At 56.7% G+C, this 136,084-nt stretch overlaps 6 protein-coding genes across 8 annotated transcripts in view; 4 read left to right on the top strand and 2 right to left on the bottom strand.

Moving 5' to 3' along the window:
* GAL3ST1 (galactose-3-O-sulfotransferase 1) overlaps nt 1-4,824 on the bottom strand; it is a 4,861-nt gene extending 37 nt beyond the window's left edge. Inside the window, exons 1-3 of the mRNA XM_032199254.1 lie at nt 4,386-4,824; nt 2,733-2,869; nt 1-2,279 (exon numbers count right to left, since the gene is read on the bottom strand). The exon at nt 1-2,279 is cut by the window's left edge and continues 37 nt beyond it. Coding sequence (XP_032055145.1) covers nt 1,130-2,279; nt 2,733-2,869; nt 4,386-4,640 — 1,542 coding nt within the window. The 5' untranslated portion in view covers nt 4,641-4,824 and the 3' untranslated portion in view covers nt 1-1,129. The remainder of the gene's footprint in view (nt 2,280-2,732; nt 2,870-4,385) is intronic.
* Nucleotides 4,825-25,785: 20,961 nt separating this feature from the next.
* Nucleotides 25,786-32,018, bottom strand: PES1 (pescadillo ribosomal biogenesis factor 1). Its single transcript, XM_032199294.1, has 15 exons — nt 31,965-32,018; nt 31,359-31,438; nt 31,118-31,271; nt 30,919-31,028; nt 30,502-30,673; nt 30,278-30,367; nt 29,493-29,609; nt 29,254-29,331; nt 28,949-29,038; nt 28,637-28,767; nt 28,360-28,485; nt 28,007-28,191; nt 27,749-27,894; nt 26,622-26,789; nt 25,786-26,002 (listed from the first exon to the last, which is right to left on the bottom strand). Exons 1-15 carry the CDS (start codon nt 31,986-31,988, stop codon nt 25,916-25,918), a joined length of 1,758 nt encoding a protein of 585 aa, XP_032055185.1. The 5' UTR covers nt 31,989-32,018; the 3' UTR covers nt 25,786-25,915.
* A 600-nt stretch (nt 32,019-32,618) lies between these two features.
* Nucleotides 32,619-35,305, top strand: TCN2 (transcobalamin 2). Its single transcript, XM_032198991.1, has 10 exons — nt 32,619-32,784; nt 33,134-33,317; nt 33,403-33,465; nt 33,538-33,686; nt 33,798-33,959; nt 34,047-34,222; nt 34,373-34,547; nt 34,631-34,823; nt 34,950-35,071; nt 35,178-35,305. The coding sequence occupies exons 1-10, from the start codon at nt 32,730-32,732 to the stop codon at nt 35,237-35,239; spliced, it is 1,341 nt and encodes a 446-aa protein (XP_032054882.1). The 5' UTR covers nt 32,619-32,729; the 3' UTR covers nt 35,240-35,305.
* A 713-nt stretch (nt 35,306-36,018) lies between these two features.
* On the top strand, nt 36,019-38,278 carry SLC35E4 (solute carrier family 35 member E4). The gene is made up of 2 exons (XM_032199019.1): nt 36,019-36,815; nt 37,740-38,278. The coding sequence occupies exons 1-2, from the start codon at nt 36,221-36,223 to the stop codon at nt 38,165-38,167; spliced, it is 1,023 nt and encodes a 340-aa protein (XP_032054910.1). The 5' UTR covers nt 36,019-36,220; the 3' UTR covers nt 38,168-38,278.
* An 8,096-nt stretch (nt 38,279-46,374) lies between these two features.
* On the top strand, nt 46,375-50,555 carry IQCD (IQ motif containing D). The gene is made up of 4 exons (XM_032199221.1): nt 46,375-47,004; nt 48,146-48,379; nt 49,782-49,853; nt 50,237-50,555. Exons 1-4 carry the CDS (start codon nt 46,375-46,377, stop codon nt 50,528-50,530), a joined length of 1,230 nt encoding a protein of 409 aa, XP_032055112.1. The 3' UTR covers nt 50,531-50,555.
* Nucleotides 50,556-53,951: 3,396 nt separating this feature from the next.
* Nucleotides 53,952-126,408, top strand: OSBP2 (oxysterol binding protein 2). Of its 3 annotated transcripts, XM_032198945.1 has the most exons (14): nt 53,952-54,283; nt 73,449-73,657; nt 105,779-106,029; nt 116,009-116,195; nt 117,440-117,557; nt 117,861-117,927; nt 118,022-118,186; nt 121,139-121,384; nt 123,327-123,447; nt 124,141-124,244; nt 124,427-124,522; nt 124,915-125,099; nt 125,752-125,972; nt 126,084-126,408. In XM_032198945.1, the coding sequence occupies exons 1-14, from the start codon at nt 53,976-53,978 to the stop codon at nt 126,224-126,226; spliced, it is 2,421 nt and encodes an 806-aa protein (XP_032054836.1). In that variant the 5' UTR covers nt 53,952-53,975; the 3' UTR covers nt 126,227-126,408. The 3 variants fall into 3 exon arrangements, with proteins under 3 accessions (XP_032054836.1, XP_032054835.1, XP_032054837.1); XM_032198944.1 differs by having other exon boundaries at nt 125,752-126,408; XM_032198946.1 differs by lacking the exons at nt 53,952-54,283; nt 73,449-73,657 and adding exons at nt 89,057-89,065; nt 89,564-89,692 and having other exon boundaries at nt 125,752-126,408.
* The last annotated feature ends 9,676 nt before the right edge of the window (nt 126,409-136,084 follow it).

Genomic DNA, 136,084 nt, shown 5'->3' with positions numbered 1-136,084 from the left:
TACAATCCGATTATCTTACAAAAGTAGAATTGCTTTTTTTTTTTTTTTTCTTTTTTTTTTTTTTTTATTGCTTGCATTTACAAACAGAGCAGAACACGAACCACACCGGGGAGTGACAGGGCCGGGCTCCCTGCTGCTGCCCCGGGCAGGTGACAACCTCCTGTCACCCCTGCAGCCGCACGGTGCCACCTCGGTGCCCGGCCTGGGCCACTCTCAGCTTTACCCGTGCCATTGTCATCCAGCCCGGCCAGGACACCCGAAGGCTCCCCATGATGTGGCTCGTCCCCGTGTCCCACTTGCACCCAGGGCTGGCACCTCTGGGACCCTGCTCCACGCCTGCTCCCCACACCAGTTCTCACCAGACCCCGTGGTCCTCCCGGGATGTCCCCAGTGGGGACTGGCACCACAGGGCCCTCTAACTGGGACAAGAGGGGGCTGGGGGGCACCTGCTGCCATGGGGTCCTGCATGGACGTGCTGGGGACCGCCGCTGGCACAGGCTGGGGCTTTGGGGTGGTTTTGTTGCTCTGCAAATTCACGTGTGGATGGTGCTTAGAAACCTGCTGGGGCTTCCTGGGTCTGGGCTGATGGTGTGCCAGGCACCGACAGCCACGGGTGCGCTGAGGACGCGTGGCACTCGACGCACCCATGGGCTGGGGGAGCCCCAGCAGCGTGGTGGGCCCCAAAAACTGGGCTGGAGGGAAAGGGGATGGTGAGAGCAGCCCCCGCTGGGAGTGATGCTCCAGAATATCCGTGCACACCTGGCCCCACGGGTCCCACCACTGCCCGACCCGCAGCGCACCTCTGGCGGCGTGGTGGTGGATGTCTATTGCTGTGACAAGGGCACGACGGGGACCTGTCCTTCCCATCCTGCCTCCAGCATTTCCACGTGGCAGGAAGAAGTGGATCCTGTTGGGAAAGACCCCCAAACCCCCCCAATCCTTGAAGCCCTTGCTGCTGGCAGCAGTGGCCTCTGAGCTGGGTCCCCACGTCCCCTCCGTCACTCTTGGGTGCTCAGGGTTGGGAGCACCTCTGGGAGCCACCGTTTGGTTCTGCTCATGCCCAACCCAAAGACAGGTGACGGAAGGAAAACGCGAGCCCCTGGCTCTCCCACAGGGCGCCCACCTTCTCCTACCACTTGAGGAAGTCCCGCACCCAGCTCCACAGCTTGGTGATCCACAGGTTGACCCCGAGGTCCGTCAGGTACTGGATCTCGGGTGTCAGCATCTTGCGGCACAGCTTCTGGTGCTTCTTGTTGATCTTCTTCTTCAAGTTGTAGCCCAGGATGGACTTCTCCCCAAGTGGCTGCCACGGCTGCATGGAGGACTCCTGGATGGCACTGGCGTCCACGGCGTGCCCCCCGTCGATGCAGATGCTCTTCATCTTCTCGTTCTCCTGCTGCAGCTCGGCCACGTCCTTGGCCATCCGCTCCCTCCCGTAGGCCTCCACCTTCCGCCAGAAGGTGGCATTAAAATAACGGTAGAGTTTGGCGTCGATGAGGTTCCAAGAAGTCGCCTTCTCGTAGAGCTCAGGTGTCAGCCGGGAGATGGTGGAGCCCTTGCGAGCGTTGAGCTTGAAGTAGAGGATGTCCTCCAGCTGCCAGCACAGCAGGTCCTTCAGCAGCACCAGGGACTCGTCAAAATACTCCAGCAGCATGACCAGGTGGAAGCGCTGATCTATCTCCTGGATGTGCTGCTCCACCAGCGGGCTGTCGGCGTTCATGTTGTTGTCATAGCCCAAGTCGAAGAAGAGGAGGTTTTGGAGGTAGTGCGCGTTGAACCCGTTCGGGTCGTAGTAATGCCAGGGGTCCCGCAGGAACTCAGCCAGCTTGTCCTCCCCCGGCAGCTTCCAGGTGAGGGGGATGACGCGCCCGAAGTAGTGGAAAGAGGACTCGAAGAGGTAGGCAGGGTCCCGCAGCACCGTCACGAAGGTGGTGTCTGCCGGCAGGAGCTTGCGCACCTCCTGGTAGTGGAAGCGCATGTGGTTGCAGATGATGTTGAAGCACATGCCCGGCCGGTAGTGCTGCACCTGGCTCCTCTCGAAGTAGGAGGGGTAGTAGAAGTCGTTGCGGCCGTTGGGGAAGGCGAATTTGAGGCGGTGCTTCTCTCCGAAGCGGAAGAGGATGTTGAGGATGGTGCTGCTGGCCGTCTTGTGCGTCTTCATGAACATGATGTCCAGCTTGGGCCGGCAGCCTCCTCCCGCAGGGCTGCGGGTGCCGTTGGCCACCGCCCGCCCCTTGGCTTGGGCCGGGGAGGAGGAGCAGGAGTAGGGGATGGGGATCCTGGTGGGGAGGAGAGAGAGGACAGCGTGGTGAGGTGGGTAGAGAGGGAAAGAAGCGCGTGGTATCACCATACAGGCTGAGGGCTGTGAGATGAGCGAGCGTAACAAATAATCCCTGTGCTATTTGAGATGCCCGAAGCCGGTAACAGATGCCCCAGCACTGAGTGACATTGGACGACCCCAGAGAAGATGCAGCTCTGATCCTCGTTAACGCTGCGGGATGGCAATGTGGGACAGCAGGAGACAGAAAGCAACTTAAATACCCGCACGCGGAGCTGTTTTATAATAATAGCATAGATTATTAAAAGCAGAGATTAATGCTCCCCATGGTCACAGGGACGGGGCCAGGTGTGGCCCTTGAGGACGGTGACATCTCAGAGCAAGGCCACCAGAGCTTGTAAAGCCCCCAGGAACAGTTCTGCCCAGGTGATGGAGGGATCCCTGCGATACTCACTCCGTCAGGCTGACTTGCAGCGGAGGCACAGCGTAGGAGTAGAGCAGCAGCATGAAGCTGGTCAGGAGGGTCCCCAGGACGAGTCCCTTGCACATGGACCTCCAGGGCTTCCCATGGTGCTGCAGCATCGTGGTCACCTGCGAGGAGCAGAAGGGACAGCTGTCAGCCATGCGGGTGGTGAAGGACACGGGGAGTGAGGAACAAAGACCAGGTGAGACAAATTTCAAGCAAATAAGGTCCAGGGAACACTGCAGGGGGATTTTAGGTGATGTGGGAGGGAAGAACCGGTGCCAGGCATGTCCTGGGCCGTGAGGGAGTCATGGCCAGCGTGCCGCAGCGCTGCCCACACCGCGTCGCTCTTGCCCATGCTGCAAAAACCAAAAGCAATTTCCTTGCAAAAAGCACAACTCGAAGAGCTGGGGTGGCAGAAGGGGCGTCTCCTCCACCCACACCCAGCAGATGCCCGGCCGTGGGGCACCGCAGTGCCGAGGAGCAGTGGCACCGCTGCAGGTCCCACTGGGTGCGGATCCGTCCCACGCCACCCACCCCGCACAGCCCCACCAGCAGCGGGCGGCTCTGCGTGACCACACACACGTGCACAAATGCGGGCGTGCACGCACGCACACACACGTGCACAAAGGAGGGCGCGTGCACACAGCCATCCCTGCACAAATGTACACACACACAGAAGTGTGCGCATAAATATGGGGGCACCCCCACCCCTCCACACGTGTGCACAGGGACACAGGCACTCCTGTGCACATTTATGTGTGTGCACGCACACAGGGCACGCAGCTCTGTGTGTTATGCGTGCACACACACCTCTGCACGCTCACATTCCCACGTGCACACAAGGACACGGACACACGTCCGTGCACACTCATGCACGCACACGTATCTAGCTGTACACACTCGTGCACACACGTGCACGGGGCACAGGCGTGTGCACACACATCTGTGCCTCCTCATGCACAAGGACACAGGCAGCCACCACCCCCCCCATGAACGCTCGTGCACGCCGATGTGAGGACAAGGACATTTAGGGGCTCGCACATCCATGCACACTCGTGCATGCACACGCAGGGACACAGCCACCTGCGCATTCCATGCGTGTGCACGCACACGGGGGCACATATCTCTGCACATTATGCACGCACACACACAAGGACACAGCCAAACACCTCTGCGCACTCACGCACATGCACAGGCAAGGACACAGCCGTACGCGCACGCAGTTCATACGGACAAGGACACCGGCATCCGCACGCCCCTGTGCACATTATGCCTGCAGACTCATGGATTAGGACACACTCACACACACACAAACACACGTGCACACACTCACACACACCCCCGCGAGTTCCTGCAGCACCTGCACCGTCGCCGCGCCGTGCCCCGCGTCCGCTCGCCGAGCCGGGAGCTGCCCCGGCGCCGCATTGCAGCAGGGCTGTCCTCCCGGCAGGACACACGGACGAGCTGCCCGCACGCCTTGCCCTGCCTCCTGGCACCCTTCTGGCCGCCGGCCATCCTTGGCACCCTTCAGCCACCCCGCGGTGCCGTGCAGAGCACGAAAACCCCGCAGCCTGGCGGGTGCAGCCAGCAGCACAGACCTCCCGGGGATTTCGCAGAGGAAAAACCATGCGGAAACCCTACCGGGCCCCCGCCGGCATCTCGCCCCGCTGTGCACGAAGCCTTCCCGTGGCGCTGGCCTCCGTCCTCCACCTGCATCTCTCCTGCCCCGGCCCGGCGGAGGGCAGCGAGCCACGCCGCAGCTGAGATTTCCATCTTGATGAATAATGGATGGAAAATGTAACCGGACGCTGGGCACGGCTCGCCCTCGCCGACCCCAGGCGAGCTCAGCCTCCGCTCTGCGGGCTTTCCGAGCGGCAGAAATGACGGCGAGAGCATGGCTGAGCTGCCCCCAGCATCTCCGTGGCTGCCAGCGCCCGGCCCCACTGGCAGGGATGCCGAGGGGATGCTGAGCTCCACCCGGGCTGGCTCCGGCGGGGTGTTTCTTGCAAACAGTTCCCAGCCCAGTTACTCTATTGACTTTGCCTTAAGTGAGTGGCTTAATTATTAATAGCTCAGCAGGAGAAATGCTAAGGTGGAGGCTTTGTCCTGGGGCTCCCAGAGGAGCAGGGCAGCCGCTGGCGCTGGCCCTCACCCAGCCACTTGAAAGCCCCAGCCGGAGCCGGTGGTCACGGCCCCAGAGCGAGGACACGGCCCCATGCTATATCCCCACGTCCCTGCATCCCCCCAGGTCCAACACTCCCCGTGGCAGCCCTCTTCTGCGTTTTCCCTTACAGGCACCAACCCCTTTCCAGCCCAAATTTAAGGAACCATGCACAGGGCACCCTTCCAGCCCCCGGTGGCTCTGGCTCAGGCTCTCTCCATCCCGTGCCAATGCCCACTGTGGGCACGCCGCTCCGTGCGTGCTCACCCCATCCCCCTCGCCCCGGCATCTTATCCCGTGGGTGCTGGTGCCCACGTGCCCCTTGCATCCTGAAATCCCCCTGTGCTGGCCCCCGCGGCCCTCCCAGCCCCCCACCAGCCCCCATCACCTCTTCCTTTGCTCCGGCTGCTCCCCGCGGACCGTCCCTCTCCTCTCCTCGGCTTGCTGGGGCGTGGGGCGTGGGGGGCGATGCTGCTCCGACATGGAACAGGCTCTCCCAAAGCAGCCCCCAGCCGCTTCCCACCCTCTCTAAGCCATCCCCCGAAATTTGGCCCCAGCGCACCCGCCCGGGCGGGGAGGGCGAAGCCGAATGGGGCTGAGCTCCTCTCCCAGTGCTGCCGCCGGCTCGAGGCGCGGAGCGAGGCGCTGCCGGGGCTCCCGCTGCCACCCGAGCGGCCGCAAAGGCTCTGTCTCTCCACCCACCGAGGGAGCACAGAGGGCTCATTCACCCCGCTGCCGCCCCGCGCGCACAACAACGGGGCCGTTTGTCTCCATCTGCGCCACGGCCATCAACGGGGACATTGTGGCCCAGCGCCCCGGCTCGCTGCAGCCAGAGCCGGCTCTGCCCCGGCCCGGCCTGGCGCTGCCACCCGGCACCCCCGGCTGAGCGGGGCCGGGGGGCTCTGGGGCTGCTTGGGGTGCTGGAGGAGTGGAAACTCCCTGCCCCGTAAGCACCAAGGGGAAGTTGAACGCAGCCAGGGAGTGCCGGTGGTGCTTGCTCAGCTGTTTTATGGACCCCAGGATGCAAGGACGGTGGCCATCCCTTCTCGGGGATGTCCCCTTCCTGCCGTGGCCTCGTGGGATGAGCTTTTCCCTATGGGGAGCAGCTTCAGGCTGTTTTCTTTTCTCTCTCATAAAAAGATTGAGAAAAAGCCTCAGGCTCCATCCTCCCCTTCCCCTGCTGCCCGCTGTATCTTGACAGCTTTTATGGCTGTAAGACAGCAGTGCCTGTGCTCCCTGCCCTTCGGCACATCACCGCTGCTGCTCACCCATGAGAAAGAGGAGGTGGGTACCCAGGAGGGCACCCCAAGGACCCCAAAGGGAACCGGGGTCTCTCTCACTCACTGGGACACAAGGGTTTTGTTTGGTGGGAGCCAGCTTTGCTTTGCCACCAGCACCCGTGGCACTGCGTGCCCCATGGCTCCTTTGTTCCGCGGCAGCGGCAGCAGAGCCGCGAGGAAGCCGGTGAGCGCCGTTTCCTTCCCACATCACCCCACTGCTGGCCACAGAAGGGGCCATTGTGTGTCCGTGCAGCCCTGGCTCCTTCCCACCACCCTAGCAGCAGCTCTTCTATAACCGTGGGGCACCCACAGGCATGCCCGCTGCCAGGCCCGGCACCTGGATGTGTTTGGGTCTCCCAGCAAGGGAGGACAGACAGGAGGATGAAGTGAAGCTGTTGCCACATTGCAGCCACTTCAATGTACCCAGGAAAAAGAAAAACTAGAATGGTCTCCATCACTGCAGGAAGAGGGACCAAGAACTGTCCTTTTGCTCCCAGGTGTGACAGAGGCTATGAGGCTGGCAGGTCCTTGCTCTCTTGGGACACAGCTGACCCCAACGGGGCAGCTCATGCTGTCCCCAATGTCACAGGACGAGAAAACCTGTGTAGGCAACGTCATTATGGTCAAAATGAAAGCCTGAGCCTATGTCAGCCATCCCAGGCTCTCCATGGACAGAGGAAAGAAACAGGCACATCCACAGATGGCTTGAGATGGCACAGCCTCCACCACAGCTAGGGACAGGGTGTCCCCGTAAAAAACCTCTTGAGATGGCAGAGCCTTCTCCAGGGCAAAAGAATGTGCCCTGGGGAGGCAGAGGATGCTGCACTCCCTGCCCAGATGGGGACAGGACCAGGTCTCTCCTGCCACAAGCTGGTTATGGGGAGAGAGCAGCCCAGAGCAGTTCCTCCGACTTCTCCCTGGCCTCCCCATGCAGCAGAACTGCCTGCAGGGACTGCGGGGACCGTGCCAGGATGGTGGCACCACCGAGCTCTCAGCTGACGCACCGCTGCGCCCAGCCCTGGCTGGATTTGTGCCAGTGGTTTATCGCCCATCTCCTTACCTGTCCCTGAGGCACATCTGTCGCAGTGAGCAGTCTGCGTGAAGCAAGCACGGCACTGGATTAAGTCACACACACCTGGCTCTGGATGAATTGGCTTTTCATCCTCGTCCCTGACGTCTCCCAGCATGGACAGGCCCCAACTGCACTGTGCCAGAGCCACTGTCTGGGCTGGGACTCAGACAGGGCAAGGAGCCCTGTTCCTTGCAAGCTCCCACCCCTTCTCTGAAGCTCTCTGATCTCCAGACCAGCACCTTTCATCCTGCCAGTTTCTCATTTTTTGGAGGGCAGGATGGTGCTTTGCAGTGGTTCCAGTCAGAAGAGGGCCACAGCACCCAGCAGCTGCAGCCAGGACATGGTAGCCTGGCCCCAGCAGTGGTGCCCAGTCCCACCAGCAAAGAGGTGCTCGTAGCCTTGGGATGTGACTGAAATAAACCCTGTGTGTGACACCCCAGGCAGCCCAGGGGTGGTTAACCCCAAATCCCAAGAGCCAAACTCAAAGCACAAGACCCACAAGACCGTGGCAGAAGCCTCCTGAGAAACACCTCCGTGATTCGAGTGGGTGAGATTTCTCTTTTAAAAATTTCACCAAGTCCACCCCAAACCAAAAACCTCCTGCTAGTGACAGCTGAGTGGGAAGGGGCACCCGTGGGTGCTGACTCGCCTCGCCAAGGACTGCAGCTCCAGGAGGGCTTTACCCCCAGCAAGGGGTGCTCTCGTCCCCGTCACCCACTCAGGAGAAACATTTAGGGAAGCACCCACCCGAGTGGGGAACAAGAGAGGTTTCCAGCTGAACGCGGGCACTGTGCCGATGTCACCTAGCAGGGGCCATGTCACACGAGCAGGGCACACCCGTCCTGTCATGGGGAGCGCCAGGCCTCAGCTCCTTTGGACACAAGTTAATCAGGCATGGAGGAACTTATTATGCCCTTATCGCCCCATTTGTGAAAGCCGTGGGGAAATTGTAGCGTTATGGGGAGTTATGGAGGGGGAAATGGAGGCTTGAAATGGCAATGTGAATGGCGGAGCAGCAGCAGGGCTCTGCCACGTCGCAGCATGCCATGGCTGTCTTATTTGCCACACCTGAAACCCCGCTGCTGCCCCGGAGCAAGGATCTTCCACAAAAACCCCACGAGATGACACAACTTCCATGAGGCACGCTCCCCTAAACCCTCCTCAACCCTCACAGCTACACATTCAAACCTCCAAACTAAACAACAACAACAAAAAAAGAGTTAAAAATCCCAAACCACCACAAACGTTACAGGAAAACGAGCTCCTCCTCCCCCTGTCCCCAGGTTGCCGCCGCCCCACCACCTCCCACCCCGAGCTGTGGCACCACGGGGCCGGGGGCTGCTCCCCATGGGGCTGGCTGCACGCACCAGGGGTGGCACCAAGGGCTGGGCTCGGGCTGGGCGGCCCCCTCGGGCGGCAGCCATGTTAGGCTCCAGGGCTGCGCACAGGCCTTCGGGGCGGGCAGGCAGGAGGGAGGTTGTGTTCTGAGGAAAAAAATGTTGGGATGTGGGTTTAGAAGAGAGGTGGAGATTTACAGATGGGGTAGGATAACACAGCTGTTGTTGATGAATCCTCTCCCAAAAGGAATCCTCTCCCAAGTTATGCATGGCGGTGGCCATGGCCCCTCTAGATTTTCCATATATTTTGTATATATTTTCCATGTATTGCTTTAATTTAGTGATTAACCCCAGTGTAATTTCCTCTTCCCCAAGGTCACCATAACTGCTAGCACCACCAAGGAGGTGCAGGAGCCCTCAGGGCTGCTGGAAGGGCTGCCTCGTGTGCTGGCACTGGGCACCACTGGAGAGAGCCTGTCTCTGTCCCCTCTGCAGCCTTGAAGCTAAAAGAGGGTAGATTTAGATGAGATATTTGCAAGAAATTCTTCATGATGAGGGTGCTGAGGCGCTGGAATAGCTTGTCCAGAGAAACTGTGGATGCCCCGTCCCTGGAAGTGCTCAAAGCCAGGTTGGATGGGGCTTTGAGCAACGTGGTCTAGTGGGAGGTGTCCCTGCCCCTGGCAGGGGTTGTAATGAGATGATCTTTAAGGCTGCTTCCAACCCAAACCATCCCATGTTTCTATGATTTGATGCTGAGCAGTTCTTTGAACACAGCAGCTGCTGAATCAATGCTTGTAAGACATTTGCAACAGGGAACAGAGCAACAGGGATTTTTCAGAGAAGGTCATGTCCTTTTAATGCCCAGTTGGTGTACTCTGTTACGTTGTTGTTGTTGAAACCTGATTTGGGTCTTTAGCTGGGAAATCAGGAAGCATACTGGATCATGGATCTTCTGTTGCAGCACACGAATGTAAGGCGGCAGAAGGAAAGGTTCTTCCATGAGCATGTCCTTCAGTGCTCTGCTAAAGCTAGAGAAGATGCAAAAAAAGGGATTGGGCACTTCTTGTGTAACCATTGGCACAGAAGAGTGATTTTGTGGTTTGTGTTCGAAACATTTGTAAATGAAAAGAAAGCATCAGAGTCTCACAGTGTGTCCTAGAGTCCCAGACTGTTAGAGAGCGTCCTGGCGAGTCAGAGCATCCCAGGACTCAAGGCGAGAGTGCCCCATAAATGCCATTGCTAGCAGCACCCACAGGCGCTGCTATGAGCTTGCTTTTGAGTAAGACCAAGACATTGTCTGTGGAACAGTCACGGCTTTTATTTTTCTTTTAATTGTAGCCTATGTAAGAACTGCTAGTGGCACTGGGCGAGCTACAGGCCATTCACTCAGGACCTATTGCTGAAGCACAGGTCACCAGAGGGAAGAGAGAGATCAGCACCTGCCTCTCCGCTCTCCCTCGTGGGGAAGCTGCAGACTGCAATGAGGTCTCCACTCAGCCTCCTCCAGGCTGAACAATCCAAGAGACTTCATCCTCAAGGGCTGATATGAAACACCAGTGCCAAGCCCACAAGACGCGGTGGATGGAGCAGGCGGTGGCACTGCGGAAAGCCCAGAAACATGTGCTGGGGCTGGAGAACTGCTGGAGAACGTGCTGCAGGTGAGGAAGGTGAGGACAGTCCACTGTGATGTCGCTGTGATGGACCGGGACATCCCGGTGGCGATGTCCCCAGCTGGTGGGCGGCGATGTGCCCGGCCGCTGTCTGTGACATCCCGCTGATGCGCTTTTGTGACTGCGTGGCCCTCCCTGCTTAAATCTGGGCACGGCAGCTCAGCCCAGTGGCCTGTGCCTCCCCTCCAGCCGAGCGGTTGTGCGAGGACTGGAGCGCGGACTTTGGCGTGCCTTGGTGCTGGGTCGTGGCCTCAGAGCTGCTTCGTGGAGCTCTCAGAGGTTCACGTCCCCAGAGCCACATTTGCGTTTCTCCCAGCCCTGGTCCGACCAGGCAGCTGGGACATCCAGGAGGAGCACCTGCAGCAGCAGAGGTAGGCGGCACAGGGACTCCTCTCTGTGCCCGCAGAGGCATCCTCCTTGAGGGACCCTCCCCAGGCCAGACAATGACAGTGGCCCCTCTCTTCCTCTTCCAGGGCGACCCCCGCTGCTGCAGCGTCTGCACCAGGGAGCGCATCGTCACCTGCTGCTCCCCACAGCCCACCGCAGCTGGTGGCAAGCATGGCCGCGGCCTTGGACACCCGCTGCCCCATCTGCCTGGACAGCTGGGGCAGCCCCGCGTTCACCTTGCCGTGCTGCCACCAGTTTTGCTTCACCTGCATCCAGCGGTGGGCTGACACCAAGCCCGAGTGCCCCCTCTGCAAGCGGAGGCTGACGTCCATCGTGCACTCGGTGCAGGCTGATGACAAGTTTGAGGAGCTGGTCATCAGCCCATCGGCATCCATCGCCGCCGACAGCTCCTCTGGGGCCCAGGCAGCCTGGCCGTGGGCTGCATGGGTGGCACCCAGCCCTCTGGTGGGCGGCCTCCCCGCGGACACCTGGGGCCGTCTCTTCCAGGAGCACCCTGCTCTGCTCCGGCCCCTGCTCTCCTGGGTGCGCCGCGAGCTCGGGAGAGTCTTCGGGGCACGGCGTTTGGAGGCGCTGCTCCTGGAGAACGCCATCAGGGAGACCCTGCGCCTGGTGGGGCTGGAGGAAGAGATGCTGCTCCAGCTGGTGGAGGAAGACCTGGGAGGGAACAACGCGGCGACGTTCGTGCGGCACCTCCTGGACGTCGCCGTGCAGCGGTGCAGCAGGGAGGCCCACCGCCTGCTGGGCCTCAACGTTCCTCCTGCAGCCCAGCATCGGGAGGCCAGCCCCGGGCCAGAGCCCATCCCATCTGGCCCCGACGGGGTGGCTCCTCTAGCCGGCGCAGTCTCCTCTCTCCATCCTGCCAGCTCCAGCAGGGATGAGGGGCCCGGCGCATCAAGAGATGCCCTTGGAGGGAACGCCAGCCGCCCTCACTCCCCACCAGCTGCGGTCCCCGTGGAGCAGGCAGCACCTGAAGAGGAGCCGCAGGAGGCTGCACCAGGGCCCTCCACCACCAGGCGGGGCAGGGGCTGCCCACCTCGGGGTCCCCGGCGAGCCCCCAAGAGGAAGAACAGCTCCTCGCAGGCCTCTCCACCATCCAAGAAGAGGCCACCCCGCCGGGGACAATAGAAGACCCTCCGAGGCCGGGGCCGGACACACTGGGACACACGCCGGCCCCAAAGGACCTGAAAGTCATCAGGGTCCTATTCCACCACACAGAAAAAATAAAATAAAGTCACAGAAAACCTGTCAGTGTCGCAAACACAGTGGTCATTGCCATCCCCACCCCTGCTGCTTTCTCCTCCCTTTCCCCATGCCGGGCCCACTTGTTGCCCTGTTGCGTTGCTGCTCTGACAGCACCCACTGCCCCGCTCCAGCCTGCGACTCCGCAGCCGCTCCCAGGAAGGGGTTTGCAGCCTGGGGTCTCCAGCCCAGCCCACACCCCGGTCCCATCACCCCACTTGGCCTGTTCATCCTGGAAAAGGAGGCTGAGGGAGACCTTATTGCCATCTACAGCTTCCTCACAAGGGGAAGAGGAGGCCATCTATTCTCTTTAGTACCAGTGATAGACCTGCAGGAGTGGTGTCAAACTGCAACAGAGGAGGTTTAGGCTAGACAGCAGGGAGAGGTTCTTCACTGTGAGGGTTGTCGCACAATGGAACAGGCTCACCAGGCTAACCCCATTTACAAGAACCCTCTGGGCCCGACCCTTTAGCCAATTGCTCACCCCACTTATTATGCTTTTATCTAACTGTATTCTGCTCATTCTGTCCAGAAGGATGCTGTGGGATGAAGCCCACCAGGCCCTATGCAAGCTCCTGCCCCTCCAAGCACACCACCACATCCCACCAAGCTGAGCAACCCCACGCACCCTGCCTCCAAGCAGGCTGGCAGGGACATTTTGCACATCCCAGAGCTGTGGCCATGCAAAATGAACAACGCTGAAGAGAGATGCAAGAGCTGAGAGCAAGAAGTTCAATAAGACCTAGCGCAGGGCTCCTTGTCTCAGGGCATCCCTATCCTCATACCTCTCGTATTTTGCGTTTCTTGCCAAACATGATCTTCTTGTAGAGGTATTTCTCTCGATAACTCCTGGGGAAGCACCCACCCGAGTGGGGAGCAAGAGAGGTTTGCCCTCGGGCGGCAGCCATGTTAGGCTCCGGGGCTGCACACAGGTCTTTGGGGCGGGCAGGCGGGGGGGAGGTTGTGTTCTGAGGAACAAAATGTTGGGATGTGGGTTTAGAAGAGAGGCAGAGATGTACGGGTGGAGTGGGATAACAAAGCTGTTGTTGATGAATCCTCTCCCAAGAGGAATCCTCTCCCAAGATATGCATGGCAGTGGCCATGGCCCCTCTAGATTTTCCATACATTTTCTACATATTTTCCATATATTGCTTTAATTTAGTGATTAACCCCAGTGTAATTTCCTCTTCCCCAAGGTCACCATAACTGCTAGCACCACTAAGGAGATGCAGGAGTCTTCAGGGCTGCTGGAAGGGCTGCCTCGTGTGCTGGCACTGGACACCACTGGAGAGAGCCTGTCTCTGTCCCCTCTGCAGCCTTGAAGCTGAAAGAGGGTAGATTTAGATGAGATATTTGCAAGAAATTCTTCATGATGAGGGTGGTGAGGCGCTGGAACTGGTTATCCAGTGAAGCTCTGGATGCCCCATCCCTTGAAGTGTGTAAGGCAAGGTTGGATGGGGCTTTGAGCAACCTGGTCTAGTGGGAGGTGTCCCTGCCCCTGGCAGGAGTTGGAGTGAGATGATCTTTAAGGCTGCTTCCAACCCAAACCATCCCATGTTTCTATGATTTGATGCTGAGCAGTTCTTTGAACACAGCAGCTGCTGAATCGATGCTTGTAAGACATTTGCAACAGGGAACAGAGCAACAGGGATTTTTCAGAGAAGGTCATGTCCTTTTAATGCCCAGTTGGTGTACTCTGTGTTACGTTGTTTTTGTCTTTGAAACCTGATTTCCATCACCAGCTGGGAAATCAGGAAGCATACTGGATCATGGAGTTTCAGTTGTAGCAAACGAAAGTAAATCTGCAGAAGGAAAGGTTCTTCCATGAGCATGTCCTTCAATGCTCTGCTAAGGGTTGAGAAGATGCAAAAAAAAAAGGGATTGGGCACTTCTTGTGTAACCATTGGCACAGAAGAGTGATTTTGTGGTTTGTGTTTGAAACATTTGTAAATGAAAAGAAAGCATCAGAGTCTCACAGTGTGTCCTAGAAAGTCACAGTCTGTTAGAGAGCGTCCTGGCGAGTCAGAGCATCCCAGGACTCAAGGCGAGAGTCCCCCATAAATGCCATTGCTAGCAGCACCCACAGGCGCTGCTGTGAGCTTGCTTTTGAGTCAGACCAAGACATTGTCTGTGGAACAGTCACGGCTTTTATTTTTCTTTTAATTGTAGCCTATGTAAGAACTGCTAGTGGCACTGGGCGAGCTACAGGCCATTCACTCAGGACCTATTGCTGAAGCACAGGTCACCAGAGGGAAGAGAGAGATCAGCACCTGCCTCTCCGCTCTCCCTCGTGGGGAAGCTGCAGACTGCAATGAGGTCTCCACTCAGCCTCCTCCAGGCTGAACAATCCAAGAGACTTCAGCCTCAAGGGCTGATATGAAACACCAGTGCCAAGCCCACAAGACGCGGTGGATGGAGCAGGCGGTGGCACTGCGGAAAGCCCAGAAACATGTGCTGGGGCTGGAGAACTGCTGGAGAACGTGCTGCAGGTGAGGAAGGTGAGGACAGTCCACTGTGATGTCGCTGTGATGGACTGGGACATCCCGGTGGCGATGTCCCCAGCTGGTGGGCGGCGATGTGCCCGGCCGCTGTCTGTGACATCCCGCTGATGCGCTTTTGTGACTGCGTGGCCCTCCCTGCTTAAATCTGGGCACGGCAGCTCAGCCCAGTGGCCTGTGCCTCCCCTCCAGCCGAGCGGTTGTGCGAGGACTGGAGCGCGGACTTTGGCGTGCCTTGGTGCTGGGTCGTGGCCTCAGAGCTGCTTCGTGGAGCTCTCAGAGGTTCACGTCCCCAGAGCCACATTTGCGTTTCTCCCAGCCCTGGTCCGACCAGGCAGCTGGGACATCCAGGAGGAGCACCTGCAGCAGCAGAGGTAGGCGGCACAGGGACTCCTCTATGTGCCCGCAGAGGGACCCTATTTGAGGGACCGTCCCCAGCCCAGACAATGACAGTGGCCCCTCTCTTCCTCTTCCAGGGCGACCCCCGCTGCTGCAGCGTCTGCACCAGGGAGCGCATCGTCACCTGCTGCTCCCCACAGCCCACCGCAGCTGGTGGCAAGCATGGCCGCGGCCTTGGACACCCGCTGCCCCATCTGCCTGGACAGCTGGGGCAGCCCCGCGTTCACCTTGCCATGCTGCCACCAATTTTGCTTCGCCTGCATCCAGCGGTGGGCTGACACCAAGCCCGAGTGCCCCCTCTGCAAGCGGAGGCTGACGTCCATCGTGCACTCGGTGCAGGCTGATGACAAGTTTGAGGAGCTGGTCATCAGCCCATCGGCATCCATCGCCGCCGACAGCTCCTCTGGGGCCCAGGCAGCCTGGCCGTGGGCTGCATGGGTGGCACCCAGCCCTCTGGTGGGCGGCCTCCCCGCGGACACCTGGGGCCGTCTCTTCCAGGAGCACCCTGCTCTGCTCCGGCCCCTGCTCTCCTGGGTGCGCCGCGAGCTCGGGAGAGTCTTCGGGGCACGGCGTTTGGAGGCGCTGCTCCTGGAGAACGCCATCAGGGAGACCCTGCGCCTGGTGGGGCTGGAGGAAGAGATGCTGCTCCAGCTGGTGGAGGAAGACCTGGGAGGGAACAACGCGGCGACGTTCGTGCGGCACCTCCTGGACGTCGCCGTGCAGCGGTGCAGCAGGGAGGCCCACCGCCTGCTGGGCCTCCATGTTCCTCCTGCAGCCGAGCATCGGGAGGCCAGCCCCGGGCCAGAGCCCATCCCATCTGGCCCCGACGGGGTGGCTCCTGCAGCCGGCGCAGTCTCCTCTCTCCATCCTGCCAGCTCCAGCAGGGATGAGGGGCCCGGCGCATCAAGAGATGCCCTTGGAGGGAACGCCAGCCGCCCTCACTCCCCACCAGCTGCGGTCCCCATGGAGCAGGCAGCACCTGAAGAGGAGCCGCAGGAGGCTGCACCAGGGCCCTCCACCACCAGGCGGGGCAGGGGCTGCCCACCTCGGGGTCCCCGGCGAGCCCCCAAGAGGAAGAACAGCTCCTCGCAGGCCTCTCCACCATCCAAGAAGAGGCCACCCCGCCGGGGACAATAGAAGACCCTCCGAGGCCGGGGCCGGACACACTGGGACACACGCCGGCCCCAAAGGACCTGAAAGTCATCAGGGTCCTATTCCACCACACAGAAAAAATAAAATAAAGTCACAGAAAACCTGTCAGTGTCGCAAACACAGTGGTCATTGCCATCCCCACCCCTGCTGCTTTCTCCTCCCTTTCCCCATGCCGGGCCCACTCTTTGCCCTGTTGCGTTGCTGCCCTGACAGCACCCACTGCCCCGCTCCAGCCTGATTCTCCGCAGCCGCTCCCAGGAAGGGGTTTGCAGCCTGGGGTCTGCAGCCCAGCCCACACCCCGGTCCCATCACCCCACTTGGCCTGTTCATCCTGGAAAAGGAGGCTGAGGGAGACCTTATTGCCATCTACAGCTTCCTCAAAAGGGGGAGCTGAGGCGATCTCTTTAGTACCATTGATAGACCTGCGGGAACGGTGTCAAACTGCAACAGAGGAGGTTTAGGCTAGACAGCAGGGAGAGGTGCTTCACTGAGAGGGTTGTTGCACAATGGAACAGGCTCACCAGGCTAACCCCATTTACAAGAACCCTCTGGGCCCGACCCTTTAGCCAATTGCTCACCCCACTTATTATGCTTTTATCTAACTGTATTCTGCTCATTCTGTCCAGAAGGATGCTGTGGGATGAAGCCCACCAGGCCCTATGCAAGCTCCTGCCCCTCCAAGCACACCACCACATCCCACCAAGCTGAGCAACCCCACGCACCCTGCCTCCAAGCAGGCTGGCAGGGACATTTTGCACATCCCAGAGCTGTGGCCATGCAAAATGAACAACGCTGAAGAGAGATGCAAGAGCTGAGAGCAAGAAGTTCAATAAGACCTAGCGCAGGGCTCCTTGTCTCAGGGCATCCCTATCCTCATACCTCTCGTATTTTGCGTTTCTTGCCAAACATGATCTTCTTGTAGAGGTATTTCTCTCGATAACTCCTGGGGAAGCACCCACCCGAGTGGGGAGCAAGAGAGGTTTGCCCTCGGGCGGCAGCCACGTTAGGCTCCGGGGCTGCACACAGGTCTTTGGGGCGGGCAGGCAGGGGGGAGGTTGTGTTCTGAGGAAAAAAATGTTGGGATGTGGGTTTAGAAGAGAGGCAGAAATGTACAGATGGAGTGGGATAACACAGCTGTTGTTGATGAATCCTCTCCCAAAAGGAATCCTCTCCCAAGTTATGCATGGCGGTGGCCATGGCCCCTCTAGATTTTCCATACATTTTGTATATCTTTTCCATATATTGCTTTAATTTAGTGATTAACCCCAGTGTAATTTCCTCTTCCCCAAGGTCACCATAACTGCTAGCACCACCAAGGAGGTGCAGGAGCCCTCGGGGCTGCTGGAAGGGCAGTTGGGAGCTCCCGCTGCCTAGACGTGTCCCTACAGCATGGCCACCAGCGCGGGGTTTAAACCTCTTGACAATCCCTGGGGAACATCTTGTCCAAACGGCCTGCTCCAGCAGGGCCATCCAGAGCAGGGGGCCCACGTCCAGGCCGCTTTGGAAGATCTCTCAGGAGGGAGCAAGCTGTGCAGGGCTCTGACACACTCAGAGCACAGCAGTGCTGGTGTTCAGAGGGAACCTCCTGTGCTCCTGCTGGTGCCCGCTGCCTCGTGTGCTGGCACTGGGCACCACTGGAGAGAGCCTGTCTCTGTCCCCTCTGCAGCCTTGAAGCTGAAAGAGGGTAGATTTAGATGAGATATTTACAAGAAATTCTTCATGATGAGGGTGGTGAGGCGCTGGAACAGGTTGTCCAGAGAAGCTGTGGATGCCCCGTCCCTTGAAGTGCTCAAGGCCAGGTTGGATGGGGCTTTGAGCAACGTGGTCTAGTGGGAGGTGTCCCTGCCCCTGGCAGGAGTTGGAATGAGATGATCTTTAAGGCTGCTTCCAACCCAAACCATCCCATGTTTCTATGATTTGATGCTGAGCAGTTCTTTGAACACAGCAGCTGCTGAATCGATGCTTGTAAGACATTTGCAACAGGGAACAGAGCAACAGGGATTTTTCAGAGAAGGTCATGTCCTTTTAATGCCCTGTTGGTGTACTCTGTTACGTTGTTGTTGTTGAAACCTGATTTCCATCACTAGCTGGGAAATCAGGAAGCATACTGGATCATGGATCTTCTGTTGCAGCACACGAAAGTAAGGCGGCAGAAGGAAAGGTTCTTCCATGAGCATGTCCTTCAGTGCTCTGCTAAGGCTTGAGAAGATGCAAAAAAAGGGATTGGGCGCTTCTTGTGTAACCATTGGCACAGAAGAGTGATTTTGTGGTTTGTGTTTGAAACTTTTGTAAATGAAAAGAAAGCATCAGAGTCTCACAGTGTGTCCTAGAGTCCTAGACTGTTAGAGAGCGTCCTGGCGAGTCAGAGCATCCCAGGACTCAAGGCAAGAGTGCCCCATAAATGTCATTGCTAGCAGCACCCACAGGCGCTGCTGTGAGCTTGCTTTTGAGTAAGACCAAGACATTGTCTGTGGAACAGTCACGGCTTTTATTTTTCTTTTAATTGTAGCCTATTTAAGCCCTGCTAGTGGCACTGGGCGAGCTACAGGAAATTCACTCAGGACCTATCGCTGAAGCACAGGTCACCAAAGGGAAGAGATCAGCACCTGCCTCTCCGCTCTCCCTCATGGGGAAGCTGCAGACTGCAATGAGGTCTCCCCTCAGCCTCCTCCAGGCTGAACAATCCAAGAGACTTCAGCCTCAAGGGCTGATATGAAACACCAGTGCCAAGCCCACAAGATGCGGTGCATGGAGCAGGCAGTGGCACTGCAGAAAGCCCAGAAACATGTGCTGGGGCTGGAGAACTGCTGGAGAACGTGCTGCAGGTGAGGAAGGTGAGGACAGTCCACTGTGATGTCGCTGTGATGGACCGGGACATCCCGGTGGCGATGTCCCCAGCTGGTGGGCGGCGATGTGCCCGGCCGCTGTCTGTGACATCCCGCTGATGCGCTTTTGTGACTGCGTGGCCCTCACTGCTTAAATCTGGGCACGGCAGCTCAGCCCAGTGGCCTGTGCCTCCCCTCCAGCCGAGCGGTTGTGCGAGGACTGGAGCGCGGACTTTGGCGTGCCTTGGTGCTGGGTCGTGGCCTCGGAGCTGCTTCGTGGAGCTCTCAGAGGTTCACGTCCCCAGAGCCACATTTGCGTTTCTCCCAGCCCTGGTCCGACCAGGCAGCTGGGACATCCAGGAGGAGCACCTGCAGCAGCAGAGGTAGGCGGCACAGGGACTCCTCTCTGTGCCCGCAGAGGCATCCTCCTTGAGGGACCCTCCCCAGGCCAGACAATGACAGTGGCCCCTCTCTTCCTCTTCCAGGGCGACCCCCGCTGCTGCAGCGTCTGCACCAGGGAGCGCATCGTCACCTGCTGCTCCCCACAGCCCACCGCAGCTGGTGGCAAGCATGGCCGCGGCCTTGGACACCCGCTGCCCCATCTGCCTGGACAGCTGGGGCAGCCCCGCGTTCACCTTGCCGTGCTGCCACCAGTTTTGCTTCGCCTGCATCCAGCGGTGGGCTGACACCAAGCCCGAGTGCCCCCTCTGCAAGCGGAGGCTGACGTCCATCGTGCACTCGGTGCAGGCTGATGACAAGTTTGAGGAGCTGGTCATCAGCCCATCGGCATCCATCGCCGCCGACAGCTCCTCTGGGGCCCAGGCAGCCTGGCCGTGGGCTGCATGGGTGGCACCCAGCCCTCTGGTGGGCGGCCTCCCCGCGGACACCTGGGGCCGTCTCTTCCAGGAGCACCCTGCTCTGCTCCGGCCCCTGCTCTCCTGGGTGCGCCGCGAGCTCGGGAGAGTCTTCGGGGCACGGCGTTTGGAGGCGCTGCTCCTGGAGAACGCCATCAGGGAGACCCTGCGCCTGGTGGGGCTGGAGGAAGAGATGCTGCTCCAGCTGGTGGAGGAAGACCTGGGAGGGAACAACGCGGCGACGTTCGTGCGGCACCTCCTGGACGTCGCCGTGCAGCGGTGCAGCAGGGAGGCCCACCGCCTGCTGGGCCTCAACGTTCCTCCTGCAGCCCAGCATCGGGAGGCCAGCCCCGTGCCAGAGCCCATCCCATCTGGCCCCGACGGGGTGGCTCCTGCAGCCGGCGCAGTCTCCTCTCTCCATCCTGCCAGCTCCAGCAGGGATGAGGGGCCCGGCGCATCAAGAGATGCCCTTGGAGGGAACGCCAGCCACCCTCACTCCCCACCAGCTGCGGTCCCCATGGAGCAGGCAGCACCTGAAGAGGAGCCGCAGGAGGCTGCACCAGGGCCCTCCACCACCAGGCGGGGCAGGGGCTGCCCACCTCGGGGTCCCCGGCGAGCCCCCAAGAGGAAGAACAGCTCCTCGCAGGCCTCTGCACCATCCAAGAAGAGGCCACCCCGCCGGGGACAATAGAAGACCCTCCGAGGCCGGGGCCGGACACACTGGGACACACGCCGGCCCCAAAGGACCTGAAAGTCATCAGGGTCCTATTCCACCACACAGAAAAAAATAAAATAAAATAAAGTCACAGAAAACCCGTCAGTGTCGCAAACACAGTGGTCATTGCCATCCCCACCCCTGCTGCTTTCTCCTCCCTTTCCCCATGCCGGGCCCACTCTTTGCCCTGTTGCGTTGCTGCCCTGACAGCACCCACTGCCCCGCTCCAGCCTGATTCTCCGCAGCCGCTCCCAGGAAGGGGTTTGCAGCCTGGGGTCTCCAGCCCAGCCCACACCCCGGTCCCATCACCCCACTTGGCCTGTTCATCCTGGAAAAGGAGGCTGAGGGAGACCTTATTGCCATCTACAGCTACCTCACAAGGGGAAGAGGAGGCCATCTATTCTCTTCAGTCACCAGTGATAGACCTGCAGGAGTGGTGTCAAACTGCAACAGAGGAGGTTTAGGCTAGACAGCAGGAAGAGGTGCTTCACTGAGAGGGTTGTCGCACAATGGAACAGGCTCACCAGGCTAACCCCATTTACAAGAACCCTCTGGGCCCGACCCTTTAGCCAATTGCTCACCCCACTTATTATGCTTTTATCTATCTGTATTCTGCTCATTCTGTCCAGAAGGATGCTGTGGGATGAAGCCCACCAGGCCCTATGCAAGCTCCTGCCCCTCCAAACACACCACCACATCCCACCAAGCTGAGCAACCCCACGCACCCTGCCTCCAAGCAGGCTGGCAGGGACATTTTGCACATCCCAGAGCTGTGGCCATGCAAAATGAACAATGCTGAAGAGAGATGCAAGAGCTCAGAGCAAGCCAGTTCAATAAGACCTAGCGCAGGGCTCCTTGTCTCAGGGCATCCCTATCCTCATACCTCTCGTATTTTGCATTTCTTGCCAAACATGATCTTCTTGTAGAGGTATTTCTCTCTATAACTCCTGGGGAAGCACCCACCCGAGTGGGGAGCAAGAGAGGTTTGCCCTCGGGCGGCAGCCATGTTAGGCTCCGGGGCTGCACACAGGCCTTCGGGGCGGGCAGGCGGGGGGGAGGTTGTGTTCTGAGGAAAAAAATGTTGGGATGTGGGTTTAGAAGAGAGGCAGAGATGTACAGATGGAGTGGGATAACACAGCTGTTGTTGATGAATCCTCTCCCAAGAGGAATCCTCTCCCAAGTTATGCATGGCGGTGGCCATGGCCCCTCTAGATTTTCCATACAGTTTCTATATATTTTCCATATTTTTCTTTAATTTAGTGATTAACTCCAGTGTAATTTCCTCTTCCCCAAGGTCACCATAACTGCTAGCACCACCAAGGAGGTGCAGGAGCCCTCGGGGCTGCTGGAAGGGCAGTTGGGTGCTCCCGCTGCCTAGACGTGTCCCTACAGCATGGCCACCAGCGCGGGGTTTAAGCTTCTTGACAATCCCTGGGGAACATCTTGTCCAAACGGCCTGCTCCAGCAGGGCCATCCAGAGCAGGGGGCCCACGTCCAGGCCGCTTTGGAAGATCTCTCAGGAGGGAGCAAGCTGTGCAGGGCTCTGACACCCTCGCAGCACAGCAGTGCTGGTGTTCAGAGGGAACCTCCTGTGCTCCTGCTGGTGCCCGTTGCCTCGTGTGCTGGCACTGGGCACCACTGGAGAGAGCCTGTCTCTGTCCCCTCTGCAGCCTTGAAGCTAAAAGAGGGTAGATTTACATGAGATATTTGCAAGAAATTCTTCATGATGAGGGTGGTGAGGCACTGGCACAGGTTGCCCAGAGAAGCTGTGGATGCCCCATCCTTGGAAGTGTTCGAGGCCAGCTTGGATGGGGCTTTGAGCAACGTGGTCTAGTGGGAGGTGTCCCTGCCCCTGGCAGGAGTTGGAGTGAGAAGATCTTTAAGGCTGCTTCCAACCCAAACCATCCCATGTTTCTATGATTTGATGCTGAGCAGTTCTCTGAACACAGCAGCTGCTGAATCGATGCTTGTAAGACATTTGCAACAGGGAACAGAACAACAGAGATTTTTCAGAGAAGGTCATTTCCTTTTAATGCCCAGTTCGTGTACTCTGTGTTACGTTGTTTTTTTTTTTAAAACTGATTTGGGTCTTCAGCTGGGAAATCAGGAAGCATACTGGATCATGGATCTTCTGTTGCAGCACACAAAAGTAAGGCGGCAGAAGGAAAGGTTCTTCCATGAGCATGTCCTTCAATGCTCTGCTAAAGCTTGAGAAGATGCAAAAAAAGGGATTGGGCGCTTCTTAGGTAACCATTGGCACAGAAGAGTGATTTTGTGGTTTGTGTTTGAAACATTTGGAAATGAAAAGAAAGATCAAAGTCTCACAGTGTGTCCTAGAGAGTCCCAGACTGTTAGAGAGCGTCCTGGCGAGTCAGAGCATCCCAGGACTCAAGGCGAGAGTCCCCCATAAATGCCATTGCTAGCAGCACCCACAGGCACTGCTGTGAGCTTGCTTTTGAGTAAGACCAAGACATTGTCTGTGGAACAGTCATGGCTTTTATTTTTCTTTTAATTGTAGCCTGTGTAAGCCCCGCTAGTGGCACTGGGCGAGCTACAGGCCATTCACTCGGGTCCTATCACTGAAGCACAGGTCACCAGAGGGAAGAGATCAGCACCTTCCTCTCCGCTCTCCCTTGTGGGGAAGCTGCAGACTGCAATGAGGTCTCCCCTCAGCCTCTTCCAGGCTGAACAATCCAAGAGACTTCAGCCTCAAGGGCTGATATGAAACACCAGTGCCAAGCCCACAAGACACGGTGGATGGAGCAGGCAGTGGCACTGCGGAAAGCCCAGAAACATGTGCTGGGGCTGGAGAACTGCTGGAGAACGTGCTGCAGGTGAGGAAGGTGAGGACAGTCCACTGTGATGTCGCTGTGATGGACTGGGACATCCCGGTGGCGATGTCTCCAGCTGGTGGGCGGCGATGTGCCCGGCCACTGTCTGTGACATCCCGCTGATGCGCTTTTGTGACTGCGTGGCCCTCCCTGCTTAAATCTGGGCACGGCAGCTCAGCCCAGTGGCCTGTGCCTCCCCTCCAGCCGAGCGGTTGTGCGAGGACTGGAGCGCGGACTTTGGCGTGCCTTGGTGCTGGGTCGTGGCCTCGGAGCTGCTTCGTGGAGCTCTCAGAGGTTCACGTCCCCAGAGCCACATTTGCGTTTCTCCCAGCCCTGGTCCGACCAGGCAGCTGGGACATCCAGGAGGAGCACCTGCAGCAGCAGAGGTAGGCGGCACAGGGACTCCTCTATGTGCCCGCAGAGGCATCCTCCTTGAGGGACCCTATTTGAGGGACCCTCCCCAGCACAGACAATGACAGTGGCCCCTCTCTTCCTCTTCCAGGGCGACCCCCGCTGCTGCAGCGTCTGCACCAGGGAGCGCATCGTCACCTGCTGCTCCCCACAGCCCACCGCAGCTGGTGGCAAGCATGGCCGCGGCCTTGGACACCCGCTGCCCCATCTGCCTGGACAGCTGGGGCAGCCCCGCGTTCACCTTGCCATGCTGCCACCAATTTTGCTTCGCGTGCATCCAGCGGTGGGCTGACACCAAGCCCGAGTGCCCCCTCTGCAAGCGGAGGCTGACGTCCATCGTGCACTCGGTGCAGGCTGATGACAAGTTTGAGGAGCTGGTCATCAGCCCATCGGCATCCATCGCCGCCGACAGCTCCTCTGGGGCCCAGGCAGCCTGGCCGTGGGCTGCATGGGTGGCACCCAGCCCTCTGGTGGGCGGCCTCCCCGCGGACACCTGGGGCCGTCTCTTCCAGGAGCACCCTGCTCTGCTCCGGCCCCTGCTCTCCTGGGTGCGCCGCGAGCTCGGGAGAGTCTTCGGGGCACGGCGTTTGGAGGCGCTGCTCCTGGAGAACGCCATCAGGGAGACCCTGCGCCTGGTGGGGCTGGAGGAAGAGATGCTGCTCCAGCTGGTGGAGGAAGACCTGGGAGGGAACAACGCGGCGACGTTCGTGCGGCACCTCCTGGACGTCGCCGTGCAGCGGTGCAGCAGGGAGGCCCACCGCCTGCTGGGCCTCCATGTTCCTCCTGCAGCCGAGCATCGGGAGGCCAGCCCCGGGCCAGAGCCCATCCCATCTGGCCCCGACGGGGTGGCTCCTGCAGCCGGCGCAGTCTCCTCTCTCCATCCTGCCAGCTCCAGCAGGGATGAGGGGCCCGGCGCATCAAGAGATGCCCTTGGAGGGAACGCCAGCCGCCCTCGCTCCCCACCAGCTGCGGTCCCCATGGAGCAGGCAGCACCTGAAGAGGAGCCGCAGGAGGCTGCACCAGGGCCCTCCACCACCAGGCGGGGCAGGGGCTGCCCACCTCGGGGTCCCCGGCGAGCCCCCAAGAGGAAGAACAGCTCCTCGCAGGCCTCTGCACCATCCAAGAAGAGGCCACCCCGCCGGGGACAATAGAAGACCCTCCGAGGCCGGGGCCGGACACACTGGGACACACGCCGGCCCCAAAGGACCTGAAAGTCATCAGGGTCCTATTCCACCACACAGAAAAAATAAAATAAAGTCACAGAAAACCTGTCAGTGTCGCAAACACAGTGGTCATTGCCATCCCCACCCCTGCTGCTTTCTCCTCCCTTTCCCCGTGCCGGGCCCACTCTTTGCCCTGTTGCGTTGCTGCCCTGACAGCACCCACTGCCCCGCTCCAGCCTGCGTCTCCGCAGCCGCTCCCAGGAAGGGGTTTGCAGCCTGGGGTCTGCAGCCCAGCCCACACCCCGGTCCCATCACCCCACTTGGCCTGTTCATCCTGGAAAAGGAGGCTGAGGGAAACCTTATTGCCATCTACAGCTTCCTCACAAGGGGAAGAGGAGGCCATCTGTTCTCTTTAGTAGCAGTGATAGACCTGCAGGAGTGGTGTCAAACTGCAACAGAGGAGGTTTAGGCTAGACAGCAGGGAGAGGTGCTTCACTGAGAGGGTTGTCGCACAATGGAACAGGCTCACCAGGCTAACCCCATTTACAAGAACCCTGTGGGCCCGACCCTGTAGCCTATTGCTCACCCCACTTATTATGCTTTTATCTATCTGTATTCTGCTCATTCTGTCCAGAAGGATGCTGTGGGATGAAGCCCATCAGCCCCTATGCAAGCTCCTGCCCCTCCAAACACACCACCACATCCCACCAAGCTGAGCAACCCCATGCATCCTGCCTCCAGGCAGGCGGGCAGGGACATTTTGCACATCCCAGAGCTGTGGCCATGCAAAATGAACAATGCTGAAGAGAGACGCAAGAGCTCAGAGCACGCCTTGTCCTCCTCTTCCTCAGGCAACCCTTGCTGCCCTGGGGCTGAGGAAGCAGAAGTAGCACCAGCACAAAGACGACACCTCTCGTGTCATGCCTGCGACACCAATCCCCCAGCACAGGCAGTGCTGCCGACATGCACTAACCCAGCATCTGTGTGGAGCGAGCCAGCCCAGGGAAAGGCACAGCAGGAGCTGCATTTACAGACAGGGAACGTTTTAATTTACAATTTCTGTCCCAAGAGCAAAGCTGAGGGTTTTTCACCCAAACACTACGGTCTCTGCAGCACATAGCCAGTCCAGCCCCTGGTGCAGGGGGCCAATGCCCCATCACGCTCGCCGCGCCTTCTTGTTTTTCTTCTTTTCTTCTTTGATGGCATCATCGTGGGCTTTCCTCTTTGCAGCAAGTTTGTTCACCTGCAGAGAAAGCCCCCCAGACCCACGGTCAGGTCAGTCTGCCAGCACCGAGAGCTGCGCCACCCTCAGACCCACCAAACCCATTCTGCTCCCAGGGGATGGAGAGGAGCAGTGGCACCTCCTGAGTTTTACTTGCTGAGCACATGCTTTGGCCCTGAGGGAAAACAGGGAGACTCTGCTCTGTTAGGGTTGAGCGCCTGAAAGCCTGGTAATGCCAGGCACGAGGCTTGTACAGCCTCAGCCCAGCACACCTGCGGTTTGTGTCCTCACCACCTCCTCAGGTACAGGGAGGAGAGAAAGGAGAAGAGCTGGAAACCCCCAAGTGGCAGCAGTGTTTGTAGGCTTGATAAATGTGGGACCAGCCTGTGACAACACAGGCTCAGCCCTGAAGAGCAGCTTCAGCTCTGCCCACACTTGCAGCAGGGCTGGGAGCTGCGTGAGGCACAGCTATGGGTGAAGCTCCCTCCAGCAACCAGAGCTGGGGAAGCACAAGGTTGTCAGAGGCTGCTCCCTCCCCACGAGATGGGCACAGGACAGGATTTAATGATCCCGAGCTGCAAGCCAGTATGAAAAGACCTAGCGCAGGGCTCCTTGTCTCAAGGCATCCCTATCCTCATACCTCTCGGATTTTGCGTTTCTTGCCAAACATGATCTTCTTGTAGAGGTATTTCTCCTTCTTCTTCATCATCATGATGGCCAGGCGCTTCTCCTCGTTTTGCTGTTCCTGCTCCAGGCGTTTCTTGTCCTCCAGCTTCACCTTGCCAGCGGTCACCTTCACAGGAAGCGCCTGCGGGGAGCCAAGAGCTCAGGACCCTGCGTGCTGGGTGCCCACAGACGTTTCAACAGACAGTGGGACCATGAATAACCTCTGCAAGCTTGCAGAAGACACCAAGCTGAGGGATGCACTTGGTACACCAGAAGGATGACACCCAAAGGGACGTGGACAAGCTCGAGAAATGGACTGATGGAAACCTGCTGAGGTTCAATGAGTTCAAGTGCAAGGAGCTGCACCTGGGCTGGGGCAATCCCAGACTTGAGGACGGACGGGGAGAGGAACTCATTGAGGATGAATGGATGTGGGGCTGTTTGAGCAGGTCCAGAGGAGGGCCATTGAAGTGACCAGAGGGCTGGAGCACCTCTCCTATGAAGAGAGGCTGAGAGAAGTAGGGGTGTTCAGCCTAAAGAGAAGGCTCCAGGGAGACCTCATTGTGGCCTTTCAGAACTTAAAGCGAGCTTGAAAAAAATATAAAAAATAATTTTTACACAGGCAGACAGTGATAGGACAAGGGGAAAGGGTTTTAAATTCAGAGAAGATTTAGATTAGAGGTTAGGAGGAAACTCTTCCCTCACAGGGTGGAGGGGCACTGGCACAAGTTGCCCAGAAAGCTGTGGATGCCCCATCCCTGCAGCTGGTCAAGGCCAAGCTGGACGTGGCCCTGGGCAGCCTGGTCTGGTTGGTGGCATCGCCACCCTTGGAAGGAGAGCTGAAACTGGATGTTTTTTAAGATCCCTTCCAACAGAAGCCATTCTAGGATTTCCACTCAGCAGGTGCTGGGTGTGAGCAGGAGCTACAGCCCATTAGCAAGGGCTCAGGACCCAGGGGCTGCTGCAGGACCAGCTCGGCCACAGCAGTCCCAGAGCAAGGACTTGGCTGGGACACGCTGCAGCGAGCTGAGCCCTGGCAGGGAGGGCACTCACAAAGGCTGCCCTCTCCTGGAGCTCCTGTCCCGCTGCCAGGCACCTCACCTTGTTGCTCTGAGTCTTCTGCTCTTCCATCTTCTTCAATTTCATCTCCTCTTCCTTTTCAGACTCTTCCTCTTCCTCCTCCTCCTCGTTATCATTGTCCTCCTCCTCCTCCTCCTCTTCCTCCTCGTCCTCCTCACTCTCTTCACCTACAGAGAGACCACTGCTGTCAGCTGGGAGCGAGCTGACACTGCAGATCTCTGCCCAAGCAGCAGTGCTGCCTGGTTCCCCTCCTCTTCAGCCCCAGGAGCTGAGCATCACCTGGGTCCTCGCCCCGCTGCATGGCCAGCAGTTTCAGCTTCTCCGGAGGGATGTAGTCTCCCTCCTGCTCCGTCACGAAGGGCGAGAGGTGTGGGGGCAGCAACACACCAGGGAAATAATCAGCTACAGGGAGGCACAGCTTCGCATTGACCGAGTCAAAAACCCACTGAGGCTGCAGGTAATACCTGTGGGACAGAGCCGGGGGTCAGAACGCGTCCTCCTGCCCCAGGCTCTGGAGCCCAGAGGGCTGCAGGACTGCAGCAGAGCGGGATGTGAGGAGACAAGAGCATGGGGACAGCTTGGGACAGCCACTAGCCCCGGTGGCTATGCTGGGGACAAGTGACTTGCCTCACCTGCCCACAACCTGCTGCTCCACCCGGGGTCTGTCGACGATCTGGTGGGTGATGGAGGGGTCGCTCACGTCGTAGGTGGCACCGATGCACAGGGACTTGTCCCAGGACACTTGGCCACCAAAGCACCTGCCAGCCAAATACACCGAGCGGTCACACCGGAGAGGCCCCTCAGGGTCACCTCACCCGTGGGACACGAGGCAGATCGGCCTCAGCAGTCCCACTGGGAGGGAACGGGGAAGGTCGGGCTGCTGGGGAAGGCTGCTGATGAAGGAAGTACCGGATGATGAAGGCCAGCGGCTCTCGAGGAACCTCCCTGTTGAGGAAGAAGCGCAGCCCTTCAAACAGCTTTTTGTGTTTCTCCAGGGCCTCTTGCTCCTTCCTCCTCGCGTCCATCTGCTCAGCGGTCTCCTGCTCAGAGCAAAGCATTCAGCCTCTTCCCACACACTGCCCCTGCCAAGCCCCTCACTGCATGGGGGGCTCCTGGGTGCTGCCCCCATCCTCCTGCCTGTCCCCCCGCTCCCACACTGCACAGCCCCAGCCTTCACCCAGCCACGAGATGTGCTGCAGAGCCACCCTGCCAGGCTCTTACCCCCTCCACAGGGAACTCATCCATCTCCACCTCGTCCTCCTGGGCCGGTGCCACCACGCGCACCAGGCTGGCGCTCAGAGCTGACAGTTTCTGCAGCAGGAGACCGAGAAGATGTAAGAGGCAGGCTCGCAGAGGAAATCCCCCGAGGGCAGGCACCGATTCCCTCCTTTGGCCAGCCCAAAGGGGCGATCAGGCTCTGCTCCTCAGTCCCTGCACCATGAGTTCTCCACACCAGGAGGAGTCAACGTGGACACCAAAGCCACACAGGTCCTAACGCAGACCCTGGTAGCAGCAGCGTCCCTCACCTCCAGGTAGCTCTCCGAATCCATGGCGTACTCCTTGCCCTCCGCAGGCTTTAATTCAACCTCCGCCTGGCCATCGATCTGAGGAGAAACAAAGATGGGGAGACAGCTCCCAGGCCTGGAGCGCCCAAACACCCTCTGCTCCAGCCCTTCCACCACCCACACTGGTCCTGCTGAGGCTCTGCTCCCTGCAGCAGGTGCTGCCACCAGCCCGGTGTCCCCGGGGCAGGCAGCGGCCTCACCTTGGGTGGATAGTGCAGGTTGAGCGAGTGGTAGAGGCGAAAGTTGACGAAGCCCAGCAAGGTGGTGTAGAACTCGGTGAAGGTGGCCATCACGCGGTAATCCACATCCGTGGGGTGCTGCGGGCAGGCAGGGAGGGTGAGAAAATGAGGATGAAGGACCAGATCCCCTCATCAGGTGCAGGGTCCCGGTCTCCCAGCACCAGCTTGGGGCACGAAGCTGCTGGGAGGTCAGGCCACCAGCCCCGCTGCTCACTCGCCCCATCTGCAGATGGAGGAAGGTCCTGCCCTCTTCACAGCCAGGTCTAGAGATTTATGCCCACCTCCAGACACTGGACAGGGAGAGCTCTGCAGGCTGCATCACCCTCAGCTCCCACAGAGCCCTGTGGGGATGGCTGTGCCGTGAGCACGCTGCCTTGCCACCCTGGCGAAGAGGGCGCGGGGTCCAACGTGCTTTGGCACCTCCAGATGAGGTAACTACCAGCTAATCTTTAATTGCTGGGTAAAATAATTGATAAAAGGAGGAGTGTAACAGCTGGGGAGACTGGTATGGCTAGGCACCAGGGCCACGGTCACTGCCATCCCTGATGGAAAGGGGCTACGTCCCCATAGGGCTGCCAAACCAGGCCTCGTGGATTCCACCACCGGCACTGCCTGATTTGCCCCCCTAGCACGAGAATGAGGAGATGTAGAGGGAGGAGATGTCCCCGCCACCCCTCCTTGGCTCCAGGGAAGGGAACAGCAAAGCAGCAGCAGCAGCACAGGTCCTGCTGTGCCCGGGTACTCACATCATGAGCGAAGGCGTAAGGGGTGATCCAGGTGACGGGCTGCCCCAGCACCTCGGCCTGGTAGTAGATGCCCTTGATGGAGAGGAAGACCTGGCGGGGAACAGAGCGAGGGATGAAGGCCAGGGGTGTCCCTCGGTTCTCATCAGCCTTCCCCGGGGCAGCAGGGGGTGTGAGGAAGCATCGGGGACAGCCCAGCAGGACTCGTCCCTCGCTGGGGAACCCACCTTGCGCAGGGAGCGGGACGCCACGACGTAGTTGAGGAACTCGACGGCCAGGCGCCGGCAGAGCTGGATGGTCTGAACGTGGCACTTGCCCGTGCGGGGGAAAGTGGAGAAGAGGAAGCACATGGAGAGGGCATCGTCCAGGTCCCGCAGCGCGTCTACAAAGGTTGGGTACCTGCGGCCGGGCAGGAGGGGGAAGGTGGCATCACAGCCAGCCCCACAGCCACCAGAAACCAGCCGGGACTGCAGCAAATGGTGAAGACCTTGCTTGAGAAAGGGAACGGGCTCTCACAGCCACCTCGGGGCAGCCGGGTGGTCTGTGGGGATGGGGGCGACACCGTTGGGCAGCCAGACCCTCACAGGAGCCCTCAGTTGATTTCTGCTGAGGAAAATCCGCCCCCCCTGGTGAGCCGGGCTCACCTCTCCTTCACGATGTGGTCGAGCTTGTAGCTGGGCTTGTTGTCCTTCAGCCGCTCCGCTGTGCCCCACTCGCTCTTGCCGTACGCCTTCCGCAGCTTGCGGACGAAGATCTGCAGGCACAGAGGGAGCTGAGCACCGGGGAGGGGGGCCAAAACACCACATACCCCACCCCAAAAGGGCCCTCGGGCAGGGCAGGCACCTTATACTCCCGAAACTTATTGACGATGGGCTCGTGGAGGAGAAACTTGATGTCCTTGAGGAGATAAAAGGTCCTGGGGGCCGTGGAGCCTTTGTTCACCTTCTTCTTGTGCCGGGGCTCGTGCGGGTAGATCCCCTTCAGGATGCAGAGGCGCCTGCGGGGGGGGGATCAGGGGCTGTGAGGCCGGGTCCCAGCCTGGTTTAACCCAAAGCCAGCGCCCCCCCGGCCCCGCACCACGCACCTGAAGTCGGCCAGGCTGAGCTGCAGCTTCTTCCGCGCCCTGTTGCGGGTGATGTAGTTGGTGGCCGAGCCCCGCTCATACTGGAAGGGGGGAGAAAGATGTCACAGCAGTGTCATGGGGGGGGGGGGGGCACCGGGACACAGCTGGGAAATTGGGGTGGGGATGGAGGAAGAGGGAAAAGGGGGAGAAGCGGGGGGATGAGGGGAGCCAGGGGGAGTGGGGGGGAGCCCTGGGGGGTGAGGAGGGGAACCGGGGGGGGTGGAGGCAGGGGGGAAGGGGGGAGAACCGAGGGTAAAGGGGGGGGGGAGCCCGGGGGAGGATGAAGAAGGGAACCCAGGGGGAACCGGGGGGGCGAACCTAGAGGGAACCGGGACCGGACCGAGGTAGGGGAGCTCTAGGGGAAATAAGGGGGAACCGAGGGCGGGGGGGGGGAACCGGGACCGGGACCGGGACCGGGACCGGGACCAGCCCCTGGTGCGTCCCGTCCCGTCCCCGGTCCCCGGTCCCCGGTCCCGGTCCCGGTCCCGGTCCCGGTCCCGACCCCGACCCCAGTCCCCAGTCCCCAGTCCCCGGTCCTCTCCCCTGTCCCCTGTCCCCCCCCGGTACCTTTCTCTTCTCCAGCCCCCCCATGGCTCCGCCGCCTCCCTCGTGGTGCCGCCGCTCCGCAAGCCCCGGGCTGCCCCCACCCCGCCTGTGCGGGGCCGCTGCACCCCCGGCCCGGCTGCGGGGTGCGGGGTACGGGACGGGGGGGTGCGGGGTGCAGGGGGGTTGTGAGGGGCTGGGGAGGGTCTGGGGGGCTCGGGGGGATCCGGGGGGAACGGCTCGGGGCAGGCACGGCACGGGCAGCCCGGGGGGAGGAGGGGAAAGGGGCGGGGGAAACGGGGAGGGGCGGGCACCGGGGGTGGGGCAGGGTGGGGATGGGGGTGGGGATGGGGGTGGGTTGGGTTGGGAACCGGGGGGGCACCGGGAGGAAACCGGGGGGGCACTGGGGCACGGCCGGGATGGGGCTGGGGCTGGGGTGGCACCGGGAGTAGCACCGGGACTGGCACCAGGACTGACACCGGGAGTAGCACCGGGAGTAGCACCGGGAGTGACACCGGCACCGGGGTGGCACCGGGACCGACATCAGCACGGGCACCGGGACTGACACCGGCACCGACACCGATCCCCGGACCCTCCGCCCGTCCCCCCCCGCCCCGTTCCGCCCCCTCCATCCCCGTCCCCGCCCCGTGCCCTCCCGGTGCCGCCCGGTGCCGGCCGCCCCCCGCCTGCCGCTGCCCGGGGCGCGTCGCCCTGCGCGTCCTGCCCCGCTCCACACCCGGCTCCGGGCAAAGTCCCCCCCCCCCGCAGCCCTGCCGGGCCCCCTCCGCGATGTGGCTGCTCCTCGTCCTGCTGCCGGTGGCCGTGCTCCCCGCCCGGGGCTGCCGTGAGTAAAACGGGGACCCCCGGCTGGACACGGGGACCCCCGGCTGGATACGGGGACCCCCGGCTGGATACGGGGACCCCCGGCCGGACACGGGGACCCCCCCCTTTTCCACGGGTTGGGTTGCGGGTGGCACCAGGCTGGGCCCCCCCTTTTCCCATTTCCTTTGGCTTTGCCTCCTTCCCAGCTCTTTGGTGACTTTTGGGGGCGCACAGTGGGGTGGGGGTGTCCCGGTGGGGAGCGCGTCCCCATGGCCACGCTGCGTCCCCCGGAAAGGATGGAGATGGGTTGGGGGCTCGCAGCTGTCACCGCTGCCATCCTCACGCCTCGGGGGTCCCCCCCATGGGGATAGGGGCGCCGGAGGAGGCGGCGGTGAGGGTGCTGAGCGCACGGCTGCTGGGGCTGGCGGAGGAGCCGGGGCTGGACGCTGACCCCGGTGTCTACGTGGGTCTGCGCCTCGCTGGGGACCACGACCTGCACGCCGAGCGGCGCTACCTGGAGCGGCTGCAGGATGCCTTCCAGGGACGCTACGGCCGGTAGGTCCCCTGAGACCCCCGTGTGTCACAAGGGGATGTTCGCTGACCCCCCTTTCTGGTCCCACTTGTGCCGAATCCCTTGCAGGAGCCTGGGTTCGGACAGCCACTCGTCCCATGGTCATCGCCACCGGGATGCCAAGCACAGCAAGTAGGTGATGGGGTTGGGGACGGGGACAGCGTGGGTCCCTCTGCTCCCCAACGCCGACCCCGCTGCTTGTAGGGACACCAGGGCGGCATCGCAGTGGCCGGAGACGGGGCGGCTGGCGCTGTACCTGCTGGGGCTTCGAGCCTCCTGCCCCCCGCCGGACCCCGGTCCTCAGCGATTCCTGGTGACGTGGCTCAAGTACTACCTGGAGAAGGACTGGGCAGGTGGGGATGGCCCCGCAGGGTGGCCCCGGTGGTCACCCAGCTGGGCGCTAGCATCCCTGGCTCCGGCAGGGCCACCAGCTGGCCCCGGTGACAGTGGTGCCCCGTCCCCAGGTTCCCGACGGCACGGCCACCCCCTCACCAGTTACTACCAGTATAGCCTGGGCGTGCTGGCGCTGTGTGTCCACGGCAAGCGGGTGCGCGAGGAGGTAATCCAGCGGCTGCTGGTGGCCGAGCAGCACCGGCGGTTCCGGCACGCGGGCAGCAGTGCCGTGGGTAAGGGGCTGCGGGACCCTTGGGGACCTAGGAGGACACACCGGGGTGGGTGTGCGGCACCCAGGGTGACACGGGGCATCCCCGCAGACACGGAGGCGGTGGCGGCGCTGGCCTTTGCCTGCCTGGAGCGGGAGCAGCTCGTCAGGTCCAGGCTGGCGGCGGAGCTGCGGGCAGCCGTGCGTGGCATCAGGGCAAGGTTTGTGGCGGCGCAGAGCGAGGACGGCTTCATCGGCAACGTCTTCAGCACCCCCTTGGCCATGCAGGTGGGCGCGGGTGCAGGTGCATGTGCGAGCTCAGGAGCATGGGTGCCTGCGGGCACGTGCAGGGTGCAGGTGTGGGTGCAGGTTTATGGCACCACAGCAGCACCGTGCCCATGTCACTGTGCCCTGAGCCCTTCCTCCCTCTCCTCCCAGGTCTTCATCGCCACTGACAAGTGCAGGACGCATACGGCGTACGGCCGGGCCATGGCCGCGCTGCTGCAGCGCCTGGACGCCTTCACCAGCGCCGCGGCCATGGCCCAGGCACTGCCTGTGCTGCACGGCCGCAGCTACCTGGACATCGCCTCCATGCAGTGCAAGGAGGAGCCTGGTAGGAGCTGGGGACAAGGTGGGGACAAGGGGGCTGGCACCGGGCTGGCACCAATGCCACCGTGGTGGCTGTCCTTGTCACAGACACGCTGAAACCCCTCGCCATCGAGCCGCTGCCCGTGGGGCCGGGGAACATGATGGTGCGGCTGGTGGTGGAGTGCCCGGTGGCACAGTGTCCCCAGCACCTGCTCTACGACCTCCCGGTGCCCGTGCCCACCGGTGCCTCCCTCCTGGACCTGCTCGGGGCAGCCCCAGCGCAGGGACCCCAAAATTTCACGTGCGTAACCCCCATGTGCCAAGGGGGGACCCAGATCCTAGCAGGGGGCTGCCACCCTGTCCCCTCCTGCTGCATCTCTTGGCACCCTTGAGACCCCGAGGCCCCTCACTCCCCTCTACCCCCCAGGTTTGAGACCCAGGACACCCCCCAGGGCCCCTTCCTGACCTCGGTGCTGGGCCTGGCAGCGCAGCCGCAGGAGCGGCACTACTGGCAGCTGCTGGGCGGCCTCGGCAGCAGCCTGCAGATGGGTGAGTGAGTGCCTGGGGGGGTTGAGTGAGTGCCTGGGGGGGTTGTGGGGTTGTGGCTCTGTCTTCCTGACCACACCGCCACCCCGGCCGTGTCCTCTCTCCGCAGGCGTTGCTGACTACAGACCAGAGGACGGGGAGACCGTCATCCTGCGCCTGAGCAAGTGGTAGGTGGGGGGGGGACCCCGCTGCTGCCCCAGCTGATGGGGGCGATGACAATGAAACTCTGCAGCATCCCCCGGGCTGTGCTGTGCTTTCTCTGTGCGCCGGCGAGGGTGAGGATGGGGTCAGTGGGATGGGCGCACCCGGGCTCCCTGCTTGGGCACCGGCAGCTCCTCGGTGCTGTCCCCCGCTCTGGTGGCTGACAGCCCCTGTTTTTGGGGTGCGCAGTGCCCCCGAGGGTGCTTGTGGGGCAGCCTGAAGCCGGGAGCAGCGGGACAAGGCACGAGGAGGGAGAGTCCCCTCCACGCACCTCCTGATTTTAGACGCTGGGGGTGACAACATCACCCCCCACCCCAGGGGCTGGGGGCAATGGCATCGGTGGGGACCGCGGTGGCCCCAGCGCGAGGACCGGTGCCAGGGCAGTTCCATCTGAAACGTGCGTGGAAACCCCGTGAGATTTAATCCCCTCCTAAAACGAGACCAGGGCGGGGGCAGCTGGCGGGGAGCAGTGCCAGGGCAGGCGGTGCGCTGGGCGGGGATGCCGGTGCCCGTGCCAGGCCCGGTGAGCGATGGCGCCCGCCCCGGCGTGAGTCAGCCGGGGACACTGACGCAGCCCCACCGTCACCATGGAGGCCGCCCGTGCTCCCACCGCCTCCGGTCCTCCGGCTGCGGGCGGCTCCGGGGGGGAACACGCAGCCGCTGCCGCCGGTTCCCAGCTCGGTTCCCGGCTCGCCGTGCCGCTCCTCTGGTTTTCCGCAGGCCCGCACTGCCGGCCGCGGTGACGTGCGGCGGCCCGGTGGGGAGGAGCCTCGCTGCCTTCGCTCCCCGCCATCAAACTTTCCTCTCTCCTTGGTGCCGGCGCCGCTTGCACATGGCACCCCTTGGCTGACCCCTCCGTGGGCCCACCCTGGGCAGGTGACGCCGACGCCGACGCCGGGAGGAGCCGGGGACGCCGCACGCACCGGCACGGCCGGCGTGGCAGCGGTGCCCATGTGCCCGCGGTGCCCCGGCGGTGATGAAGCAGCGATGACGGCCACCGGCGGGACCCTCCAGCCCCGCAGACCTGAGCCGGGGTGGCAGCTGTCGGGGCCGCCTCTGCCGCTGGCCCTCACCGTGCTGGCCTGGCTGGGCACCGGCACTGCCCTGGCCGGCCTCAACAAATGGATTTTCGCCGCCCACGGCTTCCGCTACCCGCTGCTGCTGTCGTCCCTGCACATGCTGGCGGCAGTGGCGCTGGGGTATCCGCTGGGGTGGGCACGGGGCCCGCTGCCATCCGTCCGTCCCCGGGCCAGGATCTACCTGCTGAGCCTCACCTTCTGCGGCAGCGTGGCCCTGGGCAACCTGGGTCTGAGCCTGGTGCCGCTGGACGCGGCGCAAGCAGTGCACGCCACCGCCCCGCTCGCCACCCTGCTGCTGTCGGCGCTGCTGCGGGGCCGCCGGCACCACCCGCTGCAGTACGCGGCCATGGGGCCCGTCTGCGCCGGGGCCGCCTGCAGCATCGCCGGTGGCGTCCACTTCCACCAGCCCGGCGGCTGCGTCCTCCTCGCCGCCACCATCCTGCGCGCCCTCAAGTCGCTGCAGCAGAGTAAGTGCCGCCCGCGTGCCCCCGGGGTGTCCCCGTGCTGGTGGCAGTGCTGCGCCCAGGAGGTGCCACCAGCACCACGACCATTGTGGCGCTCTGGTCCCCTCTGCCACCCTTGATACCGGTGCCACCGCTGCTTCTGGGGTGGGGGATGTACCTGTCACTGTCCCCTGTCCTAGCCTGGTGACACCGAGGTGTCCGCTCACTCCAATGTCACCATCCTGTCCCTGCTCACCCCCTGGCTTCCTGCCCTGGGGGCTGTCCCGCGATCCTGGCCCGAGGTGACCCTGGTTTGTTGGCAAGGAGCAAACACATTGGTGTCCCCGCGGTGGCACACCAGCCAGCTCCAGGGACACTGCGGGGTGGTGGCAGTGCCTTTGGCTGGCACAGAGGCACACACTGCTCCCCTCTGTCCCTGTCCCGTCCCCATGGGGTGGCCGGGTCCGCAGCCCCTACAAATCCCCCTGCTGGGTGGCATCATCCCTGTGCACCGAGCGGCATCGTCCCCACACGGGGCCCCTGGGCGCTGTGGGAGCAGCGGGGCCACCCGGGCCGCGATGTCCTTGGCAGCAGCAGAGAGGAGCCGTCTGGCCCCGAGCTCACTTGTTTTTCGGCTGGGAAGGGAGCGTTTCCTCCGCCGCGGCAGCCGGAGCCTGTGACTCACGCAGGCACCGCAGGGTCGGGCACTATCGTCAGGACGAGCGCTGGGCACGTGCTGTGACGTCCCTGCGGTCCCCGGGCTGGGGGACACCCCAGGACCCTGTGAGCTGCCTCAGCAGGGCCAGGAGCAGCCCCTTTTTCTCCCCGTCCCCACAGATGGGGCTGCTCCCCACATCCCCCTTTGCTGCGATTTTTGGGATTTCTTTCGGGATTTCTTTCAGCACTGGGCAGAGAGCTCCTGCTGACTGTCCCCCCCCCTGTCCCCAGGCCTGCTGCTGCAGGAGGACCGGCTGGACGCTGTCTCCCTGCTCTGCCTCACCGCCCTGCCCAGCTTCTGGCTCCTTTTCGGGGCGGCCGTGGCGCTGGAGGTGGCCCCGGCCTGGGAAGGCGTCCTGCGCTACGATGGCTCCCTCTGGGGCTGCATCCTCCTCAGCTGCCTTGGCTCCGTCCTCTACAACCTGGCCAGCTTCTGTGTCCTCTCCCTCACCTCCGCCCTCACCATCCACCTCCTGGGCAACCTCACCGTGGTGGGCAACCTCCTGCTCTCCCGCCTGCTCTTCGGCAGCCACCTGAGCGGGCTCAGCTACCTGGGCATCGGGCTGACGCTGGCCGGGATGTTCATGTACCACCAGCCGCAGCTCGTCGCGAGGCGCTGGGCAGCGTGGCCGGGCCGTGCCCCCCGCAGGCGCGAGTAGGGCTGGGGTGGCCACGGGGACGGCGGCGAGCACTGGGCACAGCCCTGTGCGTGTGTGCCAGTGGGCACGGCCCTGCGTGCACACGTATGTGCTGGTGTGCGTGGCACGGTGCACGTGTGTGCGTGCTGTATGCGTGGCTCCGTGTGCACATCTGTTGGTGTGCATGGTACTGGGCATGCATACGCCTGCTGCTGCTGCTCAGAGCACTGAACGCACGTGTGTGTGCACAGCTCTGTGTGTGTACGTGTGTGCCGGTGCGCACAGGCCCTTTGTGCACGCGTGTGCTGGTGTGCACGGCTCTGCACACACACATTTCTGCTGGCGCGCATGGTCACGTGCAGACCGAAGTGCTGGTGTGCAGAGCTCTGGGTGTGCACGTGTGCGCCGCAGTGCGCAGGGTCTGTGTGTGCAAGGGGGTGTCTGTGTGCATGGGGAAAGTGCGTGCAGGTGTGCAATGGCTCTGCAAGAGTGAGTGGATCTCTGGCGTGTGTGCAGGGAGCACGTGAGTGTTGGTGCGTAAAGGCTCTGCGTGTGCAAGCAGGTCTCACACGTGTAGGTGTGTGTGTGCTGGTGGGTGCAGGCTCTGCACGTGTGAGTGGCTCTCTCTGCACGGCTCTGTGCACGGGGCACGTGTGTGTCGCTGTGTACAGGCACGGGGGCACAAGTGCATGTGCAGAGCCTTGTGCGTGTGCGTGTGTGCACAGCCTCCGTGTGCAAGCACCTCCCCATGCACAGCAGATGTATGCGTGTGTGTGCATCACTACTGAGCTCTGCTGGGTGGAGTAAGCCCGGTGCACACGTGGGGCACGTGCACGCACGCCTCGTGCCCCCTGCACGAAGGACGGAGCGCGCCGGACCCTCGTGGTGCTGCGTGGCGGCGTGGTGCCGGTGTCCCCAGCGGGCGTTACGCTCCTCCAGGGCTCACCGGCCTCTGACGGAGCAGTGGCACAGCACGTGCAAAGCACGTGAGCGCCAGCCCAGCTGCGTGCACACCGGGCACGGCTGCACACCCGCGGGTGCTCTGCCGTAGGAGCGCGGTCTGGCTCTGGTGGCACTCGTCCTGAAATAAAGCTCTATTTTTGTTGTACTCCTACCGTGGCTTCTGTGGTGACTTCGCACCTGGAACCGGCTGGGCGCCCCAGCTCCCAGGGGACGCCGTGCCCACAGGCTTCACCCTGCCCCCGGGGGCCAAGAGCACCACCCCAGCCCTTTTCCAGCCCCGTGACTCACCTCGGCCTCACCGCCAGCACAGCCCCTGCTCTTGCCAAGAGCTCAGCAGCCACAAGCCGTGCCCATTCCTCTGCCTGTTTGCTTTTAGGGTTCAGATTTCAGAGGTTTTCCCCTAGCAGGAAGGACTGGAAGGCATTTTGGGTTTGCTTCTGAAGGGCAAGCCATGCTGCGGCCCCCGGGATGAGGCTGGGCAAAGCTCCCAGCTCGGTGTCCCCAGGACCTGGCAGCTGTGCTGTCCCCTGCCAGGGGATGGAGGAGCGGGGCTGGCACCCACGCCACTGCCTGGATCCTGCTGAACCCATCCTTTTGCCTTGTTTGCCCTCTTTTTAGCGCTTTGTATGCTGGCCTGGTCCCAGAGAGGGGCTGGCTCCAGGCTGGGCACAGGGATCCCATGGGTTGCTGTGTGCTGGAGGGGCTATGCTGCCTGTACAGGGCCTGGCCTGGTTCCTGTCCCCCTCTCCGGGTATTTCAGGCCATGATCTCATCCCGGTGGCATTCCCCAGTACCAGCTGCTTGGGTGTCCCAAAGGGGCACGGTCAGGTGGCAGCTCCTCCTCTCTGAGCTCTGAAACTGCTCCCCAAATCTCCCTGGACAAGCACCGGCTGAGCAAGGACAGCCCTCCCTCGCATGCTGCCTTGTGCTCCTAACCCCACTGCAATCCTAACGAGGTGTCAGAGCCGTCCTGGCTCTGCAGCTGAAATTATGGCAGGGGCGTTTTCAGGGCAGGCGTTAAGAAACACGTCCTGCCTGGCAGCACAGCATAACCAGGTAAATGCCACGTGGGGAGCAGCGTCTGCACTGGAGAGCAACATCTGGGGACGTCCAAGACTGGTTGGAGACCTTGAGACGGGCAGGCTGACCCTCAGGGCTCCCCCCTCCAGCGTGACATTTTCTGGTTCAGCACCCAAAAAGACTCCGGGATTCACTGTGAAGCATCTCACTGGGCTCTCACCGTGGCACGGGGGCTCCCTGCTCTGCTTGGCAGGGGGGAGCAGATGATCTTGAAGGCCCCTTCCAACCCAAACCGTTCCGTGGCTCCGTGTATGCACCGGGCTGTCGGCTGCCTGTAGCTGAGTCTGTAACAGGAGAAACTGCAGGAGCACGAGGACATCTTGTAAACTGTATTTTGATATATCAAAATAAGACATATCTGTACTTTTTCCTCTGCCTCTTCTGAAAAAAACAGCCGGGGGAATCAGGAGGAGGAAGAGGAGGGTTCAGGACTTCAGGCTCTCCCAGCGCTGGAGTCTGCACGCTTCCCGGCCTCTCTGCAATGCAGCAGATGACCGGAATTGGGGTTGTTGTGTCAAAACCCAGAGAAGTATCTCAGGAAGAGCAAACATTGGTCCCATTCCAAGTATCCTGAGCCGCAGCTAGTTTCTGTCCTGCTTTATAGGCATGGTTTGTGCTGGAACGAAACACTCGGCATGTGACGCTTCACTTCATACTTACCAACGGGACCCCGACACAAGCGATGCGAGGAACCCGGCTGCATTTACAGCAAGCACCAAAGCTTCTGTTCACATCTCCACACCTTTAGCAGCACAGCCTCCACGCCACAACCCTGTTGGATATCAAGAATTTATTTCAGAGCTCTGGTGCAAATCCACGTTTTGCTTCCCCTCGGTTCCCGGGCAAGCTGTCCCAGCAGCCAGGCTGCGCTCAGCACAGCAGCACATCCTCATTTTGGGCTTGTAAACATTGGGTATCACCCCAAACCGTGGGGATGTGGGAGCTCCTCAAAGTTGTTGGGGGCTGCGGGACCCCCTCATGCAGGCGAGGGGTGGTGGGACCTCCTAGTACTGTCCCGGAGGTTGTGGGACCCCCTCACACACACCCACCCGTGCCAGCCCAGGTCCCCTTCCTCGCACCCCAAAACAGACCCGGGGGGCATCGCTTGCACCCCGTTTCATGTGACACCATGCCCGAAGCTGCTTTGTAGGCTCAGACATCGAGGTGGGAGGCCACGGCCCCCGCAGCTCCCTGCCCAAATCATCCAGCTGCCGTGCCCTGCTGCTCCTGGAGAAGAAAGTGACGGCCTCCACCCTGCCCCAGCCCTGGGTTGTTGCCCCTCACTTGGCTGTGTTTGGGGTGCTGTGTTGTGGAAAAGCACAGGGAGTTCCCCTCCCTTGGCAGCAAGACCCGCAGATGACTCGAGGCTGGAGGAATGTCTTGGGCAAACGCTTTGGTCTCAGTTCCTCGGAACCATGAAATCATCACTTTGGACCTTAAATCTTCAGCCTGCTGGGTCCGGATGCAGATGCCCGGGACTTGTCAAAGTCTCTGCTGGGGATTGTCCATGGGGAGGGCGAGAACCAAACGCCTGGGGGTGTTATCATGGGGGGGAAGGCCTCGGTTCTCAGGCAGCCTTCAGCATGATCTTTGCAGGTCAGCGGTGTTTTGGAGTCGTGAGCGACAGACCTTGTCGGTCAGACTTCACCTGCACTTCGATGTCATTCCTAAAATAGCTAAATGTTGAGAAACGGGTGAAGCGCTGACACGTGGCCTCCCAGGAACGGGGATGAGTCAAAGGTTTTGCAAGATTTCAGCAGCCTGATTGCTCCTTTAGTGCCTCCCACTCCAAGCCCCGCAGTAATGGGTTCATTAGCTGTACCCTCTCCTGCAGGACCAGGGGGATGCATCCAGAATTAGGATTTAGGGTGTCATCAGAGAGAGCTGGGCAGTCACACATTGATGAGTCCTCTTCAGCTCTCCTCTCGCCTCCTGTGCACAGGCTTTTTGCCCTTGGGACCCATCAAGCACCACCCGAGTCCTCTCCCCTCACCTTACTGCAGCTGTGCCAGGGCACTTTGCCTTCCTGCTCTGGCCAGAAAGCCCAAGCATCGTGATTTCAGCAGTTCCTTGGTTTAGACCAATGTTTTATAAACCAGGGCTGTAAAGTCCACCCTATTGCTGCGAGTGCTTGCAGGATAAATTTATGGTGTGTGAGTTGCAGGGAACTTTCCTTGAAAAAACGTCTAGCCCACTTGTTTTCAAGACTTGCGGTGGAGGAGATGCTACAGTCTCAAGGTGCCTTGTTTTTTTTTTTTTTTTTTTTTTTCAGTCAGATTCCTGCATTGCAGTGTTGGGATTTTCTTAACATAAACCTTTTTTTTTGCTTCAGATGAAGCAGAGCGATTTTTTTAATGTTTCCCGGTGGCCCTGAGGGAATAATTGGATGCTGGAATATTGCTGTCACAGCCTCAGTCTCTTCCTCACTGAATTAGAAAATGCTCAGTACCTTCAAACTGTCCCCCTTGGCTGGGATTTCTAAGGAGAGTTTTCACAGGATCCAATGCAGCTGTACAGCCCTCTGGTGTCAGGGCAGCACACTTGGCAAGCTACAGTCCAGTGCCCCAAAATCTGGAGACATCAGTCCTTGATGATGAAACGTCTTCTCAGTTTGTTGTAAGGCTAGTTTTTAAAGAAACAACAAACTTTCCCCCTAATTTCTGGGTCCTGAAAATGGAGAGATCTTTTTCATCCTTCTTCCTTAGGAGAATTTCAGGTAATTCAGCCAGACTCAGCCACCCGAGTGGACAGACCCTTCCTTCTCGACCTCACTGGTGGGCACTCTGCCTCCTCCACGCTGCTGCCTGGACCCCACCCTGTACCAGCAGTGTGGTTAGCGGTGACATCCAGGTGGAAAGGAGAAATTCCCAGCAGAGGTAACCGCCTGGCAGCCCCGCGTCTGCAGCCTTTTCCCACTATGGAAAGGAAAATCTGGATCCGTGCTTCACCGTGACAGTCACCGGCTAGGACAGGCAGTAAATGTCTTCGGTCGTGCTCACTGCGGCTGGCTTTAGCACTGAAACCTAAGATGAGAGGTGTTGAGGTGAAAAGTAAGGAGGTGCCACCAGGCAAAGAGCACAGGGCAGTTTTAAAGGAGCCTGAGGTGCCCCGTGCTGGCCACCCCCAGGTTTCCCTTGTGGGAAGATGCTGGGAGGAACGGGCTGGTCTAGCCCTGAGTAAGGGCTTCTGGGTTTGGTCCAGCCACTCGTGGGTCACCACACAGCACTGCAGCTCTTCAGTGCCTGCCTGCATCCCCAGGGCAGGTGACAGGCTTGTGGAGCACGAGGAAAACAGAGCGAGGGGTCCCCAGGGGGCAGTGGAAGGAGAGCCCCTTCCCCACGTGCTGCTGGGCTGCTGCAGACCTCCTGGGGCAGCGTTTAATGACCCGACGGGAAGAAAAGTCCTTTTTTTTTATTTTAAACCTACTGTCTGGGCAAATTCTCCTCATGCACCCATTATTATTTATTTATTTTTTTTTTGCTTTAGGAGGAGCAGCGAATGATTGCAACCATCCATCCGTCTGTCCGTCCACCTCCGAAACATGTACTCAGTTTATGTACTCAGTTATTCTCCACAGGAGGAAGCAGCTGGGTGGGAAAAAAAAAGCCCACAAAGCAGCGTTAGCTGCTGCCTGCTGGCTGCGTGACGCCTGCTTTGCCTCCGAAGGGAAAGCAGAGCTCTTTGTGCCTTTGTTTTGCTCTTAGGTCTTCACAGGATTTCCTGTGCCCCTGCTGCTTCGTGGAGACAACTCCTGGATCCAACCTGTCCTCCTTCCTGAAGCCACCAGGAAGGCAAAGGGGTCAGCGTATCCTGCTGGAAATGGGAGCACGTGCCCTGCTCAGCAAAGCCTGGGCATCGCCACCGACAGCGTGGTGGGACCAGCTCCTTCCATCCCGGCTCTGCAAAGCCAGCAGCTGCAAAGGCCAGCAACCCCTCGCTGCCCGTTCCTGCTGTCCCCGCTGCCACCCAGAGGTCCTGTCCCTTGGCTATGAGATCTCCCCTTCTTCTGGTTTCGCTCCTGTTTGATGCCCCCAAGGCAGGACAGCCCCGCTGTTGCTCAGTCAGGCTGCTGCGTACGGACCAGCAGGTCGTAGGGAATTGGTTCAGGATGGATCTGAGATTTTTCTACGTTTTGGTTGAGAGGTTGGGATGACACAGGTTCAGTGACAGCTCCCACATTGGCCTGGTTTTGTTCCCGGCAGTGGTGTGTGATGCTGCAGGATGAGCTGGGCTGCCCTCAGCCTGCTCTGCAAGTCTGGGACGGCTCCAGTTACCCAAGGCCAGGAGCGAGCTGCAGTGCTCCACATCTTTTCCCTAGTTTAGAGGAGGTTTGGATGCGACCCACCGCTTCTCCATCATCCCCCTGCTGGTATGTTCCAAGAAGCCTTCTGTCCCTCAGGCAGGCTGCGCGCTTGGGGCGTGCAGGATGCGGCTGGCAGCCTCTCAGCAGTCCATCTCAATCCCTCCTCGAGGTCACGGCTGTCAGGAAGCCTGAGCCTGCATTTCTCAGAGAGCCACGTCCCGTTTCAAACGGAGCAATCAAGAGGCTCATCAGCTTCGGAAGGAAACAACATCCTTTTCAAGATGGATTTCATTGCCAGAACGCCTCGCAGGGAAGGCGGCAGCCTCTCGCCTCTCACGGGGGTCAGGGTTCAGCCCTGAAGTCCCCATTAGGCAGTGACAGCTCTCCACATCTCCAGGGCCCCTCTGCTGAGCTGTGCTGATGGGCAGGGGAAACATCCAGCCGAGGGCACGCCGCCCCCATTACCTGCCAGCCCTCCTGTGCCTCCTGCTCATCCTGCAGCAAGGCTGGGCTGGATCCAGTGTGGTCACAGGATCCCACCCACCAAATTAGAGAGCTGAAAGGTCTTCCTGATGAGCTCTGTGCTTTCGCTAGGGGCTGAAGGACAGCAGGGCTGGCAGGGACACATCCAGCCGACACCACAGAGCCCACACAGGGCTCTGATCCCACCTCGGCCCCGCTGCAGCCCTGTCGGAGCTGCAGGTGCTGGCCCAGGGAATAAAAGAAATGAAGAAATAAAGAAATAAAGGTGCACAGAAATAAAGGTGCTGGGCTGGTTTGGGTGCTTCAGCTGGGTCCCACAGCTGCTGTGGGGCTGCTGTGTGCTTGCTGCTTCCCCTGAGGCACCGCCGGTGTCATGAGCGGCTCGCTGGGAATTCCTCAGCGCTGCCCTCAGCCGCTGCCTTCTGGAGTTTATTAGGTTACGGATTTATTTTCTGGAGTTTATTTATTAATTTATTGGTTTATTTATTATGTATAGCCCCAAATGCAGAGCGTTGTAATACTAGCCCTCTTTAACAGCACGCTTGGGGCAATTTCTGGTTGCTAATGCTCTGGCGTTCACCCCCCTTGAAGGGGCTACATCATGATTTAATACTGCCGCAAGGCTCATTTTCAGTGTACGAAGTTTATGTTTATTTTTATTTATTTATTTTTATTTCGCACGGCTGGGAGCTGGGAGGAGCCCAGCCGGGCGGCTCCTCCCCTCCCCGCCCAGCCCTCCCGCCCCAAGATGGCCGCCCGGCGCCATCAACACCCCGGCCTGCCTCTGGCCGCCGCGAGGCCTTTCATTGGCCAGTGGCGCTGTCCGTCAAGCGAGCGAAGACGCTGAGTGGCTCGAGGAGGGGCGGGCGCGGAGGCAGGCGGGAGGCCCCGCCCCCGCGTTCGCGTTGCCTAGCGACCAACAGGGCCCGGGCCGGGCCTTCTGAGGTGGTGCTGAGGGGCTGAGGGGTTCCCCCCACAGCCATGGGGGCCAAGGGGTTATGGCTGCCCTCCCTCCTCGGGGGTCTTCTCATGGCCCTGGGGGTTAAGCAGCCTCTCTAGGATAGAGAACAGTTCTGGTGTGGGAGCCTGTGACCTGCCTGGGTGCACAGACCCAGGGAGAGCTCTGGGGTAACCTGAAATTCCCAGCTTTTCCTGAATTACATCGTCCCTCTAATGCTCGTATCATATTTTCCTTTCAGAAATAAAACCCACAAAGGAAGAATTTGCGGCAGAAGCAGCAGAGGGACCTCTATATTATTGTACTATGAGAGCGTTGTGTCCCTTCTAGACCTTGCCACACTAAACCCGCAGGTGTTTAACTCAAGGCATGGCTACAGCGAATCCCACCGAGCTCCAGGTGTCCTCTCAGGACACAAACGAAAGCAACCAACCCCTGATAATGGGCATTGCGACTGCAAAGAAAGCAGTGACTGGATTGGATGCCACAAAGGTGTTAGATCCGCGTTGGTTAAAACCTGATAGCATTGAAACCGAATGGGTTATATCTGTCTTGGACGAGACGATTGCCAAGCTGGAGCTGAGCTGCTTGGTTCCACCTATTCTCGCCTCGCTGGATAGGTTTTCGGCTCTGCTGGGACCTGAGATCACAAAGAACCTAACTGAGCACCAAAAGCTTTCAAGCAAAATGGAGCACCTGCTTGCCAGCCCTGAAGAAGAGGAAGAAGAGGACACCGTGAGAGCTGAGGAGCGAAGGGTCTCTCTCTGCCTGCTCGAACAACAGCTGAAGTCTTCTGTTAGAAACATCCTGAGGCTTTTGCTGGCCAACCCTTCAATTTGTAAGGCTCTGAAATGCGAAGCTGGGCCACGAGAGCCACCAGCTGAAGTGTTTATCAAAGCCTTTAGGGAGTTTAGGAATTTTATGTTGGAGCGACTCCTGACTAATCCCACAAAAGAGGAAGAAATGGTTCAGTTCATGGAAGATGTCTCCCTCCGGATTAAGAAAAACACTGAAACAGTCACAGCTTCGCGGGCAGAACTGCTGGCAGCAATCTGTACTCGAGATGAGGAGGTACAATAGTGTGAGAACATGTTTCCTGATAAAGGGTCACTGGTGCAAAATTTTGATAAGCTAAAAGATTGACCCCTTTCTTGGAGATATGAAAGTGGCGGTTCCAGATCTGATTTCTAAATCAGATCCTAAATCGAAAGATACTTATTTCATTGTGAAATATAATTTAAAAATTCCTACTGGATGCTTAATTTTTAAACTTGCATTTGGCATGTTTTGAACCTGCTCTCACAGGCCAACTTAAAGGGCACAAGTCACTGGGTTTACAAAGGAGCTGCAGGACAGGCACAAATTACTGCAGTGGTGTTTTGGCAGGGCCACAGTGTCAGCTGCCAGGGAGAGGCTCCATTCACTGCTGATGAAATGATGAAAAGTCATTTGGGGAGAGATTGCTCAGATTAAAATCCTTTTTTAATATCTGCTCTGCCTTCACTCTTGCTTAATACCAATATTTCTGTGACTTCCAACTCAGTAATACTAGCTGCCTTGGAGCATTTGTAATTAATATCTGATGGTATCATGTCTTCATCTTTTTCAGCGAAGGCAACTGAGGCATGGATTAACTAACAGGCATTTGCCAGGCTCTTTCTGTGAGCCCATGGGCTGTGCCAGAAATCAAGCCCTGGACTCCTGACAAGCAGTCCCTCATTTTCTGTGTGTGCCTTTCCTTCCACTTTCTGCGCGAGGGGTCAGAGGGGAAGGTTTTGTCTCGTGCTCCCCATCCCCTCTGCTCCCTGGAGATCTGTGAATTGAGATTTTTTACGTGCAGTTTGGCAGCTTGTCCAGAGCGTAACGAGCAAATCTGTTTCACTGCTCCCAGCTGAGGATTTCTCTTGCAGGCAGCCCACTGAGCTGCATCTCCCAGACAGTCACTGAGCCTCATCCGAATCCTGAGGGATGATTTTGGCTCTTGTCGAGATGAGAAGACTTCAGTGACGGTGGTCTTGGTCTGGCTCCTTCCTTCTCCAGCTTTATTCTCAGGCTCACAGGGGAGAAGCTGGTGGAAATCTGATTGTTCTCCCAGCCAGCTGTGGCAGGTCCCTATTCTTAGATCGCTTCCACCTTTGCAATGTGCTTTCTGCCTGCTTTATGCCTCACCTGCGAGTCTTGATGGTATTTCTTTCTTCTTTTCTGGGTCTAGGTTCAGAAAAAGGACAATATGATCAAAGGCCTCAAAAAGAGCATGCAAGATCTAGCTGAAAACTGCAAGACCGACATTCTGCAGGTCAAGTGGGAAGGAGAAAAAGAGCAAAAAGAGGAGCTGCAAGCTTCTCGGGCCAAGTGTGCCAGCCTACAGCAGGACATTCAGCAGCTGAGAGCACAACTCAAGAAGCTGGTGCTGGAGCATCGAGCATCAGAGCTGGCTCTCAGAAAGGTGAATGGCAGGAGAGCTCCAGAATACACAATTTAAGACCTGTTGTACTGCTGTTAGGTCTGGCGGCTGCCTTCTGCCACTAATTACTTGGTTCCTGCTAGTTCCTGGCAGGATGCACATGCTGTGTGTCAGTGTGCTGACGCTGGCCTCCTGCTCTGCTGATTCCAGCGGAAAGCAAGCCTGCAGCGGTGCCGGGGAAGCAGCCTGCTCACGGGTCCTCCTCCTGTGCCCTGACCCAGCTCAGGAAACACCCGCGTGTAGTGCTGCGACACGGCTTGCTGGAGAGGCTGTGCTCTAGTCAAAGTTCAGAGCAGCAAGGCTGCAGCAAGACAGGCGGGTGTTAAGAAACAAGGGGTTTGGGGTGGGGTGAGCCTAGCAAACATGGTCCAGGCTGTGCATAAAAACATCTTTTATTGTTTGTAGCGTTCGGGGTTGAGTGCAGGTGGCCTCGGGAGATAACTGGGCGTGGAAAATCTGGAGCTAGAAAAAGAGCTTCCTTTCTTTTAATTTTGTCTCCTTCTTGGTGTTTACCCCAAACAGGACTGCACGCTCTGGTAACGGGACCTCTTTCCTTCGTGCACTGGGCAATGTAGAACAGGGCAGCTGTGACAAGGCACAAATACAAGCAGAGCTGCAGTTCAAAACCCAAGGCACCCATTTACACCTCCCGTAGTGCAGTGGCTTGATCAGCTGGTTTCTTCTGAGCCTGCAGGCTGCTGCAGTAGTTGTCGTGACGAGTCGCTCGGCTCGGGCAGGGAGATTTACTGACTACAGACATCTCCTTTCCCTCTCCTTAACACGTGCGTTAGCCCCGGGTGGCCTGAGATTGTCCTTGCGTGGTGAATAGCTGGGAAGTGCCGTGTCTGACCTCGTGATGGCCTGGAAGCCCTTGGGACATCCTGGGCCAGTGTCATACAGGAAATCATGTGGCTTGTGATAGGCTCTGGCTGATTTTTTTCTTGATGGGGTTAAACTGCCGAGTCAGGCCACTGTTGAACCATCTCACAACTAGAAATGTCTCTGTTTTAGGAGGCTCTGTATTTGGAGGGCCTTCGTGTTTAGCATTTCTCTGTCGCTTCAGTTTTGGGGTGGCTGCCCCAGTTTGTCGATGACTTGTCTCATTCCACACACCTCTCAGACGCGTTCCAGTCCTCAGCTCTCGTCCAGCTCTGTGCTGTAAAACAAACAAGGTGCTTTTGGCCTCGGGGAATGGAGGTCTGTCCCGAGACTATCCAAACCAGGGGCAAAATACACGTCAGCTGAAGGGAGCTTGCCACAAGGAGGAGGTGTTCTCCTCCAGGATAACGATGCTGGGGCTCAAAGCTCTGATGCTGTTTTCTAGCTCAGGCTTTTCACTCGACTTGAAGTGCCTGCAGGTAACCCACGGTATTTTTCGTTTCAGAGGAAGTGCAGAGCAGAGACAGAAATTCTGAACTGGGTCCAGAAATACGACGCAGACATGGCAGAAAAACAGGTATCCTCTCTGAAATGCTTTGCTCTCCCGTGAGGTGACACCTTCAGGTAGATCGCCGTCCACGTGGACGCGTGGCTCTCACGCAGGAGGCCAGGGAAGCAAGGGGCAGCTCTCCATCCAGAGGAAGAGTTGTGAAGCTTTCTGTCGTTTTGAAGCAGGAGGCTGAGAATCACGTCAGCACCCCCTAAAGTTGCCCCTGAGATGGCCCTAGGTGCTTTCACATTCCTGCCCTTTCATGGAAATGGCTAAAAGCTGCTGGATTACTGGTAAAGGGGCGTAGGAGTTGGCTGCTAATTGCTAGCCATGCTCCTTCCCTTGCCAGGTGTTTAATAATGTTCAGGGAGGAGCTGTTGAATGTTCTGTGCTATCTGCTCTTTTGCTAGGCTGAGTACGAGGAGGTTCACGCTGCCTACACCAAGGAGAAGGCCGAGCTGTCCGTGCTGATGGAGAAACACGCTCTGCTTCTCCAGGAGTATTCCCAGATCGAGGAGGAGCGCAGGATATGTCAGGAGAAGAAGAAGAAGGCTTTGGAGGAGTTGGCCACCACGACCCTTGCTGCCACCCGCATCCAGGCCTTCTGGAGAGGCTACTTGATTCGGTCCACCTTCAAGTCAAAAAAGAAGAAGAAGAAGGGCAAGGGCAAAAGCAAGGGCAAGGACACAAAGGCTAAGAAATAATCACAGAATCTATTTTCTTTCCTCCATCCTCTCCTGGAAATGTTGCTGACTCCTCTGAGACTGAGCTCGTCCAGATAAATGCATTAGAGTTGAGATAATGTTTGCATTAAGGCTCCAGCTGTCCAGGGGTGGAGCTGCCTCTCCTAGATTGGGTCTAGCAGAGTGGTGGCATGAAGATGTCTCTCCGCTTTAGGTTTAGCTTTGCTGCTCTGAAAAGGAGGAGGAGGTCTGCTGGTGAAGGGACTGGGCCAGGAGTGCAGATCCCTGGCTTCTTTCCTTTGCCTGTACTTTGCTCGTGTGTCAGCACCTGGTTTAGAACTTCACCCCTGACTTTCACCAGGTGCTGCCACACGAGGTGTAGGTGTCATCACGAGGTGTACACCAGGGTATCACTGCTGGAAATTCGCATTTTTCACCAGGGGATATCCGAGGGGTGGGACGTGGCACAGCCCAGCCCATGCTGTGCTCCTGATCCTACAGGTCGCTCCCCAAGCCCAGCAGCAAGCTGTGCCCCATTTAATGCCTGTTCCCCTTTTGACAGCACGCTCTCCTCTGGATTCTCCAGGGCCTAATGCCCTGAGAGTGCTCTGCAGCCTTTCCCTTTCACAGGGTTGTGAGTCAATTTTTTAATTCCCCTCTCTGCTTGGTATTCTCAGTAACCAGGTAGAAACTTTGTAGCGTGGAGCTCTTTGCTCCTGTGCCAGGGCTGAAACAGTGCAAGGGCAGAGTTACAGAGTGCTATGTCTTACGTGTTTCATTTCCTTGGGGAACTAGGCTGCTGTATGTAACCAGTATGACCCCGGCAGCTCCTCTCACGTATTCTTCACATTTAACAAGTCTCAGAGTAAACAGTTTTTTGATCCAGAGTGCCGGTGACATTGCTGCACTCCCTGACACCGGTGGCTCCTCACTGCAGATTCTTTTCTCAGGAGAGGGCAGTGATGGTGGCTGCGAAGCCCCAGCAGCCCCAGTTCTTGGCTGCCTCTCTACCTCTGCTCAAAAATGGGTACCTGCAGCAAACAGACTGTGCTGCAAACCAAGGCAGAGAGGGACCATTTTCCTCCGGGCAAAGAGTCCCTGGAGGTGCTCAAAGCCTCAGCTTGCAGCGAGGGGATGATGACACAGCAGTGCCCTGTGTACCAAGTACACGGTCCTGCCAGATCTGCCCTGGATTGTTTGTTTGGTTAAAAGCACGGGGTCACTGTGACACCTCCTTCACACACTCAGTGCAAATCATGGGATTTTTGCCATCGTGTGTCCCGTCCTGTGCAGGATCCCAAGTGCCTGCTGCGATCACTCACACCTGGACCCAAGGTTCTGGCAGGCAGGATCAGGTGAGACTCAGCCCTCCTCAGACACAGCCAGGGGAGGTTTCTTGTCTTGTTTGCAGCCAGAAGAGATTCCAGAATCCGTGGAGACTTTCACAAGTTGGTACCCACGTGGGCAGTTTGGGGTATGTTTATACCAAGAAGGGATGTTTCATCTCCAGAGGGGCTTCAGTTTACAAATACATACAGCCCTTGAGTTCTTGGCAAACCTAGGTTTGGACATACTTTTAAAAACCCTTAACAGAGAATGTCAGAGTGGTTGTTGGGCACTGATTTTGATGCCTTCCTGTCTGAGTTTCTCTAAAACCTCCACGTTACCTCCAGATGCCAAAGCCTATCTGGAGAGATGTTCAGCTGGGTGGCAGTCCCAGAACACCTGATGGAAACATTCCAGCTTTTAGAGTCCAAATTTCTCTCAGACTGTTTCCAGACACGGGACTTACCCATATGAGCTGTCTCAATATCTGCTCATGCTGGCAATGCTGGCACTCATGGCTGAAGGTCTCTCAGGGGTTCCTCTTTAGAAAGCAAGGAAATGTTCAACCAGCTCTAGGAGAGCAGATGCAGCTCTGTACAGAGCAGTGGATAGAGTTTGGCTACATCTTTTTTCACCCTAGGAGCTGCCTGGCCCAGATCCTCAGGCTTGGATCCAAATCCATATTTTTGGAGATGTTTCCGAGGCCTATGTCAGAGGCTGGGGGAACCTCTTTTCCTCTTGCTGCTCATCACTGGCTGGCCCCAGCCTCAGCATCTCTCTTCTGCTCAGCCTCAGACTGGCCACCCGGTGCTAATGGCACTTGTTCACGACACTTTTACTTACCGCCAGCCTACTGGGACCCTGTAACTGTTGTGGGGTCCCCTGTGGGCCTCGTGTCACCCCACCTGCTCCTCCTTCCAACACAGCCTCGCTACCTTGCAGTAGATCCATGGCCCAGCTGTCACACAACACCAACTTCTGCCTGCAGGGGCATCAGCAGGGACAGAGGCAGCACAGATCCTGGCTCAGGTGGCTTCAGTCACCATGGTTTATTTCTTTTTCTGAGGTGCTCTCCGGCGTGTAAGTGTTGGTGCCACCACAGCTTGCTTTTCTTCACCCCCTGGCCATGGATGGGCTCCACACCAAGGCCATGCTGGAGCCCCCAAACAGCAGCTTGTTAGCACAGGGCATGCTGACTGTCTCTATTTTGTCTCTTATTCGGTGGATGAGGGGCTGGGCTGCCTGAGGTGGCCAGTCTTGTGGCTGTGTTGGTGGCCAGCATCAGGTGGTGGCCACCATGGCCCCAAGGGTGGTGGCACCTCCCGATTCGGGCTGTTGGTGCTGGCAGGGCTGCAAGTGAGAGGTGCACGCGCAGGTGATCGGCGAGCAGTGATGCGATTAGCGGGATAAGAGCAGATCAGCGGGATCAGGGAAAGGAGATCCCGGGGAGGGCAGCGGCTGCCAAAGCTCCTTGTGGCGCTTCAGCAGGCGGTGCCCCCGCCTCACCCAGCACCGAGCTGGTGACTGTGGGGTGCCACAGGCCTTCTCTCCTTGTGTCTCCTTGTGTCTCCTTGTGTCTCCATGCACATTTTTATTCTTCCATGGGCCGCCCTCTTTTTACAGCCACTTTTAAAGGGTGTCGGTGAGGTGTTTTGGGGAGACTGCTGAGCTGCGATGCTCCTGTCACTCCGGGATTGTTACAAAGAGCTGCCCAAGCTCCATCACCAGCTGCCTCTCGCCTCCCTGCCCCTCAAAGAGCCGGCTCCTGCCCGGGGGTGAGGGGGTCCCGGGGCTGAGGTGGGGGGGTCCCGGTGCCTCAAAGCCGCCCCGGTGCTGAGGGGGCGCCCGCGGCAGCGGGGCCGCAAAATGGCGGCGGGAGCAAAATGGCGGGGGGGGGGGGCGGCGGGATCCGGGCTGAGTGGATCCCAACCAGATCCCGCCCGGATCCCGACCCGATCCCACAACAGAGCCGCTGAGGCCCCACCGCCAGGGGGCTGCCGTTCCCATTCCCGTTCCCCGTTCTTCGTTCCCGGCCCGTGACGCACGGCGGTGCCGCCCCCCCCCCCCCCCCCCTCCTCCCTCAGCGCTGCCCGGCGGAGCGGAGCGGAGGGGAGCGGGGCCGAGCCGAGCCGCGGGGTCTATGGGGAAGGCGGCCGCGCTGTGCAGCGGCAGCACCCGCGGGCTGGTCTCGCTGCTCAGCGCCGTCCCCTGCTTGGCCTGCCACGAGCTGCCGGGCTCCGGCCGCCGAGCCATGAGCAACGAAGCGGCGGCGGCGACGGGAGCGGGGAGCCGGGGCGGCGGCGGCGGTGGAGGGGGGTCGGCGGGGACAGCGCCCGCAGCCCCGGGCTCCGACACCTACAAGGGCTGGCTCTTCAAGTGGACCAACTACCTGAAGGGCTACCAGCGCCGCTGGTTCGTGCTCAGCAACGGGCTCCTCAGCTACTACAGGTACCGGGACGGGGCCGTTTGGGAGCTGGGGGCTGCCCTATGGAAGCCGCTCCGCGCTGCCCTTCTCAGGGTTTCTCCCCGAGGGTTGGCCAAGGAGCCGGCTCTCTGCTTTCCCCCACGGCATCCCGGGGATGGAAACCGGGCTGGCTGCGGCCACAAACCCCGACCCCAAGGCTGGGCTCGGCTCCGGGCAGGCCGCAGCCCGGGGAGCTCCGTGCCTGGGCTCCCCCCAGCCCGCCTGGACACAGGGGGGGGAACCCGGGGGCCTGGCCCGGCCCGGCTCGGTTCAGCCCCGAGCCCTGCTGCAGGGTCAGTTGGTGAGGTTCAATGCTCCGCTCGTAACCCTGACAGAATATATCTACCTATTTGTTTATCTATTTATTTATTCTGTACTGGGGCCAAGCCTGTCACGAGCAACCGAGTGCCTTTCTCTAGCGGTTATCGTAGCTTTGCGCCGGCGGGTTTGTTTTGAGGCAATCTGAGGTGATTTTGGTGGAAACAAACAAACGAAAACCAGCCGGGGAAATCAGGTGGAGCGGCGTCAGGTGCGGACCTGGAGAGATGATGCTGGAGGTTTGCGGGGTGTTTTTTTGGGAGGGTTGCTGCGAGCATCCCCACTGCTCAGGCTGGCAGTGGTGCCTGGCGGGAGCCACGTCAGCCGAGCTGTGAGCCTGGAGTGCAAAAATCGCAGAACACGGGAAAGTTTTCCTTAAACAAATGGAAGAAATACCTGCCAGGCTCCTCAGAGCAGCTGTTACGTGGAGGCAGTGCCCACCCCTGAGTGTCTGCAGGGATTGCTTGTGGCAGAGAGCTCCGGTGAGAGAATCCCTTATAAACTGGCATTTATGCTTTTAAGTACTGCTCCTGGCTTACCGATAGAGCAAGGAAGCTGTAGCTGTCAGGCAGTGCCTTTCATCTGCCTCTTTTCCTTGAGGAAATTGCTGGAGAAATACTTGGGCTTCTGGTTGTTTGGTGCCGACGAAGAGTCTTTAAGAAGTGAGTTCTGGGGAGGTGTCTTGCTTTGTGAGCCCCATTTCCCACTGTCTGCTGGGTCTTGGTGCTCATCACGGCTCTGAAGAAGCGTGCTAGAATTTTCTTTTTCCATCTTTGCTGCTGAAGGCTGCACAGGTTAAATCCCGTGCTTCGCTGTGCTCTGCCCCCCTCTGTGGCTTTTGGCACTTGTGCAATTTGAATTTTGGAAGATGGTTGTCCTGATGGATGGCCTTGTTGATTTAGCTGCTGATTACTCAGGACTGGCTTGAGGAAGGTGAGAAAAACTTCATTTGGCTTGTGCACGAAAAGTCACCTCAATCGAAATGCCGTGCCCTGCTGCCTAAGCGGCCTCCTCGTGTGTATTGATCTAGTTGCAGGCTGAAGCGCTTCTTTTCATTTGAATTTCCTGCTGCTCACTGCTTGGCTTAAAAAAACAGAAACCAGAAAGCCTGTCAGGTTGCCTGGTTGCTTTTTTTTTTTGTGTGTGTCTGTGGAGTTGATCTCTTAAAGCCCTGCAAAGGCTCCAGAGCAGAGTGGAGGTGGGAGAACGCCTGTTTGCTGCCCCCTTGGCCGTACGGGGATGGTTTTCTGAATTAAAACTTCTACCTAGGATTCTTTCTAAACAACTTTGAGTCTTAAAAGCCTCCTGTATCCCTGCTGAATCAGTGAAGGCATCAAATCTTGCTGCTTGAGAAGCATCTGTGCAGGATGCGGGCTTTTGCTTCGTGTTCCTTACCCAGAACCTGTGGAAAATGGGCATAGCTGAGTAATTTTTATAATTTACCCTTCAAAACCTTCACGTGGAGTGGGACGTGGGGGTTTGGGAGTTGCACAGCAAGCCAGTTGGCCAGGCAGCCTCCTTCCTTGCAGACACTGAGTGCTGCCTTTCTGACAGCTGAAACCCAGGGGTTGGGCTGGGGCCCTTCTTCAGCAACCTGGGCTCTTCCCTCTCCACAAGGTGCTTGCAGGCTGGTCTCTGACAAAGACAGGCGTGCTTTGCAGGCCAGTGCTTGAATAGCTACAAATGCAGCTGGGAATGGGCAGGGCTGGTGCCCAGGGCATGGCAGGGGGCACGGGGCATGTGCTTCAATTAGCATAGTTGGCACCTAATTGCATGGCAGCACCTGGAGCACTGCTGGCCCTCTGCAGCCAGGAGACTCATCTGCAGGATATTCCTGACTTTCTCATTGCTCGGGAATGACTGGCACTTGGAAGGTTGAGTAGCCCCTTGTTTTCTTCTACATTTTAATTGCCCTTGATTGTCCTTTTTTTTTTTTTTTTGGCTAAGTTTTCTGGCTGACTTGGAAATCACCTCTGTGCTGGAAAGCTGTGTTCAAGCACGGCACAGCTACTTGTTTCGTTAACGAGCAAAACTCTTCCTTGGCAGGCTGCCACTCACAGATTTATCATCATCTATAATTACTGTGTGTATGGGAGAACCTCATCACCTTGAACAGATACGGGTTTTCAAGGAGCTTAGAGAGGATCTTGAGGCAAGTATTAATTCACCAAAGGTTGTCTTTGGTTCTTGTGACCGACGTTCTAGACGTGGGTTGTCTTCTCCGGGCAGCTTGCTCATGTTTCAAGGAGCTCGAGTTTCATCTTGTCCCCTCTACAGGTTTGGTGCACAGCCCGGTATCTGAAGCGTCTTCTGCAGTATTTCAGTATTTACTGTAGCCACAGGAAGTCATGGTTAAAGCAGTGCCAAATGGAGAAGGAAAAAAATATTCTGTGCTGTGTCTAATTGCTCGTGGTTGGGATGTGGAAGGCTCCCCGCCACCTAGCAGCCTCAGCTCCCCTCTCAGCTTCTGCAGGAGCAAGCTGTGCCTGGAGCAGATGAGCTGTCCTGGCGGCGTGGTTCCCTGGAAGAGCTGAGTTTCCCAGAACAGGTTTCTTCCCCCAGCTCTCTTTACCCAGAGGTTAACTCTTGATTAGCGCTTTAAGTTCTCAAGTACGACCCAGAGGGGCTTTCTCCAGCTTGTGCTGAGGCTCCCGTTGAAAGCTGAGGCGGTGAGTTCAGGCAGGAATTTGGAATCTGCTGCTGACAGGAGCAGAAGAACTGAGGGCTTCCAGAAGCAACCTCTGGTCTCAAACCCATGTGCAACTCAGAGCCACCCCGTGAGGATACCCAGGTAATTTTCACGTAATAAAATGAGGGGAGAGAGATTTTCCTAGCATGTTTTTCATAACAGCTCATCTCTCCGCAAAAATAAAGTAGCTTGACCGTTCCTCGTCCTCGGGGTGATGGAGCATGCAGGTTTTCAAGACAGCCCCGTGGCTGCATGGTAACTGCGAGCGACTTGTGTTTAAACAGCACGTAGTGCTTGTTTCCACTCATCTTGTTTTCACACGGTGCTTGCTCAAGCCATATGGCGCTGTGCTGTTGATCGTTGTTCATCTCTCGCCTGTTTCTGAGGAATCTCGTCGTCTGTGCTTTGCAACCGGAGACACGGCGCGAGTCAAAGCGGCGCTCGAGCTGCTCGACCAGCTCGCTCTGTTTCCAGTTCACGCTGCACCCAGGGAGTTGCTCGACTCTTAAATCTAGCCTACTGGCCCACATGCCTTATCCGATGAAGCCGCAGCAGAAGTAACTGGTTGATCTTGTGCAAGTGCTCACTTCTGAGGTGGCCGGAGGAGCGGCGTGCCCTGGTTTTGTGCGGTGTAGCTGCAGCCCGTGTCGCTAACTCAAGGTCAGCTGCATCGTGAGCTTCCAGAGGGCATCACTCGTGCTGCAGTTCTAGTCCTGGAGGTGTTTGTGGGTATGAGGCTTACTTATGGGCTCAGCTGCGAGGATATCTATGGGGTGAGAAGACGCCTGTCACTCGTTTCTAGTCTCGAGTGTGCCAGCTTTTGTTGCTGTCCTCCACGAAGGCAGGGGAAGGTCGTTGCTCCGAGCCCTGCGTTGCTTCCAGGCGCTGCCGGGAGCTGCCTTTAGCTCTGCCTTTTGCAGCTGAGAGCTGCTACGCTCTGGCTGCAGTTTAGTGCCAGCAGTGGCCTTGCTTCCCTCTGAGAAATTGCCACCAGGCTCTGGGTTGCCCTTCCTCTTCTCCACCCTCTTGGCAAGGTGGAAGCCAGCGCGGGCGCCGCGTGCTGTGGTTGTCCTTGCTGCTCCAGTGGCATCCCTGGCCCTTTGGCTGTAATTCCTGCACCCATCTCTTCCCATATTTACTATTTAGGCGTTTGGTTCTGATTTCCCTTGCTCCAAGCACAGGTTTAAGTTTGTGTTTGCCCTGTCAGCCTTCCTCTGTGCCCACTGAGTCCGTGGTGAAGGAGCCGATCTCCTGCCAGAAGTAATGCAAGCAGCTGGCGCAGAGCTCCCTTGCTTGTGGTTGGTTTTCCTTGCAGCATCCCTCTTAAATTCTGCCCGATTCCCTCGCAAAGAAGCGTTTTCCCTCAGCAACTTGCAGCGTTTACTGCGCTGTAAGTCGCTGCTGAGCCTCTCTGGCTTCCCTCACCTGTCGGCTGATTTCATGCTGCAGCAGGTCAGACTATCAAACCTTGTCGTATTGAGGTGTGCTTGTGTCTAAATTAGGTTGTAGCTAGGTAACTCGGGTAATTTCAGGCGACTTAAGCAGGCCGTGACATCGGAGCCCTCTGCTTCTTGCAGGTCTCCTCGGATCCAGCGCTGATGGCCAATGCTGGGGTCATCACCTGAAACGTGAGTTGTCCCGGCCCGCTCCCTGGCTGAGCAGGAGGTGTTGGGTTCCCTTCGGGCCTTTAATCATTCCTTGGGCACCTGGGCGAGGATCTTGGTACATTTTCTATCAACCTTTGTTTGGTTTCGATCAAAAAGCTGCTTTAATAATTCATCGCTTCATTTTTCTTTGTCTGACAGCGGCAGGCGGAGGCAGCCGGAGTTAAAGCTCGGAGGATAACCGGGCTGGACGTGCTTGTTGCTGCTGGGTCAGCGGCTGCTGACTCACCCGGGTGCCTGCGGGCTGCGTGTGCAGCAACTTCAAAATTAAAAATGCAAATCGAGAGCGTGGTAGCAGGGGGGCTGGTGGCACGATCCGCCCGCCGGTGGCAGCCCTGGGAGCAACATCTCCTCCTCGGCCCCGCTCCAGGCTGTTGTGTGCTTTGCTTCACCTCTGTGAGCCCAGGCTCGGGGGGAACCGTGGCTGTTGCCTGTGACTGTGGCATTTCTGAGCTGCTGGCCCTGCTGCTGGCCAGCCCTGCGGTGCCATTCAGCGCTTACGTGGGCTGCGATAGCATTTTGCAGCGTCAGTAGTACAGGCTGGCTCGCAGGCACGCGTTAGCAATGAGCTGTCGCGTTCGGCACGGCGCGTGCATGCCTCCAGCAGCCCTGCTTTCACGCTCCTTTGGGGCCACATGGTATTTCTGTCACCCTTCCTGATCATTTTTGCCTTTTTTTTTTTTTTTTTTTTTAAATATAGCCCTTCAAGATAGGATATTTGTGCTTTGAAATCACGCCTGGGTAGATGTATGTCCCCGCCGTGACTGTGGAGGAGGTCCTTCGTTTCCTAAAAATAGCCTAATTCTCCAAATCTTTCTAAAGAGCACAGTGCAGGCATGCAGAGCAGGTTAGGGTAGTTTCTGCAATGCAAGCAGGGATAAATACGGTGCTGTGGGAGTCTGTGCCTCTCCTTCCCTTCTTTAACACAAAGCAGCGATTCTTTGTAGCAGTTATTAATAGCTAAAGCTGGTTTCTGTAAGCACTTCATGAGAAATGGAGCAGAAAATGTCATCCTTCACCCCACTGCTTGCATATTCCTGCAATTTAGGTCGGGGATGGGTGCGGGCACCCCAGCAGTGTCCCTCCATCGCTGTTAACACGGGGCAAGCTGCTTGCTTCCTTGGCACGGCCGCCGAACTCGTTGGTACCACGGATCTGCACGACCCGTGACGGTACGGAGCCGTGCAGCAGCTGAGGGGTGTCCCCTACCCTGCAGCTCGCTGCGAGTCAGTGACGTTTCCAGCTCTGGTCCAAAGTCCTTGTTGGAGGCATCCTGACCTGAGCATCCTGACCTCCAGCTGGCTACCGTTCAGCTGCAATTTATTGCTCCTGTGTCCCCGCTTGGATGTTCCCCAGCAGAGCAAGAAGTGCTGCAGGTTTATAGCATGTGCTCAGGTGAAACTAATGCGTGGCTCTGTCTTACCCAAGCAGCTTTTCCTTTCCCTCTTGCTCGTGTGTCTCTGTGTCGGTGGGATTGCTGCAGCCTCTCTAACTTCGAGCCTTTCCCAGGATGTAGTTTTTGGAGAGCAGGAGGTAAGGCAGTACTTGTACCAAAAGCTGTTTTATCCGAGGTGGTATTTTGTTTCTAAACTGCTCGTAGGTTGCTGCATCTTGGAGGGAACTGGTGCAAAAGGTGACAGAACCATCTTCATCTTGTGTACCTCCAATCGAGCGTGCACAGCATGCTCTCAGCACCTCCTGTTGAATCGTGTGGTACTGCCAGCGTCTCAAGACAAGGTGTAGGACTCCTGTTGGAGCTGGTTGCTGCTCACAGCAGCTGTATCCTGTCAGGGAGCTGTTAGGAATATTGTGTGGCTTGGTGCGTGTCCTGTGACCAAGCACTGCACGCTAATTTCCTTTTTGTAGCCGTGAGATCGCACAGCATTATTCCCAGCATTTGTTTTGCTCTGTATCAGCGGGTTGGTGTGCACCAGGGAGGTGGGGAACCCCTGGCAGGCACAAGGAAATGTGTCACTGGGAGTGAGGCCAAATACTGAGACGGGGGCTGGAGGAAATTCGTGGTGGTGCTCAAACTTTGGCTACACAGCATCCTGCGTGAGCTGAGCTGCTTGCTCCTGCTTAGGGCAGGTTGCACCTGAGGCTCCCGAGGGGCCTCCTGACCTCGCTTGGATGTTTGTGTCTGGGTGTTTGGCTTCTGGTGCTTTACACACAGCACGCGTGCCTTCAGCTTGCTGGGATGGAGTCCTGGGTCGCCCGGGGCTCTCCTCTGCGCGTCGTGTTTGGAAATAAGCAGGATCCACCATAAATCTGAAAAGCCGCTTTGGTGAGGCATCAGCGAGGACAGTGGGCCTGAAGTGTGGATCACACAACATAATCTCTGTGTGCTCTGCGCCGGCTGTCAGGAGAGTATGGTTTTGTAAAAGCCAGCATTGCTCAGCAAACCATTCCAGCTCGAGCCTCGCAGCTCGGTTCCTGCGCCGTTTGCAGCTGAGTTACTTTTTTTTTCTTTAAAAAATCAGCACAGTTTTATCCTCTAAAGTTACAAGTCAGCCCCTAAATTTAGGGAAGCGCTCCTGTCCAACAGGTGAGGATTGACAAGCTGATACAAACGCACCTCTGAAATCGAGGATGGGCTCAAACTGCTTTTCTGGTGTGTTAGGGTTTCCTTAGTTGACACGTGTACAGAGTGGCTTCGAAGTGGACAACCCATGGATGCAAGTTCCTTGGGAGCTTTAAATTTGGAGTTCTAGTTGCGGAGGCCTAGAAGATGGTGCATGAGTAATGTGCTGGGACTCCCTTTGTGCTTTTTCTCCCTGCAGCCTGCGGGCACCGAGCCTGAGGACCTGCAGACAGCGCAGCGCCGTGTCTCGGTGCAGGTGGGGTCCGAAACTGCTGGACTGAAGTGAGATCTGCTTCACAGCTCCGGCCTCACCTGCCTTGACAGCACCGTAATGGAACATCTCGGGCTTCTCCGGGCTGGGGGTGTTGCAGGTTAACACGTTCGCTGTCACCCCTTGCTAAGTAGTGCTGTGATGTCGCTCAGTTACTCAGAGACAAGGGAACAAGATTACTTCACCCAGACTTTTAATTTCCAAGTGCGCAATGCCTGTAAACAGGTTTAAGGACGTGTGGGTTGCGTTCGCTCATGGGAGCAGGATAAAGCTCTCCAGAAAGATCTTGAAGGAGCTAAATTCGGTGTTTGGTGTAGCTTGGTGATGGGGCACCTAGAGCTTTGGGGAGAAATCCCTACAAAACCTGCGGGAAGGCTCTGGAGCACTCTGGACTGGGCTCTTGTGTGTGGCCTTTGGTCCGAGGTATGTCCGTGATGCAGGGTTCCAATTTCTGTAGTTTTAGGAAGGGAGTTTCAGCCCAGGAACTAATCTAAGCACTAACAGCAAGCGGGCCTCAAGGCGTAGCAGGGGTTATGAAGCCCCACTGGTGCAGGGTGAATCCATCCTGGTCTTGCACCCAACATACCGGCCTTTAAATGTTTTCTTTCCTTTTTCTCTGCGTTGGAGAGGAGCTGCATCAGTTCTTGCAAGGCCTGTGCCCCGCGTGTTTTGCAAGCGAGCCCGGCTGTTGCCATTCGTGTGTTTGTAACTTGCAATTGTGCTTTATTTAAGGAATTGCTGGTTTATCTGCACTGCTGATTTCACGCACACGGCCGTGCTGTTACTCCGCGGGGCAGGTGTTACGGTAAACCCACGGCCTGCCGGCAGCAATACCTTTAAACACGTCCCCTGCCCAGGCAAAACGCTGGGGGAAGGTTTTGCTGATCAGACCGACATGCTGCCAGGGGGTTTCACTCAAAGGATGCAGGCTGCTGTTGGGGGATGTCCTCCCTTCCGTCACTGCAGGCTTGGTGCCTGTCGCTCAGCGTTGTGAAGGGGCAGTGCTGCCTTTTTTCTCTCTGCTCAGTGCATCTTTGATGGAAGGAGAAGGGTAAAAAATGCCTGATACCAGCCAGTTGTCGTGGGACTGATGGTTGAGGTGCAGCGGCACGATGGGGCTTGCTGTAGAGGCCGTGGAGCTGTCTGTTGCCCTAATTGTTTTTGCTTTAGTTGCTAATGGGAGAAAACCCAGGGAGGTCTGCTGGCTTTGTGCGAGGAAAGCCAACAGGGCTGCGGTAATGTGCGAGGTATTAAGGGCGAGTTTATAGCCCGAGGAATGTAAACCTGGCAGAAACGCTGAAAATCACCATCCAGCTTCAGCGTGCTCATGTGATTGCAATCCGTGAAGGCACATCATCCTGCTTAGTGCTAAGTGCACCTTTTATCTCTTTAATAAAACCTCAAGAGGAACGGTTCGGCTGTGCCAGATCTCTATAAAAAGAATCTGCTCCTGTGTGCAAGCGTTGCAGCGCTAACAGCTCAGTTTTCTCTTCCCATGATCTTCAGGCGTGGTTACCTGGCTCCCTTACTCAGGAAGAAGAGTTTTGCTGCTTTTCCACTGGTGTGTAATTCTCAGCGTGCTGGTTTGGCTCTGTGAGAAGGTTTCCTATAGCAGCCTGCCTCCTGTTTCACGTTAGGAGTTTCTTTTCCCCTTGAGGATTTGTCTTCCCAGCTCTGCAGCAGTGCAGCACTGCCTCCTTGGGTGCCTTTGTTCCACACGGTTTTGCATCTGTTCTCCTCCAGGGCCTGGAGGACTGCCTCCTTGGATGGGATACACCTGAAGGTGTGCAACAGGGAGATATCCCTTAACCTTTGGTGGGAATCTGAGCTTTTGTGGGGTGTTTTTCCGAACCTGAAAGACTTTTGGTGCTGGGTAAACCCTTTTATTGGGACTGGAGACTTTTCTTTCTCTTGTTCCTGAGCTGGTCGTGAGCTGCAGTGGCTCTGGAAGGGCCCTGGCATGGGACAGAAGTCGTCGTCTGGACTGTGCCTCCATGGGTCTGCTCAGATGGAGGGACATGTGTCTGTGGAGAGGCTTTCTCGTGAAGTTTGGCTCTTCTTGTACAGGACCCGCAGCGACACATCCCTGTAAGCGTTTGTTCTTCAACGTGTTGTGCTCTAACGCTGTGCCACGGAGTTCGTCTCTTCTCTGTTGACTGGAGGAAACTTCAAGGCGTGAGGAAGCTTCAGGAGAGTGAGTTCCTTCCAGTGCTGTGCGTGTCGAGGGCTGTCTTCAAAGGTAACTGCCCGTCGCCTCGTGACCTGCTGGAGGAGGCTGTATCAGGACCCTGCTACCAGCACGTGGCAAGGAGGCCGCAACTTTTCCCACTTCCACTTTTGTTTTTTCTGCACTGGCCAAATAATCTGGATGTCATCCCTGTGCACGACAGCACTTTGCTTGCTTTGGCCACTTAAAATTAGCAAACACAAATCTCTTTTTTTTTGTTCTGTCTCGAGTGGTCCAATTCTGAGGCCGTTAGAGCAGCAAGGAAGGCAGGCTTTAAGGAATATAAGCATTTAATGCATCTCCTGCAGAAATGAATTCTTCTGAGGTCTAAAAATAATGTTCCTGCTCCCATCCCTGAGGTGGGAAGTGCCGGACACACTCTGCAGTGCTTGGGGCACGAGGGCAGGGGCTGCAGAGGGCCTTTGGGACCTGCTGTCCGTGTGTCCGAGCATCTGGGCAGGCTCAGGGGGGCGGATTAGCGGGGCGAAGCACCTCGGTGTGCAACGTGCAGCTTGCCTCCTGGGGGATGCATGCGGCAGGCATCTCCAGAGGCTCCTTGGCTTCCCAAAGTGGCTGCTGAAACCGAAGGCAGGGCCTTGGGATGAAGTTCTGGCGCTGGTTTTGTGGAGGGCAGGTCTCCAGCTGTGCCAAAGCATCTCTGATAGTTTTGCATCAGCTCCTGTTGCTCCAGGGGGTTTCTTGCAACACCAGCTGCTGAAGTACCACTGAAAGTCTGGTTTGAGCAGTTGGGAAACTGGCTGAAAGCTGCAACTCCCCCTGGTCGATGCAAGAGCCCTTCCTTAGGGAGCTTACTGACCTTCCCTTCCCTTTTGGCCATATACTGAACTTTTCTATTTCTGGTAACCCCCAATCAACATCCACGGGATTTCTGCAGCAAATATACAGCCCGCAAAGACTGCTCCCAGTGCCGAGTATTGACGTGACTCAGATTCCCAAGATAAATCTCTGAAAGCACATGACTTGTGTGTGCTCTGTGCAGTTATATATTCCTGTGTGGAGGCTGAGAGGGAACGTGGGTCTCGCTGGTGCCTGCGTGGTATCTGGGAGCTGTGTCGCTGATCAGTTAATGCCTTGCTCTAACCATCGTATCCCTTTTCTCCCCGTGCTTCTTCCTTGGTTGACTTGCTTGACCCTGAGGAGCAGAGGCCATCTGAGGAAGCTGATGGCAACGGAGATGTGGCTTCAGGAAGAAGTCTCAAGACACAGATGCTGAAAGATGTGTTCTGGGCCTTTGGTGTCGCGAGTGAAGCCGCTGAGGTCAGCCAGGTCTTTCCAGGAGGGGCTGCAAGACCCAAGAGCCCTGCCAGTGTGAATCACGGGCCAGTAAGCAGTTAACTCCTGATTGCTATGTAAAAAAAAAAAAAAAAGCCCTTGGCATCTCTAGCGGCTGAAAAGCCAGCTGTCAAGATGTTTTATTCTTTGGGTAGAGTCGTAAGGAATGGGAAGGATCTCGCCTTGTGTTACACTGCCTGGGGTACTTACATTGCAGGCGTGGTTTACGTTCCTGCTCACATTTTCTGTTTCTGTTTCATCAGTCCTGATGAAAAAAAAGTGCTGTTCTGTGACTTGCTGTCCTCTGCACTTCCCAGGAGCGTGTCCCCAAAGGGCAACGGGGTGGGCCTGTAAATCTGAGCATTTTATAGAGGTCGTAACGGAGATCGTGGAAGTCACTTGGGTACGTCTCAGCTCCCGAGGTTGCTTGTAGGTCTGAGCAGGTTGCTCCAGGAATACGTTTCCTGGGTGGGCACAGGAAGCCCAAGAAGTTACGGCTGCGGGTGACCCCAAGATACTTCACCCTCCTGAAGTATCTGTAAGAAATCTCATGCAGAAAGAAATTGTGGTGTGACTTTGGCACCGTTTGAAAGCTGGCAAAAAGAAAAAGGATGACTTCAAAGTACTCTTCGGTGTTCGAGGTCATGGGCCATAAGTCATGCACAGCACCTCCAAAGAAAATTTGTTCAGTACAGAAAGCATCAGCGTTGGCTGTAGCTTGCAGGCAGCTGCCTGCAGCAGGGGAGATGTTCCTGGAACGAGCTCTTCTCTCCAGCTTTGACCTGAAAAGGACTGGTTAGGGCACGCCCTGACACAGGGCATCTTTTCACAACAATAATCAGGCTGGATGCACATCAGTGGGATAAGAATAGAATAAAATTGGTCTTAATGTTGCCTGCGCTGTGCCCTGCGTGCTCTTACGTTCTTGGACATAGTGGCTAGAAAATGCAAACGTGAGGTGACGGTGGCTGAGCTTCATTCTTACTGTTTTAACACAATTTCCAGGGGCTGAGGGGCCAGTGGAAACTTAAAGGCAGAGGCGATAACAGACACAATGCTGCCTCAGGCTTGAGTCTGCCGTGTTGCATTTATGTCAGGTTTCTGTGCAATTTGTCAAATTAACCTTGTGTGTGGTCATTTGTTCTTTCTTGCTTAGAAACCAGCCACCAGATGTGTAATTTGTGTCCCTTCCAGTGCTCAGTGTAAACTAACTTCTGCCCAGATGATGGGATCTGGACCAGACCTTCCATAAATCTCGCTTCTGCTCTAGATCTTCAGCATTTTTTGCTTAGGAAGTAATGAAAACAGTAAACTGTGCTGCTTGGGCATTCTTGGGAGAGGCAGTTGTGCTTTCTAGCAGCTCTCTCTGAAAGCTGTGATTTTGTGGAGCTGCTCTAGTCCCTGCCGAGCCGCGGTGTGGGCTGTGCCTGGCACACGTTGTAGTTACCAGAACACGTTCCTAAACCAGTCTGTAGGAACAGAGCTGGGCTGCTTGTAGCCTGGGGAGAGCCTACAGGGGAGGAAATTGGCAGTGCCGTACCCCTGCACCATAACCAGAGGTGATCTTGGAGCCCTTGCTCAGGTGGAGGAGGATTTAAAATCCTAAGATCTAAAACGTTCTCTGAAAACCATACAGGCCCTTCTATTTTTTAAATTTTTAAAGGCCTTGCTGTTTTTTTTTTTAAGTCTTATTTTTTTTAATTTTTCATCAAAAAACCCAGCGCAAAGTCTCCTTTCTCAGACCAGTTTTGCACTTGCTGATCTCTGAGTGATGGCATGCTGACTCTTTGCATCTCACTGGCTGAGGTTTCCTGGCAGGAGATGTGCGCTGTGCCCACCAGAGAGGGATAAATGTGTTATAAAAGCTACTTCTGAAGCATGTGCACCCGAACAGATCGCTTCTAGGGTATCCTTTGATTCGGGGTGGGAGCCTTGCTTGGGTTTTGTGCTGGAAGGGAGCAGGGGCACAGCCTGGCGTTTGGATGGTAGTGGTAAAAAGCACTTTGGACATCTGTGCCTATCCTCATCTTTGCACTTTGTCTTCTCAGCAAAGAGGCGGCCCTGTGCTCCGTGTACCCTCCTCAGAGGAAGCAGGTGGCAGCCAGATCGCTTCTCCTCCTGCAGCCCCTGCTCGAAGCAGAGGTTTGGAGTCGTGCCATGCAGATCCGACCCCTTCAGCGCAGCTCTTCTGGCTCGTTGGTGGCTGTGACTGAAAGCTTTGACACAACAGCGCTGAGAAAACAGCCTCGTTTTTTTTTTTTTTTCCCCTCCTTAAATCTGATTGTCACTAATCTGTACCCATCCTGACTGCAGCCAGTTGCAGATTAATCGGCCTGCAAATAGAAGCAAATTGAATCTTTGTGCAGACATCTCAGGGCGACACTTGCCATATGCTTGTTTGGGTTTTGTTTGCGACTCAGTAGGGTTAGTGAAAAGAAAAAAGAAAGAAGGAAGGAAAAAAAAAATCTCAGCTGTTTTGTCATGTGGGGCTTGCGGTTTGTGCGAGAGGTGCTGAACAAGCTTGTAATGTGTTGAACGTGCTCGTTGCTTGCCGTGCCAGCTGGGAAAGCACCTCCTGGGGCACGCGCCTGCTTTCTCCTGGCCGTTCATGCCCTAGAATTAAGCTGTCATAAAAAATCCTTTTTCCTTGTACCGAGGAGGGTAAAAATCCCAGGAGGTTTGGTGCCTGTGCTCGTATCCTCAGACTTGAGGCAGGGGAACTTTAGGCCTCAGAACGAAGGCGGTTTTAAATTGCTTTTTGGGATTCCTCGAACATAAAAGGGAAGGCAGGGGTCTCACTAGCTTCACAGCCAGCCGCTCCCTGGAAAAAAAAGAAAAAAAAAGGATGCGCAAAATCCAAGCAGATGGGTGAAATGCCCCACGCTCGGTTGGCGTGCCTGGTTTCCTTCTCTGCTAACCCTGAGAGAAATTTCCCATCCCGAGGCTCGCCCCAAGGGGCATTTCCCAGCTCTGCAGCCGCTGTGAAGGTTTCTCTCTGGCTGCAGAGCTCTTGATTTGGGTAAAGCTGTGTTAATCTCCCAGCACGATGGGACGGCGAGTTGGATAAATCAGCAGGGCAGTGTTAAAATCAAACCGTGCTCAACTTCATCTGCGAAAGGCGCTGTAGGGAAAAATAGGTGGGTTTTAATCCAAGTCAGCGCGTGACCGATGAGGCCTTCCCAGTTTCTCTGTCTTACAGGGGCACTAACAGGCTGCTAACGTGGTTTGTCTGTTTTCTAACATCCATGCTTTGGCCATGGAGAATGGCCTGCAGGTTGCGTGCAAGGTTAATGGAAATCAAATAATCTGTTTGTTGTCCCATCGCTAGCGTGCAAGAATCCTGTGCACGTGACTTTTTATCCAGGCAGTTAAACAAGAAGGCATCTTCTGAAGGAAATTCCAGCCCAAGTCTTGGCTCTTCCCGTGGGTCAGTTCCCATCCCTCCATCCGCAGGCTGGACTTGGGGAAGGGGGGCAGGTTTATGAAGAAATGCCCTGAATGCCTTTCTGAAAGCGACCCCGCTCAATCTTTCTCCTCTCACATCACGAGCAGCCACCACCAGCCTGGCCTGGCTCTGCTCACTGCTCGGTCCCGAGCCTGGTGATGGCACAGAAAGCTCCTTGCTGGCAGGGAAAGCTTTGCTCGTGTTGTGGCTCAGGCTTTGTCCTCAAGAAAACCAGCATGTAAGAATTTTGTCCCTTTTGTAGGCTGCTCCGTGTGCTGTCAGGAAGGAGAGGTGGATGGACAAAGTGCCAACACAAAGCTCAGCTTGGGGAGCTCCGATTTTGCTCTTAGCTGGTAACAAAAATCTCCTTGGTGGCCTGATTTTCATTTCTGCTTGGGAAGTCCTTTCCAAACACATACCGAAGTTTCATAGTTCCCTGTGGAAGTGTTTTTTTTTTTTTTTTTTTTTTTTTTTTTCATTTTTCATTTTCTGCTTTCAAAAGCTGATGGATGTTGGCAATATCCCGGAGACAGCAAAGTTTCTCATCTTTGCGTAACCTCGGGCCATCTGCCAGAAAGTCTCATGCGAGTGCTGGAGGAAGGAGGCCAAGCAGCTGCGGGGCTGTCTTGCAGCCACTGCGCTGGAGTAACCACGTTTCTTCTACAGATCTCTGAAATAGTTCAGCCCAGTGCAGGCTTTCCTGCTGAAAATCAAGGTCTAAGTGGATTAAATAGTGAGAAACCTGCCAAGAGGTGAGCTCTATTTAAATAAGGAGCTGCCTTGATTTGTGAGCAATGCAGAGCGTGAGCAGGCAGCATTGGCGCTTCCAGCTTAGGAAAGAAGCCTCAGGTCAGTGTTTGTGGAGCATCTCGCTCATTTTTTCTGTGGATAATCCAGTTTAAAGAAGTTCTGACTTGCTAGCTGGAGCATTTTCAGCACCCTCATGAAAGTCAGAGAGGCGAGAGGCTACTCAGGCCACTCAGAGACTGCTCAGCCTTGCTGACAAGAGCCCTGTGACAGAGCAGCTTAGCCCTAAGCATCCATCATCCTCACTCGCTTTAATAAAAAAAAAAAAACTTTCTCTCTGCTTTTCTTCCCTTTTAATCTTTGCTCTGTTGATAAACCTGTCTTCTGAGCTCTTACCATAAAACGATGAAATTCCTTTCTAAGATTCCTGTCGGTCACTGCCAAGCGGGAGCGTGCAGCTCAGGTATTCCCCCAGAGCTGGAAGCGGGTCCTTAAACAGCAGCTTGCTGTTCCTGTTGCATCACGCCAGGCAGCTCATCTGTCAGGCAGTAGGATGCCAAAGATCAGACTCGGGGAGTTTCATCCTGAAGGCCTTTCTAAATAGCTGCAAGAGTTCTATTTAAATCTGTGGTATTTAAGTGGCTTCGTTAAATAAAGAGAGAAATGATGCAAGTAGTGTTTTAACAACCAGAAGACAATGCAAATAATGTTTTCAAACATCTTCTGGTTGTTCAGCTTTTTGCAAAATCCAGCATTCTGTGGATTGCTGTGCTTGTGGGCAGGGTGCCCGAGTAATGATGCTCGTCTGAAGCTTTGATTCCCATGTTCTGTGTGCTGTGGAGAAAACAAAGGTGAATGCTTTGATGCTGCCTCGTTTCAGGGTACGAATTGGAGCCGAGCTGTAACAGGGCAATGCTGCCCAGCTCCACTGCCTCTTGCCACGCGTGGACTCTGCCAGGCAGCCGTCTGCTTCACCTCTCCACCCAGCTGTGATTTTACATCTCTGAAGGTGAACCCGGTAATTAGCTCGGAGTGGGAGCAGCAGAAAATCCCAGGCACCCAGCAACGGGCACCTCTGTGTGGTCCGTGCCCACCCTCAACCCTTGGGCAGCTTTTTGCAGCCCGCCCACGTGTTCTCCCATCTGTGCGGCCCTCAGATTATTGCAGAAAGTCGAGAATCAGAAAATCTGCCTGGATCACGTTATGCAATAGTTGAGCTGCTGGCGGTGAATAAGCAGATCCAGCTGAGCAGGAGTGCTTCTGAAGGGCACCTCGTATTTTCCTGCATGCGGACAGGGGAAATGGCTTCTTGGCTCGGAGCTGGGTCAGGTGCCTGCCTTGCGTGTGGGTGCTGAGTGATGGGAATTGATTTCCCATGCAGATTTGCACCGAGAAGTAGCTCGAAGAGCAAAGTCCTATACAGAAACAGTTTTCTTGGGTGGGAGAGCAGGGCTGTTTTCATGTGACTAAATCGATTTAGCAAAGTCACCTTGGAGACCTTTGTTTTCTGTGTGAGAGAAAAATCATTTTAGCAGTTTGCTCAAAGTGAAAAGCAAGCCCTGCTGGGACCGTGCCAGTACGTGCTGCATCATGAGCTGGGTGACTCTGGAAACAAAAATCAGTGCTTGGTTTAATTTGGGGCCAAATTATCCCCTCCACAAACAAGCATCATCATGCTGAGCTGTGAGGTTGGTGCTCGTGGTCTCTCTGGGGCAGCTCGCTGCACCCCTGCCTGTGTGATGGATGTGACGCGGAGAAGGAAGCAGCTGGCAAACTGCTCTGAGCTCTTTGGGATCACGGGGAGATGCTCCTGGTGCTGGTGGGCATGGTCTTGTGCATGCCACGCTGTCACTATGAGCTGCTTCATGTGCCTTAGTCAAAGTTTCTGATGCTCAGCAGTCAGTGACTTGTTCAGCTCTGCCAACTCTAAAGATGTGACTTGATGTAAAATGATAGAAAAGCGGTGGCCAGGGATGACCCAGATCAGAATCAGGATCAGAAGGAGAGACCTGGCATTGCCCCGTAAGGAGCAGCACAGGCATCTGCCCAGCTGGGGCACCTCAAATCCAGCAGAGGATGAACCAACCCTTCTGGGAGGGCTGTGCCTCGGCGTGCTGTGCTTCCAGGACAAAGCAGCTGGGTTAAGACAGGGAGGAACAGCGGAGAGGAGATGTTGATGCTGGCAGAGCTTCGTGTGCTGAGGCTCCCTCCAGTCCTGCCACTAAGCCTGGTGGTTTCTTACTGGCCGTGATTTCTCGTGCTGGTGCTGTCCAGGTGAGCATCTGCCCAGAGTGGTGATGCCCCTGTTGAAGGCTGCACGATGCACTCAGCGGCTTCTGATAAGCAAACACCCATGGGTTTTTCTAACAGGCCCCCGTCTTGAGGAGTTAAAGCTAATGATGACAAACTTTGAGGACATTCTTTAGTAAGGACTGTGCTGCTGGCTTGGGGGGAAATAAAGGAGCCATTAGTGGCTGAGAGAAATTCCTGCAGATTCTCTTGGTTCCTCCTGGTACTGCAATTCAGTGAGCAACTGGGCAGTAATGCATTTTGCTGAAATATTAGAAAAATGCATCTAATTATTATCTGACATCTGTCCCATTCCAACAGGTCTTTGTGTCAGGAAAAAAGCTGGAGAGAGGACTCTGGAAATGATTCAGGGCAGGGGCATTGAGGAAAACGTGAGGCTGATTCATCCCATGACAGTGTTGCACTGCTCCCACCTTTCTCCAGCGTGATCCCCTGGGCCTGGGGAGATTGAGGGTTTTTAAGAAACGTCACAGGACCTGGTTCACCTCATGGTGAACACGCTGGGCAAGGTTAACTTGTGCTGGGGCAGAGCTGGACGGGATGGGACGAAACGGTTGGGTGGTAAAAGATGGAGGAGATGCAAAGAGGGTCAAAGGAGACCCTCTGATTTCTTCCTGCTTGCAGATCTGCCTTTTAGCTGCTCCAGGCTGTGTGAGGGGCTGGAGGGATGGGGCTTACGGCATCTGCAGCCCCGGCTGGAAAGCAGGCGGCCCCGTGGGGGTGGGCTGTGTGCCGGGGGTGGGCTGCGTGGGTGCTGCCAGCACCGCTGTGCTGTGGGCTGTGCCTGAGCTGGGTGCTGGGAGGGCTGTGGGACTCACGGGCTGAGCTATTTTAGGTGTCTGTAAGTGCAGCAGTGGGTGGAGAGGCAGTTTCAGGACTACATCAGGCATTTCTCTTTGTACCCGAGTGCCTTTGATACATCTAGTCTCTGCTTAAGAAAAAAAAAGTGCCTTTAGGTGCTGCTGAAAACATGCTAGGGAGTGTTTGGAGCGCTGGCTGTTGGTCTGTGTGCTGTTCCTGCACAGCTCTCGTGCTCTGCAACCAAAGCATCCCTGGGCAGGGGGGCAGCACCCAGCTGGTGCCTGGGATCCGCTGGGCAGGGAAAGCTGGGAAGGGCAAAGAGCGAAATGAATGTGAGATGAGTGATGGTTTCAGCTTTGGTAAAGTGAAAAGAAAAAAGAATACCCATTTCTCCTCGGTTGGCTAAGCTGGGGGTACAACGAGGGTTTGGTTGTTTGGAAAGTTTGGCTCCAGAACAGCCGCCTGCTCTTGGTGCTGATGAAACCTGCTGAAGTGTGCAGCAATTTTGCCTGCAGCAAAGGTGTTTTAACAGCCCCAGAGGAATTATGCCACGCTCGTTTGCTTTACAAATGAAGATCTTCGCGTGCAAGATCTTATCAAACTTGGACAAAAGAGAATGATTGAAGGGAGAGGGTATGGAAAGGCACAAAACTGGAGAGTAATAAAGGTAGGGTAGCAGGGAGAGAGATGAGCAGCAGTGCAAACGAGATGAGAAATGCCCTGGTGGTGCGTGGGTCGGTGGCCATGCCGGGGAGGGTGGGTGCAGAGGGATTCACGCTTCCTTGTCCTCTGTTCCTGTGCAGGACGCAGGCGGAGATGGCCCACACGTGCCGCGGAACCATCAACCTGTCGACGGCCCACATCGACACGGAGGACTCGTGCAACATCGTGCTCTCCAACGGGGGAAGGACGTACCACCTGAAGGCCAACTCGGAAGTGGAGAGGCAGCGCTGGGTCACGGCGCTGGAGCTGGCCAAGGCGAAAGCCATCCGCATGAGGAACAACCAGTCAGGTAGAGCGCGGCTCGGCGTGCGAACGCGCAGCTGGATCCTTGTTAAAAACCTCCCTGTAAAGCAGCCCTTCTGGGCCTGCTAAATTGTGCAGAAACCGTAGCAGACACCGGTTCATATGCGATTAAAAGTAGCTGTCTGTTTCCCAAAGAGTCACGAAGGGTTTTAAGCAATACTGCGTGCGCCGAACGTCTTCTCAGCTGGTCACGCAGCCTTAAGCCAGTCTTTAAAGCCCCCAGGCAATGACTGTAAATTGGGGAAGAGCAAGTGAAAATGAAGTTACAGTGCTGCTTCTCAGAGGTAGGACGGGTGTGCCTTTCTCGGGGAGGCTGGGGTGGTCAGTGTGATGGGGAGTGATGCAGGAGGCACAAAGCACAGCGGTGAGTGGCGCCCTGGGGAGCTCTGATTCACAACAAAATGCCAGAGCAGTGCCTCTCCTGTTCACCCCTACTGTAGGGGAGTGCTGGAGATGAATGATGCATAAATCTAGCTGCCTGTGTATATTCCCTGTCTCCCCTCTGTACACGCTAAGCTCTGGTTTGGTATTTATTAGTGTATATTTAGGACAACTGCATTATGTAAAGCTGTCAAAACCCCATGCGTGCTCCTCCCAAGAGCGTAGTTTTTACTGCTCTGTTGTGTAACAGATCTGATAAGTGCTTAACAAACAATATTTCTGAAATATTTGTGTTCATAACTCTTCTGGGATTCACATTTGGTTTTCTTCCACAAACGAGGATGGCTTCAAATCACAGCAAACAAAACCCATGAATGTATTAAAAAGCCAGCCAGCCAGCCACCCATTTTGCCCTACAAAACCACTCTGCTCTTACCATGAATACTGGAAATCAAACCTTATGCAAGAGAGAAGATGCAGGGAACACCTGCTTTTGTTACATTCTGCTTAAAATGAGAACATTGCTTCATGGTATGGTGAGATATTGGCTGCCCAGCTTGGGGTTGCTTTGGTTTGGTGTTTTTGTAGCGCGTTGCTCTCCTGGTCCGGGGCTGGGGCTTTGGGACATCCATAAATGCTGCTCTGTGGTACTGGCTGCACTGAATATGCATCCGTGGGTAGTGCTCATGAGGCTTCCAGACTTGCCACTGAGGAAGGTTGTGGCTGGGTCAGTGCATCAAGGAAAAAAAAAAAAAACAAAAACCTCTCCTTCCCTAGGGGAAGCGCTGCTGTGTTCAGCAAACCCACGTCGCGTTGCGGCGCGCTCGATGTGACTGCTGGGCACGGCTCTTCTGAGCAGCACTCGGGGCTGCGTGGATGTCTGAGCAGCACCGCCTGATGCTGCCGCCTCATGAAAACACGGAGTCAACAGAAAATTGGTTTGACCGTGTTTCTGGAAGGCAGCGCAGCGGCGTGTGCATCTCCGGGTCGGTGGGACGGTGCTTTGGGATGCCGGCTGCTGAGCGCAGGGTGGGTGCTCTGTGCCTCGCGTCCTGTTTTACAGAGAGCAGCATGGTGCCAGAGCATAACCCGCTCGGCTTGCAGGGAGTGAGCCCCTAGTGCTGGGCTCACGTGGTCTGGCTTTTTGCATAATTAGCCGTCCCACAAGGTCGTCTAGAAGTTGATTAGTGCATGAGCCATTTACTTGTTTCCCATAATGATTTAAGTGTGCTGTGTTCCATGGCACCAGCATCTACAGATTTAATTACAGAAAGCACCGTGAACCCTCTGTCCCGCAGCTCTGTTGTATATGGAAATGCTGATGGGGAATGCAGCTGACTGAGGAGAAGATGGAAACTTCTAGAAACGCTTTTTTGGCCTGGCTGAGCACGGCATCGTGCAGCGTGCTTGCTGTCTGCCGGCCATGCGAGCACTGCTGATCTGGTAGGGAGTTGGAGCTGAGGATTTGCAAGTCCTCTGTGCTGAATGCTCACCCAGCTGATGTTTTGTCCCAGTTAGAGACCTCGTAATTCAGGTGGAGCATGGACGTGTGTCAGGTTGGACAGTTCTGTTCGAGTTCAAGTAAAATTCCTCGTGCTGTGAATGGCACAGAGCCTCGAGCTGCGTGTTTGCAAGCAGAGGGACGAGGCTCTGGCTTTGCTGAAGGAGCCCTCAGATCCTTCAGGCCTGCTCACGTGGGAGTCGTCTTGAGTCAATTCCTCTTGCCCTGAGTGATCCCAGCCCTGTATTTCGGCAGCAATCACCACTCTCTTGCTGCTTTCCTGTGCCCTGGCAGCACCGAGGCACGAGGAGGTGCAACACGTGCAGCTCTTGGCTGCTTCCCCCAAGGGCTTTCTGCTGCTGGCGGTGTAACGGGGTGCAGGTGGTGCTGCTGGGCTCTGCAGGTGCCCAGCTGCTGGGAGAATGTTTTGCTGGATGAAAGCTGCCTTTTTCCCCAGTAGTTTTCTTGAAGTAAACTTACCCAAAAACATTTTTACTGCGAGCGTTGGTGAGCTCGAGCTGTGTGTTGAGAAGAGGTGCTCTTTTCACAGAACGGGTTTTTGTTTCTATTTTTAAGAAATAGCGAACCCTATACCCAAACTGCGAGATGGGAGACATTGCTGCAGATCCAGGGTGTAGCCGGAGGGGATCTGGTTTCCTCTCCATCCAGCGCAGGGCTAGGACTATTTTGGTAAGGCGGCACGAGCTGGGACATGAGCAAATACTCTCAGATGTTACGTGAGAGCTCGATATCCGTGTCTGTCCTCGCTGATGAGAAGCCTGACTGGTGTCACGAGCAGTACCGCGTGGATTAGCAGCAGAAAGCGAGAGCGGAGATGGGTTGCCATCGTCTATCTCTTCTCAATTACAATGTCACACTGAATTCCATTAAAATAAATGCATAACATCACAGAAGGGGCCTGGACACAGCTGAGCAGCTTGCCGCCGTTCATTGAAATCCCAGATTCTTATTTCTAGCTGCATTTGTAAGGGGTTGGTGAACTTTTCTCTCTTCCTTAAGCTCGGTTTTCTCTCTGCAGATGTGGCTTGGAGAGCGTGAGTTAGATTTGGTGACTGTGATCTCTGCCTGGCTTTTGAGGTTGTAAAATACCGTTTCGTTTTAGGGCAGTGTTATGAGGTATGGGGATTAATTCTGTGAAATGGTGAGTGGTTTATTTTCTTGGCTATGTGAGGGAGAGGGTCTTTGGAAAAGCCTGCAAGGGAAGGGTAGAAATCTGCCCCTGGTGGCTTAAACACTGACATTGCCAAAATGAACTCAGGCTGCTTGGTTGCTTGCAGAGGTGAGTTGGTAACTCCTTTTGACCCCCTGCTCTGGGGTTTATAGGAGGAAAAGGTGCATAATTAGCCACTCCAAAGCTTTTCCTCTAACTGCACTAGCGATAGCCTTGGTCTTGTTGCTTGATGAATTTTGTCTGTTTTTTTTTTTTTTTTTTTTCCACTCTTTCCAAGCAATGGGTTTGCTTGCTAAACGCAGTCTGCCTTGGCGATGTGATGCTGCAAAGCATCTGCAACCTTCCCTGCCCAGCTCTGTGAATCGTCCCGTTGTTGACGTCCTCCCTTGCCTCGCAGCGAGCTCCTGCTCCGGTGGCTGTCCCTCGGGTTCCTGCTCCGACTGCAGCCTGACGAGACAATCGCCCTCGTTGTTGGCTGCGTGCTCCCGACGCCAGCTCGCTGGCAGAGCGCTGCTGTTCCCAGCTCCGTCAGTGCCTTTCACAACCACGCTCCCTTTTCCCTTCCTCCTCGGGTGCTGCTCCATCCCGCTCCTTGGGTGCCGTGCTCCCTCGGCTCGCGGGGCACATATTAGGAGGGGTGCTCGCTGCCAGCTCGCCCTTACCTCGCTCTTCTAATTAGCTTCTGATCCGCACAGCCTGGATTTTCCCAGCACTGCCGGCTGCTGTTTGCTCTGCCAGGAGCTGCTGACACGGAAAGTGTGGTTGGCAGCTCTGCTGGGACAGAGCCTTTTTCTTGGGTTTCCCACTCTTAGTTGTCCCTAATCAAGGTTTTGAACTTTGGAGACTCTCAGCCAGTTTTTTCTCCCCCCTTTCAAAAACAGCAAGTGGGATTTCTCTAAGGGTTTCACAGTGGTGCTTGGCCCTTTGGGGTTTTCCATCTGTATTTTCAGTCTCTGGGACGCCCGTGCTGGCCCTCTGCATCTTTCTGGCAGTGTCCATAAAGGACTGATCCCGCTGGCGGTTCCAGTCTGTTCCTGGAGGTAATCCTGCGTGAGCCGTGATGTGTCACTAATGGAGCTGTGCTGATCTGATTTCGGAACATTTATTCTCTGTGAAATAACATTCCGCTGTGCTCATTTAGAAATAATTATGCTCGTTATCAGCTGGGGCCCTGACATCCCGGGTCGGGTGCGGGCTGCGTTCAGAGGATGCCAGCCTCGAGGCACACAAAGCTTTCTGCCGGCCGCGCTTTGCAGCATTGCCAGGGAGCTCTGTGTGTGCTTCTCCTGTCCTCTGTGCTCTCCGGGCTGCTGCCCTGGATTTTCTAACAGTTTGTCCTCACTGCTCAAACCTCACCTTCGGGGAGAGACCGAGACAACCCAACCCTCACCTCCCCAGCATCCACCCCGAGCTGCATTCTGATGGGATCCTCCTTTCTGGTGCCTCTGCCCCACCACGGGCACAATCCGGGGCAGGATCCATCCCTGGCTGTCACCGTGCTCGTGGGCATCTCGCACAGGGCTCTGGGGATGGTGCACAGGAGGTGGCCGTGTCTCTGGATCTCCCGAGGCTGCGTGCTCGGGTGCTTGGCTCCACCAGCAATCGCCCTGAATGGTTTGGAAGCATTGACCCACTTTAAATACGGGTGGATAAAGTAGGTGGCACGAACACATATTGCATGCTCTAAGAAATTGAAAACTGGCAGGAAAAAAAAAAAAAGAAACCCTAGTGATTTATTTGTTTCATTGTTTTTAGAGTGGATCTGATCAGCCTGGGGAATTTCTCTCCACCTGAGCGGTGTGTGGGCTGAGTCAGGGCATCTGCCGATCCCAGAGGAGAGCCCCACAGGGTTTCACAGACCTTGGGATGTGAGGCCTGGGGGGCAAATCCTTCATCGAGTCGGCTGAATTTCTGCAGCTGATGGATCCCTGTAGATGGATGTTCAGCTGAGATTCAGCCCGAAACCTGCACAGCTGGAGGCTGCTTCCCTGCTTTGGGCTGCAGTTCCTGCTTGCTCTGCATCAGATGAAGCTGAGTTTTAAAGCAGCAGAGAGCTTCTGTCTGCACCGTCAGGAAGATAGGGCAATCTTTTAGGATTTTCCTGTGTTTCCCAAGCTAGGAAAGGCCCCCCCCCCCCTTTTTTTTTTTTTACTAACTTATTTTTAATTCTACTGCTCTTTTGTAAGGGAGGGGAAAAAAAAAGTTGTTTTCACCGTGATCTTAAAGGAAAGTCTTGAGTTTTTGCTCCCTGTTTTTGTTTCTGTGAGATCTGCGTGTTTCTCGTTTCCTGATTTATTGGCCTCTCTTCTCCTGCACCCTGGACAAATGCTGCTGCCTCTCGCTGAGGGTGCGTGTGTGATTTGAGGAAGTGTTAATTCCATTGTTTCACGCCTGTCAGCTCTTTGTAAATAAATGCTTCCTTTGTCTAATGCTCAGTGGCCTTTTTGTGGATTGTTTGATTTTACCATTTTCGCACGCTTCCAGGAAAAAAAACAAAAACAAAAACAAATTTATCAAGGGCACTTGTCAAGACTGCAAAGCGAAATCAATAAAACCCAGGAAGTTCATGCACGCATCTTCCTTAATTCACGATGAATTTCCTCACCTGGTGACTGACGAGTGGTGTGTGGTCACTTCCCCAGGCTCGAAACGTCTCCTGCCTGTCCCTTGCCTCCATCAGGATTCGTCCTCCGCCTGCGGGGGGCTTGGATGCGTTTGGGGAGCTTTGCTGTGCCTGAAGGAGCTGCTGCCCTGGTGCTGGTGAGGAGCTGAGTGGCTGGGCACAGAACAAGCCCTTGGGATGGCTCCAAGCTGCTCCCACACAGGTCCCAAAACCCCCAAAGCGCCTGCGGGTTGTGCTGGCTTCTGAGCACGGCTGTGGAGATTGGGATTCAGCGCCTGGTCCTTCTGCCTTGGGTTCATTCGCTGTTGGCTGCTTCTAAGCTGGGTTTTGTCCGTTTGAATGAGGACTTCTTGGTGGGGTTTGGTGCCTGGGGGTGTCAGATCAGCTCGGTGCTGCCCCCAGAGCAGGTTTGGAGGCCTCCTGCTGGTGCTAGGCTATGGGGCTGCACCGGCCACACCAGAGGGATGTGCCCACGTATGTTCTTGATTTCTTCTGCCTTTTCATCTGATTATGGCACACATGAACTCTGTGTGACTGCTGGCCTTGTCACTTGTGTCACTTGTCCCTCCAGGCTGGCTTACTGCGTGTCCTGAGAGCAGGATGGAAACCAGGCTCCTTTGGCTCATGTGCCCAAACAATTCCAGGGTTGTTTTACAACGTGTCTGCCTGCAGGTGAAGCCACGAGCAACGAGCCAGCCCTGGCAGCTGTGAACCTGAGCCGTGCTGCTGAGATCTTGTTCGCAGGCTTCAGAGCAGCTGCTGTTGGGAATTTTGGGATTTTTACTTCATCTGGTGCGGTGGTGAGGTGGCCAGGGCTGCTCCAGCAGGAACCAGCTGCCCCACGGGAAGCTCCCAGCCAGGTTTCCTCTGAAACACCTGGGTGTTGTGTGAGCAGCTCCCAGCTCAGTGCAGGCTGGGTCTTCAAAGCGTGCCTCTGGCCTTGCAGAGCCGCCCTCGTGCTCATCCCTGCTGCTTGTCTCCTCTTCCAGAGTCTGGGCTCCTCACCCTGTTCCCTGCGCTCTGAAAGCTGCTTCTCTGCGCCTGGCAGGAGCGGGAGGGATGTGCTGCTTCATTCGCTGTGCCTGCTAAAATTAGCTTAGTCTGTCATCTTGCTGACTTACAGCTGCAGCTGGGACGCAAGTCGGTGAGGATGCTTCCTTGCTGATCCCCAGGGTCGGGGTTTGCTGGGCCCAGCTCTGATTTAACCTTACCCTTGGACTTCCAGGCCCGATGGCTGATGTCCTGCACCTACAGCAGCTCCTTCATGAGCCCGTGCCCTGTAGGTTCACAAGCAGCAGCTCACCGAGCACAGCATGTGCTGAGCACAGGCTCTACGCTTATTTATAGCAGGTAGGGGCTGGGGGAAGCCTGCGACTGCAGCGAGGAACGAAGCTGGGTCCTTTTTTTTTTTTTTTTTTTTTTCCAGGGAGGATGTGGTGGAGCTGCCTTGTGCTGCAGGTACTGCTGGCATCAGGCGCCCCGAGCAGCGGTGTCTGGAGATGCTTAAATCTGACACCTGGGCTTTTCTGCACCCATCCCATCGGGGGGGCTTTCCTGGTGCTGTTAGTGGCACAGTTCCCACGTGTGGTGGTTTCTCCCTGCTCTGAGCTCTACCACAACCACTCTCTGTCCCCCTTTTTTCCTTCTTTTTTTTTCCTTTTTTCTTTTCCTTCTTATTAAATCTGCTCTCTGAGAGGCCCAACCAACATCACTCACTGGCTTGGCTCAGGCCAGTGGCAGATCCCTTTGGAGCTGGCTGAAACTGGCCCTTATCTAACATTTGGGGCTCGTCTCACAGAGGCCACCCCTGCGGCCCCAGCTACCAAAACCTTACCGCATAAACTCGAGACACTACGTGGGGACACAGTGCCCATGAAGTGGTGACAGGCGTGGCTGTCACTTAAAGGCTCAAAGCAAGCGAGTTGCACCCATAGGTGTTTTTTTTTTAATACCCTGAATGACATAGCAGGGGCTTTTGTGCAAGTGAGAGCGTGCCTTGGACATGGCAAGGGGGAGTGTTTCCAGCTCAGATACGTGGCTCAGTGTATTTCTGTGTTATTAGGCACTTATGATTTGCAAGGGCTGTTTGTTTTGTTTTTTTTTACTGGCACAGAGAAAGGCTATCTGAGGAAAATCAATTTTTCGGTCTGAAAATAATAATTCTAATTAGAAATAAGTCATTCGGGCACGAATGGCTGCGAGGGAGCCTCCTGCTTTGCTTTTTGTCCACCTGAGCGCATCAGCTTCTGCAGCACACCTGCGAAATGGAGAATTAGGTTTGAGCTCAATGTGGGAAGGGAAATGTTTTTATTCTGGGTTAGTCTGGTGGCGCTGCTTTGGTGAATTTCAGTGAATTGGGACTCATGGGGATAGGATCGCAGGTTTGTAGGGGTTGGAAGGGACCTCAAGAGATCATCGGGTCCAACCCCTCTGCCAAAGCAGGGATAGGACCTGACCGCATCAGCGCTCAGGGAGCTGGAGGCTGCCAGGCTGTGCCTGGGGAGCACTGCTCAGGCTCCATCCCTGGGGGACGGGTTGTGTGCCTTGGGATGGGTGAAGAGGCCATTTAGGTGTTCTGCAGTCACTTAGGGCACTGCATCTGCTGCAGGGGCCCAAGGGAATGAGAAACTCCACCAAAATGACCCTAAACCACCTAGAAAAAGGCCGTGGTGGTGGCAGCACGCTGCTCTCCGTGGCCGTAGCCGTGTGGGTGCCGCGGCTGAGGCCCGAGCTGGGTGCTGGCGCTTTGCTGGAGCGATGCAGCGGTGGCAGGATGCCCTCTCCTGGCACATCTCCTCCACGTCTCCTCCACAATCCCCGTGTTCCTATTGCCCGGAGGAGGGCTGGCAGCATGAGGTTCTCGTCACCAAGGATCCCTCATGAGGCTCCTGGAGCTTTTGGGTAAGGGACAGCCCCACAGAGGGACGTGCTGAAGGCGTTTGCTCGCTGTCGTTGCCTTTTCAGCGATCCCTCAGCAGCTCCTCTGCCCAGCCTGTGCTGGCACCTTGTGGTGCTGCACACTCCTGCAGCCCTCCTCCTCTTCCTCCTCTTCCTGGTGCTGAAACCCAGTGCCACACTGCAGCCGCTCATCCCAGCGACCCAGCAGGGTGCTGAGCTTGCCCCGCTCCCCACGGCGGGGATCTGGGGCTGAGAAGGAGCTGCTGAGCCTGCCTGCTGGCATGGATTTGGCTTTGCTCCCCCAGCTCAGTGCTCAGCTCCCTGATTTCAGCATCAGCTCGGTGTGAGAGTGCACCAAGCACGTGTCCAACAAGTGCAGTGGTTGCTGCTTGTGGGGTAATTTCAGGAGAACCAACACAGAGGATTAAAACAGGTGAGCTTTCAGCACACAAGTCCTCGAAACGGATGGGTTGCTTGCATATGTGGTCAGCAGAGTGGGAATTTACCATTCCCAAGGAGTTGAAAAGGTTTTAAGCCAAAATTCTCACCCTAGGAAATGAAAATCAACTCGGTGACAGAATTTAATGCTGCCTTGATCCTCCTTACGGGTGAGGGGACAGAACTGCAGGCTGAGAGGGGGCTGGTGATGCTGCAGGTCCCAGGTGCGTGACAGGGCTGCTGGTAAACGTGCTGGGGGGCATTGGATTTTAGTGGCTTGGTGCCTCCCAGCCCAATCTGCTCCTTCCCAGGGATGGAAGGGGGGTCTCCCAAAAGAGATCCTTGTTTTTGCTGCCTGTAAAGGGACTCAGGCTTTGACATTCTCGCTTTTCAATGTGAAACAGAGTGGGTAGATCCCATCCTGAGCCCATTTTCAGCTACATGGAGCCAGCAGTGATGCGGGATGTCGCCTTGAGCAGACCTGTCCGATGGAAATCAGTTAGCCTTCGAGGGAAAAAAAAAATGACCGTGTGCCCTTTTTGTTGGTACGCCCTTTCTATCGAACTCCTCCTTTTGGAAGCGGTCTCCTTTCTGCTGCTAAAAATCCACATCTCCCTGAAGATCTTGGGCTGGAAACGTGGTGCCAGCCGAGGAGCTCGCAGCCAGCGCTGTGCCAAAGCAGCCTGTGGGCTGTTGTGTCCTCCATGGGCTGGAGGTGCCAGCTCGCCTGCCCTGGCTACTGCTCGTCCCTAATTTGGGACGTGGTGATGGGAAGCTGTCCTCTCAGAGCCCAGCGGAGAGGTGTTATTTAAATCGTTTCATTTAATGCATTTCTTTTTCCACGCTTCCTACCGGCGTGCTGGCAAATGTCCCGGCTGTTTTTAACATACATATTTAATGCCTTTTCTTTTTCTCGGTGAATAGTACTGGAAAAAAGCAGCTGTGGAACTGGACTGTAGCATTGAGCTCCTACCGAAGCCTCAGTACCCCTTTGGGTCTTCCAGATCCTAAAATGCCCAAACAGTTGGACGTGTACTTACTGGTGTTGGCACCGGAGACTGAAACAGCCTGAAAAATATGGAAAATGAGAAGCTCTGAGTGTTGTCAAAGCTGAATTACCCCAAAATCCTGCCATCCGAGGTTATGCTGAGTGCCAAGGCATCAGCAGCGTCGAGCAGCCGGTAGCGGTGCGGTCAGCTGGAGTTAGACCCCACGTTCCTGCTCCCCGTGAGCTTTGTGGCTTTTGGGGTCTGCTGTGGGGCTGAGTGACAAAACCCACTGGAGGCGGCTGTGATTTACATCTCGGCTTCTGAAACTGCTTCTATTTGTTTTTGGTGACTCTGGGATCTCGCTCAGCAGGGTTTTGACCCCCGTGCTTGAAATTCCTGAAAAAAAAGCAACCCAAAATGACCCAAACCGTGCATTTCCTTGCTGTGCCGTACCAGGATCACCTGCGTCCTGCTGCTTTGCCTCGTCCTTGGTTATTTTTTTTTCAACTACTTGTGTATTTCTGATGCTTGGTGATGCGTCACAGTGAATAACTGGAAACAAGCAAAGAATAAAGAGGTGATACTGCCTTGGTATGCCATAAAAAGTTATGAATGTCTGCACTGGTGAGGATTTAGCTTTATTGTCAATTCCTATTTTTTTCTTGTGGCGAGCAGCAAGGTTTTATCTGCCCGTAGCAGCTCTGGTTGGGGCACAGTGTGTTCCCTGGAGGGGAAGAGGAACTTGGCCTTGTTGGATGTGTGTTTGCACGTGTGTGTGGTTTGGAGGAACAGCTCAGAAATCGGGGCTTGTTGCTGTGCACTTCATCTCCTGACTGGTGGACGTCTGCTTTAGGGAAAGAAGCTGTAGGAGCGCATGGTTTAAGCTGAGAAGTTTCCTGGAATGGTTGAGTGGCACAAGCAAAGGGACTGGAGCTCATCTGATAAAGCTTGCGCTGTTTTAAGGAAGCATCTGGGTTAAAAAACAAAACAAAACAAACACCAACAACCAGAAATGGAAAATAAATGCTGTTTTGTTTCCTGGGTGCCTTCCTGATGCTGAGATTCGAGAGCAATGAGCAGTAACTGATCAACCATTCAGAACGGTATTACTCCTCATTTTCTTGTTTGCTTTATCACGCCTGGGAAACCTTAAAAGCAGAACGATGATGTGAACACAAACTGCAAGTTTCGGGGCACTGCCAGTTGTTCCGTGCGTTTCTCAGCGAGTGGTGCTGGTTTGATGCTGCAGTGACACCTGGGGGTGAGCGCTGTGTTCCCCGGGTAGCTTTTTGCTGTCAGCTTTAAAATTACCGTGGAAAAAGAGGTTCTGAGGCTTTTTCAGCGAGCGAGTAAAAAGTCTTGTGTGCTGTAGGTGCACAGCGATGCTCACACAGCAGCGTGTCGTTCCAGCATATGGGGGATTTTGGACATGTTGGGCCAGAATGCTTCAAGGAGACAAATTTTTAAAGCCATTCCTTGGGAAGAGGCAAGATGTTTTGTTTCCAGGGGTGGTTTTCTGTGTATTTTAATCCTCCTGTCAGGCTCTGCAATGTGAGAGGATGAACAGCAGCTTGGGGTAGCTCAGACACGGGGTCCCACCCGTTCCATTTCTGCGCGTTCTGCGTTAGCCCCCTCTGAGCCCTGTGCGAGTTGTTCCTCGCCGCCCTTGATGCGAGCGCTGAGAGGAGCAGAATCGGGCTAAAGGAGCAGAAATGCAAACAGACGAGCTGCGCATAAAACGCGTTTGTTAACAGTTTGTTTCCTGCCTAGATGCCAGGCTGCGACGTGGTGACAGAGAGCCGGGGTTGAGCCGTACGTGGGCAGAGCCATCAGCGCCTTAATGCAAGGTCCGCACGCTAACTGTTCCAGCTGTTTGCACCAGGAGGTTATTTCCATCACTCTTTCTATCCATCTCCAGGGCAAATTGCATGGGTGTTGTTCGTAACATAATAGCATTGGGAGCACACAAACCCACCTCAACCCACTGTAAGCCTGTGGGTGTCTTCTCTCCGTCCAGCAGCGCTTCTTGAGTGAAATAAGCTAAAGGGAGGAAGGAACAAAATGTAAAGCAGCAGCAGATCCTTGGGCAGAGCCAAAGAAAGGGCTCCCGGGGGTCTGTTTCCTCCTGCATCACCTTGAGTGAGGGTTGTGCTCTCGCTTCTGGGTGTCCTGGTGTGACCTCAGCAGCCCAGGAGCAGCGGGATGGGGCTGAGGATCCAGCAGCGCTGATGGTGAGGGGCTGGGGAACCCCAGCACCAGATGCAGAGGTGAGGTTGCTTTTCAGGTGTTATTAAGAATGAGCTTGTGGCAGAAGTGCAAAATAATTCCTTGTGGAAAGAAGAGGAATGAGAAAGTCTAAAGAGCCAGAGGAGCAAAGCTGCCGTGTCCATCTGTGTACATAGTGTGCATCTTGTATTCCTCTTTACTTTTTAATTCTGAAATAACTTTTTCTTTGATGCGCAGTACTTGTGAGAAAGTGCAACAGGAGGTATTGTGTTACCTGGTTGGCAGGACAAAGTTTTAAAATGCTAATTGTGTTTTCCTTTTGAAAGCCTGAGGATTTTCTTGCTGCGTAGGCATGGCACAAGTGACTTCTAGGAGTGAGGATGGGAACGGCGGCAGGAGTCAGAAGAGGTGTTGGAAGTTGGTGAGTTGTCTGATATCAGTAAGGTGAAATTTAGTAAAGCCAGGAGAAATGTAATGAGGGAAAAGAGAAAGAAAGAAGTAGTAATTAAAAAAAAAAAAAAAAGACAAGGAAGGGGATTCCAGAGGTGTTACTGGTGTTTTCAAACACGCTGAAGGTTTTTGCGTGGGAGAAAGGCAACCAATTCTCTCTCATGGCTGCAGGGGGCAGAGGCAGCCCCGTTGGTGTGCAGCAGCAGGTCCCTGGGCTGGAGAAGGGTTTGAAGTGAGGGCTTGGGATTTGGCAGGGCGCCTGTCTTTGTGTGGCTTTTGTCCCTCTGAAAAAGCAAATCTGCCCAGCGCGCTCCAGAGGAGGGCTGTGAAAAGGGGCTTGTGTGGGCTTATCCCTTAGAAAGCCTGAAGCCAGAACAGCTGAAATCCCCACGCCTCTGTCTCCTGTCCTGTTCCTCTGGGTGCGGGGCGGCTGATGGCAACGCTGCCATCCCCAGGCGACCCCGATGTGCCAGACCGTGGCTGCCGGTGCACACCGAGGCGATATGGAGCATACCGAGGTGGATATGGAGCCTGCAGGGCCCCTGCTGGCTTCACTTGGAGCTGCGTGGTGCTGATCTTTGATGTTCATCTTCGGTGCTACATCCCCAGCCCATCCCGAGCGCTGCCTGAGGAAGAGGGGCTGTGGAAACGCCGTCCGGAGCTGTGCAAGTGCGGACCACTGTGACGTGAGGGAGTCGGGCCACTTCAATTTTGGTGCTTGTGGCTCGAGTGGCTGTGCTCCTTTCTGTGCGTGTAGTACGTCTGGAAGGGCTTTACCACTGTTTGGTGGAAACCTGAAGGTTGTTGATGCACCTCAACATCAGAGGTGGTTACCCCCCACACCTCTTCCACCGTGCTGTCTCTGTCCTGTGCCAGACACGAGCTGCCGGACCTGCAGTATTTCTGATGGGCTAACGAATGAGCTGGAGTCGAGTTGGTTTTGTGCAACTAATCCTATTAGAGCTCTGGATTTTTTTTTTTTAATTCATCTGATATTTCTAGTGGTTGCTTTTGTAAATAGATGTAGTGATGTGGAAGGATTAAGGGCTATGGATGCTTCCAGGATAGGTGAATAATGATGACAAATGGAGATGCTGAAGTACATAGCCCCTGGTGTCTGGTTGTTTTGGGTGTTAGCGGGCACATTCAGGTAAAGAATTCCTTCAAGGTTTTGAATTTCATCCAACTAGGATGAAGGGGTCAGGCTAACAGCAAAACTGCCTTCATCAGCCCAGCTTTGCTGTGAGGGAAGCTGAACGTAGAGCCATGGCGGTGGGAAGTGCCAGCAGGAGGTGAGTGTTCCCCTCCTGCCACCACCCTGGTCCGCCTGGGCTCACCCATGCCCACTGCCACCTTCTGCTGCACGCAAAACCAGGCACCTAATTCAGGTCCTTTGGGTGTTGCTCACGGAAAGCGAGCGAGCAGGAATTCCGCCTTGACGTGCGGCATTTCCCAGGTGCTTTTTGCTGAGCCAGGGACCAAGGCTTTTATTTGGTAACTTAGTTTTGAACAGAGTGAATTAAATGCAGGGATTAATCTGCAATCTGCTTTTAAGCATGGAACTTGCTTAGAAGTTTTAAGACTAATTCTTCAAGCATTCAGGTGTGTAGCTCTGCGGCTGTGACTTAACTATTTGCAGGAGGAGGCTCGTGGCAGCTGGCAGAAGAGATGCAGAGCTGATTATAAAGCTTCAGTAACCTCAAGCTGATGGGAAGTATCTTATCTCTGCTTTCCACAATCCCCCCTTGCAGTTTCTGCCACGGGATTATAACGAATTTGTGCTTAAGTCACCCCTAGAGCAAGGGGGTTGCTTACAGGAGCACAGCAGGAGGAGTGTTGTGGTGTAACGAGCTGGGGTGCGCGGCTGCCCGTGGCAAGGAAAAGGTTTTGGTGGGGTCAGGCACGTGTGCCAGAGCCTGACAGTGGCCCTGACCTGCCAGGGAATGCCCTGGGGTAACGGGGGGCTGGGGGGCTGTAGGAAGTCCCAGCTCTGCTGCGGATAGGTGTGTACACGAGCTACTGCCAGGAGTTCAGACACGTGTGTCCGTGTGGGCATGGAGCTGTCCAGGAGGCTCTCCGTGGCTGTATGTATGTGGTGGCTGTGCTCTTCATGTCAAACCACGGATCCCAGCTCCATCTGGTTCTTGGATCCCATAGCAGAAGCAGGAGTGCTCGTTAGGAGCTAGATCCCATCAAGGCCCTCTAATTAAGAGTTGCTGTCCCTGTGTTGCTTGTGGGTTTTCCCTTGAAAAACGGCTGGTTCTTAGCCAATGCAGATGGATGCGTATGTTGGGTAAGCACACGAAATTACACATTGCAGCGTGTGTGTGTTGCCAGCTTTATTTCTCCCTTGAGTGTGCAGCGTGTGCTGAGAGCTTCATTTTCCAGATTTTGCCTTCTTTTCACCCAGATTGCCTTGAAAGTCTTGGCAAGCTCTCGGTGCGTGCCCAGGTCCCTGTGGCCGTGCCGTGCCGGTTTGAAGGCTCGCGGTGCCGCGCTGGCTGCAGCTCCTCGTGCCGCTGATTTGTGCCGCATTTTGCCTCTGGACCTGCCCCTGGGACCAGTAAAATATTAAAGGCTGGGAAAATCCAATCCTGCTGCAGCAGAGGGGCGAGAAAACGGCCGTCAGGGAGGCGTGCGTGCAAACCGTGGAGGTTTTATTATGGGGCTCTCGGGGTGATCCGAAACGGAGCTGCGTGAGTAAAATGTATAATGAAAGTTCTTAGAAAAATGAAGGAATTCTGGTGTATATTTTAAGCGAGCGTCCTAAAAATAACCTCCAGTAGCGTTTAAAGGGACAAGCTTCCAAATATCATCCTCTGCACAGAACAGCATCCCTTTGGTTTTTGGACTGCATCTCCCGCAGCCTGCTGTGCATCGTTCCGGAGACGGCCGCGGTGAATCCCGCCCTTGCTGCTACCCGGGGCCGAATTTTCCCCCTTTTTGGGGAGGAGGATGCCTCTTCCTGGCAGAGATGGAGTTAAGGGCTGCTGTGTGTACTGAAGCCAGCAGTGGTGCATGCCGGTACCACGGGGTCTGGTGGCTGCTGCGAGCCGGTGCCGTAGTGCTCTGCTGTCAGCGTGGGGCGAGAAGTGGCCATGTGAGACGTGGGGCTGAATAAGGACGATCGCTGAATCAGGACAGTTTCTTCTCTTTTTTTATTATTATTTTTTTTTTCCTCCTCCGTCCTGAAGCTAACGGCCATGCAGCGTGTAGCCTCCGCGAGCGCAGCCCCGCTCTGGGCATGAAGGGCCGGAGCTGCTGGGAGTCAGGATCCGTCCGTTCCTTCTGCAACTCCGCCTGCCTCAACAAGTTCCCCAAGGGTCAGTGGCCATCCCGGCATGGTGGGGAGGGATGGGAGGGGGACACCGTGGTGTGGCAGAGCCCCTGGGAGCTGTGGGGACAGCGGTCTGCAGGGCTGCAGCCCTGGGGTCTGTGCGTCCTGGAGCGAGACCTCCCCTTGCTTTTGGAAGGGGCTGTCAGGGAGGGCGTGCTGCACCCTGGTCTGTTTGGGGTTAAATTGTAAGAGATTTTGCTCATGTTGTGCGCTTTAAACATCAAAAAGAATTGATTTGTTTGTGGTGTCAAGTTAATTCCTGCCACAGACGGCCTGGCCAGCCTTATTACTTGGTTTCAGCAAATCAGACAGGTTTGCTTTGGTCTAGGAGAAACTTTGCAGCTAAGACAAAACGAGACCACTTGTGTGCAGCCAGTGCTTCGGCATCTCGCAGCTCGCCAGCCAGAAGTGTCCTGCGGGTGTCCCTGTGTCAGCATCACCTGCTGCTGGGCAGCCGGGAGCCACCTGGTGCTACTGGGACCCGTGCTCATCTCCCCGCCTTCTCCTGGACTCATTTCAGCTGCGGTGTGAGCGTGGGGGGTTCTCTGGAGCTCCGCCAGGATCAGCTTTGGGTTTGTGCTGCTGGGGGAAGCTGGGGTGACTCTCAGTATGAGCCTGAAGTGTGAGCCTGATCTGGTGAACCTGGGCTTCCTTTGGGGGTTCGTAAAGAACCGGGCACCTCTGGAGAGACGTTTGCTTCCTTCTGAGATAGGTGCTGGGGTTGTGGGCAGCTTGCCCTGTGCGTGCTGGTGTTTCGCTGCTGACCACAAGGAAGCCCCAGGACTTGCTCAGCCTTGGAATTTCTGTTCCTGGCTATCAGAAGAGAGGTGAGGTGTCATCTCGTCTTTGGTAGCTACAGGTGGTTAGGCTCACCGCTTCCTTACTGCAAATGCTGGCCCCGTTTTATTTTTATTAACGCACAGTGGGAAGGTGGCTGCAGAGCGCTGCACAGCATCAGCCTCCCCTTGGTGTGGTCCCTGCTCGTGGAGGTGTCTCTGTCCTGCTCCCAAGCCTCATTTCACAGTAAGTTATTTTGCCTAAACGTAATTCCCTTTAAAAAAAAGGCATGGAAGGGAGAGATGCAAATAGGTCAGATCAAAATCCTGGCATTTGAGGATTTACAGCAGTCTTCAGGCAGATGACAAAAAAGGTGTTTTGTTGTTTTTTATTAATCAAATCCAGATTGTCCCCTCCTTTCCTTTGGTTTTCCTCTCCAGCTGATGACGTGAGGACTGGCAGAGCTCAGGTGCGTGCGCCTGCTTTGTGTAAGTTGGCTCCAGTGGGGAGCAAAGTGCCTTAAGCCCAAATGAGACTCGTGTCCATCCCCAGGGCGCTTGCAGCAGCTGGGCATCCTCACGGTCTTCTGGGCACGTGGATCACAGGACAGCACATGCGAGATGTGAACCGGGTTGTATTAAACGTGCAAAATGCCCACGTGGTGCCTGACAGCCTCGGGTTGCAGGGGAGTGCTGCACAGGCAGGTGGTGAAGGAGAACCGGGAGAAAAATGCAGATATTGGCGTGGTTTAGCAACAAAAGCTGAACCCCAAAGGCTAGAAAACACTGGCTGTTCAAATTAATTTGCTGTAAAGATGTAATGTGCAGGCTGTGCAGTGAAGGAGTCCCTGGTAGGCTGGTTCTGCTTGGAAAAGGCAATGCTTTCTCCCAAAGTGAAGATATTTCTCAAGGATCCCTTGCTTCTCACTTAAAAATCATTGTATTGTAATAGCTGTTTTCTACAAAAAAAAAAAAATAGAAAGGCTTTAACTCTGTTTGTCTCGCTGAAAAGGAGCCGTTTGAGGTACGATTAAAATGCTGATGGCTTCTAATGAGACCAGAGACCTTTTGGGGGCAGGAGATGCCTTCCGAGCAGTGGTTTCTGCTGGGTGTCCCTTGTGTCTGCAAGGCAAAACCAACGCAGACCTTGCAGAGACACAGAAGGAGGTGGAAATGGAAGCAAGGAGATGTTCAGCGCTCTTCTCCATTCGTGTCTTGATCCTGTTCCATTAGAGCCATGGGGATTGTGGCTTGGCTTTGGTGACATCGGCCAGATCGAGCTGGGAGCACTGAGGCGCCGAGCACCTTGTGCTGCGCCACGGGAAAGGTGACTGCCTTGCACAGACGCCTTGTGCTCTTTACAGCACAATCCAGCTTCCAAGGAAAGCTGCAGCAGAAACGGCCCTGCCGGGTCCTTTTGGAGCATTTGGTGACCCTGCTCTGAAATGTCAGCAGGAGCAGCCTGCCGTTAGCACTCGGTGAGGACACGGGCGGTCTCCTGACGGAGGTCAGGTCCTGGGCTGCTGCCGCCTGCACGCTGCTGGCCGGGCTCGTGGCACACACACACAGGTCAGTCACTTCTAACCAGGGCATAAGCTAAATGCAGGAAGGACACTTCTACAGCTGCACAGCAGTTTGTTTATTTTATGGCTGAGCTAGAAGCTGCTTCGACAGCTGTTTAGGACTGGTGCGCAGATCCCTCTTGCTATGGAAGTAAGGCTGCGTTGATGGCCACATGCAGGTGGCCAGCAGGAAGCAGTGCTGTACTCGCTTGGTGATGGACAGCGCTGTAGCCTGCTTCCAAAAGCAGAAGTGTTGATTCAGCCTTCTTCCAGATTTATTTAGAAATCTCCTCGGGAGGCTGTTGTGGGAGAGTTACGACACCTCTTTCCTTGGCATAGCCAGCCAAGAGCAGATGAAGCCAAAAATAGGCAGCAATATCTGATACCTGACGTGTGAAATTCACAGGCATGTCTCCATACCACTTCCCTATGCGATGGAGTCTCTCTGGGTAGCACGTTTGCTGGAAAGGCATCTCACTGAGGTGTCAAGGCACAAGGAGATGACAAATCCCCTGTTGCTTCCCTCTGAATGACCCCAGAAGGGTGATTCTCCCCTTCTTCTTGTGAGACCCCACCTGGGGCCCTGTGTTCAGCTCGCGGCCCCCAGCACAAGGAGGACAAGGACCTGTTGGAGAGAGTCCAGAGGAGGCCACGAGGATGATCAACGGGCTGGAGCAGCTCTCCTATGAAGACAGGCTGTGGACATTGGTATTGTTCAGCCTGCAGAAGAGAAGGCTCCGGGGAGACCTCATAGAGGCCTTCCAGTGCCTAAAGGGGGCTACAAGAAAGCAGAAGAGGGACTCTCTGCCCCTTTCCCGTTCATTTATAACCACCGTGGAGATCTCTTCCTGCACTCGTGCGCGTGGCGTGGAGGTGCCCGAGGGCGCACAGGTGCCGGCGGAGATGTGTGAGCTCCTGGTGCCAGAGCCTCACAGTGCCAGGCAGGAGATGTTCTCCTCGCCAGAGCTAATCAGCAGCAGCCACTAACAATGTGGGCTTATTAGCTGTGTCTTCCACACAAAGAGTAATTAGGGAGGAAGTGGCCGTCTTGACAGCCTGGTGCTGTAATTAGGGACTGGAAACGGTTTCTAGAACTGGAAGGAGCGGAGATGAACCCTGAGCTCCATCCACGTGGATCTGCAAATAGAGGCCCCGCGTACAGCCCAAATGGATTTATTTTTTGCTTCCTTACTGACGAGGCTGAAGGCCAGCACAGCACTTCTGGGGGAGAAGATGCTGCGTCAGTGAACTGCCTGGCTCTGCGGGCGTGCAGTTCCTGGCCAAACACGGATCGGGGGCAGACGATGGAGGAGCAATTCCAGGGGCAAATTGCTGGTTTAGAGGATGTATTTCCACTAAGTCCTCGATAGTAACTGCTGTGTGGAGAGTAGCATGCGGCCAAACATTAGTGAGCCACTGCCCTTCCTGCCTTGTAGTCCAGTGGAGATGAAATTATTGCTGCTGTGCCCGTAGTTCATGGGATTAAAACTGGCTTCACGCTCACTCATCCAGCAGAAAACTAACCAGGCCACAAGGTGGAAGGATGCAGAGTGGGGTTTGGTGAGTAATGCGGGCTCGTTGCAGGGGTGGACAAACCCTGAGGAGCCTCAAGCCCTCGGTTAAAGGGCGCTGTGCCTCACTCCTTCCCAGAAGGGAACCGACGATGGGACAAGGTCACCGAAGGCAGTGATGGGCAGAGCAGCTCCGATGGGGTCTGGAGCTGGCTGGGTCAGCATCCAGCCCTGAGGGGACAGCTTGCTTTGCTCCTTCCAGCTCACGGGTAATGCCCTCGCCCCTTACCCAAGCAGTGCGTGGCTGCAGGGCTGGGTTCTGCCTGGAGGCAGCGAGCGTGGCTGAGCTGGGAGCACTTCGGATGCACCTCTTCTGAACAAAACCCCAAAGCACTGCAGCACGGGGCTGGGAAGGTCTCTCCATCACAAAGAGAGCATTTAATGGCTGAATTCTTCACGCCTGTGCCAAGCTGGCAGGTGACGCGGTACAGCAGGTTCTTGCAGGTGTTCCTGGCTGCTTAGGGCACGTTCCTGTGCTGGCTGCATTCCTCACCTTCAAAATATAAAGCCTCACGCTGGAACTGAAGACAGAAACCTGCTCCAGGAGACAGAGGTGTTGGAGGCAGGCCCAGATAGTGCCGTGATGTCTGGCGAAGCCTCCTGGAGCCCCTTGCACTGGCTTTGCATCAGGTCATCGAGGGCACCAGCAAGAAAGACTCTGCCCTCTTTATGGGTTATTATTTTCTGATAAGACCAGAGGGTTTGGAAAGCTTTGGAAAACATTTTCTGTCTCCTGGACTCTTTCCTTCAAGCAGCTCTGCCTGTCCCCTGCAGCAGCACCGAGGCGATGGCACCCGCAGATGTGAAAGATGGAGAGGCAGCTGAGAACAGATTGCTTTCGTTGCACCTTGCAAGCTTCTGGAGCGTCACCTTGCTGCTGAGGCTCTGTCAGGAGGGACCCCAGGTTGGCAGTTGGCTCAGGGGGTGGCAGAGAGGCTCCGACCACAGCCACAGGGATGCTGAGCGCTGTCACTTGCTTTGAGCCCTGCCCGTGATTTGTCACCGAGCGGGACTGATGAAATTCTCTTTCTGTTTGTAGGAAGCGAGCTCTTAGGGCTGTTCGCCCATTCATGATTTTTCTTTTGCCCCCCCCTTGAGGGTGCTTTGTTCCCTGCCTGCCCTGCAGTGTTTGGGAAGACTCGCTGCCCAGAAAGCAGAGAGAAGAAGGGAGGAGGAAGGGAAGGCAGCAGAGCTGCCCGGGTGCAAGCTGCCGTGTGCCTGCGCTCTGTGCCGCAGCCTCCTCAGAGGTGGTGTTTTAATCTCTCAGTGATATTTAGCAGAAACACGAAGCTTTAGAAAGGAAATAGGTGCTTCCTCTTCATGCCACTGCCCTGGCGCATCGTGCACTCAGTGTTGGAGCAGGAGTGGCTCGGGTGCGGTGCCGCGCAACCCCCTCACCGCTACCTGCAGCTTTGCTGCGTTCCTCGCTCGGTGAAAGGTCTCTTGGGTGAAATTCTGTATTTTTCACCCTTTTGCAGTCTGTTGCTTGTTCTTTATTAAGGGACTAATAAAAGCTTTGTCTTTCCTTCCAGTTCAAAGCCTTACAAAGTCTGTCCTGGCAGCCCAGTGCTCGCAGCGAGGCTGGTGGAGGTGTGTGCTGCGGGGCGTAGCCGTGCCTGCTTGTGAGTACTGCAGGAACAGGGCTTGAAACCAAAAGCAGGAGCAGTGGGAAGAGGGCTCAGGTCGGACTCCTCGGGACCGCTCGTGAGCTGCTTTCACCCTCTCTGTGCCTGGGGCTCTCCGTTACGTGGGGGCAGTGGAGCAAAGGGGCTGAGAGATTTCCAGGTCGCTCACATCCCTCTGTTTCCACTGACCCTTCCTGACCTGTGTGGAACTGGAAGAAGGTGGGTAACTGACACCAGCTCTGATCCTCTTACACACGGGTAAGCTGAGCAAAGGTGGCTCAGGCAGATGTAAACACGCATAAGGGCACGCGTTAATGGGTCGGTGTTCGTGTCGCGCCTCCTGGTAGCTCAGCCTGGGTAGCTCTGTGATGGTTTCTCCAAAATCTTTGCTTGTGCAACCAGCTGAGCTTACAAGTCTGTAGGGACACAACTGTGCGGGATGTGCGTTATCCATTTGGCATTTGGCAGGAAAAAAGCTCGTCCTTTCCTGAGCTGCTCCAGACAGCGCTGCAGAAGCAGAGGTTTCAGGACGGGCTGTGTCGCTGGGGTGAGCAGTTTGAAGCCCCCGGGGTTGACAAATTTTCCTGCCCTATTCCCGGTCCTGCTGCGGCCACGGTTCCACGGGGACAGTGCTGCCACAGCCCCGTGACCTCCTCCTTGCTTCCGTTTGCATCGCTGCTCCCCTCCCGGGAGCACGGTCCCCTGTCACTTCGTTCATGTTACTGAGGGCTGGCGGGGAAGGAGAGAGCTGACGGGAGCGTCGGAGCGTCCTCTGTCCATCTCCAACCGGCTTTGGGAAGAAGAGAGAGCCTGGGGCAGGCTGTGTTTTCCCTGCTGACAGGAGACGGCCAGAAAAAGACTTCTTTTTTTAAAAAAAATTATTATTTTAATTAACACCCAGCTGTGCTGCCAGCAGTGTTCCCCATTTCTTCCACTCCTGGGTGCGAGGAGGAGAGGCTGCTCCTCACAGCAGCTCTGCTCCTTGCTCTGCTGAAATTGTAGCCAGGCCTGCGGCTGGAAAACATCTGAACATCATTAAAAATGTACATTTGGTGACGTGCTTGGAGGCTACCCGAGACCTTGGGTGGTTTTAAATAGCTGCGTGCAGGGCGCTGGGGAAGAGGAGGCAGGGATGGGAGCCAGGGCACCCCCACGCTGTGGTGGGGCAAGGCCTGGCGACCCGTGGGTATGCGGAGGGAGCTTTCCAGTGGGTTTTCATCTCAAAATAAAACCTCACAAAACAAAACAAGCCAACCCCAGTGGTGATTTTGCTGATCTGCTGGAATCCTGTCCACCTCTGCAACGGGGCTCCTGTCCCCTTGCTGGGGGCAACGCCGGGCTGCGGGAGTGGTGTAAATTCCAGACAGGTGTGATTAAATAACAAAGTTTGGATGTTTTTTTTCCCCACGTGCTTTGTTGGTCAGTTCGACAAGAGCAAACGATGCTCACTTATTTATGACAACGCTGTTTGTGTGGCTGAGTGTTCAGCAGCCGGCTTGGCGATAGTCCTGAAGCCTTGGGGAGCACCAGTCCTCCCTGCAGAGCTGTCTCGGGTTGTGTGTTGGTTGTGAGCTTGGAGATTACCTGGAAATTAGAGCAAGGATGCTTTAGTAAAGTGTAAATTAGTAACGAGCGTCTTGACACAGATCTTGTTGGCCCGAGACTGATTATGGGTCACGGAGGTTTTCGCTTCCGTGTTGCTGATAGGAATTTAGCCCAAGAGTGGGGGTGCTCTGATGTGCATTTGGTAGATTTGGGATTTGGTAGAGCCCCGTGAGCAGGCATCTGAGCAACTTGGTCCATCCATCCAGGGGTGCTGGGGCTGGCAGGGCCATCCCGGCCAGTTGTTCAGGTGTGGATGAAGCAAAGCAGCAGCCTCTGGGGACCACAATTAGCGGTGTTGCAGACGAGGAGGCAGGCGGTAACACAGCAAAGCAGAGCGTTGTGCCCTGAGCTGGCCCCGCTGCTCAGGTCAGTACGCAGTGTGTCGATGCTGTTCCCAGTTGTATAACGAAAATTTTCTATTTTTATCAGGCCTTTTTTTTTTTTTCTTTTTTTTCTTTCCTGGTGATGTGATGTGCAGTGTGAGCAGACAATTTCTTGGTAATGAATGGTTATTTCCCTGTAATCACACCTTCACAACCGTTCCTTTTTTTTTTTTTTTCTTTTCATTTTTATTCAGAACCGGCTGTTGGGGACAGGAAGGGGCATTTGGCTGTGCCCGACGCAGCCAACTTGCCACTGCTGGAACAATAGCATCAGCTGTGGGTTTGTTTTCATCTCCAGTTGTGCTCCCTGCCAGCTCTGCTCTTAGGGATGTTCAGCTCTGGTTCAGCAGGTCCAAGCTCAGCCAGGTGGTTCTGGTGGCTGCTGGCACTTTCCTCTGGCAATGGAGAGCGGGCCCTCAACCTGCCTCCTCCTAAAGCAAGCGTGCCACGATCTGCTTGCAAAGAAAGTCCTCCTGGCTTCTCTGGAAGAGAGTTTTGGGGAGCTTTTTAAGAAATCTGCTTTGAAGACACCTGAGGAGGAGCCCCCGCAGGAACAGGGAGTCTGGGCGGTGCTGCCACCCATGGGGGACCCGTGCTGGAGCAGTTTGCTGCTGGGGATGGACCCCGTGGGATGGAGCCGTGCGGGAGCATTTTTGAAGAGCTGCCTGTGGGCAGCCCCCACAGGCTCCGTTTGGGAAGGACGGCATCCCGTGGGAGGGACCCCACGAGGAGCAGGGGCAGAGAGGGACCATGAAGGAGCAACAGGGAGAGAAGGTGGAAGAAGGAGGATGGAGGGGGAGGTGTTTTTAGTTAGTTTTCTTTGTTTCTCACTGCTCTAGCGTGTTAGTGATAGGTACTGAATTACATTCATCTCCCTGTGCTGAGCCTGTTTTGCCCGTGACAATGTTGTGGAGTGCTCCTTGTCCTTACCTCAACCCCTTAGCCCTCTTCATCATATTTTCTCCCCATTTCTCTCTGAGGAGGGGGGACAGAAAGTGATTGTAGTGGAGCTCAGCTGAGTAAAAGCCCCACATGCAGTAACTGAGGCTCTTGGCTTCTTCTCCATTCTGTTGTGGACACGGAGAACAGATCATTCCCTTCTGCTCTGCAGAAATTGTATTTCGGTCTCTCTGCAGGTTGTTTTCCAGCCCTGCTATCGTTTGCATGGATGGCTTTTTACGGTCACATCTGTTTTTGGAGTGCAGAATCCCAAACTGGGCACGGGCTGGTGGGGACTGATCGGAAAGCGCGGCACGTGTCTCAGATAGCACTGCTCTGCCCATGGAACCCTGAATTTATTCACTTTTTTTAGCTCACTTTAAAATCCTTTATTGCAGTGCCTGCTGGATTTATAGCCAGCTGCGATTGCTGGCTCCTTTTTCGTGCAGTATCTGCTGGGTTGGTGCTCTCTAGCTGGGGTAGTGTGGCATCCTGCTTTTATCACGTCCTGTATTTCAGTCGCTGTTTCTGCACTGTCTCCACACTCTTTTGAGCTTAAACCCTGTCTTGCTATGTGTTCTCAGCCCATCTTTGTTGCCTGACTTAGTGGTGTGTTGGAGTTGTTTAGGTGATGGGGTAATCAGACAATCCCATATGTGCCGGAAAGAGAGAATGACGGCAAGCCAGAGAGAGCACAGCATTTGCTGCCCAGAGTTATTGACTGGTAACATCATCGTTTTCTAATTGCAGCAATAAAATTTTTGATGGCTGGACTGCAGTCATCGTTATAAAAATACTTTGTGCTTTCCCAGTGCTTTTCTTTCAAAACAGCAGAGATCCTTCCCGTGCATTAATGGGCTGCATTGCCCGCTCTCCGTGCAGGCTGGTACTTGAACGCTGCACAGGAAAGGGAGCAGAGAACATCAGGTGGGTCAAAATTCATCACACGTGCACTGCTAGGAACCTACATGGCTTTGTGCTGCAAAGGGACAAGTAGTATTTGTTTCCCAATGGAATTTTGCAAACAAAACCTATTTCAGGTTACTCTTGGACGTGTGGTGGTGCCAGCACTGCACTGAGGCATCGACCTGAAGGCGGCTCTGGTTTTATAAAGCAGGTTTTGGGCCAGGCTGATGGCTCAAAGGCGTTGCTCAGCACCCATGCAACGAGCAGCTCTGTTCACCTCCTTTGGAAATGGGTCCTTACAGCCCAGTCACAAGGAGACAGCGAGGGGCTGGTGCCAGAACAGGTCAGGACCTATTGATTGTTTTGTTTGCATTGACTTCCTGATGTCCTGGAAGAAATTCCTCTGCAACCTCCTGTCAGCAGCACCCCTCCTTCCAAGGAGGCACCTTGCTGGGCTCAGCCTCGCTACTTTTATTTTGGGGTCTTGGCTCCCTCCAGTTTTCTTACCAGGGCTCATTTGCCTAGGGAGCTGTAATTGATCCTGGATGAGAGGCAAAGCCATTAATCCCAGCTGCTTTCTATCCCTTTGGTCTTTTTTTTTCCTGTCTTTTCAGTCCTTGTGTTGCTGTGGTGTATGCTGTCCTAAAAAGAAACAAGCAAGAAATACCGGGCCGTGTAACAGCATCACTTCTCGTAGGTTTGGCTCCAACCAGTACACCAGAGCAGTTGAGGAGGTTCCTGCAGCGTGTGGAAGACAGCTTCCTGGCTCAGCTGGTTAGTGAGCCTGCTGGGGGCATGCCCCACAAGACCTGCTGTTGGTGAACCAAGAAGAGATGTTGTGGAAGCAGGAGGAAGCCTTCAAGGCGCAGGAGGAGGCTGTCCCCATGTGCCGTAAGATGAAGCAGCAGGGAAGAAGAGCGGCGTGGCAGAACAGGGAACTTTTGCTGAGACTCCATAAGAAAAAGAGAGTTTATGTGCAGTGGAAGAAGGGACGGGCAACATTGGAAGAGTACAAGGAAGTTGCTTGCATGTGCAGGGAGAAAATCAGCAAGGCTAAAGCCCAGCATGAGCTCACCCTGGCCACTGTGGTAAAAACCAACATATAAATGTTTTCACAAATATATTAACTGTAAGAGGAGAATCTCAATCCTTTACTGGATGCGGTGGGGAACACGACTACTGAGAATAAGGAGGAGGCTGAGGTTCTCAGTGCCTTCTTCTCAACCTGCTGGACGGCCAGGCCCAGAGGGTGGTGATGAATGGAGTGAAATCCAGCTGGTGACTGGTCACGAGTGGTGTTCCCCAGGGGCTGGTGTTGGGGCCCATCCTCTTTGATATCTTTATTGACGACTTGGATGAAGGAATTGAGTGCACCCTCATTAAATTGGTAGATGACACCAAGTTGGGGGTAAGTGTTGATCTGCCACAGGGTAGGATGGCCTCTCAGAGGGACCTGGACAAGTTGGGGTGATGGGCACTTCGTCCTGCACTTTGGTCACAACAATCCCATGCAACACTGTGGGTTTTGGGGCAGAGTGTCTGGAAAGCTGTGCAGAGGAAGAGGATCTGGGGCTGTTGGCCGATGGTTGCCTGAAAATGAGCCAGCAGTGTGCCCAGGGGGCCAAGAAGGCCAACGGCATCCTGCCTTGTGTCAGGAATAGTGAAGGCAGCAGGACCAGGGAAGTGATGGTGCCCCTGTACTCAGCTCTGGTGAGGCCATACCTTGAGTAATTTGTTCAGTTTTGGGCCACTACAAGAAGGACATCGAGGCCCTGAAATGTGTCCAGAGAAGGGCTGCGAGGCTGGTGAAGTAGTGGGGTCACCATCCCTGGGGGGTGTTTACAGAAAGGCTGGATGTGATACTTAGGGACAGGGTTTAGTGGGTGATATCGGTGGTAGGGGGATGGTTGGACCAGATGATCCTGGAGGGCTTTTCCAACCTTAATGATTCTATGACTCTGTGACTGACAAAATCACAGTTGCAGAAATCAAGAGAAATAATATTTTTTTAAAATCAGAACAGAAGAATTTGCTTTCCTTCTTTATTTCAACATAGTATGGTGGCAGATTGCTCTCTTGGCCAAGCTGTCATCCCGAGAAAGGCTCCAAAAATTTTTAAGCCATTTTTTTTCATCGTGTTGGTGTCTAGCCTATTTTACATACTCATTTTCAATACGTTTTCAACCAGATATGAACGCGTAAATATATCTCTTCCCTTTGTATGTTAGATTCTCCTTTTTATTACAACCGTGTGCCATGTCTGATGGTTAACCAAAAGCGATTGTTAGAAGTGATGGAGTTTGGCCTCCCACGGAGGTCGGAGGGCACCTCTGGAGCTCTCTGCTCCAACCTTGGGCCAGCTTACACCGGCTCCCTCAAGTCCTTAGGCTTGAATTTCTTCAAAACTTGAGCATTTCGATTCTGTCCACAATCCTTATGGATTTCAGACGGGTCTGGTGGGACTTTTGTAAGGTCTTCGAGCTCTGGGTCTGTTCTGCAGAGCCCTGTGGTGGGCTCTGGTGCTGCCCTCGGCTCGCTCCCACCACCTGCTCCCACCGAGTGACTTGAGGAAATGTCACAGCTTGTCCCAACGAGCCAATATTTGCTATTTTTAGGCATCCGTTGGCTCGAACAGCTTTCCATTTGCATTAGCAATAGAAGAAATCTCCCTGCCAGGTTGGTGATAATTGTGAAGCGATCACCCAAATTTGGAACGATTTATGACTGGTGATTTGCTCGGCTATTTTGATGATTAATTTCCAGCATAATTCTTTCCACCCCAAAAAAGCACCGCCTGGGCCTGCTTCTGTGGGTGCTGTGAAAATTCATCCCGCTCTTGGCAGCCAGGCCAGACTATTAAATATAGATGCCAGTTTGCATTTAATATTCATAGCTATTAAAAGTGAGGAAAGCAGATGAGTTTTTTGGAGCCAACGTGGAAATTGCTCCAGAGGAGTGGCCGGGGATCAGCACTGTGATAATCCCTGATGGGGAAGGCTCCCAGTTCTGCACCAGGGTGGTGGCAGCAGGGAGAGCAGTTTTAGGAGGACCAGAGGGACAGACAGAGCCTCCTGGTGCAGTGGGGGTGATTTCCATGGTGCTTTTTTGCCTGTCATCGCCTCCGCCAAGGTTGGCTTTGGTGCTCGCCTGCCCTCACGGACCTTCTCTGTACTGCCTGGGGAGGAGAAGAGGCTCCTACCAAATTGGTGTGGGATTTCTTGGAGAGAAACACCTTGGGATTTCTCCTGCGTTTACCTCCAAAGCACCTTGACAGGTACGGGAAAACTCAGGAGCAACTGCACAAGGGGTAGAGCTGCAAAACAGAAGTCCGGGTCTGGAAAATCGCTCGCTTCACGTTGAGCTTTGCAGCATCATCCCCCATCATGTTTCTTTGTGCCCTCCCCAAACCCAGGAGACGTGGAAAGGAAAAAAGCCAAAACAAACATAAAATCCCACCAAACTCAACATAAAAGCTTGTTTTAAGGAAGCCAAACCAAACCTCTCCAGCCCCAGAGAACAGCGCGGCTCCTGCAGCGTGTGCTCGGCAGGAGGAAAGCGAGGGACAGGAGGACGGGGGCTGTGGTTCTCGGGGTCACCCCCAGGCAGAGGGGATCAGGGGCCGTGGCTGGTGGTGATTTGGCAACCAACATCTCCCTGGGTGCTTGCTGCTGAGGCCAGGTGAAGGTGCTGGTGGTCAGAGCCCCAAAATGAGGTGGGAGAAGTGCCCCTAACGCCCTGCCTAGGAGAGCACTGAGCTTTCCTCCTCGATATTGCTTCGAGCAGCTCGTTAGCCCTGCAGAGTTCATTAAAACCACCGACACCATTACACCATTCACTCCAGGCTTACTTTGTAATCCGTTGCAAAGTTTGAAGCCTCCACCTCAACGTTTTGGTGGTGTTGGCAGCAGCCAATGTGCCGGAGCCCCTCTCCAAGCCACGCAGGAGCAGTGCGTTTGCTGTTTTAGCATCCTTCATGTGTCAGCGTGGTCACTTGTGCTGTCAGGTTTCTGGGGGCACCCGGCTGGTAAGAAGGGGGCTGTGTGCCTGGAGACACTGCCTCAGTGGCTCGGCTGCTCACAGCTCTGTTCTGACCGTGTTTTCCGACGCTGTTTGCTTTCGGGCTGTGGGCAGCTGGTGTTGGAGCAGGAGCACCCGTCCTGCTCCATCCCACACCTCCTTTCCCGTGGCAGCTCACCGACCAGCAGAGAGCCCGGTGGGATTCCCTGAGAAGGTAAAGGCGATGCAGGAAGCAGAGGCTGGTCTGGAAGTGAGGATACCCAGGTCCCAAAAGGCGAAGAGGACCGGGAGATCCATTCTCTCCTGGCTCCATGCATCCGTGGGAGCACCGAAATATCCTGGCTGTGAGCAGCAGCACCTTGGGTTGCTGTCGTGGCCAGCATGATGTGGCGGGGTCCCCAGCCACTCCCCTGCCACCTCCGGTGTCACCGGTGTCCCTGGAAGGCTGCAGCATGGAAAAATGCCTCCGCCTGCAGCCAGCGTGCAGCTTTCCACCAGCACTGGGGAAACAGCAAGCGGTATTGAGCTGAGGGAAGCTCAGGGGGCAGAAAATAAGGATGTAAAGGGAGCCTTACCGGGCTCCTCGTGAGCTGATGCTGCAGGTGCCGAGGGCTGGTGTTGCTCTCCGGGGCTGCTGGGCTGAGAAACAGCCCGAGGGGGCTTACGGCTGCCGGCTGCTGATCCATTTTACGCAGCTTAAATAGCATCAGGGCTCCAAAAATAATCCTCCGAGCTTGCAGCGAGGCTGGCTGTTCCTATAGCAACCGGTTCATGCCAGTGCCCTACAAACGAAAAGCAAAACAGATTTCCTTTAAGTTCGGTCACAAGCCAAAACAAAGTACGGAAGAGGGAACGAAAGGGTTGTAGGGGGCCCTTTGTAGTGCACGAAGGAAGCGCGGGCAGCAAAACGAAAGCTGTTTGTGGTCCTGGGGCAGGTGGGCTGTGAATTTGGGGTCTTGGCCATGCAGTGGTGAAGGCGCAGGGCTGCTGCCATCGCCCCACCTGCGCTCCGAGCTCCCCGGCACCCGGGGCTGTCACTTTCTGCTGCTCCTGAGGGTGTTTGTGAGCCCGGGTCGCTGAAATTGGGAAGCCCCCCGTGGGGTGAGGTTGCTGGGCAGACGGCGCGCGCATCCCTGCCTGCTGCTGCGGGTTTGGGGCAGTTTTTGTCCTCAGACGAGGAGACCTGAACGGTCTCTGTCTCCATGGGTGTTTCCTGATCCCTGGGGTGTCTCACCACGTACTTCAGCAAATCTGGGGCTGTCCTCCCCCAGGTGGGAAGCGATGGCTGAGAAGGGGCCGATGCCAGCACAGGGTCCAACCCTGTCCCCAAAACTTTTCCTGCTGGCACTGAGAAACCAGCTGGGAAGTGGCTGGCTTTGCCTGACCCTACTGCTTTTGGGTACCAGCTGGTACCCCGCTGGGCTGGGGTCTTGCAGGGCTTTGGGGGGTCCCAGTGACCACTCCAGTGAGTGCTGGAGGTGGTCTGGGGGCTCTGCACAAATTTTTGTTCTTTAGCTCGCTCTGATTTAATCGTAACCGTGCCTCCGTGTTTCCTTCTTCCCGTGCGCTGATTTCAGTTAATTACAGCAAATTATGTTGCTGGTGAGTGATGTTTGTATTTTGCTGTGACTTAAAGGGTTCGAGCTGGGTCTCTCTGAGCTCAGGCACTGCCAGGTGCTGTGTAAGAGGGAAGGGGAGGAAGATTCCTCGAGGCCAGCCTTGGCTGAGGGGACCCCGGCTGAGCACAAGGAGCAGCACTGCAGGCGGCACAATCGGACCCAGGATTTGTCTGATTCTGTGCAGCAGCAAGAAAACGGGGACGGGGGGAATTTGGGGGTTAAATGCTGCCTGGGGACAGGCAGAAAGATGCTTCCTGCTGCTCGGCGCTCCTTCAGTGCAGTTTTGGCAGTTTTTGTGAATAGCTGAGGTTGCCTTTGGGAAGTATCACTCGTGTCTGCAAACAGGAGAATCCCAAATCTGGTTCTTCCCCTGGAGCCATGCAGAAGTAACGGTGTTTTGTGGCAGCTGCCTGGTGTCCGTGATGGAAAAGCTTGGAAAATGGAAAAGCAGCCCCCAGGGGGGATTTGGTTACTTTTCCTTCCTGATGGCTTCAGTTTTGCTGCTGGCTCTGTTGAAGTTGGTTTTCTGGAGTTGCAGCTGTAACCATCCCCGTGGTACCTGATGGGTGCTGATCACGGCTTTCTGCCCGCTGCGGGGGGGAAGGTTTGGGGTAGGGGCAGTTTTTGGGATCAGTCCCTTGGGTGAAACAGATTTCCCTGGCACAGCGCGCTCCTGGCAGCGCCAGCGGCTCCACTTGGAGACGTGTACGAGGAGAGGGGCCGCCTCCCCCGGTGTCACCCCCATCCCTCAGCCTTAGCAGCCCTGAGCCAAGTCCCAGTGGCAGCAGCAGGAGCCCTCCTGACACCTTGGGGTGCTGTCCCAGGTTGCTGTCGGTGCCGGGCTCCGCGTCCCAGCGCAGAGGGATGCCAGCGGGGTGGCCGAACAGGGGGTCAGGACCGGGCTCATGCCCTTCCCTCTGCCCCGACGCATCCCTGCCTGCGTGGAGGAGGCAGCAGGAGGCAGGAGGTCCCCCTGCCCGCTGGTACAGTCCGGGGGTAACCATGGAAACTGTTTTTTTTTTTTTTTTTTTTTTTTTCTTTCTTTCTTTCTCCATCCCTCCCTTTGCAGATGACTCGGGCGACGAGGAGCCCGCCTCGCAGTCAGACAAGAGCGAGCTGCACGGCACGCTGAAAACCCTCTCGAGCAAGCTGGAGGACCTGAGCACATGCAATGACCTGATCGCCAAGCACGGGGCCGCCCTGCAGCGCTCGCTCAGCGAGCTGGAGAACCTGAAGCTGCCGGCCGAGAGCGGCGAGAAGATCAAGGCGGTGAACGAGCGAGCCACGCTCTTCCGCATCACCTCCAATGCTATGATCAACGTGAGTGCTGCCGCGTTCGCGAGCGGGCAGGGTGAGGCTTTTTCTCCTCCTCCTCTTCTTCTTTTGCCTTTCCCCTCTTGCACGGGCGCCGAACCCCTCCAAACTGCCCCCAGAGCGTGGCAAAGCAGAGGTTTGGGGTGCTGGGGGCTTTTTGGTCACCGCTGGCCGCAGCTTGCAGGCTGGCACGGCGATTCAGAGCCTGCTGCAGGTTCAGAGCCACGTCCCCCTGCTGCTGCTGTGGGTGAAGCTGTGCTCCTCGCTTTGCACGACCCAGGGGTTTAAGTGGTGGTCACGGGCTGCGTGGTGCCCCGAGCCTCCTGCTGGAGCTGCTCCCGGCCCTGCGCAGCACCGCTGGGCTTCCCACTTGCTTTTGGACAGCTTCTGGTGGGACGTGGGGCTCGTGGGGCTGTTGGAGCGAAGCAGCTCCTCCCGGGAGCGCCGGCTTCCCTGGGGAGGGGAGGAGAGAGCAAAAGGCCATAAAATATTGAAAGGGAAAAAGGAAATCGAAGCCTGACAGGCACGGAACAATGTATGAAGGCAGAGCTCAGGGAATTGCCGAGGGAGCGGCACTGTCCCAGCCCTGATGAGCGGAAAGGAGGCCGCGTGTCACTCTGTGTGTGCTCAGAGGAATCATCAGCCCGGCGGCTGCACGCCGGGCGCTCGCTGGGGAGAGGCTTTCCCGAGCTGGGGTCCCCGTGCAGCGCTGCTGCTGCTGCTGCCCCGAGTTCCTCCGAGTTTCGGTGTGCCAGCAGGAGGCGAGGGGGTGCGGGAGCAGCTGGGGAGGGGGCTTTGGCAGCAGCCCCTGGGGAAGGGGCGAGCGGGGCGATGCCTGCTGCCTCGGCGTGGGTTGGTGAGTCCAAAACACGGAGTAAGAGGGGCTGTGGTGCTGCTGGGTGTCTGGGGTGTGTTCTAACAGTGTCCTTTTCTGTGTTTGCTGAGCCACTGGGGGAGATGCCAGAAGGGAAGAGGTTGTAACAGGGAAAAAGCAGGACGGGAGCGGGGTGGCAGCCTTTTGGGGTGCTCGCGGCTCTCCCCGCTTCCTGCTGAGCCCCTTGTTCTTTGGAGAGGGGACAGGGCCAGGAGCAGAGCCCAACCCCATGCAGCTGGGACCCTGGGACAGGTGGAAAGAGCTGCTGGCACAGCCTCTGTATGCACCCCGGGAGCATTTCTGCACCTCCATTTACCCTGTTGGCACGGGGTGATGCCCTCCGGGCTGTCAGCCCCTGCTGCAACCTCTCCTGGGACAGGGGTGGCTCTGAGCACCGCAGAGCCACCGAAACCTTCCAGATGGAAATGTTAAACCTCGCTGTGGAAAAGCACCCGGGACCAAGCCATCTCCTGGCTGTAGCAGGGAGGATGCTCTCTGCGTGCCCACGTGGGTCCTGGCAGGCCCCTCGGGACCATGCGAGCTGCTTTCGGTGTATGAATGGCTCCGTGGGGTCTGTCTCTGATTTGGGATTGGGTATGGGATGGAGCCGGCCGGGCGTGTGTCCCGGTCCCGTTTCCACCCGGCCGCGTACGATGGGATTATGTAAATGTCCCCGCGCCGCGGGGGGCAGCAGCAGGCGAGTAGAAATAAGTAAATACATATGTAAATATTACAGCTCTGCTGGTAAAAGGTGACCTCCGCGCTGCAACCGCGCCGTGCTGGGGGTCTGGGTGCCCTCTGCAGCCCCCCCTTCTCCTTGGGAGGTCGTCCCCTGGGCTCCTGCGCGAGGGATAGCGGGGGGAGGTTGGGGCAGGGGGGAGCAGATTGCAAAGGCAGTGGGACAGCCCTCAAAATCTCCCAAATCAAAAACCTCCGGCAGCTGCCCGTTCGCTCCTCTCCGTCCTTCTTTTTGAAGCCTTGCGTAATAACGCACCGGGCGAGACACGTGGGAGAGCTCGGCCCAGCCGATGTGCCTGGAGCTGGAGGAGCCACAGCAACGCGGAGCCGCAGAAAAGCGATCTGCCGTGGGGGAGGAGTGGGAGGTACGTCAAAATAAGAGGAAACAAACGAAAGGGGGGGTAATTGGAGGAGCAGAGACAAAGAGCCCGGTGCTGAGCGGCGTGGACGCGATGCCAAGCGGCGCGGAAAGCTCCCGGCTCGGGATTCGGCAGCGGGCGGGGGCCCCGTGCACGCGGTGAGGAAGCGACTCGGGGAGCTCGAAATGTTGTGGGTGCTGCTGGAAAGAGGCTTTGAAAGGGAGTGGGTTTGGCTCCGGCAGAGCTCCGAGGCGGCTGAGCCACGTGGAAGCGTGCGACACCCGCTCTCCTCCTTCTCCTTTGTGCTTTTTTAGGGCTGGTGCGAGCACAGGGAGCGGCGGGGCTCGGCCGGGCTGCGTGTCACTGTGGGATTGGTGGCATACCTCGAGGCTGGGGAGCAGCCTGGCAGCAGGAGGAGGAGGAGGAGGGCAGAGGGAGGAAGGCTCAGCCATGCAGGCACAGCCCGTGTGAGGAGGGCGAGGGTGCGGTGCTGGCTGCGAGATGCTGAGGTGTTGGGTTTGGGGACGAGATTTGTGTGGGGCAGGGGGACACGGGGACCCGAAGGACTTCGCCGCTGTCCCTACAAGAGGCTCCAGGCTGACCCCCAGCACGGATTTCCCCTTCCCACAGCAGCAAAGCCACCCAGAGTGCTGCCACCCTCTCCGTGACCCCACGAAGGATGCGCTTCCCCAGAGCTGCTCTGTGCTCCGGAGCCAGCCCTGCCCAAATTCACAGCTGTTGCAGTGCCGTGAGCCTCCTGTGGCCCCGTGGGGATGGTGGTGTGATTAATCTCTGCTCCTAAAACTGCCTCAGCGTTAAAGCACTGATGTGGGGCACGTGCTCTGAGCAGCACTGGGCTCAGCCCAGCAGCCTCCAGCCTCGTGCTTAACCCCTGCCTGTGCTGCTACACACCAGGTACCTCCACACCAGCACATCCGTGCTCTCTTCCTTCCTTTCCCTGCCTCCTGGGCTGCCCTGGGTGGCTCCGAGGATGAGGGCAGCGTGCTGGGACCCTGCTGCCCCTTGGGATCCCCTAATTCATCGCAGGCACGACAGGAGGATGGATCCCACCTCCGCTCTGCCCTCCCAGAGCAGCTTTCCGGGCACCCGTGGGGCTGGAGGAGCTGCACATCCCTACAGAACTGGCGCTAACACAGGTGCAGCAGCGAGCACGTTGCCATCCTTGCTCCTGGGGCTGCTTCCTTACGGGCAAAAATCACCCTCCTGCCTAAAACCCGAACCTAAAACCTGAGCTGCTCCCACCTGGGCCTGTCGCGGCGGTGAAGGTGCAGGAGGAGCCTGGTTAATTAATTATCCGTGCTGCGCCGCTCCGTCTGCTCTAATCAGCGCATCGAAAACCACGTCAGTGACCCAGAAAGCCCGTGGCTTTGCGATTAAATCCCTAACCCGGCCCTAATCCCGGGCAGACGAGGAGGCAGCGGCGAGGGGTCTGTGTCGCTGTGGATGCTGATGAACAAGTCACTGGGGGGGCTGCTTGTGTGGCGACCCTCCGGCTGGGCTTGGTGCTGTGACCCAGTTCCCTGGGGTCGCTGAAGCCTCCTGCCCTCTTATTTCACCCTCAGATCTTGCACGTGGCCGTGGGACTTGGTATAAATTCCGAGTCTGGGGCTTTCAGGCAGAGCTCTTGGAGCTGCTGCTCCTGCAGGTGGCTTTGTCCTCACCACGGCGTGGGGCTTCGCGCCTCTCCTCCACCTCCTCTTCCTCCTCGCCGTGTCCATCTGACCTCACGTCTCTTGCAGCTCCTGTTTTTTTCAGCTCTGCGATAACTCCTCTCCTGCAGCTTCAGAGAAGGAGAGCTCTGAGCGTTTCTGCCCAGGCAGCTGGTGGGTGACAGGGGCTGATTTCTGCAGTCTGAGCACCTCAGAGACCGGCCTTACCCCGTCAGAAATGCTCCACGTTGCTGCAGGACCACCCAGCCAAGTAGATCTGCCCGGGAGGAAGCTGTGGCACCGGGCAGTGCTGGAGACAAGTGCGACAAGGGAGGGGAGCTGCTGCTGGGCAAGCTGCTGGCACCCAGGGCTGCTCCTCACGGCCTCGTGCAGCAGAGTGCCTGGCCGAGCGCCCTGTGGAGCCTGGTGTGGGCACACACACGTGGCATGGGGCCGAAACCAAGGGATGAAATGAAGTGGGGCCTCCAGGGCCTGGGGCTGGAGCTGCCCGTGGGCAGTGGCAGCTGCTCGCTGCCACCCTGGCCGCTCACTGGGTGGTGGGGACCGGCGTCCTTCCAGTCTGGAGTTCTCTCTGTTGGAGAAAAGCAGCAGCCAGCAACAGGCAGGAGCTTGTTAGATCTGTCTGTGTGCACCCTCTTTGCAGGATGGAGCTGTCGAAGTGTGCTGAGGCTGGGGTCAGATCCCTGTGTGTGCTGAGGGTTGGCACAGGTCCCCCCTTTCCCTCCCTGCTGAAGCAGCAGTGTGACAGCTCACCAGCCTGGCTCTGTTTAACCATGAAGGCATTTGGGACTGCTCGGAGGGCAGGGCAAGCCCAGGGGATGAAGTCTGGGATGGCATCTGGCCTTCCTGGGCCCTTTGGCTGAGGCTGGACAGAGCTGGGGAGCAGGAACCTGCTCTGGGGACTGGGTCCCCACTCCGGATTTGGTGGTGCGGGTACCAGAAAGGAAGGAAGCGACCGCAGCGTGCAGCTGGAGGGATCTGGCTGCCGGGCAGTGAGAGCCTCTGGAAGGAAAGCCAAGGACGTGAGCGTTCCCAAAGGAGAGCAGCAAAGCCCTACAAGGGAGCCCTTCGTGGCAGCCCAGCTCTGCGGGGTCTCAGCTCCCCGTGCACCTTCCTGCCCGACACCGCGTGGCCCTGGCACGGCCGGCGGGGCTGCGGTGCTGCCTGGCTCGGTTCGGGGCCAAAGCATTGCGCAAATGCCTTCCTTGTTTTTCTGCCAGAGAGCAGGGCTTTGGAAAGCAAACCGCAGGGCTCCTGTCCCGCCGAGGACGCGGCGGTGATGGGCTCAGCAGCCTGCGTGCCCGAGGGATCGCAGGAGCCTCCGTTAACGCAGCTGCACCCAGGGATTTGCCACCGGCTCCACGCTAATCCTCTGGGCGGTGAGGGCTGGATTACACGGCCGGGGCTGCAGACAGGAGCCAGCCGTGGAGCCAGGGCCGGCCCCAGCTGCTTGGACCTGGGCTGAGGTTGGTTTGAGGGGCTTCAGAGGGGGCTTAGCGGAGGGGGTACGGGGTGAATGCTGCTGTTCACCTGAACAGCAGCTCTTCCGCTTTATTGGGGCCAAATCAGCAGTCCTTGCGCCTGCCAGTCAAGAGCCTCGGTTGCCTTGAACTTCATCCGAGCTGCTGTGGGATGCGGGTGCTGGCAGGGACCTGCTGGGGGTCCTCCTGCAGGACCAGCAGCGTTTTGGGGCCACGTCGGGTGAGCGCTGGGTTCTGGCGGAGACGCCGCCGTTGGCGCGGTGCTGTGCGTGCTGCAGGGCTGGACCAGCTCTGGCTGCTCTCATGTCTCTCCCTGCGGCCCTTTGGGGCATTAATGAGTTTTCCCGTGCCTGTGCATCCTTAATTGCATGGTGCCGTGAGCTGGAGGGGCTCAGCCCAGCACCTTTCAGGCTCTCCTCTTGCTGCCAGCCCTTCCCGGGGGAGAAGCAGCTCTTGGCGTGCCTGTGCCTTCCTCGGGCAGCTGGGCGGGTGGCTGAGGATCACTCCAAGGGCTCTGGGGGGATTTGCTGTCGTTTCAGCCATCTGTGTCCCCTGGATGTCCCCCTGCACTGCTGCTGTGCTGCTGCTCCGTGGGCCTGGCTGGGGGCACCACCGACTGCACTTGACACCGTGTCCACCCTGTCTGGTTGCCATCCGGCTGCTTGTGCGAGCCGGTTTGGGATTCAGGCCGGCTCTGTCCTTGCTTTTTTTCCCTTTTGCTTTGTGCTCAGTGTTTGGGGGAGAGAGGGAAGGAAGACAAATTACCCCTCTGCCTGTGCTAACGCTGTGCACATCTCCCTGCTCGCAACGCCGAGTGCTGAATTTTATGCTGCGCCCCACGACTGGGGCGCTGACGTGATGGTAATGTGTTCTGAGCTAAAAAGAGGATGAGAAATGGCCCTTCCCCTGGGATATTTTCTGGTAAGCAGCAGCAGCGCAGCTGTGTCCCTGTGTTTTGATGAGCCCAGGAAGGAAGGGAGCACTTATCTACGCAGCACCAGAAGCGTGCAGAGCAGCAAGATGCTCTTTCCTGCGATGAATGAAGCAGCCCTCGCTGCACAATGCACCTTTGAAAGGGAGATGATTGAGTGCAGCTGGCTGTTCCCTTCTCCCACGTCACGCCCGGGCGATGGAGCGATGCGTGTCCCGAGCGATGCTTTGTCTCCGTGCTCTGTGTCTCTCCTGCTGACCCGCTGAGGTCCCAGGTGCCTGCGGGTGTGTGGCACTGGCACCCCAGCAGGACGCGGGTGACCTCGGGTGGTGGCTTCCAGCTACAGAAATCCTCTGCGGGACGTTAACGATGCTCCTGTTGGGCTGCAGCAAGCTGTGAAATCTGGTGTGCGTGCCGTGACAGGCGCGTGAGCCGTGCTGGAGCATCCTGACAGTGGCGGCATTCACCCCCTGCTCCATGGGGGGGTCTCGATGGCATCCTGCCTCCCTCCGCAGGGATCTGCAGGAGCCTGGAGGGCGCTTCTCCAGCGTGCCTTTATGGGGATTTGCAGCCCAGCACTGAGTTAGGATGGAGTGCCAAACCTTGTGCTAGCCGCGGAGGGAAGAGCCCGCTGCCCCTTCTGGGGCATTGGGAACGGGCAGTCCTCCTCGCCCGGCCTTCAGCAGGGCTGCTTCCTCCCTGGTTATTTTCAGACACGCTCGTGGAGCGCAGAGGGTGCTGGCTCCGTGCTGTGAGGATGCCAAGAAGCGATCGGGTCTCGGGGCTGCGAGGTTGGAGGCTGGGGCTGGGGCTTTGCGCCAAGCTCGCAGCGAGGATGGGGGCACGGTGCGGCCCTTCCCATGCCCCCCTTTGCCCCTCTGTAACCTGGAGGATTAAAACCAGGCTCCCAGCAGTGTGGTGCTGCGTGGGATGGGAACAGCAGCCCCTCTGTTGGCCTCTCCCTGCCTTGCTGGGGGTTTTGGCATCGGCGTGCTGAAACACAGCCGCTGTGTCAGGGCATATGGGGCACAACGTGCTCGGCCCCGGGCGAGCTCTGCAGATGGCTGCGATAGCCACAGGATGCCTGCGCCCTCTGCTAAAGCACATCTTGTGCCTCTGCCCCGTTGGGGAATTGCTTCTGGTTTGCTTTCATCCTCCGAACTCTTCCTGCGCTCTCCCATGCGGTGCCTTCACCCGGGGGCCTCTCGCCCGCTGACCTCTGTGGGAAGGGCTGCTCTCCCCGCACCGTGTGGATTTGCGGCTCTGTCTCGCTCACAATCCAGCTCAGGTTCAGCCCTAGCTAAATTTAGCCGCCGCTCCGTCAGGGTTTTTATAAGCTGGATTTCGCCGCGTTGCTCCCGAGAAAGCCCCGCTGGCTGCGATTGTCTGCACCTTCGGAGGGATTAATGAAATGAATGGGCCGTGACCCGGGATGCTGGCACCTCGGGTTCATGTCCCCTGCGCTCACCCTGACCCGTGCCAGGACTGCTCTGAGGTGGCAACTAACTCCCCTGCACTGTCACCATGGGGAGATCGGTGACCGGGGCCACCCCTCTGCTCCCCGGCCACCTCCTCGCACGGTGACAGCCCCGTGAAGTCACCCCTGGGGGAGAGGGGACAGCCACCAGCAGGCGTGGAAGCGGCGATGTGATGCCCGTGAGTGGTGAAGCGCATGGTGCCGGCGCTGCCATCACCCGTTTGAGGTAGGGTAAGGACAGGACAGGTAAGGACAGGGCACTGCTGGTGTGGATGGGGCTGTGGGATGGCTCCGTGGGGCAGGCTGGTGCCACCAGGGCAGCATCTCCCAGTCTTGGTATCCTGCGAGCAGGGCGCGTCGAGCTGCACCTGCGGCTCCTCTGCCTGTGCCACCTTGGGTGCTCTCGGTGCTCTCCTCAGGGTCACGTTTGGTGAGGGCAGATCCTCCCAGCGCCCTGTCAGTGCTTCCCAGCAGCTGCATTTCTCTGTCCTCACCCTCACAGAGTTGCTGGCTGCTGCTTTCTCACCCGTTTCCCTCTTCTCTGCTCCTCTGCCCTCCTCTCGCGCTCACCCCAGCCGTGGCTGCTGTCTCCTGGAGCCGCTGCGTCCCTTCGGGGCGTCCCACCCCCAGGGTCCCGGGGCACTTTCCTGGTGCGTGGGGCAGCTCCCACTCCGTGGCTTTAACCACGGGAAGGAAATCGGTTGTGCCACGTCGTTTGGCAGCAGGGAGTGGTGCTCGGTGGCTGCTGGTGGCTGGGGATTGCTGCAGCCTCGAGAGCATCGCAGGGCAAGGCACTGCTTTGTGGTGCCCCCTGCTCGTGGCTCTTTGTCTTGGGGAGAGGCAGAGCTGCTCCGGGCTCCAGCCGGCGCTGCTGCCTTAACGCAACACCTGCATGTCCCCGCAGCAGCTGGCTTGTCGCCACCGAAGGTTTGGACAGCCTAAATGGTGACAAACGACCCCTGAAAGTGCTGATTTAGGGACTAGAGAGAGGCAGGAGGAGCCTGGGGAGAGCTGCCCGGACTCTGCACCCGTCAGCGGCTCGGGGGTGCGGCTGCCGGAGCAGCTTGGGCTCCAGGTGCCTTTTGGCACCTCTCTAAGGTGTAAAAGCAAAGGAATAACTTAAGCTTGCAGCTGGGGGTGTGGGCGTTGGGTCGCAGCGGGGTCATGCCTGGAGATCTCCTGGCGCATCGTTTTAAAGGGCTCAGCCCCTGAGCGGGGCCAGCTGGCACTTCCCTGCCTGTTGCCCACGATCTGGGATCTTCCGAGCAGGTAATGAGCTTTCTGTGCTGGCAAGGTCGTGGCCACTATCTGATTACTTGCCCTTCTGCTTTCATCCTCTTACCACAAGGCATCAGCGTAATAAAAGAGGCGAGCCTGCCAGCTCGGGGCACGGCTTGGTTTGCACTGGTGCCGGCGAGGTTTGGGAAGGTGCAGGGAGGGGAGCAGAGGGATTTTCTTGGAGGCTTCAGATGTGGGGATGAGGAAACGCAAAGCGAACCCATCTGGCTGGGGTACATGGGGTGGGAGCGTGCCTGGGGTGCAGGGGACCTGCACGGGGTAACATTTATGGAGTTTGGGTGCGTGTGGGTCTGCGTGGCTCTGCCTGAGGCTTTATAAATCCCCTCCAGGTGGTTCAATGCTGTTGGGATGTTGGCACACGTGCCTGTCCCCTGCGTCTTCCTAAATAGCCATGGGACGTTTGTTCCCTCTGCTTCGGGCTGCTTCACCTGGAGCACAAAAGCTGCTGCTCCGTGCTGCATCGTTTCTGATGCTGTCAAACTTCTCTCCCTGGATGAGACTCAAATCCCATTCGCAGGTTTGCTGGAAACCTGCAGAGTCAGAGCTTTTCTTGGGCAGATCCTGGTAAAACCTGGGGCCGCGTTACGGGAGCTGAAGCCCTGCTGTTGCTTGGAGGTAACTCGGCGTTCAGGTGCCATCTGCCAGCCCGAAAGAGCTGAATAAGTAACCTGTGAAATCCGAGTGGATGGAAAGGTTGTAAATAACCGAGGCTTTGTGGGTGGTTGAAAGGCAGACCCTCAAAATTCCCCGCTTTGTCATCGAATTGTTTGGAGCTCCTGCGCGGTGCTGAGCATGTGGTGGGGCCAGCGGGGCTTTTGGCCTTGGGCAGGGGCTGTGGCTCCCTGTGTGTGCGTCCCCCGCTCTGTGGTTGTCACCCATCGCCCTGCCTGGCTTCTCCTTGCCTGCAGGAGTAGGGTCGGAGGGGGCTGCTTGGGGTCTGGGGGAATCCCTGTCTGTGTGAGCCCAACCGGGGCTCCCTGACCCCAAGGACCCCGTCTGCATTGCCTCCATCTCCGAGGAGGTTCGGGTTTGGGTTCGGACGCTCAGGGCCGGACTGTTTGCAACCCCAAGGATGCAGGGATGATGTTTTTCCCATGACAAGCTCCCAGCTGACGTCTCCCTTCCTTCCCTCCAGGCTTGCCGCGATTTCCTGGACTTAGCGGAGACTCACAGCCGAAAATGGCAGCGGGCGCTGCAGTATGAGCGGGAGCAGAGGATCCGGCTGGAGGAGACCATCGAGCAGCTAGCCAAGCAGCACAACAGCTTGGAGAGAGCCTGCCGCGGGGCCCCGGGCAGCGCGGGCAGCACCGGCACCGCCAAGGGTGAGCCAGGACAGGGGCAGAGCCACAATGTTGGGAAGGGGAGGATGTGTGCCCGTTGTGTTTGCTTTTACAGAGCCCGTCGCCCCGTAATTGTCCCTAATTGTCCCGTGGCTCCTTGCTTGGGGACTTGGATCTCCCCAAACCTCAGGATGTGGTTGCAGGAGAGCGCTGTGCCCCCAGAGCTTGGCTTGCTTCTGCTATCTCAGGCTGGCTTGGCAGCCTCCTCCCTTACCCTTGGGAGCATCTCAGGCTGTTGCAGAGGAAACCTGGGGTCCCCAGGGCCACCGAGGTCAGTGCTGTGGGGTGGCGCTGTCCCAGCCGGGACTCTACTGTTGGCAAAAGTTGTTTATTGGGCAATAAAATCTAACAGCTTTGGCTAGTAGTGCCAAATCTCCTTCCCTGCAGGAGACGTTAGTTACAGCCTGGTAGCCAAGAGCTGCAAGCAGAGCCCTGTCTTATTTTAAAAGGATTTATGGCCCCGAGGGAGAAGTGAGCTGCTGCTGGAGGGGCGAAGGTGGTGCCGGGGGGTGTAGGGGAAGGCACAAATCCATCCCAACCCCCTTTGGGATGGTCCCAACCCCTGTTTGGGGTGGTTCTGTTCCTTTGGAAGGACATAGGGAAGGTGTAGGGAAGGAAGGTGCTGTCCCCTGCAAACAACCCAGCCCCATGGGGCTGGGGCATCCATCCTGGTCCCTGCACACAGCCTCAGCAGCACTTAATTTTTGGGGGGTGAGTGGGGTATGTGTGGCTCAGGCTGTGGCTCCTGGCTTCCTGGTGACCTCTCCCCAAGCAGCAGGGAAGAGAAATGTTTATAACTGCGTGGCTGGAAAACGCAAAGGCCAGGAAGTCTGAGCAACACCTGAAACATTTGGCTTTTTTTTTTTCTGTTTTAACCCAAACCAGATTTCCTGGCAGACGTGGTGATGCTGGAGCAGGAGCTGGCTGGGAGGCCTGGTGACACTTTGGAGGTGGCTCTGAGTGTGGCAGGGGAGCCTTGTGTGCCTTGACCGGGGGCAGGATGCAAGCTGGGGGGCACATTCTTGGTTTTAGGAGCTGGAAACCAGCAGGACAACCTCTCCTTGTGGAGGGGAATGGAGGCTGATGTGAGATAAGCTGTGAAGGAAGCCTGTGTTGGAAGGGACACAGCAGGAGGAGGACACTGGGGACAGCGGTGACACTTGTGCTCGATGGGTTCCAAAGGGGACTGGCAGCAACTGAGCATCTCGAACCCTTTGTGCCCACAGGGAGTGTGCAGTCCTCAAAAGGAGAGGCCAGTGACGAAGATGAAGAGACAGAGTATTTTGATGCCATGGAGGATGCACCAGCTTTTATCACTGTAACCGCAGACCCCAAGCACCACAGGTACGAGCCCCTGCCCCGGGGCATGGCGAAGCCCCCTGAGCATGTGGCAGGAGTTTGCCTGGTGTTGTGCTTAGGCTTTAGAGCAGCCTCCCCTCCTGAGGGGGAGTGACCCACGTGTGCACATCTCTCAGCCCCCTCTGATGCCCACACTCGGCCTCTATCACCCCTTTGCCTTCCTGGCAGCACCCTGGGTGGTGGAGGGAGATGCCCATGCTGGTGGTGGCTGAGCAGCACTGCCCTGGCTCCTCTCTCCCTTTCTCTGCCCTTTTTCACCTTCAGCATTTGGCCTTTTTTTCCCCGCAGGCGTTCGGGCAGTAACCTGAGCGGGGCCAGCGAGGGGCACCCCGAGGACTGGAACCTGGAGGACAGCGTGAGTTGGCTGGGCAGGGTGGGAGATGAAATATGAAACGCAGGGAGAGGAGGAGTGAGCCTGGCTTAGACCTGTGCATCCGTTGCTTCTGCAGGTCTTCGAAAGCTCAAATCAAAGCAGCTACAATGAGTCTTGCAAAGATCTCCTGCCGAAGAAAAGGAGGCGGACCCGCATCCCCGACAAACCCAACTACAGCCTTAACCTCTGGAGCATCATGAAGAACTGCATCGGCAAGGAGCTGTCCAAGATCCCCATGCCCGTAAGTGAGCCTCGAGAGCTTGCTGCCACGACGCAGGGGCCAAGCTGAAGGTTTGGTTTGCTGCAGAGAATTTAAATTATTGCTCCAGGTGGTGCTGCAGGGGTTGTGGCAGCACAGCAGCCTCCGCGCAGGCTGGAGAGCATGTCACCAACTGGCACACCCGTCCTGGCTGCAGTTTGGTTGCTCTCGAAATTGTCCGCTGCTATGGGGAGCCAGCACAGCCAGAAAGCACAAGCAGCCAGGCAGGAGGAGTCTGTCCTCAGCAGAATGGAGCTTTGCTGCTAATTGCTTTGTGGTAAATAGCTCCGACGTCATGGCTGTTGCATTAGGGTCTGTTTGAACCCGGTTGGGACTGATCCCTTCTCCTGTACTGGCTGTGGAGAGCCCTGGAGTGCCCACGTGGTGCCCTGAGCAAGCTGGAGCAGAGAGACATTGCCTGAATGTCCTCTGCAAACCCAACCAGTGCAGAGGCAAGGAGAAAACTGGGGCATCTTGAATCCCCGTGTGCTCAAGCATTTCACCCAGGGGCCAGGAGGAGAGACCTTGCTGCTGATCACCCTTTCCCCTTTGTGAGTCTGGGGACATGATGCTGGGTGAGCAGCCCCGCGTACCCTTCTGTGTTCTGCACCAGCAGCGTGTTTCATCCAGGGACTCAAAGTACCTTTATTTTCCTTGCAAAGAGCTCCCTTGCAGTGAAGGAGGTGGAACCTGTGCAGAACAGCCCTGGACAGGCTGCTGCTTTGCCAGCAGGTCTCGGCCAGCCCCGTAAGTGGCATGGGTGCCACCGCAAGTACTCTGCTTCCCCAAACCCCATGAAATCCTGGCAGGCTTGGGAGAATACATCTTATTTCTCAGAACAGTACCTGACGCGCTCGGAGAAAAAGACGGGTTCGTCTCTTCCTTGGGCCATGTCCAGCTGAGATCTGCAGCCCGGTGCTGTCCGTTAGCATTTCTGCCAAAACATCAATATCAGATAGAGGCGTGATGGGCACAGAAATCAGTTCAGGACGTGGAATACCAGCAGCTGCGGCGCCGACAGAGAGGAGCTAGCTACCTCCCCTCCCCATCGAACCGTTCTGGGAGCTGCTGAGCAGAGCCAAAGCCTGCTGGAGGGCTGCAGCTCCTCCGTCCCTTTCTGGGGCAGGTCGGTGGGTTTCCCAGCAAGTGTTCAACAGAGCCACGAGTGGGAAGGGAACGGCTCAGCCCGGCATCAGCTCGCTGTTAGCCCCTCTCTCTGCATCCCTGCCCTCTGCCGTGGGGAAGCAGCGACAGGAGGGGGCTCGCAGGCTGATGGGAAGACGAGGAGGGAGCAGAGCAGTCAGCTGGGGAAAGGCTGTTTGGAAAGCTGGTCAGTTCCAGTACAAACCAGTACAAACCTCTGGTGAGCCCGCTGTGCTGCACTCCGTGGCGTGTGGTGGCTGTAGCAGGAGCTTCTCCTGCCGTGTACTTCAACCGATTCTTGGCCTTTTGGGAGCATTTCTGAGACCCCCTCTCCCTCCCTGGGGACGCGATGGATTGGAAAACCTCCCCCTGCAAACTCCACATTCGTTCCTTTGTTTTTCCTGCGAGTGAACAAATCCGCAACAGTGAAACGGAACAAAGCAGCTGTTGGGATTTTGTGTTTGGAGGGGGTTAATCTTCATTCCTCCCCCAGGTTTGGCTTCGTGGCTTCCCGAGCGGTGCCCATGGGAGGCCGCAGCTGCTGGCTTTGTCCTCAAGCTGCCTGCTCCAGCGGTGGCTCTCAGAGTTACCCCGAGCTGGCAGCGATTCGCTTCTCTGTGGATGCGCTGCTGCCCTTTCTGGGTGCCTCTGTCTTTCTCGGATGCTCTAAGATCCCCCTTGTTTACAGGCTAAATCCCCGAGTGGAATGACCTGAGGTTTGTTGTCTTTAACACAGAACGTGTAACTGGGCTTATAGAAGTGGTTCTCTCATCCTTCAACCATCTGCTCATTCTAAAATATGGTTTTTGATCTGAAATGGAAGTGAAAAGTGAATTTTGAATGGTTTCGAGGCAGAACACTTTCCACTCATGAAACAGAAAACATCTCACTTTCTGTTCTTTCTTTTTTTTCCTTTGTGATTCTAATTCTTTTCAGAACAAATAGATTGCTAAAACCAACTGCTTTTTTTTTTTTCTTTCTCTTTTTTTCCCCAAAGACATTTGCAGTGAGAATCCTGCCCAGCCTGGTGACATACTGCACACTTCTCCAGTTGACAAAGCGATGATTTGGGGCTGGAAATAAATGCACTGGGGGCTCTCCTGGGGCAGAGCTGCCTCTCTGCCCTTTGCCCTGCGGTGCATCACAGCTGTCACTGCCTGCAGCTCATAAAAGCACTGTGGCTGCTGATATGGGGCTGTAATCCCAGGAGCAGGGATACCCCAGGAGCAGGGATGCCCCTAAGTCAGGTTTTTGAGGCTCTCCCAGTCACTGTGCTGCAGCCCAGAGGTGATGGAGGTGGCTGAAGGATGCCCAGGGATGCTCACCTCTACCTCTGTGCCACCTCTTGCTCCTGGCCTGGTAGATTCTAGCCAGGAGGGAGCTGGGCACTGCTGAGGCTCATTTTGGGAGACATCGGTGCCTGATTTGGAGCATGCATGAACTGGGATGGTGTCTGGTTAGCCTGCGGGGCTGCCAGCTCCCTGCTGGGCTGTTCCTAGCTCAGCCCAGCTGGGCTCTTCAAAGCCTTCAGGCTCTCGTGGCATGGTTCAGGGAGCACGTTATAGCATGAATCTCTTGCTTTATTTCACAATTGCGTGGCTCTGCAGCGGCAGCATGCGTGCAGGGCACCCTGGCACATCCAGTCCCGTGCTGTGAGCCCCGTGCTAGGACAGCTGACGGCGTGAGGTGCTGTTGGGGAGCAGGACACGGTGCTGGGGTGAAAGGCAGATGTTGAAGTGCCCAGCTCAGCCCCTGTCCTCCTTTGCTGCCCTCCCTCCTCTCTCCCTGCAGGTAAACTTCAACGAGCCGCTCTCCATGCTGCAGCGGCTGACGGAGGACCTGGAGTACCACGAGCTGCTGGACAAAGCCGTCAAGTGCGAGAGCTCCACGGAGCAGATGTGTTTCGTGGCCGCGTTTTCCGTGTCTTCCTACTCGACGACGGTCCACCGCACGGCGAAGCCGTTCAACCCGCTGCTGGGGGAAACCTACGAGCTCGACCGGCTGGAGGAGTTTGGTTTCCGTTCCCTGTGCGAGCAGGTGAGGTGTGGGCTGCGTGTCTCTGCTCGTGTCCAGTCCAAGCAGCCCCTTCCCCAAAGGAGACCCAGCAGCTCCTGGTGCTGAGCCTTCCTCCTGGCCGAGACAGGCAGCACGCTGCTCCTGGCACTGGCAGAAGCAGCAGCAAACGCAGCCTGAGCCATCTGCAGGAGCATTGTGTGGCCGTCCCAGCATTGCAGAGCAGGAGTTGGGGTTGGAAAAAGGGAAGGAGAAGAGCGTCTGTCACCATGGCAGGTTTCATGGCAGCCTGCTTGGGTCTGGGGTCTGTGTAACAGCTCAACACTTGAGCAGACAGGGAGAAGACACATCAGTGAAGCCTGAGGCACAGTTCCTCCTTGTTTCTTTCTTGTTACACTGAAAAGTTTTAGTTTCAAAGCTTGGGAGCAACCTGAGAGCCTCTGACATCCTCTTGTGCTAACCACAGAGTGCCTCTGACGCGTATCGGTCAAACAGCAGGTCTTAATTAAAAACCTGGAGCGTTTAATGGGTTGAGACCTGTGAAGAAAATTGACTCTTTAATTATGTAGCATGCTTGGCTGGTGCGTCCCACCCCTCCTGGGGATGGCCGGGGCCGTTTATCACCATTGCAGGCAGGACATCGTGTTGGTGGGGGCTCCAGGAGGTGGCTGTGCTGTATCGGGAGCAGAGCAACCATCACATCTTTCAGCTCTCAGAAGCATCAAACAAAGCCACAAACCTCCATCGCTCTGCAGAGGCCAGCGTAGGTCCAAGACCTGCAGCAGCGTTGAGCAGAGCGTGCCCACTGAGGGCTGTGGGTCAGTGATTTTTGTGGGGCTGTGCTTGCAAGCCACGTCTTCCAGGTGCTCAATCCCTTTTGGCAGGGCTTTGGAGATGCTGTGCTTTGTTCATACTGGGGCAGGAGCCTTTTTGGTCTGGCCGAGGCCATTCAGAGAGCTCCTGAGAGGGGCATAGCACAGGGAAAGAGCTTTGCTGCTAATCTGGACACGGAGCAGCAGCAGGAGGAGACACTGGGGTCTGCGATCAGCTCCTACCAGGGCATGTAGGTGCAAGCAAAACCACTCCATGGTAATGGCTGCTCCTTGCTCAGTGCTTTGCTCATGCAAAGCTCCAGCCAGCTATGAGGGTGCCTCCCCGTTGTGCTCTGTCTGGTGCCACTCCCAGCATTAATTCACCCGTCCTGCCTTGCAGCCCAGTTCCCAAACTGGCTTTATGCACAGCTGAGGGAATTGGGGGTCTCTGTTCCCCCTTGGGCCACTTCAGCCCTGCTCAGCCTCGTGGTAGGAAGCGGGTGGGTGCCAACACGGCGGTACCGGGATGCTCGATGCACCCCTTAGCCACAGGCACATCTCATCATCGTGTTCTGTACAGTCAGTTTAGCAAGTTTGGTTTATTATCCCAATTTGGGTTGTGATGATGAAGCCTAGTGCTGCCTGTCAGATACCACCAGAGCGCCCCGACATCACTCCCGTGCTTGTCATCTCTTTTCCTGTTTCTTCACCCTCCTTCTCACCACACTTCTTCGTCCCTTTGTCTCCACCCTCATCTCCCAAATAAATAACCTGCCCTGAATTACAACCCCTGCCCCGGGATGTGCTGGCATCATGGGGTGGACGGACGGACGGACGCTGATCGCGCTGCTCTGACTGCTTCCATTCCCTTGGGAGCAGCGGGTGCTGCTCAGCCTGCCGACCTGCTGAGCAAAGCGTTGATAATCCCGTGCCTGAAATCCAGTTATCCAAATAGGATTTCCTCCTGCCGGTGACCGTGGGGTTTAATGGAGAAGTTTTGGCTCTGCTCGCGGTTGTAATCCAGCTGCTCAGGGCACTCAGGCTGTGATGACACCGGTGCGTGCAGTCTCTGAATGCAGGGGCGTGCACGTCAGCCCCAGGGTTGGACAGAAGGGGTGGCGGGCACCTCACGGGCTCTTTCTTCTCTCTTCCAGGTGAGCCACCACCCGCCGGCGGCTGCCCACCACGTCTTCTCCAAGCGAGGGTGGACGTTATGGCAGGAAATCACGATCGCCAGCAAGTTCAGGGGCAAATACCTCTCCATCATGCCTCTGGGTAGGTGACTCGTGCCGAGGGGATCGGGGCTGGCTCCTGCAATACCCAAGAGGTCCAACCAGCATGCCAGTCCCGTGGGCTCGTGTAGGGCTCGATGAATCCCACCCTGAGCATTGTAGGAGTGGTCACAGACAATTCTGAAACTCCAGCCATAATCATGGAGGTGAAAACTATGCCAGCTGCAAAGGGAGAGTGCTTTGCTTGCTGATGAGGTGCTCAGGAAATATCCTGGCTTAACTCGTGCCAAGGCGGCACCCAGACTGGCCAGTGGGAGGTGGCGGTGGCCAGCAGACAGCCAATTTTGTACTCCTGCTTGCCCATAAATTGATTTCTCCTTAAATGCTGTTTAAAGGTCGACTTGCTGCCTGTTCCAGCCCTCTCCCCAGCAGCCAGAGGCCAGAAGCTGCCTCCCTGCAGGGCTGTGTTTGCCTTCCCCCCATCCTGGGGCTGGGCAGCACACTGGGGGCTGGTCCCCTCTGCGTGGTCTCATGGCATGTTCCCAAACAGCTCCTAAAATAAGAGCTTTTGGGATCAGAAAGCGGGCACGGGACCTGGTGGCTACCACAGCAGCTTCAGTGGGGAGGGATGGGCGCAGACCCCGAGCTGTTTTGGGGCCGATGGGTGGGCACAGGCACGGTTCTGGGGCCTCTGGTCCTGTCCCCACCCTGAGCCCGGGGCTCTGTGCTCCCGCAGGCGCCATCCACCTCGAGTTCCACTCCAGCGGGAACCACTACGTCTGGAGGAAGGTCACCTCCACCGTTCACAACATCATCGTGGGCAAGCTCTGGATCGACCAGGTGGGTGCTCAGGCCGGCCTCGGAGGGCTGGGGCCGGGATGGGTTCGGCCGTGGGGCTGCGGCGGGGAGCAGAAGCGGTGCTGCAGCTGAGGCTGCCGTGCAGCTGCACAAGCGGTGACTAACGGCTCATTTGTCTCCTTGCAAAGTCTCTCACTTGCTGTGGTTCTGTGTCTTTTATCTAGTCTGGTGAAATAGAGATTGTTAACCATAAGTCAAAAGATAAATGCCAGCTGAAATTTACCCCCTACAGCTACTTCTCCAGAGACGTCCCCCGAAAGGTACGTGGCCAGAAATCTCCCTGCTCCTTCTGGTGGCCTGGCTCTGCCCTCTGAGCTGGGCTTGGGTTTGCGGGGTCCTGGCCCGAGGGTGGGAGGGATCCTAGCACGGGGCGAGGATCTGCACTGGCACCTTCATATGTGGTGCAGCTCAATGGGGAGGGCTGGGAGGGCAGTGCTGAAAATCCGTGTCTGGGAGCTGGGCAGGACTGGGTGGGCTGCAGGACCAGCTGCAGGGGCTGGGGTGGGATGGGACCTGCCTGCTGGGTGCTGTCCTCAGGTCTGAGGCCACGCAGCACCACTTGAGTCACCAGGTCCAGCTATTTCGCTCCTGGATTTGCCCCCTGGGCACTTTCAGAAGCCACCTCCTGCACTTTTGTCTCTCCTTCTGCCAGGTGACGGGGGTGGTGAGCGACGCCGATGGTAAAGCCCACTACGTCATGTCTGGCACATGGGACGAGAAGATGGAGTGCTCCAAGATAGTGCACAGCAGCCACGGCAGCACCAGCTCGGAGGGCAAACAGAAAACCGTCTACCAAACGCTGTCTCCAAAGGTCCTGTGGAAGAAGTACCCCCTCCCGTGAGTCCTGTCCTGTGGCGCGGCGTGCTGGGCAGCGAGGGTTTGGGCAGCCAGGTGCTGGTTTGGGCTGAGGTTTGCTTCTCCTGGCTGCTGGCTGTGGCAGGGCGAGGTGCTGGCTGCTCTGCCTCGCCACCAAGTCCCCGTCCCATGGGTTAGTTCAGCTCTCTGGGGACCAGCCCTGCTGTCGGACACAGAACCAGTGTCCCTTCTTCAGGCTCTGGTCTGGCAGCTCTTGGGTTGGGTTGTTTCCTGCTTTGGCTGTGTGATACTGGAGCTCGTAGGCTTTGCTTTTAGCTCCCCCACACCAAAGATTTATTTAGATTTAGAGCTTAGTGATATGGTTTAGTGGAGGACTTGTTAGCATTAGGTCAGGGGTTGGACTAGGTGATCTTGGAGGTCTCTTCCAACCTAGATTATTCCGTGATTCTGTGAACACAATAGAGGAGGGGTCTGTGCTCCCCCCAAGGCATCCCTGACATCTTCACTTTGGGGGTGGGATGCAGGGCTCCCCTTAAGCGTGCTCTACACATGGTGTTTTGGGGATCAAAATAATAGATAAAACAGCTTTGCTGGGCTGGGGTGCGACACCACCACCCGAAGGGATAGGAGCTTTGCTTGAGGCAGGCACCAACCTCCGCGGTCCTCACTGCAGGGAGAACGCCGAGAACATGTACTTCTTCTCCGACCTGGCCCTCACCCTGAACGAGCCCGAGGAGCGGGTGGCCCCCACGGACAGCCGGCTGCGCCCCGACCAGCGGCTGATGGAGAGCGGCCGCTGGGACGAGGCCAACGTGGAGAAGCAGCGGCTGGAGGAGAAGCAGCGAGCCGTGCGCCGCAGGAGGGAGGCCGAGGCCGTGGAAGCCCTGGAGGAAGGTGGGATGGGACGGGATGGATGCGGGATGGGGTGGAGGGGGTGTCGCGGGGAGAACCCTGCTGGGTTCGGGGAGGAAGGACCGACCCCTCATCATCTCTGTCCCCGTGCAGGGAAGGACTACGAAGGCTACATCCCGCTGTGGTTCGAGAGGAAGGTGGATCCCATGACGGGGGAGCTGATCTGCGCGTACAAAGGCGGCTACTGGGAGGCCAAGGACAAGCAGGACTGGAGCGTGTGCCCCGATATCTTCTGAACTGCTCTGCTTGCTCCGGCCTGGCCGGCCCTGGGCGCCTCTGCAGCAGGACAGACAGAGGGACAGCGAGGACATGCTGGCAGCATCCTGCCGGCAGGTGACAGTGCAAATAAACACACACACACACACACTCATGCAGAAATCTGAAAAAAAAGAAAATCTAAACAGGGATTCCAAACCTATTTTTTTATGCACTAATAAATAGCATCCTTTTTTTTTTTTTTTAATGGTGGCTTTTTCAGCTACTGATTAGGAATATGGACATGAGAACCTGATTTGTTTTTAGCCTAGTATATTTATTGCTATCAGGAGTTGCTGCCTCTATCTTTCAATGCCTCAGCTGTATCGGCTGAGACGTCGACTTCCAAAGATGCTCGCGTCGTGGGGATGCTGTGCATTTGTGTGAGCTCTTTCTTTGACATTTTTTTTTTCCTCATTTGTGCGTGGACTTTAAGGAGATTTAAAAAAAAAAAAAAATCTGCTTCTGGTTCAGGTTCCTTCAAAGTCAAACACAAACAACTCCAAATCTGCTCAGAAAACACTGGGGGCTGTGGCCGAGGCGCTTGTTGCTGGAGGCTGCTGGTGGTTCCCGCAGCGCCCAGTCATCCCAATAATACCAATCAGGATATTTCAGCTGGTGACCATTTTTCCTTTTTGTTTTCACTTTAAAGAAGCCTTTGAGCAGATTCCCCGTGGTCTGCTGTGTTTAGTAAAGGTTTGGGACTGTCTTTAACGTGATGCTTTGTGATTGGAGTGAGGTTTGGTTTGGTTTTCCCGTACCTGCATCCGAAGGGGGCTGAGACAGCGAGCTGCTGGCGGGGTGTGAGGAGGTGCTTGAGCACAGAGCGAAGAGATTTGTCGTCCAGCGAAGCTCTGGGGCTTGCAGTCCAGCTCTCAGCTCCGAGTTGCTGCAGCAGGACTGAGGGTTGGCAGGAGTTCTGCTGTCAGAGCGGCTCCCAGGAGGCAGCGTTTGTCCTGCTTTCCCTGGCCCGTGTCTTCCCCAGTCTGCAGGTTGCAGGTCATGGCTAGAACACCCCTCGTGCTGCTGGATGGAAACAGCGGGATTCCTGCAGCTCTTCTCCTGGGAGAGCTGAGCAAGCCCTGCAGGTGATGGGTGAGGACCAGCAGTGAGCGATGCCTGGGCACTGGGTGTGCCTGGCGCAGAGTGAGGACCCAGGAGAGGACAGATCCGGTGGATCCCGCCGGGACAGAGGGAATTGGAGGTACCTGTACACCTGCCTTTGCCTCCTTAGATTTCATTTTCGGTGTCTTCTTCTTTGGGTGTTCATCGTATCACGCTGCCTGCTCCCTCCCGCGGGTCAGAGGCCACCTGTAGCCGGACTGTCACATCCCCATCGGAAGATAATTAGCAATAATGAACTTTGAGGCAATGGGAACTGGAAACCCCAGGCTGCACACGGAACACTTATGCAATCAGGTTCCTCTTACCGTCAGTCTCCTCCTGGTCAGCTTCTCCAGCACCTCCGTACCTGTTATTTACAGCAAACCCATGTGTACAGTATATATAGACCCTGTATGGCGTAACAGTAGTGAGTGGCTATTGGAGTGGCAACACCCGCTGATCTCAATGTACCCCTTAATCTTATTTATTTGCTTCTAATTTATATATATATATAAATATATATAAAAAAAATTATTTTGCTTAAATTTCTATGGTACACAATAGATAAAAAATGATGAAGACAGAAGCGTCTGTCTGAGTTTTTGTAGTACGAGTACGGCCATTCCCCTAGGCGTGTCCCGAGGTAGGGTGTAGGGGTGATGGTGATTTGTTCCCGAAGCAGAGAAGCAACATTTTGCTCCGAAGCTCTTCAATGACCCAAACTGCCGCGTGAGGTTGGCCACAGCTGGCACGAGCTGTGCCGTGTCCCGTCCTGGGGCCGGGAGGAGGCTCCGTGCCCGGCTGCGCTCGGGACAGCAGCAGAAGTGGCACCGGGATGGGTTTTGTAGAATGGACTAGAGATTGAGCACTTCCAAATGCCTTATTTTCCTTGTGTTGTCAATGCAAGCATTACGCCAGGGCTGGGAAGGGCGAGGAGCTCCGGGCTGTCCCGAGACCTGGACCCGAGCGTCCCCGTGGCAGAGGTGACGTTGCTCAGGGAGTGTTGGCACCGAGTGTCCTGCTGGGCTCCGGGACACTGGGAGCTCCTCTGCGATGTTCCCTCCCCCCACGTCCCTCCAAAAATCACCATCACGGACACTACACAGCTTAGCAGAGCCTGGGGAGTGTGAGGAGCACCCCCAGAAACAGCAGTCCCCCCCTTTTTTTAGGCTAATTTTAAAAATTGCAGTATCTTCCAGAGATCATCTAGCGGCGACGCTTAATCTGAGCACCATCTCCTGGTCTTTCTACCCGCCTCACCTCCTCCCCCCCCCCAAAAAAAAAAAAAATTGTCATTCTACTGTAAATGCTGTTGAATGTATTTCTTTTTGAACAATATGTTGTGAGTGATCCCTCTTCTCCTACACAGTAATAAAACTTGGATTCAGGAGTTTTAAAAGGCGCAGTGCTGAGGTTATCGCTCGTCCCCCCCCAAATCTGCAGGTGGAGGGAACCCCGAGGTGGGCGCGTGGTGGGCGAGGGGGACGGGAAAGGGACCACAGGAGGTGGCCTGGAGGAGAAAGTTGTCCAAGGGGAGGAGGACGTGGGGTGGAGGCCCAGAGATGAGACCCAGGGAAGGAGGAGGATCAGGAGGGAGGCTGCCCTGGGGAGGAGATGGTCCAGGGCAGAAGGTGGCCCAGCAGAGGTGGTCCAAAGGAGGAGATGGCCAAGGGAAGGTGGCCCAGGTAAGCAGGGACAGGAGAGGTGGCCCCGGGGATGAAATCCTCCAGGGATGGTGGCCCAGAGGAGGAAGAGGAGCAGGGAGGAGGTTGCCCAGGGAGGCAGGAGGGCTGGGGGAGGCGGGGAGATGGCCCAGCGGAGGTTGTGCAGGGGAGGAGGACCAGGCTGGGAGGGACGGGAGAGGAGTCCCAGGGGATGGCTCATAGGGAGGAGGCCCCGGGACAGGAGATGGGGAGGGGAAACCCTGGGCAGGCCGAGACTTGGCCGAGTCACCGGGACGTTGCCAGGTGACAGACAACAGCGCACAGCCCTGCCGGTGCTGTGCCGGTGCTGTGCCGTGCCGGGAGGAGTCCCCTGGGTGCAGGCAGCAGGGTGAGGGGCCAGCAGGGTCCCCACACCCTGGCCCTCAGCTCCAGCAGGTGGGTGAGCCTGGCTGCTTCGTTCCTGGCATGTTCGGTCTGGGCTCGTGTAGACTTCGAGTGCACAAGCCGAGCAGCGCAGAGCTGAGGTGTGGGGGTCTGGAGGAGACCACGAAGCACCAACACTGGGGTGCTCCGGCCCTGAGCCACCCGCAGCCCCAGGGCACTGGGGCACGCAGCAGAGCCCGCGACACCTCTCCCGATGCCTTCGACATCTCCAGGATGGCCGGTGAGTGGGGACAGGGATCCTTGCAGCCCCCTGGTAAGGACGTTGCGCAGAGCATTATGCAGCTGTCACCATTTAAATAAACCAACAACGCACCACGGAGCCTAAACTAGCAAAAGCTAGAGGGCAAAAGGGCACCCCGGGATCCTGCTGACACGCAAACGTTGCTGGAGGGGCGAGCGCTGGTGCCAAGGGCACGGTGGGGCCGGGAACCTCACACCCAGCAGTCGCTTCCTTGTGGCAGCAGTGGAGCTTGCAGCATCCTGCCCACGCACCCTGTGCTGAGCTGTGCTGCTGCACAGTGCCTGCAAAATTAGCCTGACCCCCAAAAAAGCCATGTAGCAGCGCTTTCTTTGTCTCTATTTTGGAAGCAGCCCAGGGTCGGGCTCTGGCTGGGGAGGCTCAGGGTGCTCTGCTTTCCGCAGAGCCGGCGGGACGTGGCTCCTGGAGGCAGTGTTGGGGTGACGGGAGCAGCTCCAGCTCTGTCTGCACTGAGGACTTGGCTGCCACTTTTTGGGAAGGCATGGTGGAGCCCACGGTGTTCTCCGAGGACCTCTATTTCCCTACTGAGGATGATGGTGATGGGCAGAATGAGTCCCTCTCCGTGGGACCAGGCTGGCCCATGCGGGACACGTCCCCGTGGGTGACAAGGAGGGACAGCCTGGAGTCCCTGGGAGTGAGGATTTCCAGGCTGAGCCAGGTCAATGCTGGGAAACCCTGGGAGGAACCCTGCCTGGCTCCCTCTGAGGAGGACACGGGACATCCCCGGAGACCCCCAGGCAGCTCAGCCAGCAGGAGCAGGGCTGGAACCAGGGGACACCCCAGGAGGAAGCCCACGGAGAGCAGACATCAGCAGCCAGCAGCTGCCCGGGGGTGGCAAGGAGGGGACGCCACCCTCGCAGTGGAGAAGGAAGGAGGTGGCAGCAAGCAGAGGGGAGCTCACCGCTCATCTCACCGTGAGTCGGGGCTGGCCCCGGGGTACAGGGTCTGGAAGAGGACGGGGGAACTGGGGCCAAGCAGGGCACAAAGGGTCTGGGGTGCCCATGCAGGAGATGCGCTGGCAGGAACCAGCCCTCACTTGCTCATGGGGTTTGTGGTGTCCCCCCAAAACGCCGTGTGGTCCCGCAGGTACCGAGGCAGCAGCGGGACCCTCCGGCAGATGCAGTCCCCACTCCAAGGTGCTGAGCTTTGTGTCCTGCCCTGTCCAGCCCCAGGGGCAGCGCAGGAGGCTGGCAGCCGTCCAGTCCCACAAGGTACCCGTGGGCACAGCGGGGTGGTTGGGGTGGCTGCTGCCATGTGGGGGAGGACACAGCTGGGATGTCCCCGTCCCCGAGTCCCACGCAGGACCTGGCAGCAGAGACCTCGTTGGTGGCCATAGGGAGGGTCGACATGGGGACATTTATCAAAGAAACGAATAATTGCAAATGGAGACCTGAAGGAAAGCCTTCCAGCACTCAAGAACAGTTCGTCATCGTGAAAGTCGTTACCTTCATCAAGTTAATTAGCACGTCCATCGCCATCCCTCCAGCTGGTGTCACTGCGCCGGGCCCTGCGGAGGAGCCAGGAGGGGACTCAAGAGCTGGGAGCTGGTGCTCAGGGGACCTGGAGAGAAAGGGAGAGAGGCAGGTGAGCCCTCGGGGACCCATCCTGCTCTGAGGCTGGAGCCACAGCCCTGAGGATGGGGCTGAAACCCCACAGGGACCCATGGGTGGGCTCTGGGGTGTCCCGGTGGGGACGTGGGTGATGCTGTCCCTGCAGCAGGGCTGGCTGGGTGCTGCTGGCATGGACACGGGACCAGGTGGACCTGGAGATGGTGGTGGGCACCCCAAGTTGGGTAAAGCAGGGTGGGGGTCAGGGGACTCTGGGTGAGCTTGGGGACAGCAGGGCGAGGGGCTGGGGTGGCCAAGGCTGCAGCTACACGGGGAGGGAAGCGCGGAGCTGCTCCTGCGTGGAGGAGGTGGGAGGTGGAGAAGGGGGGTCCTGTCTCAGCAGGGGATCTCAGAGAGGCCGTGATGGGGGCACGGGGCAGGCACGAAGGGAAACGTCGGCTCTGCAAGACGAGAAACTGGAGCTGCAGGAGGTCGGTGTGTGCCGTGGGTCTGGGGCTGCGTGGGACAGACCCAGGGAGGGAGGGAGGGAGCGGGTCCCTCGTCGAGGCCAAGCCCCTCACCCAGCCACCTGCATGTCCCGTGTCGGGGTATGGCCAAGTTCCTAAAACAGTTTAAAGAGAGAGGATCCGTGGGGAAAAGCAGCTCTGTGGCTGTGCCCAGGCCTGGCTGGTTGGGCTGGGAGGTCCCTCGGGGTGCAGGCATGGCAGCGGTGTTGGCACGATGCTGGTCGCCCCGTGCCCACGCTTCCCACCCAGCCTGAGCCTGCATCGGGAGGACTGAATGTGGGAAATAACTTGCTGGGCCTGGGTGACGTGCTGGGGTGGCCCAACGGGCTGGGGACCCATCTTTTCGTGCAGAGGCTCCGTGAGCTGCACCATCGAACCCGCTCCCTCCTGCGGCAGCGGCTGGAGACCCTGGAGCAGCTCCGGGTGCTGCTGAGGGAGGAGGAGGCGACCGCATCTCATCAGCTCCAGGAGGCTGTGGAGAAGGTCAGGGAATGGAGAGGGGCGGTGGCAGTGCCCAGTGATTGTGTCACCTCCGGTGTGCCCCGCTTGGGGACGGGGACACGTCCCCGTGGGAGCTGGTAGCTCTGGGGCAGGACCTGCTCCCCGGCAGTGCCACAGGGAGGACGGGCTTTGGATAAAAACAACTAGAGAGCAGCCACAGTTGCTCGCTGGCCCAAATAAGTGCTCTGCAGGAGGCAGGGATGTGTGGGGTGTGGGGTGAGACCTCCCCGGGTGGGATCCCCCTTTTTTGTCCCCCCTGTCCCATCCGAACTGGGACTGAAGACGCTGCCTGTGCACAGAGATGGAGCCGACGTCTGCGCCTCCGCCCCGCCACCTCCCCGTCCCCGAGCACCGCGCCCGGCCTCCGGCAGCACGGCCCTGGGTCCCCGAGGCTCCTGCACCATGTCCAGCGCTGCCTGCAGGAGCTGCAGGTGGATAAGACACACCGCACGGGCAGCCTGGAGCACCCTGAAGTCCTGGAAGGAGGGCTGGGCACCGCAGCAAGCGAGGAGGAATGGGGACAGCCTGGGACAAGGGACTCGCCCCCTTTCGCAGCCTCACCCAAGCAAAAGGTGCAGAGCCGCTCTGCCAAGCACTCCAAGGGGGGTTGTTTGTAACCTAGGGACTTTGGGCAGATCCCATTGCCATCATGTAGGGTTAAGGGACACAGGGGTCATCTGAGGATGGCTAAGGGACCTGCTGGTGGGGGGAGACCTACTGGTGGTAGGGCCACAGAGGTCCTAGGGGAGTCCACCTCTGGGTTTGCTTGGACCTGGAGTCCCTACACGGCTCTTCCCACTCTGCTGCTTCTCCTCTGCTCTCCTCATCCTCCCATCTCCTGCCCTGGGATGTGGCCATGGGACACAGCTCAGGCAGGCTGGCGGTGGCGTTTCCCTTTCTGTGCCACCACGCTCACCAGTTCTGGCTCTTCCTCCCTTGCGGCAGAGGTTCCTGGTAGCAGACACCCCACACCCCAGCAGGAGCAGCAGGAGGAAATACGACTGCAGGAGTTGTTGTCTGCTGTGACAGGGACTTGGACTGGGGCAGGGAGATGCTGAGACATCCCTGGCTGCTCCATCTCCCTGTGTGTGCCCAGAAGGACCAGCCGTGAAGCTGCTGGACCCTCCCTATGCAGGACTTTCCCCACAAACCTTCCCAAATGGAAACTTCCCTTCGGGTCCTCCTGGCTGTGCTCCTTTCCAGAACTGCTGGCTGAGGGACAACATTTGCCTTGGGTGCAACAATCAGTATGGATCTGGGTCTCCACCAGGTCCAGCCAGGCCAAAATTGGAGCCCTACCAGCATCTTTACCCCTGCTCCTGGAGCTCCAGGTGTCCAGGTGTGCAAGCAGGATGTGGCCACACAGCCAAGCCAGGGGCACCAGCCCTGGGATGGTTGCAGGCAGCAACAATTAAAAAAAAAATAAGATAGGGATTTCTGTTTTTCTCTTTAAAAGCTTTCATTCCATTTGAAAGAGGAGAGACCTTTTACTCAGTCTTGGCACATCACATTGGAGAAAATACTGTTCTTAATTTTCCGGAGAGTGTCCAAGGAGAGCTCCTCTCCTTGCAAGGGGGGGGGGGAAATGAGAATTTCTTGCAGCACTCGATTATGCTGCGCCTCCTGCCAGGGGAAGAGAGGGAATGAGAACAGCAATATTTGTATGCTTTCTTTCCAATTAAAAGAAAAGTGTTTTTCATTATATTTTTTTCTGGAATGTTGGACTGGGGACGTTTCTGAAATTACGTATGATGCACAGCCCTTGCTGAAGTTACTGCATTTTTGCATTTTTTTTTCTTTAATTTTCACAAAGAGAACTGTGGTAAAAGCTACATTTTTTTTTTTTTCTTTTTCTGAATGGCTTTTAATTAAAACCCAAAGGCTTGCAAGGCCCCGTGGATGCCTTTGCAAGCAGCAGCCTGAGCTTCCCGGTCAAAGCACACGAGTGTCACCCATCCCTCAGCAGGAGCCTGGTGCAGGGCTGGCTCCCAGCTCCCTGGGTGGCCACAGCAGCGTTTCCATCGCTGTTACTCTCTGCTACACGCATGGAGTTTTTGACCTCGGGGGGACCTTCACTGACTTCTCAGGCTTTAGTGACTGTTGGGGCACACAAACGGGGCTGGTTCTTCACCTCCTGCTTCTCCAGGAAGGGCTGCGAGGAGGTGGGGATGATGGATGGAAAGGGTGAAGGATCACCGGGAGGCTTGGAGCTTGCATGGTGAAAAGTGTTGGCCTGTGTGCAAAAAAAGTTGTGAAATTGCTGGGTGTTCAGGGGAGAGTAGGACCTTGGATATTCTTCTGGTCCTCTCCATGGAGGAGCTGTTGGTGTAAGGAACAGCCCTGGGCTAGAAACGAGCTCTTTGAACGCCTTTTTTATAAAAAAGTGGGGGCTGCCCCGCTCTGTGCTGAGCTCACCAATCTCCATGCAGAGCCAGGCAGGCCTCCCCAGCTACCACCCAGTGCAAATGCACGAACCCAGCCTTAATTTGCAGGGAAAAAAAAAAAGGTAATCGAGAGCTACATGAAGCTAATTGAGGTCTGTTTATCTGATCCCACGCTGCAGTGTGATGCACCATTTCAGATGGGACCTGAGCACTCCCACGGTGCAGAGACGCAGAGCTCGTGGTCCTGCGGCAGGGCCGGGCTCCTGGAGGCTGATTTAATGCGTACCTGGGAGAAATTTGTATATATATATATATATATATATATATATATATATAAAAATGTATATATACATATATATATGTAATATATATATATAAATATATAAATATATAATATATATATACATATTTTTTTTCTCTCCAGTTTTGACCATTTTTTAACATTCGGGTGCTTCGACTTCCCCTTGTGTGTCAGGAGCGATGTTGGCTCCAGGATTAAAGCTGGAGAGGCGCAGGGCAGGCGTGTGAACGCCGGGGACCGCTCCTCATGCAGGAGTTAGCATTTCCCTGCTTGAAACTGAGCTTCCAGGCCGCTTGGTGGCAGGGAAAACCTGAGCTAAAGGGAACCTCATGGGACCCCAGCTCCAGCGCTGTGCGCAGCCGGGTTTTTGGGCATGCTTCTTTGGGCATCGCTTGCTTTTGAAATCGGGAAGTGGAAAAAGAAAAGCCTTCCCTACCTGCACGAGGTATCAAAGCCTTGCAGAGGTGTGATGAGCTCTCAAACCCTTCATCTTTTTGGATTTTCTGTGTTCAAAACCCCGGAGCAGGGTGGCTCGTGCTCCCGCAGCCCTCCAGCAGGCAGCAGCACGCCCCTACCTCCTTTACACCCGCAGAAATGGTCAGAAAAACCAACTTGCAGGGGTTACAGAGGACTCCTATAATAAAGCCCATATGTGCTGATAATATGCCTGTCTATTTGAAAATCCTCTGTAATGACGGAGCCTTTGCAGAGGCAGCAGAGAAGAAAAATTCCTCTCGTTTACATTTAAAGTCTGTTAAGTGCCACCACTGCTTTGCAAGCTTTTCTAAGTAGCCGATGTGTTAGCCGACAGCTAGAAAACTACATGCATGGGAGTGATGATGGACTTAAAGGATTTCCTTATTTATTTGTTTTAATTTTGATGTTTTGTGGCCTCTGTGCTGAACTCTGTCTTCCTCTGCAGGCAGGGTTATCCCACGTAAAGACGTGTTCCCCAATGATTAGTGTCTCTGTGATGAAAGATTAGTGCTGAAAACTCCCAAATTCCTGGAAACGGTGTTGCACACTGTGCAGTGTGGAAGCTAATGCTGGGTTATGGCTGAATACCATTTAAAAAAAGTTATATAAAAATAGCAGCTGGAGGTGCTGA

The sequence above is a fragment of the Aythya fuligula genome, chromosome 17, assembly GCF_009819795.1.
Source record: "Aythya fuligula isolate bAytFul2 chromosome 17, bAytFul2.pri, whole genome shotgun sequence".
NCBI classification, from domain to species: domain Eukaryota; kingdom Metazoa; phylum Chordata; class Aves; order Anseriformes; family Anatidae; genus Aythya; species Aythya fuligula.
The sequence above is the reverse complement of the archived record's forward strand: the minus strand, read 5'-3'. Positions and strand labels throughout refer to the sequence as shown.

Excerpts from the sequence above, each read along its gene's own strand:
- SLC35E4 (XM_032199019.1), top strand. The coding sequence starts at position 36,221 with ATGTGCCCGCGGTGCCCCGGCGGTGATGAAGCAGCGATGACGGCCACC. Across the intron at positions 36,816-37,739 it reads CCTCAAGTCGCTGCAGCAGA|GCCTGCTGCTGCAGGAGGAC; the intron begins GTAAGTGCCGCC and ends CCCTGTCCCCAG.
- TCN2 (XM_032198991.1), top strand. The coding sequence starts at position 32,730 with ATGTGGCTGCTCCTCGTCCTGCTGCCGGTGGCCGTGCTCCCCGCCCGG. Across the intron at positions 33,687-33,797 it reads CCTGGAGAAGGACTGGGCAG|GTTCCCGACGGCACGGCCAC; the intron begins GTGGGGATGGCC and ends CCCCGTCCCCAG. Across the intron at positions 34,824-34,949 it reads CAGGGACCCCAAAATTTCAC|GTTTGAGACCCAGGACACCC; the intron begins GTGCGTAACCCC and ends TCTACCCCCCAG.
- IQCD (XM_032199221.1), top strand. The coding sequence starts at position 46,375 with ATGGGCATTGCGACTGCAAAGAAAGCAGTGACTGGATTGGATGCCACA. Across the intron at positions 47,005-48,145 it reads TCTGTACTCGAGATGAGGAG|GTTCAGAAAAAGGACAATAT; the intron begins GTACAATAGTGT and ends TTCTGGGTCTAG. Across the intron at positions 48,380-49,781 it reads CAGAGCTGGCTCTCAGAAAG|AGGAAGTGCAGAGCAGAGAC; the intron begins GTGAATGGCAGG and ends TTTTCGTTTCAG.
- PES1 (XM_032199294.1), bottom strand. The coding sequence starts at position 31,988 with ATGGGGGGGCTGGAGAAGAGAAAG. Across the intron at positions 30,368-30,501 it reads CGTCCCGCTCCCTGCGCAAG|GTCTTCCTCTCCATCAAGGG; the intron begins GTGGGTTCCCCA and ends GTTCCCCGCCAG. Across the intron at positions 26,003-26,621 it reads AGAAACGCAAAATCCGAGAG|GTGAACAAACTTGCTGCAAA; the intron begins GTATGAGGATAG and ends CTTTCTCTGCAG.
- OSBP2 (XM_032198944.1), top strand. The coding sequence starts at position 53,976 with ATGGGGAAGGCGGCCGCGCTGTGCAGCGGCAGCACCCGCGGGCTGGTC. Across the intron at positions 117,558-117,860 it reads GCAGACCCCAAGCACCACAG|GCGTTCGGGCAGTAACCTGA; the intron begins GTACGAGCCCCT and ends TTTTCCCCGCAG. Across the intron at positions 121,385-123,326 it reads TCCGTTCCCTGTGCGAGCAG|GTGAGCCACCACCCGCCGGC; the intron begins GTGAGGTGTGGG and ends TCTCTCTTCCAG.